We start from the raw sequence: 144,179 nt of genomic DNA, 5'->3' as shown, positions 1-144,179 counted from the left end.
GCGTTTCTTTGGGGACTGCGGGGCTGCGGCAGTTCCGCGGCCGCGCCTGCATATAGCCGCGCTTCGGGCGCTAAAAAAAAACATTGTCGAGCATACTTCCGCTGCGTGGCTGTGTTGCAGGAAGTATTTACGTTATCAAAGCGATAACATTGACGCGTTTTAATGACATTTAGTTTGACATTCAGGTTAATTGTGCCGGCGCTTAGAACGCGCTCGTGCTTATATCGAATTCCGTCTTGGTGCTCCACCGCAAAGAAACTTTTTATTCAATATCAAGAATTAGGTGTGCGGCTAGTATGCAGTTCCAATTCCCATGCACTCTTATTCCTTCCTGCCGGCCATAAAGCCCCCCCCCCCCCCCCCCCCCCCCCCCCCCCCCACTTCCACAAACGGCTTTCTTGTCGCCGCGCCAGTTTATCAACAAATTACCGCTGTGAGCTCAACTGAGTCGCAGCGCCAACAGAAAACAAATTTTGTCATGGTTTATGCAACCTTGTGCATAAAAACGTACTTTCGCTTAATTTATAAAAGCTTGAATAGATACGAGCAGCTAATCTAGCTTTCACTAATTCTGAGGTCCGAAGTCGCGTTATGTTATTCAGGAACTCTCGCCGCGTGTGAGAGCGTTGCGTAGGCGTTTGGCTAAGTGTGGAAAATGTAATGAAATCGCGCATATTTTCCTATGAATAATGTAGATACAGCACCGCTGCGGTGGCTCAGTGGTTACGGCTCTCTGCTCTGGCCCAAAAGACGCGGGTTCGATCCCGGCCGCGGCGGCCGAATTTCGAAGGAGGCGAAATTCTAGAGGCCCGTGTACTGTGCGATGTCAGTGCACGTTAAAGAACCCCAGGTGGTCGAAATTTCCGGAGCCCTTCACTACGGCGTCCTTCATAGCCTGAGTCGCTTTGGAACGTAAAACCTTAATAAACCAAACCAAGCTAAGGTATAGATACCAACAGCAGAAAGATACTATAGATAAACCTTTACCCCCCAGATACCTCTGACATGTGTGCGGAAAAAGCAGCTGTATTCGGTAGCGGTCGTGCTTACAATCCTGTGCATGAAATGTGTTTAATGGGAACAAGAGCAAGCTCAGCGCAAGGATGCCGAACACGTACTAGTGATCGAAAACACGCGCTCCGTCGGGACAACCTTCAGTCTGCAGCTCGCCTATCCAGTTACTATTCCACTGAGTCAAATCAATAGATCTATATTCTGATGCATAAAATTATCATAGATGATATCGCACATAAAAGGCGACAACAAACGACACGACAGCGCAGAAATCTGCTTCGAAGTGCCGGTTTCCAGTCGGTACACTACCTGGTCGACTACCCTCGGATGTCACGTTAACGAGTAACTGCGCACAAGATAACCGCAGCACTGTCTGGAAGAGGGCAAATGTGAGTAGTGACGCACAGCACACACCCTCATACGTGAGCTGATGGAGCACAAAACGGCGGAAGCGAACACGTAAACATGCGTTCTATGCGCGGCGCCGGCGCGACCCGCAGTCCCTCGGGCCGCGCGCGCCGACAAATGGCGACTGGCGTAGAGAGTAGGCGCGCGTCCGCAGCCTGCGTGCGAGGGTAAAAAAACCCAAGCTCAAGTTTGGGAGCGCGACGCCAGCGCCGCAGCGGCGAGCAGCGGAAACTCGGGGCGGCGCCGTAGCAGACGCCCTGCTAGCTCTGTGTGCACGTGCGACGGGAGAGTCGCGCGAGGCGCAATCTTCGCGCTGACAGACGCGGTCTCGGCGAAGCAAAAAGGAGGTAGTACGAAGGCCGTAATGTAAAAACCAAAGCGTATGTACACGGTGATCCACTCTTACCGCGAACACGCGAGTGTGCGGCCGCGCTCTTCGGAGAGCCAGTGAGTCTGTCCCTACCATGCACGAAAAAAGTGACAGACGACGCGCAGGCAAGTCGCTCGCTGCTCGATTTTCCAGCCTTGCGACTGGGAGTCGCAAGCCGCTGAACTAATCGGCGAGACAGTGGAGCTTTTGGCAATGACGCCGTCCGCGGACAGTAGAGCTTTCGGCAACGACGTCGCCCGCGGCCACGCCGGGCGACGAGCTGCGCTGCTCCCTCGCTGCCGTAGTCGTCGCTAAGCCTAATCATTTCGCACCGATGCTGTAGCTGAGGGCACTTCGGAACTGGCCAGCGCTGTAATAAAGGTGCTACTCGCGTCACCGTTTTAATATGTTCACCGTCACATAATAAAACAAAGACGTGACCGATTTCCGTGATGCCTTTAACTGCGGAGCCAGGTGACAACAGGCGAGCAGCACTGGGCATCAGCAAGCGGCTTTGGAAAAGAAATATGCTTGTATCGCAGTTATCGCTTCTACCAGCAGCTCGGCATTGGCCAACGATCCTCAAAAATGATTCATTTTTGACGTTGCTCTACTCCAGGGTTCGGTATGAACGCGAAAAAACAATATTAGCGTATTTTTCTGACGGCGGCGGCAGGCAAACAGGTCGGCAGGCCGGCCCTAAAAAGCGCGCCGCTGTCATCATGACGCTTATACGACTGCGGTGCACATCAATACCGTCACGACATCCTCCTGGTCACCGTAGTGCATTGAGAATCGCACCGAGCGCGAGTGCAGGAGACGCGGTCAAAGCAGACGAAATTCTCGAAAGCGCGCAAGCAATGTTATTCCGGAGAGTTTTCGTTTCAAGCAAGAAGGCGACCCGCAGGTCGCACTTGCAAGTGTGAACAATGGTGGTCAAATGTTTAGGGGGTTCCCCCAAGGTGGAGTAGAATGTTGACGAACTGTTGCCTGGTCGCATGTCCTTTCGACTCGCACGTAAGTGGATCGCCCTGCGCATCGCATGCAACAACTGACAACTACGATCAACAAGTGTATCGCTTTATTTCTCACAGCTGATAGTACTTCGCATATTTCGAGCATATAATTTTACCGTGGACTTACCTCTAGTTACATGTCATACAGTACGACGTTAATACTCACTCGAGAAACGCATTTTACAGTCAAATGGGCCTCCTCATCGTCGACCGTCTGCTCCACACAGTAGACGCGACTAATCAGTTTCCCCCCTTTAATTAAGTTTGCATTGCAGTACTGCGCGTCAGTCTGAACGATCTTATTGTGGCTCATGCAGGCGACACATCGCGACAGCGCGGGCGCGCGCACGTGCAAGGAAGCGCGCTTGCAAAGAAGCGTGGTGAAAGCAGCGCGAGCAGCGAGCAGCGCCCCAATTTTTACTTTTCTCCCATAGATGGCGCTGCACATCAGGCGCAGCAGCGCCACCCGGCGATGCTTTGGGAGCCTATAGACCAGATTTTTGAGCCTCTCCTGGGCGCGGCCATTTTGCACCGACTGGCGCGCCGCGGTGCGGGCGTTTCTTTGGGGACTGCGGGGCTGCGGCAGTTCCGCGGCCGCGCCTGCATATAGCCGCGCTTCGGGCGCTAAAAAAACATTGTCGAGCATACTTCCGCTGCGTGGCTGTGTTGCAGGAAGTATTTACGTTATCAAAGCGATAACATTGATGCGTTTTAATGACATTTAGTTTGACATTCAGGTTAATTGTGCCGGCGCTTAGCACGCGCTCGTGCTGATATCGAATTCCGTCTTGGTGCTCCACCGCAAAGAAACTTTTGTTCAATAGCAAGCATTAGATGTGCGGCTAGCATGCAGTTCCAATTCCCATGCACTCTTATTCCTTCCTGCCGGCCGGACATAAAGCCCCCCCCCCCCACCCCTTCCACAAACAGGTCTTTCTTGTCGCCGCGCCATGGTTTATCAACAAATTACCGCTGTGAGCCCACTGAGTCGCAGCGCCTACAGAAAAGAAATTTTGTCATGGTTTATGCGACCTGGTGCATAAAAACGTACTTTCGCTTAATTTATCAAAGCTTGAATAGATATGAGCAGCTAATCCAGCTTTCACTAATTCTGAGGTCCGAAGTCGCGTTATTTTATTCAGGAGCTCTCGCCGCGTGTGAGAGCGTTGCGTAGGCGTTTGGCTAAGTGTGGAAAATGTAATGAAATCGCGCATATTTTCCTTTGAATAATGTAGATACCGCACCGCTGCGGTGGCTCAGTGGTTACGGCTCTCTGCTCTGGCCAAAAAGACGCGGGTTCGATCCCGGCCGCGGCGGCCGAATTTCGAAGGAGGCGAAATTCTAGAGTACACGCGTGTACTGTGCGATGTCAGTGCACGTTAAAGAACCCCAGGTGGTCGAAATTTCCGGAGCCCTTCACTACGGCGTCCCTCATAGCCTGAGTCGCTTTGGGACGTAAAACCTTAATAAACCAAACCAAGCTAAGGTAGATACCAACAGCAGAAAGATACTATAGATAAACCTTTACCCCCCAGATACCTCTGACATGCGTGCGGAAAAAGCAGCTGAAATCGGTAGCGGTCGTGCTTACAATCCTGTGCATGAAATGTTCTTAATGGGAACAAGAGCAAGCTCAGCGCAAGGATGCTGAACACGTACTGGTGATCGAAAACACGCGCTCCGTCGGGACAACCTGCAGCTCGCCTATCCAGTTACTACTCCACTGAGTCAAGTCAATAGATCTACATTCTGATGCATAATATTATCATAGATGATATCGCGCGTAAAAGGCGACAACAAACGACACGACAGCGCAGAAATCTGCTTCGAAGTGCCGGTTTCCAGTCGGTACACTACCTGGTCGACTACCCTCGGATGTCACGTTAACGAGTAACTGCGCACAAGATAACCGCAGCACTGTCTGGAAGAGGGCAAATGTGAGTAGTGACGCATAGCACACACCCTCATACGTTAGCTGATGGAGCACAAAACGGCAGAAGCGAGCACGTAAACATGCGTTCTATGCGCGGCGCCGGCGCGACCCGCAGTCCCTCGGGCCGCGCGCGCCGACAGATGGCGACTGGTGTCGAGAGTAGGCGCGCGTCCGCAGCCTGCGTGCGAGGGTAAAAAAATCTGGTCTATAAAGGAGGCTATGGCTCTGTACACATAAATGGTGCTCTCTTCGGGATGAAAGATTGGATGCCAAGGGAATAATTGTTGGCATGTCGTTTTTCTCGAGTGACGGTGTCATACAGTGCTCAACATCGGAATGAAATCATAGCCATGGATCCCAGCATTTAAATTGACACTCCAGGAATTTTTTTTTCTTACATTTTTATTTGATAATCACATCGCAGTCATTAAGAGTTCCCTCCCTCCAGTACTGAAACAGTTTTTCAAAATACTGAGTAGAAGTATTTTAAAGGAGCGAAAATCAGAAAATCGGAACAGGGTTTGGACCAACCTATGACATCACAGATACCGTCACAAAACCTATTGTGAGCACTTTGAATGGCTAAACTGGAGACTGTAAGTGACAGCTTGGGCCATTAGTATTTGTCTGAAATGACCAAAAGCAAGCTCAAAATTTTGTACTTCAGCAAACGCAAAGTGAACATCGACAGCTGAGTCCAGTGACATCACGTACTCAAGACTGCCTGCAGAAATCTCCCCAACTGAGGCTACAAAACCGGAAATATTTAACTTTGTTTGCTGTCACAAAATTCGGCGCATTTTAGAAACAAAGAAAAACCGCCGCGCGCACGGCGTCTCGCCGGCGCGAGCCCAACGGGAGAGAGGGAAAGCCCCCGCCGAGCGCGTGCCTCTCTCTCCACCGATACGGCGTGCGCGGAGGTTATGAGTCATCCACGCCGATTTTTCTGGAACATCCGAGTTGCTTCTCCGGCTGACGGGGGGAAGACGGGGAAGCCTTGCGTGCGCTAAGACATGTCCCCCTCCTCTGCACTCGGACGTCGGCGACGCCGCCACGACGGCGCCACTCAAGAACACGCTCGAAACTTCGAGATGCGACCCCCGACCTCTGACCAATGGGGACGCGCGGCCAGTGAGAAGAGGGAAGGGAGACAGCACTGCAAACGCTGCGTGTATGTGCGCGCTTACTCTGGCGCGTTGAACAAACAGACGTGGAAGCGAGCCTATAAAAGAGTGACGTTGACCGCTATCAGTCAGTCCGGACCGCCGTTTAAGCTTCATCGAAGCGCGCCCGTTCGACTCCCGGGAAAACACCACTCGGCCAGCATCGCACCAGCGAGGCAACGGTCGCCAGTCTGCGGGACGGCATCGTCGTGGAACTCTGGTCGTCGGACTGCCGCAGTGCCCGGTGAACAAATTGTGTTTGTTTGTTTACCTCTCTCTGTATTAGTGAACTTTTGGTGCAATATTGCCTTAGTATTGTATTCTCTCTCGAGTTTAACTTTGCACGAGTTGCATTGTTCTTTTAGTCACTTTGTATGTGTCTGTACTAGTGATTGTGTAATCCTCTGTATCGTCTCGTTGCTATATAAACTTTGTTTTGTTTTGTGAACCTTTGGCTCCGACCCATTCTCTGGCTTGCGACCAGCGAAAGCTGGGCACCGAACGCCCAAAAACCTCTTGTCACTTGGTGGCTGGTCTCCGCTGAGCTTGCCACGCTGAGTCGAGGGCATCTCCTTTGAGTCCGAGATCGCTACCCCCACACGCTCTAAGGGTGTCTGGGAGCTTCACACGTAAAAGTGCGCGAAGTCTGGGTGACATTTGCACAGCAACAAAACACCGCCCCGCTGTGAAATTCAGCACAGAGGACCAGAAAACTGTGGAGAATGTACCGTGAAAGTTTCAGAAAAATCTGAGGTGGTGGAATGAATGCTAGAGTTACCTGTTCAGAACAAGACAATGAAAAGATATCAAGTCACTAGGGGCAACAACCTGCAAGTTCAGGTTTATTGCATATGGTACAATCTATATCAAGTACAGTCTTTGTCAAAAGTAACCAGGCTGCATGGTTTGCTTCTAGCTTTTATAGTGGAGCCCTTGTGGCTTTCCTAAAGATCAAAAGGTGTTGGAAGGTAAGAAGACACCCAGTCCTTAGCTTTGACGACCATTTCAGCTTCAGGGAAGCTACAACGGCTCCACTGTATGAGCTAGAAGCAAACCATGCAGCCTGATTACTTTTGACAAAGACTGTACATGCAAAGGTGCAACATGACAGCAACCATCAACCACAACAACTCCAATGCTTCCTTGGTCGCAAATTTTCTGTGTCCTGTTTTGAAATGCAGTTAAGAAACAACCAACTGCACACACTAGAAAAACGGCCCTGTTTGACTAAATCTGAGGCATCAAGCTTCTACAGTCCAGCGCTTAGTATTGGGCAAAATGTAAACTGATTTAGCAGTATGTATTTAACAGCACATAGAAGAAGACAAGAAGACGCATACCTGCCCCGGCTAGCCGCTCTGCAAGTTTACACACTCGAAGAGTGTGCCGGACTCGCACTAAACTGACTCAGAAGGAGAATCCAGAACGAGATACATGGAGGAAGGAAAATTTAGTTTTTTCCTTCCGCCAAGACGAAGATATAAGCGAGCACGGCGCAGTGGAGAGAGACGGCGAGCGTCGCGCGGATGAGAAAAAAAAAAGTTCACACCCGGCACTCTTCCGTCAAGGTCACTCGGTCACTAACCGCGAAGCGACGGCGGCAAGCCCGAAGCGCCGACGAGCTTTCCACTTGCCCAAGTGCTTCCGACAAAGCAGCCGTTATCGACTCCTCGAGCGCGCCGTCCGCTGAAACGGAGGCAACTCGACACGGGGGTGACGGTTATTGCGGGCTGCCCCGGTCGCTGTAAAAAGGAAGCGGCACAAAATCTGGCGAGTAACATCGCCTGTGCAACTGCTTGCTCGGGGTTCCGTCCGCGCGCGTGATCAAGCGCGCGGTTCTCCGCTCCAGGCTCTTATCCCGCGCGCGTTTCCTTTTTCCTCTCAAATCGCATCCTCTGTGAAGCAAACAGCCGAGAAACGCCATTTGTTCAAACGGCAGAACAATACTGTTACCTTATCTTCCTTGGCGCACTGTCCCAGCGGCGGAACTCGCTCGATGTGGCAAAGGCTGGTGGAGTGCCACCATGCGTTCACGCACAAGTCCGGCGATCGACGTTGAGCGCGACGCAGCTTGACGGCCTGTGTGCGAGTGCAGCCTTTCAAACGGCCCGGCACAGACGCGACGATCGCTCAAAGACGAGTACGAGCTTTCAAAGCATTGATGACACACGATACATCGATTAACAGGCGTCCGCATTACGGCGCGAACTTCGCCAGAACCGAAAGAACGGTAAGCATACTGCCCCACACCCGGCACGCCCACACTGCGCTGTGCCATGCGTTGTTGTTGCGAATGATGAAAAGGAAATTGCATGGGCCTGCTCGAGCTGAGCCGCTGCCACATGCAGATAGAGAACAGTTGAAAGATATGAGAGGAAAGAGTGAAAGAACAGACGGACGTCGACGCGCTATGCTGGACCAGCGCCAGGCGTCCCTGCAGTGTCAGCATCCTCTATGCTTACAATGCCAGCCGCATCGCCCGCTTCGCAATGGGAGGAGGCGGTATGCCTTATTTCAGTTAGTTGCCGCTCTGCGGCGCTACCCAGATGGTGAGGATAAAGCCCCTCATTGAAACAAAAGTAGCGAAAAGCTTTGAACTTTCCGACACTCCTCCTCTCCTGGCGCGCCGCAAGAATCGAGCCTCCCATTGGCCGAGGCGCCGTTGTCACGTGTTAGCGCGCGCTTTTTGGCTACGCAGCAGACGCCGGCGCCATTGCCGGGGCTAGGAGTCGCGCTTCGTTTTCTGTGGTCGTGTTTTTCAGTTGTCAGTCATGTTTTTTCGGATTATTTGGTGTGAAGCGCCAGCGGCTGCAGTCTTTCTTCGCACTAAATGCCGTTTGGCATGATTTTAAACAGACTCGTTCGCTAGCGGGTACGAAAGCCGTGCTGAAGTGCAGGTTTAATGTTGCTCGCATTGCGCGGCGTGTCGGCTTGGTTGCAGTCGGGATCGTTCGCAGGCTCGTTCGCATGTTGTTTGAGCCCCGCCGTTTACGTTGCTCGCTATGCAGGTCTAGGCTTGATGTTGCGCGCATTGCTTGCCGTATTTGTGTTGCTGCAGCTGGACTTCGGGGCTCACGAACTCGATACTAAAGGGGCGGTACTCGCTGTTTGAGCCTACGCTGCTCATGCTGCTCGCGATGCAGGTTTAGCTTTCATGTTGAACGCATCGACAGACGTATTTGTTTCGTTACAGTTGCACTCCTTCGCTCACGAACTCGACACCAAAGGTATGGTACTTGCTGTTCCTAGCAAGCTGTGCCTAGGCACATTAACGCACCTGTCGCTTGAATAATCGATATCTGCGTGGATAATACTTCAGAATGCAAGCAAGGACCTCTGTAAAACATAGTTTCAGACATTTTGGGTTTAGGCCGTCGTCGCTGCCGCGAATTCCTGCGAAAATCACGCTGCGTGGAGCTATGTAACGTGGATAGGTGGTGTCAAATGAATGACGCAGGGGCGCGCGCAATGATCCAGACCATTTCTAAAGTTCGACATTGGAAAAGCTCCTCATGGCGGAGTGGTGACTTGTTAACACTTGTGTATGCTTTTTTCAGTTATGAAAGGTCACGCTCTATATTTTTTTTCGTGCCTTGTATCTCCCACGCCACAATCTCAATGCGGCCGAATCTGAGGCAGAAAATGCAACAAAAATCATGCGGGCGCGCGGTCCGCTGCGCGCCAAAGCGCGAGCGACGAGAAAGAAACTCGTCACAACTTAAAAAAAACAGCAGTTGCTAACACTGGGCTGCGGTCCACGGCGTCCTGCATTACTCCGCTGGCCAATCGCAACAGTAAACAAAAACAGCATTTTAATGCTTCACTATATCGAACAATCCATGTATAAAAATTATAGAGCTCATAGTCTTTTTCTTATGATAAGCTTCTTGTTTAGGGAACAAGAAACGTTTAAGCAGCGGACTAATTTTTTGTCGTGGAGGAATTCTGTGCGCAGAGGCTGAATGTAGGCGGAGCTTCACTGAACTCACTCGCGCGCGCCCTCTTCCAACGTGTGCTCCGCAGTCAAAGCGATCGAAGAACAAAAAGTTTCTATAAAGCAGTGCAACGTTGGTCTGGACAGTTATTACAGTAACTGATTTTTCAATCTCTCATTTCATGATGTCATTTTGACCGAAGCCAAGGCAGAAAACGCAACACAAAGTTCATTCGGGCGCGCGGTCTGCCGGGCGCCAAAATGCGACGGTTGGGAGCGTCTGCTAGCTGCTCCCGGCCTAGGTGCCGCCACCGTCGGCGCCCGGGAGAAGCCGAGAGAAGGGGCGCCGGCATAGGAGGAGGAGGGAGGAGATGTCGCTACTTTTTTTAGGTGAGGATTTAGGTGAGGACACCGCTTTCGACGGAAGCACGTTGGGTCCCACTCTCCCGTTCGGCTACATTGGGAGCAATGCGGCGGCGGGCTGGTTCGAAAAGAAAACTGCCTACCGCGTGAAATTCCGCAAATTTGGTGTCCTCCCAATACAGGGTGGTGCCATAGATTGTTTAAAAAGTGATTCTAAGTTAGTTACTCAAATATTTCTCTTCCTAATCTGCCGAGAGACTCGGCGCCTTGTGAACAGTCGTTACATTCTCACAACGGGCGTTGAATACTCCAGTGGAATTTGCTTGCGCTTTACATTTCATTACTTTGCAAACAAACAGGATTGCTTATTCCGAGCTACATTTTCATATTCGCCAGAGACTGCCACTCAAACAGCTTCTCGTTCGCAGCGCGAAATCAACTGCGAGAAGTTTACGAGGATGAAACGCCCCAAGCAAACATATTTTTCTGGAATGCAAGTATTTTGCATGCCTTGCCTCGCATACTTTGGAGTTCTGTTGGCTTATAGCCGTCTCACCTGACCTGCGCGGTTCCCAGTTTTTTCTCTGCACGCTTTCTTGAGCAAAGCGAAATTAGCCTTTGTCCTTTTCTAGAATTAGGAGAACACCCAGGAAGGCAACAGTACCTCATAGCTTGATCTCCGACTGCTACATCTAGCTCACAACACGAGCTCACTTCAAGAAAAGAAGCGCGGCCTAATGGGCGAACTTAAGTACACTTTCGCCTCGTTTTTTGCATGCTTCCCGCTGCTTTTCTTTTCACGATTGGAGACGCATTATTGTTTAGCAGCCTCGGGTAGACGTGCAGAGTTGGTGAACCATGATTCCTTAAAAACGGACTCAGTACACATCGAACTTTCGGCGCACAACGATGTTAGAAGTCGCATGTTTTGTCCAGGCCATTAGCACGTGCGCCGATGACGTAGGCCGGAAAAGCTGCAATCATCCTGTAGTTGATTGCGGCAAGGGCAGGCGAGGATGTCTTTCCTTTTCTGTCGTCCTTGTCCTTTTGAGCGCTTTCACTGTCAAGAACGAGGATTAAAACTTGCCAGGCAACATCCAAATTTGCCGAGCGCATTTCTACAGAGCCTGAACGCCAAAGACGTTTCCCAGTAAGGTTTGTTCAATTTGTTTATATTTATGTCACTAAGACATTCTAACCCCCACCCACGTCTACTTCCTTGAGCCAGCTAACTTCGAGTATCCTGGGGGCGTGCTACATTATGTGCAACAGTAAACGAAGAAGTCGCGGCTGCTCGACGCCGACGAAATGAGACTTTTTTTCTTTTTTGTGACTACAAAGAAAAACGGTTCCTTTCGTTGGCGTCATTCGTCACGTGTTTCTGGGCAGGCATTTCCTAGAATTTACGTCTTTTTTTTTTTTTTGCCCCTCTTGATGGCTGGGATGAGAGCTTGTCTGTTCTCTTGACTCGTCCGCGTCTTTCTGCGCGCTTTACGTGAAATGCGGTTTTCCAACTATAGTAGGATACAACTTAAAAAAAACAGCAGTTGCTAACGCTGGGCCGCGGTCCGCGGCGTCCTGTATTAATCCGCTGGCCAATCGCAGCTGTAAACGAAATCAGCTTTTTAATACTTGACTATATCAAACAATCCATGTATCCAACTTCTACAGCTCAATTTTTTTTCTTGTGATAAGCTTCTTGCTTACGTAACAAGAAGCGTCTAAGCAGCGGACTACTTTTTCGTCGTGGAGGAATTCTGTGCGCGAAGGCTGAATGTGGGTGGAGCTAGCGGTTCCGCGGAAGCGAGGAAGGCGGCCTACGTTGCTCTGACCCCTTTTTTAGTTTAGCTTGGGAGGGATAATGGGGTTAAAACGCAGTGGTTATCAGAGACAAATTTTGTGAGGTAACTTTGTGAATCGGTTGTTTTTGATGAGTTTTTCTCGAAATTTTGAAAAGCAAAAATAAATGTGTCAGTTAAATGTGTCCTCGAATAAGGCTACTTAATAACTACACTGTAAACAAAAATAAACGCAAAATGGAGTATAAATGGTGGCGGCCACCCTTTTTACTCCATTTGTGAAAACATTTACTCCATGAGTGGGGAGTAAAAAAGGTGGACTGTCCTCCATTTTACTCCCATGAGGCTCTCGTTACAGCTCCCGGACGTGTGGAATTCAGTGCCCGGATGTTGGCTCTCCGTCTCGGCGTGACATCACCACACTGCCGACAACGGGAGCTAAAAGCATTTCATGCTTAAAACAGCATTTACATTCAAAGAAAGCGCCAAGCGCCCAGCAGCATGATAGCATTGTCATATCACGAGAAGGTATTCTATCATTTTTTTAAAACTGGATTCTAAGAAGTCACCTGGTCCTGATAACATACCTAACGAATTTCTGGGGCGTTACTGCGAATGGGTTTCCTATTTTTAAAGAATATATTTATAGCATCATTACGTGATAGCACTGTACTGGGTGACTGGCTGTTAGCAAGAGTTGTGCCTGTTTTTGAATCTGGTGATAAATTTGACGTTTCAAATTACCGTCCTATATCTATCACATGTTCTGTATGCAAAATGTTAGAGCATATAATGTAGAATACATTGAAAGTAAACACCTTTTTTATAGTAAACAGCATGGCTTCCGTAGCCGTCTCTCGACAATAACACCACTATTTGAAATTACTCATGCTTTTGCTACAGCCATAAACTCAAAAGAGCAAACTGATGTCATTGCAATATATCTCTCCAAAGCATTCGACAGAGTGTGTCATGGCAAACTTTTACACAAATTGCATTAGATGGGTATCGATGTACAAATAATTAATTGGATTCAGGCTTACTTAAATAAGAGAAAACAATTTGTACTAATAGATGAAGAACGCTGATCGACGTCATCAATATCCTCTGGGGTACCGCAACGGTCCGTTTTGGGTCCTATATTGTTTTTATTATATATCAATGATATTGCGAATGACATGCACGCTCTCGTCGAAGCGCGCTTGTTTACTGATGGCCGCCGCGGTGGCACAGTGGTTATGGTGCTCGGCTGCTGACCCGAAAGACGCGGGTTCGATCCCGGCCGTGGCGGCTGAATTTCTTCGGAGGAGGAATTCTTGAGGCTCGAGTACTGTGCGATGTCAGTGCACGTTAAAAAACCCCAGGTGGTCGAAATTTCCGGAGCCCTCCACTACGGCGTCTCTCATAGCCTTAATCGCTTTGGGACGTTAAACACCATAAAAACCAAACCAAACCAAAGCATGTTTACTGATGACATTGTGTCTGGTCGCGTAAAATGCCTGCAAGACCAGGTTCTCTTGAATGACTCCAAGGTTGTGTATGATTGGTGTGTGAAGTGGGACATGAACATTATTACGATAAGTCAACTTCAATGATTGTGTCGAACAAGAAGACTCCATTAGTGTTCCCGTACATAATTAATAACAGAGAACTAAAGCGTTCTAGTAAATTAAAATATTTAGGTATAACGATTAGTCATGACTTAAAATGGAGTGATCATGTGCAAAACATTTGTGGAGCAGCTCAACGAAAACTTGGATTCCTTAGGCGGAAGCTAAAAGATGCACCATCGGATGTCAAACTGCAAGCATATAAATCAATTAAGACCAACTCTGGAATACGCAAGTAATATCTTGTAGAAAAGGTTGAACGTGTTCAAAGATTGGCAGTAAGGTTTATATCTTCGTCATACCAAAGAACGCAGTCCGTTTCAGAACTTCTTTTACGAGCACAATTACCAACATTGGCTATTCGCAGAAAAATTGCTAGGCTAAAGTATTTTTTTTTATCAGCTTTATCACAATATGTTCAATCTGGATTCCAGCTTGCACTTGAGACCACCCGGAAGACAATCATCGCGTACTAACCATCCCTTCGCAGTTATGTCATATACATGCCTAGAGTTGATGTCTATAAGTTTTCGTTTCTGCCTAAAACAATTATAGAATGGAATAACCTTGACCGACACGTATTGAGCAAAACTTGTTCACTTGAAACTTTTGTAAAAGAGCGGGAACTGTGTTGTACTGACTGACTATACCATTCCCACCCTGTAACAGCCCGCAAGGGCTAAAAGTATTTGGAAATAAATAAATAAAAAATACATAAATTAGTAAATAAACGTTGTTAAAAACAGAAAAGTGTATTACATATATACATACATACATGTATACATACTACATAGTAGTGCTATCGCCGAACACTCCACAAAACAGCACGTTACCGACTGGAGCAACGCACACGTCCTCGCAACAGAAAAGAAGAAATTCCCTCACCTTCACCTGGAATCTTTGACGATGCAAACGACCTGTCGCACCTTGAACCGAAACGCCGGAAATCTGACAACTGCTTACGCAGCCTCCCTGCGCCCCCTTTCCAAACATATATCATAACCTCGCGCGCCCGCTTCTCATTTATACTGTGAACAAGGCTTCCGTACGGGAGCCGAAACGTCTTTGCTATCTATGGTGTGGCACTATAGTGGCACGGCCGGTCTCGACGAGCGCGCTCTCTCGCTCTCGTCGTGGTCGGCGTCTGCTACGTCACGAGGGGTGAGTCACGTGCGCTTCCTTGCTTGACGAGTTCGCGGGCCGACAGCGCGCATCTCAATGTGGTGACTCAAGAACACGTAACATTTAATATAACTCTCTCGGGGCACTCATTAACGAGTGCCTCCTTGTAGCTGCCGGGGTATACCCAGCACAACTGTAGGAAGCTATAGCTCAGCCTGCTGTTCTTCAATGCCTCAGCATTTAAACAGTTCTGCGAACTAAAACCCGTCTGTCGGCTTGTGTACGGCGTCATTGAAAAAGGAGAGGAGGCGGCGCGCGCTGCAATGCTGCCCCGCAAGTTGTCAGTCAGCCCATGTGGCTCTTCGCGGCGTTCGGCCACGGACGGACATTACTGTTGCATAAATTCCGTTGATCGCACTTCGATGTTTTAAATTTGGTGGAATTAAAATGGAACATGGGATATATTTAGGGGTGTGCGAATATCAAATTTTTCGAATACGAATCGAATACGAATACTTGGTTCCGAATATCGAATCGAATATCGAATAATCAAGGACAGACGCATTTAACCACTACAAAACATTTAATTGAGCCCCCAAGAACATCACAGTTCAACTATCAGTGATGAAATGAGCACAAAAGGTGTGTGTGGCTGCACAAAAAGTATCAAAGTCTCGAACATTGTTCTTAGAAGAGTGGAAATATCAGAGAAGATGGCTAGTACACAGCATTGATCAAGGCTAGCTTGCCATAAGTTCGAAAGCGCGTTGCTGGGATGAACATGAGAGGTTGTCGTGAAGGAAAACTGGCTTCACCACTTGGTCAGGCAGAAGTAGTTCCCTTCTAGCTGAAACAACTTCTCCAGCCAAAGAAAATGCCCTCTCAATTGGCACTGAACTGGCTCGTATTGCGAGGTATTTCGTGCACAGCTCTGACTATACCAGCTTCGCAGGTTTAGCCACAAAGAAGCTCACCAGTGCAGTCAGCTACTGCATGGCCCAACGTTACGGATTGCTCTGGGCGCCGCCATGTTGTTATGTCTCTGTCGATAGGGCTTGCGGATCGAAATGAACGCCGGTGCTCGCAGTAGAATATTCGGCTTGATACGAATATTCGCGTGGTGTCGAATATTCGAAACAGCACGAATACTAAAAATATGATATTCGAATTATATTCGAAAATTTCGAATATTCGCACACCCCTAGATATATTCTAGTAGTGCACCAGAGGCCGGGGGGGGGGGGGCAGTAAAGGGAGAGGGGTCTACATGTGCATCAGCCCAGGGCCCCCAATTTTCTTAATCTGACCCTGACTGGGTGTAGGAAAAAACGACCCCGGAACATACACCCCCGGAAAAAAGGTCCCTGGAAAAAAGGTCCCCTGAGGAAGTATCGTCTAAGAAAAAAGGTCCCCAAGTCAAGAAAAAAATTTCTTCCGGAACCCACTTGACAGAAAATTGCCCTCTTTATTAGACTCTTCTTTGGATTTGAGAATAGATGTAAGCGTGAAGTATTTTGTATTACCAGGCCGCGCCATGGTCATTCAGTCCAGGTCATGCAAAGGAAAAGCACTTCTGCAGGTGACTTCGCAAAAACGCCGATCCAGAGACGCACTTGCTCTGGACCACTTCCCTTTCGCCGCCATCATTGTTCTTCATGGACGCACTGTTTGTTGTTTAGTCGCTTCCGTGCCGACTTGTGTAATCGTTGTAGCTTGCAATGTTACAGCTTGCTATGAAGAAACGCAGTCCAGACCTTAATATCATGGTGAAGAAATGCAGCTGGAAGCAAAGAAGTACACCAAAGACAAAAATACATGGAAGCTAAATCCACAAATGATGATGTAACATAAAATCAGTGAAATGCGACGACAGTAAAAGGAAATGAGTTGCTGGGTGAAAACCAATACAGTTTCGCTTGTATTTAGTTTGTGTATCGAGATGTCCTTCTCATCATGTGTTTTGTTGCAAACCTTCCAAGCGTTGAGCGATAAACCACACTTACGTTGCTCTGACCATGCCGTTGCGTTTACGGGTCAGTGACTCGTTCCACCGGCAAACAACTTGCATCCGCCGTACGTACAGTGGTGAGCAGCCTTGTCTAGAGCGCTTGAGCAGTGCGCACTTGGTAACAAAAACCGAAGTTAGAGAGCAGCCCCTCATTACAGGGCAAAGTTTTCGTGCCTGCTTTGTTTACGAGGCTATCTGGCGCTACTTCCGTGCAAGCGTTGCAGCTGGACCCTAGAGGCTGCCACAAAATCTGGATTTGTTTGCAAGGAAGTGCACCGCCCGAGCGCTCTAGACAAGGCTGCTCACCACTGTAAATGCATGCGAGTTGCATGCATGTACAGATGCGAGGCGGCCGGATGCTCAAATTACGGCGGCTTACGATACGTTTGATATGTCACCCGCTGGGGGGCATTTTTTCCTACTTCGCAAATGGGGACGTTTTTTTCCGGGGATATATGTTCCGGGGAGATTTTTTCCGTGGACGTATCTTCCGGGGACGTTTTTTCTGGGGAGATTTTTTTCCGGCTCCCGACTGCCGCTTGGGCTGAATGCGCGGCTTGCGGCTTGGAGTAGTTACAGTGCTGAACTGTTTGCATCTTGCGATTTTTTTTTATATGTGTATCAGTTTTATCCTGCCCATTACAATATACCAAGAGTATGAACTGGCATCACCGACCTTTTTGCTAGGAAAGCACCAGCAGGTCAAGTTCTTGTCGTTCCTGCAGATGTAAAATGAAGTTACGCGCGTACTGTTCTTATTTTTTTTATTTTTGCCGTCCATGTAAATTTGAGGCAAGAAATGCGCGCTCAGCGGTAGTTTTCCTAGCGCTGTCACTTTAAACGTAGTAAATTATCTGCATATTTGTTTATTTCATGCGACCTTCCTTTTTTTACGGGTCGAAAATTGATGGTTTGATAATACCTCTTGCTCGAAAGGTTTTTTTTTTTGCGCCTCCTCTCCTTCGTTGCCTTCGCTATTCTTTCCTGTTTATTCTTTGTATTTTTTGTAGTTTTTCGGAGGCATTGAAATTTGTTAAAGTCTCCCCCAAGATTGCTCAATATATATTATATAGCGTTCACAACAATAGCATGAGTATGTAAGGACATGAGCAGGGTTAATTGGTTTTACATTATAATTAACAAGGCTGGTTTCACATTTAGGCTGGTTTTACAAGGCTGGTTTGGTTTTACATTATAATTAACAAGGCAGTTGCTCGTTCGTATTCAACAAAACGTGAGTCAGCAACCCAGCAAACCAAAAACGTCTCTGAGAGGTTTTTGGTTTGCTGTGAAACGACATGTATGAAGTCTTCTGTGCTGTCTTTTTACAAGCGATCGTTTGTAAAATAAAAATAAAAGACAACACAGGACCTAACAGTACGCCGACATGAGTTTATGGATTCTGCTTCCAAGCTATACGCAGGTCACGTTCACAAGGCTGATGTGCATTAAAATATGTTAGTGACATTTAGGCGGACGGTAATGATGCTCAAGCGGACTAAATTAACCTTGAGCCTTTAAAAACAGTGTCCGACAGACTCGACAGTGCAACCATGAGGAATAAAAATATATTTATTACACGGCAGAAAATGTGTGCGTGTGAAAGAAAAAAAATGTGTGAGTCTCAGTCAGCAATTACGCTGTGTGTACTATCGTGATGGAAAGAAACGCCAACAACGTGATGCCTACGCTCTCGATCCGCAATTCGAATTTCTAATCATGGCGCTTTTACCAGGGTGGTATGAAAAAGACCTTAGAGGTGTCCTAGAATGCATCAGGGAAGCATCTAGAGTATTTCTGCTACCACCAAAGTAAAAGCGCGAAGAAAAGAAATACGAATAACGAAGCGCCTAGGCTCTGCTTTGTTAGCATTTCTTTCCATCGCCCCTGTACAATACGAAAGCATTACATCACGTGCTCGAAAAGCTGTCCTTCCATGACAATGCACAGTAAAAAACGATCTTTCATAGCGCGGACAGAGCGCTCAGTCATGTCCTGCGCAATGCTTGTCACGGCCGCAGTAATTCTATGCTTCAGGTCATCAAGGCAGGAAAGGTGTGTCGTATAAACCTTATTCTTCACGTATACCCAGAGAAAAAACTCCAGGGGAGATAAGTCTCGCGACCTCGGAGGCCAAGAAGACGGCCCATCGCACGAGAGAATGAGTGTGGTGGAGCCCCGTCATGCTGAAACCATATCACGTTAAGCGGAAGTTATGAGGCGAAGTTCGTGACCACGCCATTTAGGATGCGCTCGGTGACCTGCCCGTGAGGCTCCCGTCAGTAAATTAGAGGCCTTCGTCCTTGAATTATCCCGCACCATACATTTGCGGACCTCCGAATCTGATGTATTTTTCCTAGTACCCAATGTGGGTTGTCGGCGTTGCGCAGATTTACCGCGGAATCTCTGAAGAAGTGCGCTTCATCGGTCCCCATTACGTTGTCTAAAAATCCAGGGCTCTTCTCGCATTTGATTAGGCACAGTTACAGAAATCGAGCCGGCGCTGAAAATCAGGCCCTCCTTGGTGTAGGCATACCTTGCACGGATACATGTTGTGCTTTTTGAAAACTGTCCCAACAGAAGAGAAACTGCATCCCAAAGCATCGCCGATTTCTCTCACGCTGGCCTGCGGGTTGACGTTCACATATAGGCCAAGACGATAGTTTCCAACTCTTCGCTCAATACTGAGCCACTTCTTTGACGTTGAGGGTGCACCGACCCTGTTCTCGCGGAACGACTGAAGACTCATGTGAAAGTGCAGCGAGAGGGCACACGGCGAGCAGGATGCGTAAAACCCCTCAATAAACTAATGGTGTCTTCGACTGGTCGTTTCAGATCGCTCTAGAGCGCTCTGAGATGCAGCCGCACGTTCGGCTGGTCGAAATCAAGCGCTCTGACTACAGTCGGCTGGTTCTTTCAGAGCGCCCGCCTCCAGCTCAGAGCGCTCTGAGGCGCTCCGAGAAAAAAGTCGGAGCGGCCCCGAGATGTGCTCACGTGACAGAGCCACTTCCGCCGTTTCGCGGAGACGGATGCGAAGCCAGGGTAGCCAGGGCACATCACGACCGGTCTGGCGAGGCATTCTTACGCATCCGTAGAAGCAAGTTTTGGTGCTTTAGGTATTAGACGCAGTTAAAACGTCCCTGCTGTGTGGCTCTGTGAGGGGATATGTCGAAAAGCAGACGAATCATTAAGCTGGGTACGCCGTCTGTGTTGCTGTCACATCTGGGGGTTGCCGCGGCATATCCAAGTGGTACAACGGGACACTAATTTTTTATTTTTTTTTTCGACGCGAGCCGGAGACGAAGAACTGCTGGGGCAGCGATACAGGTTCAGCGGCGACGGCGGCGTGGGCGGTGCAGACTGTGTGATTGCTGTCGTTGACACCAGCCGCAGCGGCAGCGCCACTGCGGTGTGGCGATTCCGGAAGTTAGGTCCTTTCCCTCCTTCTTGCGCTTTCGCTCTGAAAACTTGCTGACCATTCGGCTTGACCGGTCTCGCTGTGCGCTCGGAGCTAGAGCGGCTCTCACGTTGCCAAATCCGAACCGGATCGTGGGAGCGACCAGTCGAAGACACCATAAAAGTAACGACATCTCGTCCCGCCTCCTCCTATGCCGGCGCTCCTTCTCTCGGCTCCTCCCGGGCGCCGACGGTGGCGGCACCTAGGCCGGGTGAAGCTAGCAGACGCTCCCAACGCTCGCCCTGTGGCGCGCAGTAGACCGCGCGTGCGTTTTCTGCCTTGGCTTCGCTAGAAAAGAGATCATGGCATGGGAGATTAAAAAATTAGTTACTCAAATAACTGCCCCCAGCAGCGTTGGACTCATTTATCGAAACTTTTTAAAGCGGTGGAGGTGGCGTGCGCGGCCGAGAATATCTAGCATATACAGTAACTCTAAGAATATCCTTAGAGTGTTGTTGCTCATCGCTCGCGCTTTGGCGCGCAGTGGACCTCCCGCTCGAATCGTTTGCATTTTCTGCCTTCGATTCAGCCGCAATGTAATCATGGTATGGAAGATTAAAAAATTATAGGTATACTCAAACAACTGCCCGACCTATGCTGCACTGCTTTATCGGAACTTTCCGAACTGCGATCGCTTTGATTGCGGTGCACACGGTGGAAATGGCATGCGCGAGCGAGCTCGCGGCACAGCAGTGAATATCCTCGGAATGTTGTTTTTCGACTGGCGTCTTTTGCTCGGATTCATGTTACCCCTCCCCCGCCGGATGCACCCTTCTCTCTCTCGTGGCCTACCGCGGCTCTTCCTCCGGCGGCCCCCGACTAGGCGCAGCAGCGGAGGGAGCGGAGGGGAGGCGCCCGCGACTACGCGTCGTCACGTGGGCAGCCCTCCTTACCCACCCCTCTCGGTTTCGGCGGCCGCACGGGCCGCGCGCACGGGACACGGTCTGATGGAGTCTGGAGAGTTGACGAGCCTTGAGAGAGAGCGGACGCAACACCAGCGGCGGCCCAGGTGACCTGAACTGCTCTGTGCCTGTCTCCTGTGCCTGTCTCCTGTGCCTGTGTCCTGTGCCTGTTGCCTGCCGCTGCTGCCTGAGCGCGACCGAGGAAAGCCGTTGGGAGATCCCAATTAAAGGTTTGTCCTGCGGGCTTATTCCTCGGAGGTGTTGTTCTTCGCGGCCACAGGTGTGGTCGAGCTAGCGGAGTGGCGTTGGCTCTGAGTGCAGGGTCCGAACCGTGCCAGTAACACCACATTTTGGCGCACCAACGTGGGGCCTCTCTGGAGTTCCAGGTGGGGTGCTAGCTCAAGAAGAACAGCATGACCAGCCCGCGCTACGGGCTGCCGGACCTAATGATGTTGGCCGATGTATGCGGCGAAGCACGGGAGATCTCGAGCATCGTTTCCGTGGCCACATCTAAACCGACCGCGGATGCGGTAGCGCAAGGTCCGTCGGGCGCTATGCATGAAGCCGCAGGCGCGGCTGGCGTCCGAAATATTGCGCCAGGAGTTCCTGGTGAATATTCCGAGCTGGAGCAGCCAGATGGCTGTGGCTACAGGAGTTCCGTTCTGCTGAACGTGTCCCCAGGCGCTCCCGCAGATGCGGGTCGCGCAACTGGTTACGCGCCGGGAGATCCCGGCCAGCAAGGAAAGCCAAAGTCAGGTGTCAGTGGCTTCCAAACGCTCCGCTACGTCTCAGGCGCGTCCGCAGATGCGGTTCGCAAACCGAGTTTCCACCCAGGAGATCCTGGACTGCTCGTTGAGCCATTGCCAGTTGGCGTCGGCTACTCGCTCCTTTCAACTCCTGCGCACGCATTCAGACCAGGTGGTCTCACTGCGTCGACGCCCGCAGATGCGGGCAGCGCTCCCCGCCAGATGGCAGAGGGTGACGCAGCGCACCTTGCTCCGGGAGGTCCCGAGCACCACTACAAGCCACCGCCAGTTGGCGAAGGCAACCCTTTTCCCGCCTCAGACAAAAGCTGGCCAGTTGGCCCCGCTCTAACTACGCCCGCAAATGTGGGCCGCGCACCCAGCCAGGTGGCTGAAGAGCGCGCAGTGTGTCCAGGGGAAGGAGAGAACATCGCAAACGTCCTCGCTAACGCTTTGCAGCAGATGTTGCAATTAGCGCGCTCGCCCGGCCCTCGGATCGGAGTGCCGATACCGAACTATAGTGGCTACAGCGACAAGCAAAGTGCGAATGACTTTCTGCTGGCCCTGCGCCGGTACGAGCTAGCGAGTGACCTGAGCGAGAGCGAGATTCTGAGACGAGTTCTCCCCGTCGCACTCGTTGATCAAGCCGCCCGGTGGTACCAGTTGGTTGGCCACACAGCAGGCAACATGGCTGATTTTCGACGCTTGTTCAGGGAGGAGTTCCTTCCATACGATTACAAGCTGCGTATGCGACGAGAGCTTGAACTGCGGACACAGGCCTCGGATGAATCGCTTGTCGAGTTCGTACGAGCGATGCAAGAGCTGTATGAATATGCAGACCCAGGAGCTCCGAGTTCGGAGCGAGTGGAACGTGTCATCCGACAGAGCCATCCGACATTTTCCCTCTACTTGAGGGGCTGCAGATGCAGCGATATGAACGAGCTTGCCATTGAAGCGCGCCGAGTCCAGGCTCAAATTTCAGCTGCCCGTAAATACCGGCCCCCCACCGCCGGCTGAGGAGTGCCTCGAGCCAAGGTGTGCCTGGAGCGGCGTTGCAGCGGTAAGGGGTGAGATCACTCCCATGGCAGGTGCGTTCACGAACGAGCGGATGCCGTTCGAAATATCGGATCGTGCTCTGGATCCCTACAGGTACGGGCTGCGGAGTGCTGATACACAACCACCGGAGATCTGCGGGGTACCGCCACAAAAGCCCACACCTGCTCAGAAAGCACCCACGGAGATCCGTGTAGGCTGCATGGCCGAGGTGCCACTGAGACCCCCCGAGCATCGCAGCGAGAAGCATGGAGATCTGTGCGCTGCTTTAATTGTGGCCAGAGTGGTCACATAACCAGAAACTGCCCCTCGAGATCGGGAAACGAGGCAGGCCGCCGGTAGCAGCAACGGCGGAGGCTAACAACGCTTGGGAGCCCATCCCCGTCACGTCCGCATTCAAAGTTGGAGAACCAACTAACACGCCTGCTCCTTTCATGGACCTCGCAGTTGCGGGGAGAACCTTTAAGGCGTTGCTGGACACGGGGGCAAGCATCTCGCTAATAGGAGACGAGGTGGTTTCCAGCTCCGGCGGAGATCCGTTCGGTTGCGACAGCGAAGGACGCCACTCCAGCTAGCTAGCGGAGAAGTGCGGTCCTGTGGTGACGTTCGCCTCGCAGTGCGCTGGGATCAGCGTGTGCGCAGAATGCGTTTCGTTCACCTGCCTGGTCTCACAGTGCCAGTTATTCTGGGCCGAGAGTTCTTGGCGAAAACTGGACTGGTTGTAGACATCGCCCGTGGCGGATATCGGGAGAGCCCGTGCGCCCCACTGAGGCCCTTTGTCGACCCGCCGACTGCAACGAGATCGTTGTCAGAACGCACGGCCGACACGCCCGCGGAGGAGCGAAATACCTCCCACGAGCAAAGCCCGCACCGCCAACTGCCGGGATCGGCACCAGCGGCCCGCTTCAATGCTCCCTCTCCGAGGTCGGAGAAGGGAAGGCAGGCTGTACCGACAGATGTCGGCGAGCTAAGAGACAGCGGGTTTCCCCGCCCAATGCCGAGATCGGCAGCGGCGGCCTGTCAGCACCGTTTTCCTCCGAGATCGGGGGCGAAAATGCACAACTTACTGGCGGATGCCGGTGCGCTGACACAGCTCGAACGTGACCGCCTCTTGTCGTTGTTGGATGACTTTGACGAGATATTCACGGACCAGCCGGGATGCACTAGTTTGGTGCAGCACCGCATAGATACGAGTGACGCGCTGCCCTGGAAATGTAACCCAAGGCCCGCCAGTGCTGCCAGACGGCAAGCTATCGACGAGGCGCTCCAGGAGTTGCTCGATGCTGGTCTCATATGCCGCTCTTCCAGTCCCTGGGGGTTCCCAGTGGTTCTTGTGCCGAAGAAAGATCGCACGTGGCGCTTGTGCGTTGACTATCGGCGGCTGAATGCGGTCACAAAGAAAGATGCGTACCCCTTCCCGAGAATATACGAGATCGTCTCAAATCTCGGTGGCGCAAAGTTCTTCTCGATTCTTGACGCAAGCAAGGGGTACCTGCAGGTCGAAATGCGACCGGGCGATGAGTGCCAAACGGCCTTCACGTGTCACAGAGGTCTGTTTCACTTCACGAGAATGCCTTTCGGTTTGTCTGGAGCTCCGAGCACATTCCAAAGGCTGATGGACCGTGTACTCGGAGACGCCAGATGGCATCACGCTCTCGCATACCTGGACGATGTGATCGTCTACTCTCAAACTTTCGAGGAGCACCTCGATCACCTGAGAGATGTCCTGGGAAATCTCAGGGCGGCTGGCATCACGCTCAATCCCGCAAAGGTGCAAATCTGCCAGGCTCAGGTGAGCTTGCTTGGATATCGAGTAAAACGGGGACAGGTGTCTCCTGATCCAGAGAAGCTTCGGGCGATCTTGGAGTTTCCCGCGCCTAAAGATGTGAGCGGTGTTCGCCGTTACCTTGGCATGGTGGGATACTATCGCCATTTCATTCCTAACTGTGTGCGACTGCAAGCGCCCTTGGCAAGATTGCTAAGAAAGTCTTCTCCGTGGATATGGGGAGACGAGCAGGAAAAGAGCTTCTATCAGCTCTCGCACGCTATCGCTGAGACGGCAGCTTTAAAGCTGCCCGACCTGAACCGCCCATCTGTTATCCAGACAGATGCCTGTGATATCGGGGTGGGAGCAATACTCCTTCAGATGGAGGGGCATGAACTCCTACCTGTGGCATTTGCGAGCCGCGCCCTGACGCCGGCAGAACGCAATTACTCAGCGACAGAAAAGGAATGCCTGGCCATCATCTACGCACTTCGAAGGTTCGAGATGTACGTAGAGGGAACAAAGCTCACGGTCGAGACCGACCATATGGCCTTAACCTGGCTGAAAGGCCTGCGTGAGCCCAGCGGGAGGCTTGCGCGGTGGGCCCTGACACTGCAACGCTTCGAGTTCGAAGTGCGTTACCGCAAAGGCACTGCAAATGTAGTCGCAGATGCGCTGTCACGGGCGCCGGTCACTGACACCCACCCGGCCGGCCAGGACGAGGAGGAGGCAGAGTGGCAGCTGTCTGCCCCTCTGCGGAAAGAGCTCGTTGCGGGGAGTGCCCCGTTTTCGAAGCCCCGAGAGCACGTGCACCTCGTTGGAGCGGGGATCCCTCTCGAGGTTGCGTTCAGCAGAGAAGAGCTTGTCAGGGCTCAGCAGGAAGACTCATTCTGTCAGGAGTTGATCAATAGTCTTAGTGAAGAGACAGACACTCCGACGAGTCAGGCCAAATTGCGCTGTGAAGCCACTGGTAGTGTGGTTGGCGCTAACTCTAGTGTCGCTGGTATTGCGGCGAGTGAGTTGGAGAACTTCCTGCTGGACCATGATGGAGCTTTGCTAAAATACGTGCCAGGCAAAGAGGCCTCGGATGAAAGTTTCAAAGCCGTTATTCCGCGCAAACTGCGGCGCGCCGCTATGCGGCACTATCACGACGCAGACGGTCACGGGAGCGCTCCAAAGACATGACAGAAGCTTTGTTGGTTTGCTACCTGGCCGGGAATGAAGGCTGACGTATGTAGATATGTACGAACATGCCACGTCTGCCAAGAGAGAAAGCCTAGAGGTGGAAAGCCACCTGGCTTACTCCAACCCATCCTAAGCACCAAGCCCTGTGAGATCCTGGCGTGCGATTTGATGGGGCCGCTGCCGCGCAGCAAACGAGGGTACAAACACGTGCTGGTAGTCACGTGTCACTTCAGTGGGATCGCTGAATTGTACCCGCTGCGAAAAGCGACTGCCCGGGAGATCCTGGCAAAGCTGTGTGAAGTGTTTTGCCGCTACGGCTTCCCAAAGCGGCTGATCACTGACAATGCCACGTATTTCACATCGAAAGTTTTCCGTGATACGTGTGCAGCAATGGGTGTCCGGCAGCAGAAAACCACGTGCTACCATCCCCAGTCCAATGTGAGCGAGCGCCGAAATCGAGATATTGTCGCGTAGCGAGCTTCGCGGGTTTCGCGCGCCAGTTTCTCTACAAGCTGAATGTGTTCTTCTCCCCGCCGTGCGACTGTTGCTGTCCGTGTGCTCCCTGCTGTGCGGAGAGCCATTAGAGGGGCTCACACTCCGACATTTGGCAGAGCCGTTTTCTCTGGGGCTCTTTGTAAGCAGGCATTGTGCGTCTCCTCCCCTGCCTTGTGTGAATGTTTAGTTAGAGTAAAACGCAGTAAACTGCGAGGGGAAGAGGTCGCCCGCGGCCGCGTCCGGGCCACCAGAGCGGGCGCGCGGACCCCCTGTGGTTTGCAGGAGAGTCGCGCGAAGTGATTGCCTCGGGCGGCACACTGCCCGGCGGACCAGATATGCCGGAGACGAGCCGCGAGGGCTGAAGGCGCGGACGGCGGGTCGCGTGGTGCACCGACTGCGAGGTCTGCGTTCCCTGTGTTTCGGGTGTCGTTTTGTGTGTTTGTATCTGTGTGCCGAGTGGAAATGCGCACGTCTTCGGGGAATTTTACGCGGTGCTCTCGAGTAAACAACCTCGTGGGCACCGGCGTGCTATTGGCTGCTCTGTTTTAAAGAAATCCTTGTCATTGGCTCCGACAACAGCATTTCCGATTGGCTACTAAAAGTGTCCCCAGAATCCTGGGCAAACGTATTTAAGAGCGGAGTTTTGGCGCGAAGGGGGACTCGGGAGAGGAACGGCTGCCTCCCGGCTGCTGCTCGGGACCTCCGCTCCAAAGATGCTGCACGCCCCGGGGTATGACTGACTGTTTTACTATGTGACCTCTTATATTTTTGTCTCAGTTTCCAAGTTTAACCAGTGATTCGCATCTATCCTCAATAAATTAAGTTGACCAATGCATCTAATCGACGCCTGCTGGTCCCCTTCTTCGATGCGGCGGAGCCACCGTTCCGTCCCGACGTACGCTTCGTTACAAGTGGTGGAGGTTGCGAGGTAACGAAGACCCCGCTCTACTCGAAATGCGCCCCAATCTGAGAAGTGAGCAAAGCCGGAAGCCCGCAGACTTCATTACGATGACGAGCCCACAACCGAGACCATCTATCGCCCCGCCTGTGTTCAGGGGAACCCCGGAGGAGTCCGTGGCCGAGTGGCTGACCTGTTACGAGCACGTCGCTTCGCTCAACTCATGGGACAACGAAACAAAGGTGAAATTCCTGTATATTTCTTTGGACGGCGATGCAAAAAAATGGTACACTACGGAGCTACTTACTGGTGCCTCAAGTTCATGGATCGAATGGGCGGCGAAGCTCAAAACTTGCTTCAGCAGCCGCCACGCTAAGGAAATCGCCTATTTACGACTTCAAAACCGGGTGCAGCTGCCGTCAGAGTCTCCGGAGCAGTATCTTTATGACATTCTGCAGCTGTGTGCGAGGGTGGACGCCAAGATGCCAGAAGTGGATCGACTGCGTCATTTGCTGCGGGGCCTCCAACCGGCGACCATGGAGAAAATGATAATCGCCAACCCGAGCACATGCGCAGATTTTTTGCAGACACTGCAGCGCCTCAGCCAAGCTGCGCTGATGGGACTCACTGCTCGAGGACTGCCGACCCAAGCCAACGCCGCCTACCTGACAACCGAGCATAACGCTCGGGGAATGGCCACCCCTGCAGCACACGCCGTCTCCGGAGAGCCTCACGTGCTGCCCACCTTCACGGCAACATCCCACGGGCAACAACAAGCGGACGCAGGTGAGAGGAGATTTGAGTCAATTGCCGCCTCCCTTGAGTCATTATCCGCGCGGTTAACGAGGATCGAAGAAGAACTCTCTCGTGCCCGTGCCCCGTGGCCCCCGAGAACGTCGCATGCTGAAGACGAATGTACACGGTGCAGCTACTGCAATATAAGTGGCCACATAGCTCGTAACTGTCGCCAGCGATGGAGAGACGAAGACCGCGAGCGAAGAAATGTGCGCGCCGATCAAGCCCCCAGTTCGGGAAACGGCAACGGCCGGGCCTAGGTGGTCAGCCCAGCCGGTCAGCATGTGTGATGAATGAGAAACAGCGTCTCAAAGTCCCAGTCGAGGTTAACAACACGAAGACCACCCACTTGATTGACACCGGCTCCGACAATATTAGACCAAATCCGGAGAAAATAACCGCGATCGAAAAGCTCCCAGCCCCGAAAAACAAGAAAGGAGTTCAGAGTTTCCTGCGAATTTGCAATTCATATAGACGCTTCATCAAAGACTTTGCTCTAATTTGCCGCCCTTTGACTAACTTGACCAGAAAGAGTGTTCCTTTTGAGTGGGATGCGGCCTGCGAGGCGGCAATGCAAGCGCTCAAAGAAAAGCTTTCTACATCGCCAGTTTTACGTCAATTTGAGCCCGGCAAGCCAGTCGAAATCCATACCGATGCCTGCGACTACTGCATTGGTGCCGTGCTGGTACAGAGGGAAGACGGTCGAGAGCATGTCGTCGCGTACGCCAGCCGTCATCTTAACAAGGCAGAGACCAACTACAGTACAACAGAAAAGGAATGCCTGGCTCTCGTGTATGCCTGCAAGCAGTTCCGCCCGTACATTTTGGGAAGCCAATTCACCGTAGTCACCGATCAAGCCAGCCTCGCATGGCTGATGAATGTCAAGAATCCGAACGAACGCCTCATGAGATGGTCCCTGCTATTACAAGAGTTCGACATGACGCTGAAACACCGCCCTGGTGTGAAGAATGCCAATGCTGACACTCTTTCTCGCCTGCCACATGAACCGGCACCGGTTAGTGAAGAAAACTTTGCACCGCTGCTAGTGCTGGGTCGCGTGGATATAGGTAGGAAGCAGAGGGAAGACCCTTGGATGAAGGAGATGATCCAACACCTCGAGAACCCGGATTCACCTGTTGTCAGAGCACTGAGAAGAACGGCACGGTGTTTTCGATTAATCGACGGTGTGTTGCACAGGAGGGCGAAAGGATTCGAGGAAGACTACGACGCACTGGTCGTTCCAAAAAGCTTACGAGCTGAAATATTAAGAAGCTGCCACGATGATCTCGAAGTCAAGCGCACCTGGGAGAAAATACGTAGGCGCTACTTTTGGCCTAAGATGTTCGCAGAGGTGACGAACTACGTGCTCTCTTGCCCTGACTGCCAGACGCGGAAAGCCCCACCTGGCAAGCCGATCGAGTTTCTCCAGCCCATTCCACCGGCAGGGAGGCTTCAACAGGCGCGCGAAGTAGTCGCTCAGCGCGAGAAGCAGCGGCAGCAGAAGAACAAAAAGGCGTACGACTCGAGGCGACGTAATGCTGTTTTCTATCCGGGAGACCTCGTGTACGTGTGGACGCCCTCTCGGTCGAAAGGAAAGACCACCAAACTGCTCCACAGGTACCACGGACCGTTTCGTCTACTTCGGCAAGTGGCAGAAAACAATTGGGAGGTCGTCAATCGCACCGGTCGCAAGCGAGATGTCGTCAACCACGGCCGTCTGAAGCGCTGCCACACTCGTCTGGATTCAGAAGAGGACGCCGACGACGAGTCACCAGACAGTGATTGCGGTGGTGATGGTGGTCGTGATTACGCGCGCAGTGCTAGTGTGTATGCAAAATCAATACCTGCTGTGTCCCCTACAGTGCGACCCAGCGATCACGAAACGTCGGATGACAGTGCGACTGAGGTGTATTCCTACAGCCGGTCGTCCCCTGATTGTGGCCGTGCGGGGGCTCACACCGGGCCCAAAGTGGTCAAGACGCACGGGTACGAAAGTGACACCGAGGAGTACTACAGTGCAGATGAAGGAACAAACTAAAATAACTGTCGGACTGCCCGTTCCAGCAGACAACTTGTGTTTTGTGTAAAAATGTACATACGAACATTTTGAGAGTCCAATGTAAGGTTTTCGATTGCATTGTTAAATCTGTATGTTTGTGCATCCTGCCTGTGTCATGTAAATCCAAATAAGTTTCGCGTTCATTTTGCCATGCCTTGTTTAGAATAGCAGATGTATTAAGTTTAGTCCTGTTGCGCGTCACTGTCTGGTGGATTTTCTTACTTTATTGCCTTGTATCAAGTGTGCCCGCCTTTCCTTTGTATTCGATTCTTGTAAACGAGTGGGACACTCTTTTTCGTAGGAGGGAGGTGTCGCGTAGCGAGCTTCGCGGGTTTCGCGCGCCAGTTTCTCTACAAGCTGAATGTGTTCTTCTCCCCGCCGTGCGACTGTTGCTGTCCGTGTGCTCCCTGCTGTGCGGAGAGCCATTAGAGGGGCTCACACTCCGACATTTGGCAGAGCCGTTTTCTCTGGGGCTCTTTGTAAGCAGGCATTGTGCGTCTCCTCCCCTGCCTTGTGTGAATGTTTAGTTAGAGTAAAACGCAGTAAACTGCGAGGGGAAGAGGTCGCCCGCGGCCGCGTCCGGGCCACCAGAGCGGGCGCGCGGACCCCCTGTGGTTTGCAGGAGAGTCGCGCGAAGTGATTGCCTCGGGCGGCACACTGCCCGGCGGACCAGATATGCCGGAGACGAGCCGCGAGGGCTGAAGGCGCGGACGGCGGGTCGCGTGGTGCACCGACTGCGAGGTCTGCGTTCCCTGTGTTTCGGGTGTCGTTTTGTGTGTTTGTATCTGTGTGCCGAGTGGAAATGCGCACGTCTTCGGGGAATTTTACGCGGTGCTCTCGAGTAAACAACCTCGTGGGCACCGGCGTGCTATTGGCTGCTCTGTTTTAAAGAAATCCTTGTCATTGGCTCCGACAACAGCATTTCCGATTGGCTACTAAAAGTGTCCCCAGAATCCTGGGCAAACGTATTTAAGAGCGGAGTTTTGGCGCGAAGGGGGACTCGGGAGAGGAACGGCTGCCTCCCGGCTGCTGCTCGGGACCTCCGCTCCAAAGATGCTGCACGCCCCGGGGTATGACTGACTGTTTTACTATGTGACCTCTTATATTTTTGTCTCAGTTTCCAAGTTTAACCAGTGATTCGCATCTATCCTCAATAAATTAAGTTGACCAATGCATCTAATCGACGCCTGCTGGTCCCCTTCTTCGATGCGGCGGAGCCACCGTTCCGTCCCGACGTACGCTTCGCTACAATATCAAGCCGCTCCTGGGCGCATATGCGAGATCGCACAATGATTGGGACGAGCACTTGGACGCCATCTCCTTCGCTCTGCGCACGAGAACAAATCGCTCGACCGGCTTCACGCCGGCTTTTCTCATGTTTGGCAGGGAGCTGAACACGCCTATGGACACAATTCTGATGGAAGGGTCGGAGAGTGTCAAATCAAATCAAATCAAATCAATTTATTCAAACATCCTGAGATGCTTAGGGGCACGGACAAAAAGCCAAAGGTGGCTTGACGAGGTCCGTGCCCCTTACAAGGCATACAGTGGAATACGCGGAATGTTTCAAATACAGGCAGTGAATTTTCAGAAAACGCAGAAAAACCGCGAAGTCACGGCAGATGTTGACGACTGCGCGATTGCGCGAGCGTTTGGCAAATGCCATTGAGGAGGCGAACCGCAGCCGCGCGAAGGCCAGCGCAAGTCAAAAGGCCACTTATGATCGCGCACACAGAGACGTGGACTTTCAGATGGGAGACCTCGTTCTCAAGCGCAATCACGCACTCAGCGATGCAACCGCAGGTTTCGCGGCCAGTCTAGCGCCCAAATGGGTGGAACCCTTCCTGATCGCTGAGAAGCTTTCGCGGCTAAACTACCGGCTGAAAGACCCGAGATCGGGCCGAATCAGCGGACCCATTCACGTGGGAGAGCTGAAACAGTACTTCCAGAGGGAGGTCGCTGTGGAAGCAGAAACGCCACCCGCGCAAGATTGTGCAGAGGCGAGCGAAGCCCAGAGAGATCTCTACAGGCATCGCTATGATACCCGAAGCCAGCGAGCTCGCTGGGGGAACGGGAGAATGCCGAAAACGTGAGATCACGCACACGGCGGCGTCGGTTGGCCAAAACAGCTCAAGATCGAGCAAACGGCGAAGGAACGCCAGACGCGCGAGATCGCGCACGGTGGACCTAATGCAAGGAGATCCTTGCCCCCGACGTCCCAATATCCGAACTGGGCAAGATCGCCGAATGTGACCCATGCCGACCACGGCAAAGCCTGGTGCGAGAGGTCTCGTGCCCACCCTGCCTGTGTGGATACACAAGCCGGTGTAGTTCCTGTACCCGGAGCACTGCAAGACGCCCGCTCGGAGGAGCCGAGCCCCCCTCCGGCTGCCCTGATTTACGGCCCTGGCTTCAACGACGGCCACGGAGAGCGGCGCGCGGCCAGGGATCGAGCCGCCGAACTTCGCCCCCACACCATCGCACGGGGCATCGGCGGCGGTTCCGGAGCAGCGCGGGCCGAGCTGACGATGGGCGGCCTGAGTGCGGAGCAGGCCGGCTATCGCGGGCGCCATCCTGGTCTAGCCCGCGCCCCAGGCGCAGAGCTACCATCCCGGGGCCCAGTCTCCGGAAAGGCGGCATGGACCTGCTGATCCGCCGAGTTCGCTTCAGCGGGTGGAGGTCACTATTGAGAGAGGGAGGGTGTGGGGATTCATGTTACCCCTCCCTCGCCGGATGCACCCTTCTCTCTCTCGTGGCCTACCGCGGCTCTTCCTCCGGCGGCCCCCGACTAGGCGCAGCAGCGGAGGGAGCGGAGGGGAGGCGCCCGCGGCTACGCGTCGTCACGTGGGCAGCCCTCCACCCCTCTCGGTTTCGGCGGCCGCGCGGGCCGCGCGCGCGGGACAGTCTGATGGAGAGTTGACACCGAGACGTGAAAGAGAGCGGACGCGACACCAGCGGCGGCCCAGGTGACCCGAACTGTTCTGTGCCTGTCTCCTGTGCCTGTGTCCTGTGCCTGTTGCCTGCCGTTGCTGCCTGCGCGCGACCGAGGAAAGCCGTTGGGAGATCCCAATTAAATGTTTTGCCTGCGGGCTTATTCCTTGGCGGTGTTGTTCTTCGCGGCCACAGGTGTGGTCGAGCTAGCGGAGTGGCGTTGGCTCTGAGTGCAGGGCCCAAACCTTGCCAGTAACCCCACATGGTAAGACGCACGAATAGACGTGCGGCGTAGGCTTTATATGAATGGATGGCGGTGTGATGCTGCTATAATATATTCTTCTCTCGAAAGCGCGTTTTATTTATTTTATTTATTTATTTTACCCTCAGGGCAAAGCATTACAGAGGGGAGTGGGTAATACATAACACTGCAAAAAAATACAAACAACAGCCGAGAACAATAAATTGTCAAAACAGAGAAGTTAGAATAAGTGATAAACACAATATATCATTCAACAGAAGCGGTAACAGCAGTCCGAAATAATACAGGGTCAGGAATTGTGGCGACTGAAGAAGGAAGGTGGTTCCAGTCATATGACGTGTGAGGAATAAAAGAATCCGAGAATGTTTTAGTTTTGCATGCAGAAATGCCTACTTTATGTATGTGATCTGTGCGGCGTGAAATATATGAAGGGGGAAGAAGTAACTCGCAGCGAATGGACTCATGATGAAATATTTTGTGAAAAAGACACAAGCGTGCAATTTTGCGTCGTGATGCAAGCGAAGTTAGGCCCAATGTAGCCTTCATAGCCGTTACGCTTGACGTACGCCGGAAGTCACAGAGAATAAAGCGCGCTGATTTGTGTTGTACCATTTCCAGTTGGTCGATCAAACTCTTAACACCAGGGTCCCAGACTGATGACGCATATTCTAGTTGTGAACGTACGAGTGTGGTATAGAGTAGAAGTTTGATGTTAGTCGGCGCCGCGTGAAAGTTACGTCTCAGATATCCCAGCATACGATTAGCTTTGTTAGTGATGTGCTCAATGTGCGCATGCCAGCTAAGGTTAGACGTAATATGAATTCCGAGGTACTTATATTTTGTAACTGAATCGAGTAGCACACCATTAAGAGTATATACGGGAAGATCGCTATTAACACGAGAAATGCGCATAAGTTTTCACTTTTCAGCATTCAAAGTCATATTCGAAGTTTTGCACCATGTTGAGATAGTGTTAAGATCAGATTGAATCATGTGCTTGTCGTTATCATTTGTTATTTCCCGAAAAAGGACGCAGTCATCGGCAAAAAGATGTACAGAAGAAGAAAGATTGCTGGGTAAGTCGTTGATGAATATAAGAAAAAGCAGGGGACCCAAGACGGTGCCTTGGGGAACCCCGGAAAGAACAGGGTGAACGGCGGAATTAACATTATTGACGGCAACAAACTGCTTTCGATGAGTAAGGAAAACTTCGAGCCATTTTAAAATGTTAGTGTCTAAACCTACCATGCGCAGTTTTAGTAACAAAAGATGATGGGAAAGCTTATCAAATGCCTTCGCGAAATCTAGGAAGATGCAGTCGGCGATCGAGTGACGGTCTAAAATTGCGTGAAGTTTTTGTGTGAATAAGAGTAGCTGTGTTTCGCATGAATAGGACTTCCTAAAACCGTGCTGAGAAGGATGAAAAAACCAGTTTGATTCAAGGAAAGTGACAATCGGCTCTGCGGTTATTTCGGAGTTACTATATATCTCGGACACTTGGCAGGCTAACGTTAAAAGGAACCGACTGGCGGTAGTCTCTTACTGTTTGTTTGTAAATACTGTGGGTTTCTACGTGGACACAGGCCACCACCCACCGCGGGTTCGAGCTTCGCGCGAGCCAAGGGCCCCGATCAGCCGTCACCACACACGCACTGGGACACCGTTGCAGCGCACTCAACCTCCGCTGGGAGGAGAGCGATTCGCCGCAAAGAAATAGGCCTCCAAGTTCACAAAGGAGACGTTTATTCACGTCGTCCTCCAGCAGGTACACAAACACTCAATAGTCACCCCGTCCCGGGGGCGCGCGAGGAGCAAGGCTCCGCTGCGCGCACGAAGCGACTCGCGCAAAGCGCGCCGCTAGCACGCCGCTGCAGGAGAATGTCCCCGCGGCAGTGCTGTGATCTCCCTCTCGTGTCGACCGTTGGGCCGGTTGCGAGAGAGAGTGGGCAATCAACGCAAGGTACGCCTGTCGGAGGTCGCTGGACCCCGCTGGACAGGCTCGAGCCGCTGCAGGTCAGAGGACACGTGCGGGCGAGCTCGAGTATATGCACTGGTCCGAGCGGCAAAGGCCGGCAGGGACAAACAGTAACGTACGCACCTTACGCTGTCTCGGAGGGATCTCTCTCTCTGGGCCCCGCTCGGACGGTCGCGCCGTGCGCGGCCGCCCGTAGCGGGTCCCGATTTCCCGCCAAAAGGCGCCAATGGCAAAGGCCGTTGGGGAGCCGGGGCGGAGCTGTGGCCAAATGACAGTGATTAGTCACCTAGCCGCCTCTCCACCGCCTGAGGCGGGAGCAAGGGAAAGAGGAGAAACAACGCAGGAAGCCGGCACAGCCGCGCAAAGGCAACGGCGGAAAGCCAGGATTCCCACATCCCCCTCTCCTTAAATGCCCTCCTACCCATCGGCAAAGCACGCGGCCAAAATAAAGAAATCAATACAGAAAAAAAACTAGACTTCAGTTCCAAAATAAAGAAATGAATACACAAAAAAACTAGCTGCACTTCAGTTCCAAAATAAAGAAATGAATACACAAAACAAAACTAGCTACCCTTCAGTTCCAGCCAGAACAACGTAAGAAAACAAAGGAAAAACAAGGCAAACAAACACTGGCATACGCTTCAGTAAATCAAAACAGCTTGCAGATTATATACACTGTACACAAGATGTGAATTCCACTGTACAACTATGTGACAGGTGGATGTCAGCCTCAAAGTTCGATGGCGCGGCCCAGTGGGCCGGTCGGCGACTCACCGCTCGCAGGCTTCGTTGTTGAACGGGTTGGGAGGGCCGACGACTGATGGCGGTCTTCTTTCCGTTGATGTAGGGTGCGTTGATGACGACGGGGCCGCGGCAGAGCACTGACCTCGCGCCCTTGGACACGACATCACGTTCGGGCACAAGACAGTTAGTGCACCCCCTTCACGCCGGCTGAAACGGGCGAGGTCGTTCGGCGGCGTCCTGATGTGTAACCTTGCCCACAGCGAGGGGTCCTTCTCATCCTCGCGCTCACGCAGAAGCACAGCGGCACAACTCACAGGCGTCGCCTTGGCTCGTGGTTACGCGCGCACACAGCCACAAACACAAACACGCATACACCGGCACGTGCGCGGACGCTGGTCGGCGACAACGACCCCCCCCCCCCCCATCAGAAGCGTCCAGAGGCGCCGCGGCGAGGGTCAAAGGGTGCACGTTCCGCCCCCCATCGCCCCAAACGCCCCGCCAACTTCCCCTCCATAGGGGCCGCACAAAAGTCGCACCGCGACACACGGCTCCTTAACGAGCCCACCACCCACAGTCAGGCCGGAAATGAGAAGAGGCGCGCCGTACAAACGACACCCATCTTTTGCTTCTAGAAGATAAGAGCAAGCACGAGCGGGCTAAAGTTTGCCTATGTACAAGTCTGGTAAAAAAAACTGAACGCCAACACAAACGCATGTTACCTATGTACATCTCGGTACGTTAGAACAAAACCAGACGAACAAGCGGGAAACTAAAGTGGCTAGAAACTGACGTAAGCAAACAAATAAATAAACTGATAAACACACAAGGCTGGAACTGATCATGCTGCCAAAAAAAATACACACCGTGCTTCGCCTGGGTAGGGCCTGACGAGAAAGCTCGCCAGCTAGCTGAGGCTGCGTGCCTTCGGTTGCGGAAAAGTCCGCCGTCCGGCATCAATCACACCGGTGACCGTCGCCTCATATTGTACCCGTGCTCCGTACGCTTGCGTTCCGCAGCACCAGTTGTGCCTTTGCGCTTGCCTTTGATACCAATGGGTACCGGCGCAGGCTCGTCAGACCGTGACGCGTAGGCCTTCAGGTCTATGAACCCCTGCTTGCTCCTGGGGAAAGGCCCCATCAAATCGCAGGTGGCCATCTGCCACGGACGCACACTGTCAATCGGTTTCATCATTCCAGGCGGCTTGCCGCCCCGTGACTTCACCGCTTGACAGACATGGCAGGAACGGCAATAGCGGAAAATGTCACGCTTCATGCCGGGCCACGTCACCGAATGACTCAGTTTTGCAAAAACTTTGGAGCCACTCAGATGACCGGCCAGTGGTTCGTCATGAGAGAATCTCAACAGTGCACCCCTGAGACTTTTGGGGATAACCACCTTGAACGGGTCGATGGACTCGTCATCGGTGGCTATGTATTTCAGCACGAGCCCGTCGTTGTCCAGCAAATATGAATCCCCGGGGTTCGCCGCGACACACGCTGGCTTCTGCCCCCCTGCGCCCGCTACAATACAAGTAGCGTCACGGCGCTCCGTCTCCCTGAGACCGTCGCTCACCTCGCGACAAAACGGGTCATTTTGCTGGGCTTTCAGTAGCTCTTTACGGCTGAAAACGATTCCAGTCATCCCAGAGGGGAGCCTGGTCTCGTCCCCACTCAGGTTTGCAGCCAAAATTTCCGTTCGCGTCGGCAACTCCGAGGCGCTCACGAAGAGCTTTGCCTCTCGTCCGCTTTGCGAAGCGCTGCTTGCCTGGTTAGCGGAATGGGTTAACCCGTTTCCGGGCTCCCCCTCCTTGCCGCCCGGCGGCTCGTCCGCTGTTTCGCCCCCTCCGCCTACAGGCGTCAAGGCGCCGCTGGCGAGTGGGGCACGGGATAGCGCGTCAGCTACCACGTTTGTGCTCCCCTTTCGATACTGCACCGAAAAGTCGTAATGCTGTATCAGGAGAGCCCAGCGCGCCAGCCGACCCGTAGGCTCGCGGAGCCGCATCAGCCAACTGAGCGCACTGTGGTCTGTCTGCACCACGAATTGCGTTCCATCAAGGTAGACGTCAAATTTGCGCAGTGCAAACACGATGGCGAGGCACTCCTTCTCGGTCACGGAATAATTCCTCTCCGAGGGCAGCAAGGAGCGGCTGGCAAAGGCCAGCGGTTGCAGCACGCCATCGAATTCCTGTAGGAGAACTGCTCCTAAACCCAGATCGCTCGCGTCAGTCTGGACTACGAACTGTCTGGTCAGGTCGGGTAGCCTGAGCTGCGCTGTCTCGGCAATGGCACTAGACAGGAGGCGAAAGGATCGCTCTTGCTCGGGCCCCCATCGCCACGCTGCAGTCTTTCCCAAGAGCTTGGTCAAGGGTGCCTGCACGCGGGCACAGGACGGGATGAACGACCGATAAAAATTGGCCATTCCCAGAAAGCGGCGGAGGCCGCGTACGTCCTTGGGCGCGGGAAATTCGAGTATGGCTCGAAGTTTCTCCGCATCGGGCTCAATGGAGCCCTCGCCCAGCGTAAACCCTAGTAACTGAACCCGGGTCCGCGCTATTTGGGCTTTCGCAGGATTCAAAGTCATCCCAGCAGCCCGTACCCTCTCGAGCACGTCGGCAATGTGGCCTAAGTGCTCATCGAAGGTTCGTGAATAAATCACGATATCGTCCAGGTAGCACATGGCGTGGGACCATTTCGCTTCCCCCAGGACGCGGTCCATGAGCCTCTGAAAAGTTGCAGGACCATTGCAGAGACCAAAGGGCATACGAGTGAACTCAAACAGCCCTCTGTGACACGTGAACGCGGTCTTAGACCGGTCAGTGTCAGCCATCTGGACCTGTAGGTAACCTTTGGAGGCATCTAGCGTGGAAAAGTACCGCGCGCTGCCCCGGTTTCCTACGATTGAGCTGATCGTCGGGAGCGGATAGGCATCCTTGCGGGTCAGCGCATTTAGACGGCGATAATCCACACACAAACGGTGGCTGCCATCTTTCTTAGGCACCAACACCACCGGAGACGCCCAGGCGCTGGACGAGCGGCGGATAATGTCCGCCGACAGCATCTCATCCAGCAACCCATCAATCACCTGCCTTTTCGCAAGGCTGACGGGTCTAGGGTTGCACTCTCCAGTGTGGATCTTGTGGCTCACAAAAGTGGTACAGCCAGGTTGATCCGTGAAAAGCTCATCGTACTGACGCAATAGCGCTGTCAAACGAGCCTTCTGTGTGTCATCCAATGTTACCGCACAGGCGGCCAGCAGATGTGGTGCCTGGTCGTGCCGCGCCGCTCGGTCCCAAAGGGGAGGCTGAACGACGGAACGCTCGACACAAGGGCGTGGCCCTGTCCGCTGAGCGTGGCACTCTCCGAACGCCTTCACTGCGCAGGCAGATACTGACGCCGGTGGGCTAATGAACGGCTTAAGCTGGGAAAATGGTCCGTCGCGATAGCCGCCATTCGCAATGGCCACCACGATCCCGGTTTTCAGGAGAAAGTCCCGTCCAAGAATCATGGGCACACTGAGCCCTGGGAGATGGATGAAACGCGTGCGTCTCGTCCGCTCTCCCCACCTGACAGTCAGCCTCGCGGCGCCAGCCGAATGGGCTACGCCTTTCGCAAGGTTGTATGCCGTACGGCAGTCCCGCAAGCGCACAGAGTGCTTTTGCAAGTGGGACAACACCTCTTCACCGAACAAGGAAGCGCTGGCTCCCGTATCCAGTAACGCCGAAAATTCGCGGCCAGCAATGGTGACCGGAATAAACGGCGCGTGCGCATTAGCAAGGCAGCTTGCTCTGTACGCAGAGGGAATTAGCAGAGATTGGGCCGGTGGTCCCTTTACGACCGACCCCCGCCGCCGTTTCCCTGCCTCGCAGGAGGCCTGGCTACGGTGCATTCTCTTGCTAAGTGGCCCCTCTCTTGGCAGCGGAAACAGCGCACACCGCCGCGAGCTTGGTCGCGGGACAATTGCGCCTCTCCCTGCCTGGGTCCGCCTGCTGCACGACCAAAGGGTCGGCCGAGTCGGGTTTCCCCCTCCGCTGTGCGTTGGAGCGCTTGGCGCCCCTCAGCACGCGCTTCAGAAAACGGTGCAGCGCAGGCTGCCCGTCTCCCGTACGAGTAGGGATCGAGAGCTCTGTCGCTCAACTCCCACGCCTCGTTTTGCCCGCTAACAGCTGCAAATGCAGGTAGTGCGGGTGGTCGCCGGTTGGGTAAGGGCAAGGCCCCTCTCCATGCACAGCGTGGCTCAAGGGCCTCGCTTGCCGGCGGTGGCGGACGATAGGCGCGCGCGGCGAGAATGTCGCCTTGAATGCGCTTTGCCTCGGCGGCCAGCTCCTCCAAATCTCGGAATCGGCCGCCGCGCAGGTAAGCCGAAAAGGTCGGATGTGCCTGCCTGATCGTCCTTTCGACACGCTCCTCGTTCGAGGCTCTGGGCTCGGCGATTGAGAAAAGGTCTTCCATCGCCCGAACATACTCTTGCAGCGACTCATCCGGAGCCTGAGTACGGAGCTCCAGCTCTCGCAGCATCCTACGCTCGTAGTCAGCGGGCAGGAATTCGCGCAGGAATGCTGCACGGAACTCCTCGAGAGTCGCTGCCCGGTGGCCGGAAAGCCGATGCCACCGAGCTGCCGTGTCAGTCAGCGCTGCGGGGATGATGTGTGCAAGCACCACCTGCTCAGTGAGACCCATAGTTCTCTGATAATGGGTGAGGGACTCAAGGAAATCCCGGGCACTGAGTAGGTCATCATACCCGCGGTATGTTGGCATGGGCAACTTGACCGCGGGGTGAGACAACTTCGGCGTGGCCAAAAGTGTCCCAACAGCCCCTGACAGCGACTGGATCATCTGGGCAGCAATGGCTAGCAGCGCCTGCGCCCCGGCCTCAGTGGAGGTTTGGGCGGGCTGCACGAACGAGGGAGGCAAGGCTCCTAGTTCGATGAGCGGCGCGGTTTCCACAGGGAACCGGGCCAGCGCCTCGCCGTTCCCAGAGCAGAATTGACTGCTCGCGGGGCACGGCTGCTGCTGTTCGAAACTGCCGGTTGCGGCAGCGTGACACGAACTGCTTTCGCACTGGGCGGAAAGCGTGCACAGCTGAGGCATGTGACCAGCGGATGCACCGCAGGGTGCTTCCGATACAGCTCCAATGGAAGCCGCGTGGTCGACATTTTGGGTTGTGGCGCCGTAAACCCCAACGGGGGCCGCGGCCAACCACGGTGTCTGGCTATTCGAAGGAACAGCAGCCAGCGGATCAAACGACGCTACAACTCCGTAGGGAGCCGACATGTAGCTACCGAGTGCCCCGCTGGGGGTAGACATGGTGCGCAAGCGTGATCGGCAAGGCGACCTGCTCGGCTAATGTGTCATCAAAGGCGTAAGCGCCAATGTCTTATCACGTTGGGCGCCAGTTGTGGGTTTCTACGTGGACACAGGCCACCACCCACCGCGGGTTCGAGCTTCGCGCGAGCCAAGGGCCCCGATCAGCCGTCACCACACACACACTGGGACACCGTTGCAGCGCACTCAACCTCCGCTGGGAGGAGAGCGATTCGCCGCAAAGAAATAGGCCTCCAAGTTCACAAAGGAGACGTTTATTCACGTCGTCCTCCAGCAGGTACACAAACACTCAATAGTCACCCCGTCCCGGGGGCGCGCGAGGAGCAAGGCTCCGCTGCGCGCACGAAGCGACTCGAGCAATGCGCGCCGCTAGCACGACGCTGCAGGAGAATGTCCCCGCGGCAGTGCTGTGATCTCCCTCTCGTGTCGACCGTTGGGCCGGTTGCGAGAGAGAGTGGGCAATCAACGCAAGGTACGCCTGTCGGAGGTCGCTGGACCCTGCTGGACAGGCTCGAGCCGCTGCAGGTCAGAGGACACGTGCGGGCGAGCTCGAGTATATGCACTGGTCCGAGCGGCAAAGGCCGGCAGGGACAAACAGTAACGTACGCACCTTACGCTGTCTCGGAGGGATCTCTCTCTCTGGGCCCCGCTCGGACGGTCGCGCCGTGCGCGGCCGCCCGTAGCGGGTCCCGATTTCCCGCCAAAAGGCGCCAATGGCAAAGGTCGTTGGGGAGCCGGGGCGGAGCTGTGGCCAAATGACAGTGATTAGTCACCTAGCCGCCTCTCCACCGCCTGAGGCGGGAGCAAGGGAAAGAGGAGAAACAACGCAGGAAGCCGGCACAGCCGCGCAAAGGCAACGGCGGAAAGCCAGGATTCCCACAATACCTAGGTGAATACGATGCCGTAGTTGCGCACTGTAACACGGTTGTGACCGGAAGAATTTTGATGCAGGGTTAATTGTTTGGGATGAATAACACTTGGCAGGCTAACGTTAAAAGGAACCGACTGGCGGTAGTCTCTTACTGTTTGTTTGTAAATACCTAGGTGAATACGATACCGTAGTTGCGCGCTGTAACACGGTTTTGACCAGAAGAATTTTGATGCAGGGTTAATTGTTTGGGATGAATAACAGCAATAATAAAAAAAGCTTTTAACCGCTGCATCGCGCGCAGCTACAGCGCTGCACGACCCACTAGAATGTTGTTTGCTTAAGTGATTGTCATCTTGGGTCAGCAGACGCAATAATGGCTTATAAGAGGACATCATCTTCAATCGTGTAATTGGCATGCATAATGCGCAGCAGTGCCGCAGTTCATTAATCTCTTTCGGTCGAAGCAGCGCGAAAAAATTTCGACCTGAAAAACAAAAACTCGAATTCACTAAGACTAGTCTGAAGTAAAACGTTGTTCGTTTAGTAAGTTGCTTCACGCGAAAATTGAAAACACACAAAAAAAAATGTATGCAACTATGTTTGCCGGAGGCCTTCGCATGCATTCTCAAGTATTATCCAATCATATATCGAGTATTCAAGCGATAGTTCGGTTGCTATGCCTGGGCACAGTATCGACCGATTTTGGTACGAACCTTGCCAGAACAAATACGGGCAGCAGTGCGCGCAGCATGAATGCTAGTCCTGCACCGCGAGCAGCATGAACAACGGGTGCTATCATGGGCGTCCGGAGGGGGGGGGGGGGGGGGGGGCAAGGGGGGGCGGCTGCACCCCCCTGGAAAATCACTCACTCGAACCGTGAGTGATGGCCGCACGTCAGGGGCGGCGGTGCGCTCAGCCAAAAGAGTAAAAGCGGCTCCGCTTCCACGCTTTGGGTCACATCTGCGAAGTGCCGCGTCCGGGGACGCGTCGTTGCAGACATACAGCGGCACCGGCGAGCATGTGTTTCGAGCTGTCTTGAGATGTGTGCCTGTTTCTTTGATCTCTAGAGAGATAGCGACACGGAGGCAGACAGTGCACACCCCGGCCACCGATGAATTCTTCAGGAGGGAGGGACAAATCAGCCGCGTCCATCCCCGCTTTGTCGGGCTGCTCAAGAGCAAGCGGGCGATGAGTTGGCGCCGCCGCCGCTCGCTGTCTCCTCCGATCCACGGGAGAGCGCAGTTCGGTACAAGCGCCGCTTTCAGAATCTTCGGCAAAGGGGATTAGCTGCTTTTGTTCACGGCGACGCAGTCTCCAGAGGCGCCCCCACACCAGCGTTCCTTGCGTCTTCTCCGGAAACCAGCGCCTTTGGTCAAGGCAGCCCGATGGCGCCTGCCTGGCTCGCCTGTCACCTCTGGCTGGGCCTCAAATCCCAACAGCGCCCATGTACTGTGCGATGTCAGTGCATGGTAAAGAGACCCAGGTGGTCGACATTATCCGGAACTCTGTACTAATCCGTCCCTCATAGCCTGAGTCGTTTTGGGGCTCTGAACCCCATAAAAACACACAAAACAAATTTTCCGACCGGAGTGGCGAGTGTCCCTTCCCCTCGGAAGTCACGCGGCGTTCCTTGCGTGTGCGCGCCTATGTGTTTGTGCTTCGGTGTTTTTAGTGGCCGGTTGTCAACGAAGCTGAGAACAACCAAGACAGCGGACGAGAAAACGACGAGCGGCGAGTAGTGTGTGTGCAAATACTCGACTGTGCGGTTGCGCGAGCAAGATGGAGCGAGGTGTATGAAGCTGCGAGCGTGCATTTATCTTGTAAATAAGTTTTCGTTGTATATATAGTCATTTTTTGTTTTCAACGTACGCATTCAACCGTTTTTCCAATCAATGTGTATATATTTTTAATACTACCAACCCCGAGGAACTCCATAGCCAGCTTTGTCTCGCGCGGTCCCGAATGATGGACATTCGACGCTTCTTCAAGCGTCAGCGGTTGTCTGACGAAGCATTATCCAAATGCGCCCCTCCAGATTCTGGTGTGACATGTGACAACGGTGTAGCATTTGAACAGAGTGATGCAAGCTTTTATCACCGCACAGTAGCTGATGTCGTCGACTCCATGGAAGGGACTCTGTCAACAGTGAGTTCAGGTGATGCAGCAGGCCGAGATGATTCCATTTCTCCTTTCTTGGGATTTAAGTCCGGATTTGACCAGAGCGATGCAACCTTTCATCACCGGACAGTAGCCGACGTCGTCGTCTCCATGGAAGTAACTCCACCAGCAAGCTCCGGTCACGCAGTAAGCCGAGACGATTCCCTTTCTCCTTGCTTGGGATTGAAGTCCGGAGACAACATCAAGAAAACAAATAACTTGCCTCAAGAATATGACTTAGGAGAGTTTCTAGGCAAAGCTAAACTCACTGGCATACCGGACTTTTTGAAGTTACGTCTTCTTACTAAGCCATGGTCGCCAAATGTCACATATGATTTTAAGACGGATGTAACACCTGGAAAGAGGCCTTTTCGACATCAATGGCTGGGAGATTACGCCCCCTGGCTTGCGTACTCAGCGACAGCGAAAGGCGCCTTTTGTCGTTTTTGCGTCATTTTTCCTCCGCGTGTTCACCGGGGTACTCAAGGTAGTTTTATCGTGCGCGCTTTCAGTAACTACAGAAAAATGCACGAGGCGTGCAGGGATCATGTAAAATCCCAATGGCACCAGGAGGCAATCACGGCCTCACAGAACTTTATGGATGTGATGAGAACCCGTATGCAGCAAGACTGAGCACTCTTCTCCACGAAGTGATAGTACCTTTTTGCATTTTTATTAATTTTAATTGTTTCTTCGTTGATAAACTCCAATGTATCTCTCCTAGCCTCGCTTTAATTTGCTGTTTGTATTTTTTCTTTCATGTGTGTATTTTACTTATTTATTTTATTTATATATAAATAAATAAATTTTCTCCGCAAATAGTGCCTTTTTGCTACGAACATACCCCCCCCCCCCCCCCCCCTCCGGCGCCAGAACCAATGGGGCCCCCCCCTGCAAAAAATTCTGCGGACGCCCTTGAGCAAGAACCGCCCCTTTGGAATCGAGTTCGTGCGCGAAGGAGTCCGACTGCAACAAAACAAATACGTCCAGCGATGCGCGCAACATGAAAGCTAGACCTGCACCGCGAGCAGCGTAAACAGCAGAGTTAAAACAAAATGAAGCGCAAGTTCTGAGTAGAGCCCGCGAACGAGTCCGACTTCAGCCACGAATACGCCACGTAACGCGCGCTACATCAAAACTACGCCTACAGAGCCTAGCAGAGCCAGCAGCGTGAACGGCGGGGCTAAGACAACGAAAAGCTTTCGTAGCCCGCGAGCGAACGAATCCATCTACAACCATGCCAGACAGCATTAAGCGAGAAGACTGCAGTCGCTCGCGCTTGACACCAAATCCTCCGAAAAAAAAAAACGCGACTGACAACTAGAGAGCGGCACTCGCATCATAAAGACGGGGATCCAGCTAATTATCAATGCTTTCCCGGCCGATCCTATGCAGCCAAACCTTTCGACGAGCCGCATTGCTTTTTGCGACGGCATGACGAAAAACCTTTCCCACTGCCTCCTCGGCTGTTGCACCCGCAAGCGCAACAAAAGCTCGGCGTCCCCGCAGCGCGTAGACACCATCAAAGCTGGGGAAACGCTCCCGCCAAAACTGTGTTGCAAAAGGAAACGAAGCCCCGGCAATGGCGCCGGCGTCTGCTGCGGAGCCAAAAAGCGCGCGCTAACACGTGACCCTGGCACCTCATCAGGCTCGATTACCCGGCGGCGCGCTAGGAGAGGAGGAGTGTCGGAAAGTTCAAAGCTTTTCGCTACTTTTAGGATGCGCATCTTCGTGCAACAGCGCTGCTAAAGTGGAATTCTTCTGTGCGCGCAGGCACGCGGTAACAATGTCAACTATTTCAGTGGTCGAAAAGTGGCCTCCAACAGTTGCGGCCATGGTGTTAGAATTCTAACACCATGGTTGCGGCCATGTCAGCGCTCAACTGACACGAAGACAGTCTGTTAACAAGGTGACCACTCCAAGACATTTCCTACGCTGTCTCCGCTGCTTTCATTCTTGTTATGCTGCGTTGCATGTGCTGTCGGCGTTCCTAGGTTGTCACTCTCGTCATTCATCAGTAGAGGCCGGATTTTTTAGGCACTAAAAACCACATTTTAGGCACCTAACGGTGAAAAATAGGCACTATTAACTTTATCAAAAGTGCACACAGTTCCGAACTTCAGCGCGCAATATCTGCCGTAAAATAAAACAAAAACACTGCCGGAATGATTTCGGACCTTAAGCAAGGTGTGAACATTAGAAGCCGTTTTTTTAAGGCTGCCACGCAACTTTTCGTACAATACACATGCTTCAGCAGAGCAAAAGGGACGGTTACCAACCCTTTTAAAACACTTTGGTATACCTCGAAATAAACAATTCGCTTGTCGTGTACAAAAGTAGAAACAATGAACACCTTAACAGGAGGCCATGTATTTAGAAACTGATATAAACATTGTCAATTCAAAGCATCTGACAAATGAGTTCAGTCTTCGCTCACACAGGATTTGAACTTAATTATTGCAGGCATACACGATGCTTCAACATTAATAAATATGTTGTCATTTGTGTAAACAGTGTTTTATAGTTTGTGGCTTCACGTGTCTGGAGCCACGCGACTATCAAATGGTGCTTGCCATTAGAAGGGTCTGAAACCATAAATACTAGATGCTACAAAATTTTACACACAGTGCTGCTTGATGCGGAATATGCCGAAAAGAATCATAGTTCTGCACGGGCCTACGTATACATCCACGAGGATCCATGGTAAAATAAACATCATCTATCTAGAAATCACTGTTAAAACTATGAAACCAGTAGCAGACAAGCACCATCCCCAGGTTGATGGACTCAAATTTATGCCTTTTATCGGTAAGAACAAGCTTGTATGCTGAAAAGGAACGTTCAACATCAACGGATGTTACAGGAGCGTGCTTGTACTTAGGAACATTTGATGCCTTTACACTGTTCGGTATCATAGAATGTTCACCTTCGATATTTTCGGCTGTCGTGGTTGTTATTGTGTACGCAGCCGGCGTAGGTGCAGTGTTCACCACAGTCAACTGACGAGGTCATCTAATGTTGCCACGTGTGTGTTCTACCCAAAACCGAAATGGATTCGAAAGCAAACAGAATCTTAAAGCAAAACCACAGCGTATTTCAGGCCCTTTTTCTGTAAAATAGGGCATTTTTAGGCACCGACGTCGGAAATAGGCATTTATAGGCACTGATACCCAAAATAGGCATTTATAGGCACTATAAAAACAGCATTAAACATATTGTCAACACCTAATTCGTGCTCATATGTAAAAATGGTGCGCCTGCGAAGCGCTGAAAAAAATAGGCATTTGCCTAAAATCCGGTCTCTATTCATCAGCAAAGCATATATGCTCGCCGCGGGTGCCATCGGAGCACCTTATCACTTTTCATCGGCGCAGCGTCAGCAAACGCTCGCACTGTCACGGTGTTACAGCCTGGGCGAGAGTGTGCAGGAACGCGATTCGACTGACGTCGCTTCTAGCCCTGTCGCCGGCGCGCGATTTTCGAATGGCGCCAGAAATGGCCCAGAATAGTTGAGCCACAGCGGCGAGGGTAATCGCGTTTTCGAAATTCTAAAAGCTGATATGGTTATTACTAACGGCCGGCTACAAATGACTAATTGCAAGCGGGCGCCTATCAACAATAGTTAAAAACTTAACTATCAGAATTTAATTAAAAAATTGTCGACGATTACGTTACTTCCTAATGCGAAATTTAAGCGCAGCTCATAGGCTGTTTCAGCTTTTCGATATATTGAGGCAAAGAATTCGAGCAAGACATGTATGTACAGTTACAGACAACTTGTTATTTTTCACACATTTTCCTTCTTCAAGAAACACTCCACTAACAGCTCTTCATTGTCATGAAAAAAGCTTTCTGGACGGAGAAATAGATAGATATATGCTCGACTTGCTGCACCGATGCCTAGTTCTCAAAGACGTGGTCTGCGCAAGTATTTCGCGAGGTTGTCACAACTGTGGGAGCCGTTACGAGCGAGAGGAACGGGGGTGTTCTCCCGCATAAATGGCAGGAAATTCCCGCTTGTCTTTATATCTACATTGAAGTCCCCGGCCGCGCACCCTGCCACCCTGGCAGGTGGCAGCGTTTCGGGCACAAGGTTGTCAATGCCAAAGCATGCAGCGCGCATTTGTCACTACCGCCACGTAGCTTAAAGCACGATTGAGGTATCCACTGTTCCAACAGGGCAGTTATGCGCCTTTCCTCTGGTTCAGGTGTCCACCGAGATGTGTGAGACAGATACTGCGCATTTCCTTGCCTCAAAAACCAATTTACAAATTTTACCCCCTGCTTTCCAAGCCCCCGCTCTGATGGTTTCGCAGCAGGAGACAGATCGCAGGATCGCAGTATCTGTCGCAGGAGACAGATACTGCGCATTTCCTTTCCTCGAAAAAATACCGAAGACTGCAGTTTGGAAATTCTAAAGTGTTCTTAGCGAAAGGCTTGTGGTTAACCCACTGCCGCTTCCTCGAACCTTGGAAGGCTACTCCCAATCAGACAATCTGGCCCTTACATTCAAACAAATCACCGATTACTACAAGGAGGAGCACCGGCGCTACCCGGCCCCTTGTAAGGGTTTGGATCGCGCTGACGAGCGCCTCCTCATCAAAATTCTTACTAACACTGTACTGTGCCCGGCAGTGCTCAAACATTTCAATACATCCTTTGATGGCGCGTGCCAGTTCTGTGGGGAGGTGGCTGACACCTTCCACATGGTTTGGGCGTGTCAATCAAACCCATCTATCCCCCCCCCAACCCCACCTCCACCAGAGAGGACTGGGAGGTGGCCCTGCTCGGCTGTCAAGACCTAAAGAGCCAAAAGGCCTTGGTTCAACGGACGCGGGCGGCGTTGCTTGCCAATGGGGCACCGGAATAGGGGCTCCACCTAGTATTGTAAGGGAAAGGGCCAATAGGGTCCTACCCCAATCACCTTTCTGTAAAAATTTAATTGCCCATAAATGTTTTTCACCACCACCATTCCCGAACCGCTTGGCGCAGAATCACTGGGCCGCTTCGGAGCCATGCGTCTCACTCTCACGATTGCAGAGACGTCTGGCGAAGGAGCGGCTGTGTGCTGTCACTGCCCTCGCGCGCGCGCTCGCTCTACCGCTACTGTGTGACGTCACGGTTGCTATGCGCAGCTGCGCCCCTCACTGGCGGGTTGTTTGCTAAGGAGGGGAGGAGGTTGCGCTTTTACTTTCTCCTTTCCAAGCTCCCGCTCCATTGCTTTCGCAGATTAAAGGGTGTCCACTGCTAGTTACAACGGACGACGGCGACACCGCGAACCGCATAAACGGGCCCCTAAAGCAGGGCCACATGTGCGAAAACTTCGCCGGCGCGACGCACCGATCGTCGCTTGCGAACTGCCGCCCCACAGCAAGCAGGGACACACGGAGCGGTAAGCCATAGCCTCCTCTATTTTTTTCATGCCCGCTCAATCGCGGGAAACGCCGTTGTTAGGCGCCGTTCGTGCTAGTACGCGAAGCTGCCGACGAGTGGCGCGCGCAGCCCAGGATGGAGCAGACGACGCGGCAAGAGTTGCACGCAGCGTAAAAGACGGCGCGCAATTCTGCTACTGTTTATACTACTCTCCGTTTAGTAAGATTGATGTGCGGACACGATCGTTAAAGTGCTAAATTGTTTTTGTTAAGCCATGTGCACATGTACTTTAGTAAAAGCTGCTCATCAAGGAAAATATGAAATCGGCGGCCGGGCATACATATCGAACGTTGCTCCAGTACCGAGATGAATGCCTAAGTTTACAGCTATATCGACGGTAATTGTTACTGTGCCTCTTTGTACAAAACACGTATTCTTAGCATAGGTCGTATCTGACCCAATATATAAGCAGAAACATTAAGGAAGCATTTTTGTAAGCGATGAGTGAATGGAAAAAATTTTACTGTCGTATATAGAATAAAACATACATGCAAAAATGTTTTCACAACTTCAAAATCTTTCTAGATAGAGGCTTTGATGTCAGCGGTTTCACTACATCGTTCCTGTCCGTCACCGATAAGGCATAGTTCGCAAAAACAGGGCGGAAAAACTTTCCGCAGATGAGTTTCAGAAGCTGGCTGTGGTGGTCATTGGACGCAAGCTCACATTTCAGTGCTCCATGTTCTGCAAGAGCCTCAACTGCATTGTTGACTGCAGCTTGCAGGGGTTTTGATAAAAACCGTCTTTTGTTGAGCAACACCTACACGTAGCTCTTGAGGGCGTACAGAGCATACAAAAACTTCGCTGAAGGATAAAGGAGGCCTCCTCTGTCCTGAAGACGGATCAAACTGTCACTGGGCGCTGATGAGGCTGGTGGCGTGAGAAGAGCATTGCAGCTGCTGCAATCAATTTTTTCTTGAACGACGCGAGCCAAATAACCTCCTAACATCGCAAGTGCTGCAGTGTCTGGCGCTGGCAGCAACGTTTTCTGTGTCCTGAGAAGGTCTTCAAGGAGACTTTTCGCCTCCGGTGGAAAGTCGTCCGCGCGCTGGGTGACTGCAAGTTTCTGTGCACTGTTCAGTGCTCCAAGTGCTTGCCTTTCCGTTTCTATTACGTTGCTGTGTTGGGAAGCAGACACTAACCCAGTTTTTAAGGCCTTCTCTACGCCAGCGAGTACCGCTCTAGCATCTGTCTGATATCATTGCTTCCTGCAGACCGCCTTAACCAGCCAAAAAACGACTCTATGGGGTCCGAAGAAAACTTTCTGGTCAGAACAAACTTGAACCCCTCTTTAGCAATGAGGTATTTGACGCATTCAACGTTTGATTTTGTCGTCATCACAAGCGCTTGTGTTGTTGTTTTTCTTCGGCGCCTTGTGCAGGCCGTCTAGAGCTGTGCACGGGCTCGGGCCGGCCCGAAAGCCCGTACCCGGCCCGGCCCGCGGGCCGGGCTCGGGCCTTGCGGAAGTCTATTCACCCGGGCCCGGGCCGGGCTCGGGCCACGGTATATTTGTCTCGGACGGGCCGGCCGGGCTTCGCGATCGTGGTTGCTCCTGCGTGGCTTCAGCCGCCCTACTGTTGCAAGGTTCGAAAGCCGTCATCAATGGACGATTTGTTGTTTTTACATAATAACTTGGAGTGATAACCCTCTACATGCGCCGTGTTTGCATTTACTCACTAATTTTCATCTAGACCATGAGAGCCTAGCATTTTAAAAACATTGAAATAAACTGATTTTCCTTAAATTATCTCTTTCTGTTTCATCGTCACTTCAATTTCAGTTTTGCAGGTCGGGCCGGGCCCGGGCCGGGCCTTAACTCGGGCCGGGCCCGGGCGGGCTTAGGTTTCTTCAGTGTCGGGCCGGGCCGGGCCTCCGTCAGTAGTGCAGGGCTCGGGTCGGGCGCGGGCTGAAATTTGCGGCCCGTACACAGCTCTAAGGCCGTCTGCTTCTGTCGCCGGCCGAGCTTCATTCAGCTAATTCGAAATCTGTTTTTAGCGCCGCTTTATTCCGGGTTGCTGCGCAGTTCAGTGCACAAGGATTAGGCGCGTTTTTGCTAACTTGTTCCGGCTCTGAGTGTGCTGGTTTCGTAGATGTTGATTGTGTGTCTTAGGAATGTTCGGTTAGAGGACTGCGCGCTTTCTTGCATAGTTGCGGACGTCGTTTTTGTGTTGCCGAATGTTTGCTTTTATATACTTTTGGTAATGGCTTAGGACGAGTTGGTCGTTTGTGGAGTAGGCAAAGTCCACATTTATTCCGCGGCCGCCGAAGCCCCTGCAGCCGGCCGCAACTACGCGCACGCCCATCCATCCTGGGCTGGCAGCGCCGCCCCGCGGAGAAACACGGCGGAGTCAGACGGCGCTTCAGCAGCCTTTGACCAGGCACAGAAAAAATAGAGGAGGCTATGGGTAAGCATTGCTGAGCCGTTCTACCCAAGCTCCGCCCACAAAAGGTGTCGCACTTCGCCGCCATGCAGCAGTGCCTGAGCGCGCTTGGGATGGTGTACAAATATCGCTTCGGAAGTCGCCTGCGCTACAATAAAAGGCCTACTCTACATATCGCTTTACTGTCAGCAGCATCATCTCACAATAAAATAATAGTATGGTCAATTTCCGCGACGCTTTCAGCAGGGGAGCCAGCGGACGCCAGGCGAGCCGGACCCCAACGTCGGGCCAGCGGCAGCTGCGAGGCGGTTGTGGCAAGAAATTTGCTCGTATCACAGTTAACGACGTTACCTTTACCAGCAGCTCAGTATTGGTGAGCGATCCTAAAAAATGACACATTTTTCACGTTTCTTATCCCAGGGTTTATTATTTACGTCAAGAACACTCTTTAGCTCGTTTTTATGACGCCGGCAGATGTGATCCAGGCTGGCCGGCATGCTCGGCGTACTTGACGTTCGCACAAAAAAATACAAAACAGCCATGGTACCAGAGAGGATGCTTCCTAGATTCGATCAACGACAACATGCCTATGAAAAAGTGGATCTTACGGCAACGACGCCACCTGCGACAACGCCGGGCGATGAACTGCGCACATAGTCGTCGCTAGGCCTAACTGGTTTCGCATCGAAGCCGCAGCTGACGGCGCTTCGGAAGTCGCCTGCGCTATAATAAAAGGCCTACTCTTCACATCGCTTTACTGCGAACTCGTCCCATAGTAGAAGATATGTTCGATTTCCACGGCGCCTTCAGCAAAGGAGCTAGCAGTCGGCAGGCGAACCGCACCAAGTAGCAGCAGCACCAAAGCGGCTATGGGATGAAATTTGCTTGTACCGCAGTCATCACTTTTACCAGCAACTCGGTATATTGGCCAACAATCGTCAGAAATGATGCATTTTTGACATGCATCTATCCCTGTGCTTGCTATGACCGTGAACAAACAATACTAGATCGTTTTTCAGTCGCTGGCGGCCGGCATCAAGGCTGGCAGGCCGGCCCGGCGTGGCTCGGCACCGAGCGCCCTGAGGAGCGCGCTGTTCGTCATCGTGACGCTGCCGCTCTCCGCGCTCGCATTGGCGCCCGCTTCCCGTCGTTGCGTTTGCCGCGCGCGGCTCGTCGTTGACATCTAGCAGGTTGGACGCAGGCGACGAGCTGCGATCGGACGTTGCGACGCAGCGGCGCGCCGCAGTAAATCGCACTCACTTTTCGCACATGTGTCCCCGCCTTAAGAGCTGCGCTCTAAAACTTTACTAGTTAACATCATTCGCCTGTTTTTGACATTCGCCAACACCATACCTCGACACCATGAGAGGTGGCTCAATCATACTCATGGCCACTGCACTCACATCTGTTCATTCACACTCACACTCATGTCCACTCACACTCATGACCATTTGCACTCACAACCACTCACTCACGCTCACAATTATGACCACGTACTCGCATTCAGAACCACCCACTCAAACTCGACTACCACTCACACTCACAACCACTGACACACTCATATCCACGCATACTCACAACCACTCACTCGCACTCACATCCACTCACACTTGACCACTGGCTCTCACAGCGACTCACTCGCACTCACAGCCATTCACTCACCCTCATGTCCACTCACTCTTTTTTCCTTGTTTGCTGACAACGAAGGGGATGAGCGACTGCTCTCGTGACTCCCCTAGTGTTCCTGTTGGACCAAGCACTGCGGTGTGGGGAGCCATCAGCATTCCGGAATTCCGGCGGAGACGGCAGGGTGAAGGTTGTTGCAGCTTGATTTGACCTGTCATCATTGTGTGTTTCGGTACAATCTCCTGCATGTGCTGTTTGATGAATACCCTTGCTGTGTGCTGGCAGAAATGCCGCCGACGTCAAAGAAAAAAACTCAGTGGTGGTGTTTTGTTCCCGGGTGCGATTCGGGTTACAAATCGTGTTCGGAAGAAGTCTCTATTTTCGGTGCACTGTCTTGCCCGGACCAGTTCTCAAAGTGGCCACACGCCATGGTAAGAGACGGCAAGCCGCTGCAAGAGAATTCAGCTGATGCCTGCAAAGAGTGGGACTTGGTTGGGCTTCTGTATACCCATCGGCCTCACTATACGATTTGATTCATACTCTTGAAAGCAGGCTAATCCACCAGTTCTGCAGAACCTATCTGCATTCTAAATTTTGCTTTCAGCATATTTTACAAGGTGAGCACAAACGTGCCACAAATTCGTTGTGTGGGGCAATGTTCTGAGCTCACAAAATACGTAGTCAGGTTTTTCTGCCTTACCAGGATTTACTTTCTTTTGAAGAGCGTCAACCAAGAAATGAATGAAAAAAGAAAAAAGAACAAAGCCTTGTGTGATTTGACCCAAGCAGCAAAACTGATCTGCTGGCAGCCAATATAGCTTGCTTGTCCAGGAACATGTTGCATGTGTTTACTGGAGTTCTTGTATCACATTCAAAATGCACGAATCGTGGTTGCAACACACGATCATGTAGCTGTATGGGTAACGTGCTTATAATTTCGTTTACGTAGGCCGCACGGCACCGCTCACAACAGAGGCAGCGAATTTTCGAGGAAAAAGTGGTTGAAATGGCTCTGAAACCTCTCCACACCATGTTTGTGATGGTTTAGCGCTGCTTTGGGAGGTAGAAAAGGAATCAACCACTTTCGAACGTGATAACACCGCTGCAAAAGGTTGAAAAAATCTGGTGATCCTGGCGTTAACTATCACGTTCACTCAGGAGAAAAAAACAATTGCTTATAGAGTTGCGCAGAACACATTCCGCCCTAGATAAGCACCACAAAAATTCACTGCCTTTAGCAGAGATTCATAAAATATGCGCCTTCGGCCAACAGAAACTGCGCAAAGTTCGCACAGATGCCCAAAGATGCTGTTGTGTTTCTCCGTGTTTGTATGTCAACAGCAGCGTCGCTTCAGCTTTATAATGTCTGAAGAACTGCGGCGCTTGCCAAAACTTCGAAAATACAATAAAGCGCGTTTCCACTACAGCCTTCTCCCTGCTGGCGCAAGCAGCCGCGCTGTGCGCGCTGACGGCGTCGCTGACAACAGCGCCGCCGCACGGCAGTCACGTGGAAAGGGCCAGCTTTCCTTGACCGGTTTTCACACCTCCCCTTCTAGACACCTTAACATGGGTCATCGCTCGGTCAGCAGCTTGTTTACCGTTGCCACAGACGATGTGAATATCCGACTTCTAATCGAATCAGGCAAGTACCCCAAACAAATATGACATAAAACTGCTGACCAAATGCCATTTCAGCGCAAAATTTGAGCTCGGACAATTCCGGGGTTCAGTTGAGGGAAGCATGCTGTGGTGCACATAAAATTGCGGGACATGCTACGGGGCTGGCAGCCTTGGTTGTTCGTTTACTGTGAAAGTTCAGTAAAAAGTCTGATTTTTTTTCATGTATAAGTCTGGCAAGTGCTGTCACCAAAGTGACAATGCAAGACATTAAAGAAAGCTTTGTTTCTTTGTACACTCCCAGCAGTAATTAATGCTCATGCATATGCTAAGGGGCATATATGGAGGTTGTAGGCGATCTTATTAGCAATATGATATTCATAGAGAATTTTTCCTTAAACATCTAGAGTGAGAGAGAAAGAGAAAAACGTCTACATGAATTCCCTGCTCTCCGGCAAACACAATATGAACTCTACGTTCTTCAAGCAATGAAATAAGACAGACTGATATCTAGTCAATGTTAACAACAGGTGTCCTTCACAAGCAGAACATATCTAGCATGGTGAGCATCTTAGTTTGTTTTATTGGTGTTTAACGTCCAAAATCGACTCAGGCTATGAGGGACGCAGTAGTGGAGGGCTCCGGAAATTTCGACCACCTGGGGTTCTTTAATGTGCACTGACATCGCACAGTACACGGACCTCTAGAATTTCGCCTCCATCGAAACTCAACCGCCACGGCCGGAGCATGGTGAGAATGTAACAGATATTACTATCACTGCATGTTCAGCAATTCTCGCATGCCTTGCAAATCTTTGTACAGGATATTTATTTTATGATACATCTTGCTTCTTCCACACCTTCCAACCTACGCATCAAATTGCTTGCGAAATGTTTTTTGTAAGTGCACAGATAGCAGACAATAATTTTCTATATCTACAGTAGACTCCCTTTAAGACGAACTCCAAGGGACCATGAAGACTGTTCATCTTATCAGAAGTTCATCTAATTAGGAGTGCTTCTTAAAATGATGTTCGAGCATGCAGTGTGTGTCCAAATACTTCGTATATGTGAACAAAGCCATGAAATAGTCTTTTAGGAAAAAAATAATTGCCACATAAGCATTTATTGCACTACTAGTGCAGTGCATCAGGCACTGTTGAGTGTTGCCCAGTCTGTTATTTTTTTTTTGTGTCTGTCGAGAAAATCGTCTGCTTGCTACAAGCGTAGGCATATCACTTAACCTTCCAAGAAATCCTTCAGTGCCCTCACAGGGGAGGAGCAGCGACAGTTCTGCTTTCACAGAATCGCCCTTTCAACGGAGGCGTGGTTAGGTCTCTGTGCCTCCCCGCGTCGCATGGATCGTCGGCGGTGCAAAAAGCTTTCAATTTTTTAGCTTTTTTTTTCTTTCCTTCCGCTGAAATACTGCTCGAATGGTTGAGTAAAGCTGCATGGCTTGGGCACGGCTGGTCATGAAAGTTCATCTTAACCAATTAGCACGTGTGCAGTGTACATCTTAAGCAGATTTTTTTTGCATTGACTCTATGGGAAACCAAACAAATGACCACCACTGTTCATCTTAACCAAGGGTTCATCTTAAGAGAGTTCGTCTTAATGAGAGTCTACTGTAATATCAAACTTGAGAAGATTTTGACATACATCCATCTAAATTGGCTGAAACCATACGTTTCTAAAAACTTTCAAGCCATCCAAAGAACACCTCATGCAAAACTTTCTTGAGCTGGGTACAGCTGAATACAGAAGGAGAGAGGTCCTACATTTGGCCCATTACCCAAATCTAAAATGCATTGCCTGGACACATTCACCGATACATAGTAGACGTTCCAATGGACATACTATGCATGTCGAGCAGCTGATACCCAGAGTTTAGTGCTCCCACTGTAACTGTTGGTGTCAAGCAACAGAACACGAGTGAATGTGCTCCTGCTCAGAGTGGTTAAATAATCCCAACATTTATTTAGATAACTTCACATCAGCATATACGAGGACACCCCTGTCGAGTGGTATACTAGTATGAGCAAAAATTATACGTTTTTTAAATCACGAGTGTGTGCCGCCACGGTGGCTCAGTGGTTATGGTGCTCGGCTGCTGACCCGAAAGACGCGGGTTCGATCCCGGCCACGGCGGTTTAATTTCTTTGGAGGAGAAATTATAGAGAACCGTGTACTGTGTGATGTCAGTGCACGTTAAAGAACCCCAGGTGGTCGAAATTTCCGGAGCCCTCCACTACGGCGTCTCTCATAGCCTTAGTCGCTTTAGGACGTTAAACCCCATAAACCAAACCAAACCAAATCACGAGTGTGTGAAACTGCATAGACAGTCTGTGTGATCCTGGTGTACGCTTGCAAGATACCTTCAGCAGCAAACACTAGCAATGTTATGCATATAATACTGACATATAATGTGGACGAACCTAGGATACCTTTAAAGGCTGGTTCACACGCAAGCGAGCGATTGAGCAGCGTGTTGCAGCGAATATTTCCAACTTGTTGGAGCCTCGCCGCTCATCGCAGCGACGATGCAAAACAGGCTTATCCGCTGCCGCGGCAGCACTCGCTAGCATTTTTGCTTGCATGTGAAACAGGCTTTAGATGTATATGTGTTGTTGGGACATTGCACATTATGCTAGAAGTGTGATCTAGTCAGAACTAGGTAATTTATAGTACATCCTTGCGATCATACTATTTACACACATGACAGAAGCCAACAGTCACCAAAACCAAGGATAGTATATCCTAGTGATACCATTTGGGCAACTTGGATATTGTAAAAATGTTTTCAGTTCCTGCAAAGTAGTTTTTCACGAAGTCCACGCAATATCGACACCAGTATGCCATCCAGCATTGCTCACAAACAGTGGCTACTGAAAGCTCTTCTGCAGCAATGTGCCGCTTACGCCTGAACACAAAGATCAGACATCGGGAATACAAGTGGAGAAGAAAGCCCCACTGCACTTAGCAGCTCCTTCTAGCAACGCAAGGGTCGACAAGCTTGTCACAATTCTTGTACTCGTGTCTTTAACTAAGAGAAATCACGAGGCACAGGTTATCATTTTCTTTATTGAGTGATTTTCACACGTGTGTTCCAACTGTAGTGACACACCTCAACCTGCCAAACCACTCAATCTGTTTTGCGTTGAGTCATACTGTGCATATCTCTGGCCTTTACACTACTGTATTTTCCGGTGTATAAGACGCGGCTTGTTTTTCCAAAATCTTGCTGGTGCGTCCTATAAAAGGGTGTGTCTTATATGCGAATTTTTTTTTTTTTTTTTGCGAGTTCAGAAATTACTGAGGTTCATGTTGAAATTTTTTTCACCGAAAAAATATCACTACCAATAACGCGGTTTTAACAAACATGCTTAATACTTCAATACGGGGACTGCCGTGCGCATCTTTCTTTAGGTGAACTTTATTATGAAACGGCGGGGATGACAACTTCTGGGATCATAAACATGCGGCAGTTTCGGAGGCCCCAAGCAAAAGTAATGAGAAATGCCAAAAGATGGCGAAAATCACGCTTCTCCCCATTGTCAAGACAAGCCGGCGTTTCTTTAGTCACCCTTTGCAACTTTGTTTCCTCCATGTACGTACTGCGTACATAGTGCGAAGAGAATGTTTCATCTGCGTTGCCTCCAAAAATGGGCGAATTTTTTGATAGCGCATCCGAAGATGAAGACTTCGAAGGTTTTAAGTTAAAATAAAAAGTTGTTATGGACATAAGGAGGAGTACTTTCATTTTTTTTTCTTTTTTGCTAAAACGTGGGCGGGTATGGCGTGAGTGTTGCCTTTTCGATCACTCAGCGTTGCTTAAGAACTTCTCACAGGTACGATGCACGATGGTCGCACAAGCATGTTTAATTAAGCCTCACTAGCCTAACTGGGTAAATTGGGGTGTGTCTTATACACGGGTGCGTCTTATATACCACCTTTTTCAATGATAGCCTGCATATATGGCGGGTGCGTCTTATACACTGGAAAATACGGTATGTATAGTTTTTTGGCTCTTTGCTAAAGGTGAATCAGACAGCCGAGATAATTATGACAGCTTGCTTTCTCAGTTCTACCTATGAGGAAATGGAGACGTGAGCCTAGCTTGATAAGCTACATCAATAAGCAGCATTAAGCTGCGGTTGTGCCACAGACGCCAAGGTGAGATCATGGACCCCATGATGTGCCCGCTCATCCCGCCACTGGAGTTCCTCCAAGATTCAGCGAACTGACCCAATCTTGCTTCTTCACGACCACACTCCCAGAACGACTTCGGGCCGTGACCTGCGCTTTACTTTCAGGGTGCACATCTGCAATGCGCGTGCAAGCAAAAAAAAATTAACAGAGCTACAGCATCCACAAACACATTCTCTGTGCAGTTTCAGACACTTCAAAACAACCATCACCACTGAACAATCATCATCATCATCATCATTTTATTTTGTGAAACCAATACATCAAAACTTGATTGAACCCATAGCCAGCTCGGCTAGTGAAAGGTCCAAATACAAGATATTTAGAAAAGAAGTGGCAGACATTTAAACTACATGCACAAAAAGACATGAGGTACGACAATCGCGGCCTTGCAAATACATAAACGCATACATTTTCTGAAAAACAAGCATATATATATTTATTGAAAAACAAGCATAAAATCAATTAAAGTTGTCTGCCATACTGTGCATCATAATGTATGATGGGTCATCTGAAATTCAGAGAGCACCAAACATTCAAAGAAACACTAAAGGCAACTGCATCCATCTTTCTATCTCAGTAAAAATCGCCAGCTTGAGCCTTTTGGCTATGCTTATATGTTTGGTAGAGAATAAAAGGCACGTTGTATTTACTCCTGTAATGAACCCACCCCTTTTCTTTTTTTTTATAAAACTTGACATCAAATTGAGTGGAGGGTTTATTATGGGGAGGAGAGTTTCAAAAGTATTTTTTGTAAGACTCAAAATTTCATATCATATGTCTGCCCTGTCTGTCCATCATTGTCGAAAGCGCGCGGTTGACAAGTTGGATCCCTGTGTCGCATGCATTCGTGTCACTGGTGTTTAGCGTCGCTCACATCAAAATGTGTTAGCTGTACCATAGCGCGATCCGACGATTTTGTGACCGCCTACAGCAATGGCCAACTGTGGCAAGATAATGTGAATGTGCTGAACACTGGCCCTCAAGGTCAGGTACACGTTTTTTTGTGCAAGGTTAGAAAAAATAGTTATTGTACGTACTTGCACAATGAACCAACGCCGCCCACTTTTGTCAATTAGAATTTATATTTTTCTTTTAACCACATGTAATAAAACTCGCCAGTGTTCAGTATGCTCCCCTTATCTTGCCACGACTGGCTGCCACCATCAACTATTGCAAGATCATGGGATAGAGCCGTGATGCAGCAAACACCTTCTGAACTGAACGATGCTAAACACCGGCCACACTGCAATGCTAGTTAAGCGAAAGCTTCACTACGCTAGGTAAAGCCAAGGTCACTGTGCTTGCAGATTTCACCTTCATTTGACCTTCAGATAAAGCAAAGCGTATGACTGCCCCCCCCCCCCCCCCCCCCCCCCCTTCGGACAGTAAACACCTTAGTTGTGCTTTAAAGGGGCCCAGAAACACAATCTTAGTTAACTGTTTTGCCTGTTGATTGCATACAGTGAGTTATAATGGTGCTATTAGCGTCGGTAATACCGCGTATATTCCATTTTTTAATACTTTAATGCCCTCCCAAAAACAACTTCATGGCTCTGATGGTGTCGCCACACAGTGGCGGGTTTTTAGCAGCGGATATGACATCACCTGGCGCAAGCTTGATGATCGGACAAACAGTAAATATACTGCAAATTGTGTGAATAAATAGAGACACATTTTGTCACCTGTCAGCGTTTTATATTAGATCAACAAAAACAATGTGTTTGTCTTAGATAAAAGCCCTGCAAAGCAAGTAAAATAAAAATACACCACCAGGTGCTCAGGCATGGAAACGACACTGCCAGTCTCAGCAAGAACGAGTTACAGAGAGCAGACAACCATGGAGTGCAAACTTCCGCGACGTGCTCTGGCAGGCTGTTTTGATTGGTTGCGCCAGGTGCCGTCATTGGGAGAGCGAAATAGGAGTGGGAAGCACCGCCAAAATCGAGTTGAGGGCAGCGTTTTGTTTGGCTGTATTTTGAAATTTCTTCATTCAATAACTCCCGTTCCTGTGCATCAATTCCCGTAATTCTTTTTAATTCCGCATCTGTGTGGCATAAAGAATCCACCTGAAGTATAGCTGGTATCCCCCCAAGCAGTGTTTCGCAGCCCCTTTAAGGGAGGACACTGGTCTTAGACCTATTTCCCTTATTTTTAGTCCAATCCTAATGAAACTGCACCACCTTACTCAGTTTTTTATACTGATTTCAACGTTAAAATTACCTTTCTCATAAATTAGTCGGTTCTCAAGATAATTAATTTTAATTAGTCATTCATTAGTACCTCAGTGCAAAAAGAACTGCTCAATAAAAAATCATTTTTAATCCATGGCTGCATGTATGGTGAGTAAAGAGTGCAATAATCAAAACTATTTTTCCATTTTACCCTGATTAGTAATTTTACAGCACTTGGAATATCACTATTCAAGATGTGAATGTAATGCATTGATAAACTTTGCGAAATTATAAATTTTTGAAGAGCGATTGAGCAAATCTGCTTCACTTATTGCACACACTGTGCCTTCAGCTTCCCTTAGCAAACAATATGACGTCTCCATCTGTCCTATACGTTGAGATATCAACGTACTAGGACAGCCAGATGTCCAAAATTTTCATGCCATTAAATTGTCTGCTCCTGCATAAATTCAGCCCACACGATGATCTGAATTTAATATTATGGTCAAAATGCTGATTTTTTGAAGGAAAAAATTGGTACAGTTGGAAAATATTAGCTGCAGGTTCCACAAATGTAATTTTTTGAAAATTGATTTTTTGGTCATTTTTTGGTGACCAGTGTCCCAGCTATGTGGCGGTAGTGACAGAAGTGAGCTGAATGCATAGGCATTGACAACATTGGGCCTCTTCGATTAACCGCTCTCGGGCAGCCCGCTGGCGGCCCGAAAGTTCGTCTCTGACAGGAAAGCGCATCATGGTCACGTGGGCTGGCGGCCACCGGAACCAGCCGGGCGGCAATCACGGCGGCAAGCAAGTCGCGGATCACGGAGGGCAGATGCTCTCTCTAGCTTCGCGTTCTGCGTCTCATTGCAACGCACGCGTACGGTAGAAATAGGCTGCTTGGTATCGAAAACAACGACTTGCAGTTATTGAGGGCTGCGTGCCGCAGACTGCAGAACATGCAGCTGATCAAGCTCGCACTCGCGAGCGTGTGCCTTCGGTGCACTGTGTAAGCTTCAAGAAATCCTCAAAGGCATGCGATGAGCAATCGCAATTTAACGTGTTTCAGTCGACACCACATAGGACGAAAAGCTGCCCGTGCGTTGTTTATCAAACGACAAGCCGTACTCTCAGATTATTGACTGGTATGACCGCCGACGATCGACCCTGGTGGACTCTGCTGTGGTCGTTGCGATTTCTACGCTCGTAACCTGCTTCCTGTAAGCTGTAAGCAGAAAAGAATCGGGATACGTTCGTTCAACTGTAGTCTGTCGGCCGCCGGCTTTTGCTGCGGGCAAGGAACGCATAATCTCGGCAAAAGCGCGCTTGTTAATTGAACGTCCACCTAGAACAAGCTAGTGCACTGTATAAATTTAGCTGCGTATCGTTTCTGTAATAATACAGCTTGATAGCAGAGAACTGGCACTGGAATGAAAAGCGCTACAATAAAGCCCTACGTGTCGGCGCCTCACGTTCCGCGTGTGTTTGCATGACGATCAGCGCTAGAGCTCATTTTTATCTATTTTTTTAAATGAGCCAAACGCGAGGAGGTGCATGCCTGCGGTACTTCTCAGATATTTTGAGCATATGTGGCAGAAGGCCCGAGCATGAAGCTGTACAACAGTTGGCGACGACAGAATCAGCACTTGGTCGGCGCGACAATTCTGTATGGCCACATATATATGCCCGCAGAGATGTCTCGAGCAATGTGCTCGTGAGGGCTTTTAATAAAGGACATGTTTCAGTCAAGCGTTTTTCAAAGCATATCCACTTTTGCACTGCGCCAAACGCAATGAAGACCATACGCTCTCGTATCGCGCTCAACCAACACTTCGTAAAACACGTACATGCTTATATATGCGCACGTCTGAATGCGTACTCGGAACTGGAATCCGGCTGCTCTCGTGAAAGGCCTCGAACACCATCGCAATGTCCGCCGGGCGCACGAAATTAACAGCCGAAATATTTTGTGAATCAGAAGTATGAGCAATTGTGCTTGCGAGGTGGTGAGACGATCGAAATATGATCGCGCATACGCACGCAAAACATATCAATAAACAGCGAGAACTACCGCAAAAGATGCCATTGCAGGCGACACAGTCGATATGCACCGTGGCCTAGTCGAAACAAGCGCCTGCATCGTGCAAAACATCGCATGAACTACCGCGGTCCTTCTAGTCCATATAAAAATGGCCGCGCGAGCTTCCCGCTGTCGTACACCTCTCTGTCGTCTGCTAGCTGCCCGAGCGCTGCCAGCACAAAATCGTCCTGGCGAATCTGGCCCATGGTCTGGCCGCCGGCTGGCAGCCCGAAACCGCCCAGCCAGAGAAAAACGAACGCGTTCCGGGCAGCCACCGGAAGTGGGCGGAGCAACCCGAGAAAATCGAGCGCGCTCGGGCAGCCCGCAAGCAACCCGCGGGCTGCCAGAGGCGGATAATCGAAGAAGCCCATTGTGGCAGAAACACGGCACTGAAGCCACAGGCCGTCGGTGCTTATTGTGTTCATTGGCATTGGTGTTGACAATGTTTTACACTCCAATGATTTTAAGGAAAGGAAGTGAGCATAACTGGCTCCCTAGGTCAGTAGATGCCTGAATCGTGCTTTGAGGTACATGGGATGGTGAGATAGAGATGTGGCCTGCAAGCGTTAGTGCTAACATTGCGGCAGACACACGGCACTGCTGCAATAGGCTGCAGCGTTCATTGGGTGAGCGAACCCTCGCGATCAACCATTAACTGCCACCTGTCAGGGTGGCAGGGTGGGTGTGCTGCCCATCCAGTGTCCGGAACGCACTCAACGTCACAGACACCAAGCCGCTTATAGTTGCCCGATACGCCACAGCTTTCGCTCTGTAACCAGGTTCAACAGTAGCTCAACCCCACCAAGTTTTTGTTGATGATAGATGGACGGGAAAACGAACGGGCAGACGTGTGATACAAAATTTAGACTCTTACAACAAGACCTGTCAATATGAGCGGGCATCGCTGCCACAACTAACCCTTACTCCGCCACCGTGAAAGGCGCCATCTTGGATTTAAATGAAATTGGTGGGCACAGCGGACCCTTAAAAAGCGAAGACTGGCTTGAATAGGCTTGGCTATTTGTTCTCCATCGCTGCCTTTCGAGATAATAAGATGCTCGCCGTTGCCACCTAGATGGCCTACAAAGGGCGTGTGATCGCACTGAAAACAGTACAACAAAACAGAGGGACAGCGGGACAGCTGCAGCGTCCGCTGCGGCTTGGACGATGCCCCCCTGCGGTGCGGGACAGCAAACGAGGTAGAGGGCAGCGGGGCTGTATTCGGAGGCGCTCGCGGGGGTTACCGCTCGGTCTTTGCGAGCGTCATTGCCCCATGCAGACTGACTGTTCTTGCTTTGCGCAGTGAGTGCATTCATTCGCGGCATGACTTGAGGCCGCGTCGCACTGCCTGGTATCATGATGTCATAGGATGCGGACATGATGAAAGCATGACTATGACTCAGATACAGTCTAATATTATCGCCTGTAGGCGGAACATGGGCAGCGGCGATTTTCGCGATTTTTGAAAGCCGGTTTTTCGCAGAAAAGTTTTTTTTTTAGGCTCATGGATTTTTCGGACTCTTTGATTATTCGGATCATTTTTGGGGTCCCGCCAAGCCCGAAAAATCGGTCGGCGACTGTCTAGTGACTACAGCTATGCCATGCATTTGAATCGCAGATGCTTGGGTCAGCATTTCCGAGGAGCTCGCTGCTCGCGCTTTCAAGAAATGCAGGATATCGAACAAGCACAACAGTGCTGAAGAAGAGTTTCTATGGCAAGATACTATCTCTGACAAGGAACTCTTGGAATACCGTACGTCCGATGAAGACAATCACTAACGCCGTGACTCCATAGGCACTTCCTGTGTGCATGTGTGGATACTGGAGCCAGCCTACACAAGCACTCGGTGCGAGACACGAGAAGGCGTGAGCATGGTACCCAGTGCCGTTCGGCGCATATGCCATAAGTGGCACATCACTTTGCAACAATCGGAGGATTGCATGGCTCCCGCAAGAGCCAAGGTGAGTGTGAGCTGCTGTTCTCTTCATGGTGTGAAATTCTCCAATAAAGTGCGTCGACCCGAGAGAGGCAGCAAGCCAGCACCAGGCACATGATATGTGTGCCCCTTTTCAACACCTGCCACAGGCTTGCATTGGATCTGCGGCGTGTATGCCTAGCAAGTATCCACCGAGTCAAGTGCGAAATGCAGTGCACATAAATGCTTTCAGTGAACTTTCCTCACTCGTATTTTACGTTCAGTAAAACTATTACACCTCACCTCACAAAACTATTACACCTCACTTACACCTCACCTCACATCTCATAAGGTGTAAACAATTACACCTTATATTATATGCGGGTTTTATTACGGTACTTACACTGGGCCTCTATTCAAGCACCTGTATAGCCTAAGGGGGAAGGTTTCTCTTGTTTTTGCTGTCCCGACAGACGCGGGTTCAATCCCGGCCGTGGCAGTTGAATTTCTTTGGAGGAGAAATTCGAGGCCCGTGTGCTGTGCGATGTCAGTGCACATTAAAGAACCCCAGGTGGTCGAAATTTCCGGAGCCCTCCACTACGGCCTCCCTCTAACCTGAGTCGCTTTGGGACGTTAAACCCCCATAAACCAACCAACCAATGTTTCTCTTGTTTTGAAGATGAAAAATCTGTCCCATGCTGGTTTCCGTTTGATGTTAACTCAATGCTTCCCTCATTCAAAATACCCTCACCCCAAGTTGCCCTCATAACAATGAACAGAGAACATTGGTGTCTTTGTCTTTATTATGCAGATGTTGCAGGCCAGTGCGTTGCTCACGGCAATGATGCGGTTACAATTATGTACAGGCTGTCTTTGTGCAGCAAAGTCAGGAATGTGTTTTGCACATCGTAAGGTTTTCATGTTGCATGTTAGCGCACGCAATATCTTGACAACCATTAGGTTGACCATGCCAAGGTGAAAGGCAAACGAATAGATGTGCCAAAATATACCTTGCAGAGGCGACTCGTTGAAATCTGACTGTACTGATGGTGCGTCAGCTGTGACTTGACAGGCTGTCGAAAGCATGAGTGTCACATTTCCTGCCAGAAACATAAAAAAAAAGCTGATTTAACATGCATACACACATCTCCTAGAGAATAAAGAAAACAGTCAAGCTATGTAGCCTTGCATAAACCAGCTAACGTAGTTAGCAAATTGTTCCGTGAGTTCACATATTGCAATTGCTTATACTAATCCAGTACCCCTTTGATCTGAGGCTTATATAGGCAGCCTACAAATAGTGACAATATTAATGGTATGTGGAAAAATGATCAGAGGTGAATTTGGAACGAAGTGAATGGAGGGCAAACACTGCAACCAAGCTAGGCAGGCACAAATTTTCATTTTTCAGGCGACAGCAATGGCATGAATATAGGCAACGTTCGAAACGCATAAAAATAAAGGGGAAGCACTCTCACTGATGCACAAACAAGAAATGCCCAAAAAACACAGGAGATGCAATCCTAATACTTATCCCAGCTCTCGTGCTGAAGTTACTGCATGGTACAATTCTCATTCAGTGTACTATAAGAGTACTATAGCTAGGAAATTGCGAAATCAAATGAAACCAAACATTAGCTGACATTGACAGGCAAAAAGAGCTATATTGACAATTATGCTGCCTATAACAGTCAGCATTCTGTACCTCTTCCTTCCAGAGCTATCCATGCATCAAGCCAATGTATTTAAAGAGGCCATGACACCATATTTCAGACTGCAGCTGTTTATTGCATTCTGCATGCTATGCATCTCGGAACAAGTGGGAAAAATGCGAGCTCATTTGGTGCAGTGAGTAATTTGTAATTGAATTTTTAAAAGTTCTCCTGAACGCAGTCAGGCAACACTAGCGCACTCGCCATCCACGATGACAGCCACGTGTTTGCTCGAGACTGAAAGACTGAACTGCCCACAGCGCATGGTAAATGTAGGGGAGTGGGTTGTTTGTTGTTCAGTCTAGAGGTGCGTAGGGGTGAAGAGGGGAAGTCACGACAAGGGGACAAAGGCAACAAAGACCCGTGCCTTTCCCTTTTCAGTCTGGCTTCTGTCCGATCTCCGGCCAGACTCGAGTAGGCACGTGCTCTGCTCCGCACCGATCATGTGCGCGGCAGTTTTGTAGCAATGACGGTACTGTCAGTTTATGACGTCACTCAGGCTGCTTAATGCTGTCGCTGCCAGGGGGAAGGGCTTAGAGCCGAAAAATTCTAACCGAAATTTCTAGCTGAAATGTGAATATAGAGCCCTACTTCCTTTTAAAGTAAGCATATTAATGTCGTGGGTAGTACCCGCCCGGTAAAACCACAATTCGTTGGTAGACCAGGTCAGGACCCCTTTAAGGAGGGAGCCTGGACTTGAAAAAAAAAAAATTTATTAATGAAGTCACAGTTAAGAAATCTTCAGGGAATGCGTATTTTTGTGTGCCGATTCTAAATATTCTAAATATGCCGATTCTAAATATTCTAAATATGCCGATTCTAAATATGAGTCTAAATAGCGCCTTGCTGTGTGTCTTTTCTTGTTTGTCGTCTCTGTGCGCTGCCTCGTAGCAATGAATTTAAATATGTCATTTAATTTCCTGTAAAACAATTCCTTGAGCACCTATATAATTTTTATACATGTATTTTGTGAACAGCTTTGAAAGAATTTCTTACGGAAAACTTGCTGAAATGTATGCCATTGGGTTCTCTTGACACCAAAGAATGCAATAAGGGTGAAATTGTCTTCTTGCCTATCAAAGGACTTAAGTTATAGGGTTTTGAAGTTGTCGCTTCAGGAATGAGAAGGAAAGTGTGTATTCCTGTTTCTGAAGTGGCAGCTTCAGTACCATGTAAGCCAAGTTCTACGATAGCCAGGATGATAATTTTACCCTTACTGCATTCCTTGGTGTCAAGAGGACCCAATGGAATATATTTCAGTGAGTTTCCTGCAGCAAATTTTCTTTAAAACTCTTAGCAAAATACTTGCATAAAAATTTGCATGTGTTCAAGGAATTGCTTTACATGAAATTAAATGACATATCTAGAATCAGTGCACAAATATTCATGTGCCCTGAAAATTTCTTAACTGTGACTTCATTGATAAAATTGTCTTTTCAAGACCAGGCTCCCCCCTTAAGTATAGGAGATCAACCGTTAGCAACACTTGAGGCTACTTTCTAAAACCAGATACCGTGTACACTAGGTTCAAATACATACTTATTTAAAATTTTTTTCTGCAAGTAGACAACAAGCTCATAGTTACCAGATTCTGTCGTGACATTCAGATCCTGACTCCGCACCACCACGACCGAGACATCCCCGCTGCCGGTCGTCACGGAGCAGCGGTCACCATCAAGGCCCCCTGGAGGAAGGCCCCGTGAACTACCGGTCACCCTACGATCGGTCGCATAGCAGGAAAAAAAAAATAATAGTAAAAAGCACTCCTTATCTTTATTCTTGAGCAAAGACCTTTGCTTTCATTTCTCTCTTTTCCCCCCCCCCTTAAAAACGATATTTGTCCCTGCCTCTGGTGATGTTGAACCTAACACTTTGATGGTTGTAGAAACTTGTACAGTCTGATGAAAGATAAAATGCAGCCCATTGCCTGTATTCAACAGTCGGCATTCCCCCTAGTTTCATGTTCAGCTTTGTGAATGGGACAGAGACGCACAGTTTCAAAGACAAAGGATATTAGTAGTAATAGCTGTTTCCTCAGTGTATTGTAACACCACAAAGCAAATTTAAACTGTAGGCACTTAGCCGAACATCATCTGACATGACTTTCAATACTGGCAGTGGAGAAGCTTCGATTTTATCCCCCACATGGAAGTAGACACTGGGTGAACTGTACAATCTAAGCAAAATGAAAAATTGCGATGCCTCTGCGCCTGATACAAAACGGCAATGAGAACCTTAAAGGCTGCTTGTTGGTGTACAGCAGGGGCGTGAGCAGATGAATTGCTAGGCTCATCAGGATCTCCTGTCTCCAAATGAGCACTGATGCAGTGCCTTGAACGTACATCATCCTCATCATCATCAGCCTGACTACGCCCACTGCAGGGCAAAGGCCTCTCCCATGTCTCTCCAATTAACCCTGTCCTTTGCCAGTTGCGGCCACTGTATCCCCACAAACTTGTTAATCTCATCCGCCCACCTAACTTTCTGCCACCGCCTGCTGCCTTCTCTTGGAATCCACTCCGTTACCCTTAAGGACCACAGGTTATCTTGCCTTCGCATTACATGCCCTGCCCAAGCCCATTTCTTCCTCTTGATTTCGTCTAGGATGTCATTAACTTGCATTTGTTCCCTCACCCACTCGACCCAACATTACATCAATAACAAAAACTGAAACTCGTGAAGAAAAAATGGCTTGTGATGAATTAGTAATGCTCCACTCTTGTATTCTGCATTTATTTCATGATTACTGCGCATGCAGGAATTTTTCAGTGTGAAAACACCGACCTGTAAAAGCCTAAGCTCTTTATGAGGCATTTTCAAGTCAGGTTCAAACTCAAGCTGAGGAAGTAATCCTTGGTAGGAGAGTAAAGTTCACAAGGCCTGTTCCTCCTCGTAATATTAGTGTAACAAAGACAACCAGCCACTAAAATGGAGCTGGGGACCACCCCTTGCTAGGACAGCACTAGAAAGACGATTACATGAGAAGGCCACAATTTTGGTTCCCTCTGATGCGATACAGCTAATATACTTCCCCAGAACTGCTTCCCCTAAACAACTGAAATACTATGCCTAATTTCCACTTCCCCTGAAACCTTGAAATCACTGAGTGCGGGCCTCCAGATCTCCTAACCTCCTTGGTTCCTGCCTACACTGTGATCATGGTATTAAGTTATAACAGCCAAAGGGAGCTAAAACACTCGCGCCTACTCCAGGCTTCTTTCCCAACTAATGCACGCAAGCTGATATAGCAGAGCGTCATGTTCGGCTATGTCATGCAGTCAACTGTGATCAAAGCACGGAATGAAGAAAGCATAAATAAGTTAACACTGCCTCCAGCGCAAATACAGCCAACGCTGCCATGCGTCCTACGTTGGTGTGGGATAAGCGTTCAATATCTAGCCGTCAAAAGCCACAACGTTGCAGGAACTTTTTTCGACCTGCTCCAGCAGTGACACACTGAGCTATATAGAATGTACAGTCAAGCCCGCTAGAACGTCGTCCTGTAAACATGAAAAAAAAATGTTTGCCGCAAAAGAAACCTGGGTTACTTTGCGGCAAGTGACATGTTATTGCTTAGATCTGGGAACAAAGCTGAAATGATAATGACAAGTTTTTTATGGTGAAAAGGCAGTTTTGGCCACACAGCACCACCATCATCATCATCATCATCAGCCCGACTACACCCACTGCAGGGCAAAGGCCTCCCCCATGTCTCTCCAATTAATCCTGTCCTTTGTCAGTTGCCGCCACCGTATCCCCGCAAACTTCTTAATCTCATCCGCCGTCCCCTGCTACGGTTGCCTTCTCTTGGAATCCACTCCGTTACCCTTAAGGACCAGCGGTCATCTTGCCTTCGCATTACATGCCCTGCCCAAGCCCACTTCTTCCTCTTGATTTCAACTAAGATGTCATTAACTCGTGTTTGTTCCCTCACCCACTCCGCCCGCTTTCGATCTCTTAATGTTACACCTATCATTTTTCTTTCTTCCATAGCTCGCTGCGTTGTCCTTAACTTAAGCTGAACCCTCTTTGTTAGCCTCCACGTTTCTGCCCATAGGTGAGTACCGGCCCATAGGCTACCACTGTGGCCCAAAAAGGTAAAATAAAGAGAAACAAAGTGCCTGTTACTGTCTGCATCAGCAAAACCAGAACTTCAAAAAGAAAAAAATGACATTTTGCTTCAAAATGTGTGCTCCTTTCTTCTAAAGGCACTTCCATATTTAGGTGTCCTTCGCAGGCCTCCTATTTACATAATAGAGATGGAGGCACTAGGCTGAGAAGTGTTCCCTGAACAGTGACTACTACTCCATGTTACCACACACAAGTCAACCATTCCAACTCGAAGCCCTCATTGGGTACACAAAACAAAACTCGGGCACAAATATATCTAAAGTCAACTTATATGTGGCAATATATGCTAGGTGCCTATGCCTCCCACAGAAAGAAACACTGGTGCTATAGACAGGAAAACATGGCACATGACTACAGAAATGCCCCTAGCCCCAGTCCTGCTAGCAGGCCCAAGAAGCATGCACTATCTAACACCTACAGACCTTAAATGAAGCTAAAGGTCTCATTCAGTACATCATCGCAGCATAAGTGATAGTTTTTTCTCCCGACAGCTTGCAAATGCGGTGTTACTGCTTGCTAACCTTCCCCAGATTGCGCGCTTTCACTTTTGAAAGTGGTGACAAAGTTTGAAGGCAGTGTTTACTGGTTTCCCTTTCAAATGCATTGCGGTTGGTGGAAACTGTGGTGGCTTGCACTTCGACAGCTTCAGACTAATTGAGGTAGCAAAGAAATATACAAATCATGATGAGTGGGATGAAGACGTGAATACGTAGGGGCAAAAATATTCGAAATTAGGAAGAAAAAAAAAAAAGGCAATGCTTGTGCGGTGAACTCTGATACGGGATCACCAAACACTGACAACGCCTGAAAAAGGCAGTACTAAATGCCTGTGACCCCTGCTGTGCTCTGCAGGTTTCACTAAATTACAAATTACGCCCACAAAACTTTCAGAGACGATACACAGCATCTACCAGGCAAACTTACGTGAGCGGCCACATTAGAAAAAGTAAGCGGCACGGCTACATCCACAGTGATTTCGGATATGCTTGATTACCGTAAAAACTGGAATATAGGACGAACTTTTTCTCAAAAAACCATGGCAAAAAGTCGACCCTCGTCTTATATACTGGTCATTGACGGAAAAACTACGCAAGTCTTGCCACAATGGCGGCTGAAGTCAACAGCCTCCATCGCCATCAGCAGCAGCGCGGTGTGGGGACATTGTGGCGCCACCGTTTCGCGTTTCCGTTGTCACAAAGTTATTTTGGTTTGTGTCTGGGTGCCGTCGGCGTGGAAATCTTTCCCCACAGAGATGGTGCGCAAGTCTTTAAGAAAATGCAGCATAAGCAGCGCGCTAGACGGCACAAAGGATGATGCTCTATGGGACGTGGGAAACAAAAAGCAATCGTCATCCGACTCGAGTTTGGACGGCTCTGATGACTCGGAGTAAAGCTTTTGCGCACTTCGTGCCCTTCTCTGTACTGTACACCCGGCCAATTTTTTAACAGTATCGCACGACCATCGACCCGCGTGTTTGTCAGCACCTCATCACAGAGTGGCGAAAGAAGCGAGAGTAAGCGCATGTGTACGCATGTGCGTATCTCGTTTGTTTTGCCACTCAGCACCATTAATAAGGCGCTGACCAGCACGCAGGTCGATGGTCACGCGATGGTGTTAAAAAATTGGCCGAGTGTACATACAAGGAGCATCTAAATGAAAATAAATACTGTCACCTTTGTGCAACCGGTTGAGTCGCATTTGCTTCAAGGTAAGGATGTGTCTCGGTACTTTTGCCATTGAAAAAGATTTTTTCCATCTTTAGAATTGGTTAATTTGGGGGGTCGACCTATATTCCGGCTTTTACGGTAATTGGCCTTTCACTAACTTCAAAGAAGCCCTGCAACGTAATACGGTTTTATGGGACTTTGCTTGCAATACAACTCTCAATATACTGAGCAGTTTTTTTAAAGAGAGCAGGACAGGGTTCTGAGATCTGCGACGCGGATGGACAACACTCACTCAAAGTGATGGTGCCAGACTCTGACGCGAGCACTGCCTCACTGCTGTGCAAGGAACCGAGGTCGATGTTGCCCCCCTGGGAAACCAGGTCAGCCCTGTCCGCGTAGGCTGCTGAGACACGCTGTGACCCCGTCAATGTCTCCACCTGATCAGATCACGTTTGCAGGGAATGAAGTATGAAGGCGACACACTGCACAAACTGCTGAGAAGATGGTACGCTACACTTTCAAATTACACATACTACAGTAAAAGCTTGTTAATTCGACACTGACGGGACCGCAAAAAATTGTCGAATTATGCAATTGTCAAAATATCGAATGAGCAACAAAAAACAATGTTTGCCGCAACAGAACATACCTTTATTTGGCAAAGAAATCTGTTATTGTCGCCTGCTTTTTCGAGCGAATTTGAGCGACTACGATAGCTCTAACAGCTGCCAGGTGCTCCACGGCACACGCACCGTCAGGGATTTGTTTACAGGAGTCCTCCCGCACGGAAAAGGCTTCTGCGGCTTCTTTTACCGTGTGCTTAGGCATTTGGGGCAGCTGCTCACAATCGTCACCTTCTGACGAATCGTCGTTGGCAGCGCCTGTCACTTCTTCAATTATTTCATCCTCGGTCAGCTGACAGGACACAAAGGCGATGCGCAGGCACTGCGTGCTACCCACTCAAGAGCAGCGAAGTAAACACGCTGGCAAAGCACGCAATTACCAAAAAAGGCACCACCTTACGGTTAAATAACCACGATCATAGCAATAAGAACACGTGGAAACAACGACGCAGGCCAAAACGAGACTTGCTGTCGATAGGGTTAAGCAGACGACACCAACACGACTGTTACGACACAACATAGCACAAAGAAAGATGGCGGCAGAAGCTAACCTGACTTCCCTCGCCCTCTCTCACGCTGCTGATGACAATGACCATACGGATGGCCTATCAGCCGTACAGTAGCGCCGCTCGTGGCGGTGTTTTTTTCTTTTTGCTCTCAGCGCACTGGCTTGGCGGGCTGCGCAGTGAAATCGAATTAACCGACGCACAGCAAAATTTGTTAGAATTAACGAGAGTTTTGCCCCATAGACTCCTATGTATAATTGTAGGAATCTTGCGTGCGCGTCAAATTATCCAATTTTCCGAATTAACGGGGGTCGAATTAACGAGCTTTTACTGTACAGAGTTGATGCAAAAATTTCATTGGGGGTCATTTTCCTCCCTTGACCAAATGTACAAACAGCGTAACTGCACGAGGCCAAAATGAGAAGTCGGGACGAGACACGCCCTGATGAAATCAGCGCTGTATCTTGTCTTTTCCTTTTGGCCTTGTACCGTGGCTTTCTTTCACTAAGAATTACCTGTGTCTGTCCAACTCGCCCACCAGTTCATGGTGTACTATAAGCTGCTGGGCACTCTCACATCTATCATGCAGTGTGCACAGTAATTGACGGCAGGACTATCACAGCTTGGCGGACAATCCTCCATGCTTGTTGACACCTTATCCTTATTTCACCCCAGGGTAGACTTACCCCAGCAAACCACTCAATATCTGCTAACCAAAATGCTTGTTCCCTCAAATGTAAGAACACCTTCAGGAGTCATTCGTAGCTTTCTGAAACAGGATCAGGTTCCAGAAAAAACTCTGTGAACCTGCACCAGAATCCTTCTCGAATCAAATAGACTGAGAATCTCACTGTAATGACCGTCAAGGCTCTATCTAGTAACACCAGAAAGGTCAATACCAAAGGCATCAGGCAGTAACTAGCAAAGGTGTACACAGACTCACCTTGAGGTTATTTGCTAAGAGCCGTTGTGCCTCGAAAGACTGCAATGAGAAGAAAAAAACATCTAGAGCAACAAAAAGAAAAAGTACAGCAGTGGTGCATTCAAATACCACATCATCCGCAGGATATTACTCTAGTTTTTATGGTTTTTTTTTTCAGCCTCACACACAGTAGAATCTGGATGATAAAAACACAGATAATACAAATTTCTTGATGGTATGAACTTGCAAAATTCCCCAGCAGGAGTGCATTGTGCACACTGACATGCTGCTAAACGCACGTCGCCAACACCGCGATCGCCTGTTGCGTTTTAAGCACCTCGGATAGGAAGCTGTGGCCACGCGGCGATCAATAAATCCAGTCAGCTGTAAACAGATCTCTGTGAATGGATTTCCCATGCCTCTGCATACGAATTTTGTTCATTTTTGCATGATACGAAATTTTGACCATTACGAATTTTTCCGCGACACCTTGAAACTCGTATCGTAGAGAATCTACTGCATTCCAATTCTTTAAAGCAGGAGTTCTCAATATTTTTGGGCTCAACGAACTCCAACAGTTTCAAAAGGTGATGACGAATCCCACGTGTTGTCTTGAATCCCTTCCAGCCTGACATGCATGAAAACCGGAACATGGAGACACATGAAAGCGCAAGAAGTGCCCAAATTAAAATAATATTGACTGCCTGCAGATTGAAACAGTCAACAGCGAACAATTAAAATATGATCAGCCCCACAGCAAAGTAGGTAAGGAAGGGAGGTTTGAGGTACCGTATTTTCCGGTGTATAAGACGCACCCTTGTATAAGACGCACTTGCCATATATGCAAGCTGTCACTGGAAAAGTTCGTATATAAGACGCACCCGTGTATAAGACGCACCCAAGTTTACCCAGTTAGGCCAGTGAGGCTTAATTAAATACGCTTGCGCGACTATCGCGAAATGCACCGTACCTGTGAGCAATTCTTAAGCAACGCTAAGTGATCGAAAAAGGCAACACTCATGCCATACTCGTCCACGTTCTAGCAAAAAAGAACGGAAAAACGATACAGCTCCCCATATGTCCATAGCATTTTATTCTACTTGAAACCTTCGAAGTCTTCATCTTCAGATGCGCTATCAAAAGGTTCACCCATTTCTGGAAGCAACTCGGCTGAAACATGCACTACGTACACGGAGCAAAAAAAAGTTGCAAAGGGTGACTAAAAAAGAACGCCGGCTTGTCTTGACAATGGCGAGAAGCGCGATTGTCACCATCTTTTGGCGCTTCTCATAACTTTTGCTTGGGGCCTCCGAAACAGCCGCGCGTTTCTGATCCCGGAAGTCGTCATCCCCGCCGTTTCATAATATAGATCACCTAGAATGTCGCGCACGGCGGTCCCGGTATTGAAGTATTAACCGTGTTACAACCGCGTTATTGGTAGTGATATTTTTTAGGTGAAAAAAGCTTGAGCATGAACTGGAGTAATCGATGAACGCGCAAAAAAAGATGAAAAATTCGCATATAAGACGCACCCTTGTATAGGACGCACCAGCAAAATTTTCGAAAAAAAGCCGCGTCTTATACACCGGAAAATACGGTATGCATGGGCCTAGGTGCTTGAGGCACCACCAAAAACACTTCAAGGAGCCCTCGGGTTCTGTGAAACACAGTTTTAGAACCCTTGCTTAAAGGTGCACTGAAGAGGAATCTGAACTCGTCTTTTTGCCGCGGGAACTCGATCTACACGTTCTGAGCATTATTAGAAACTTCGATTTATTGCCCTGTGTGGCTGATTTTCCTAATTAAATCGAATTAACGTCCGGCTCCCGCCTTTTTTTTTAATTCTCCCTCGTACGGTGGGCGGAGTCGACCAACGCGTGGAGTGCCTTGCAGCCAGCTCCGTGGAGGCTTTGCTTTCGCTTTATTTTGTTTTTTAGGTTTCCGTGAATAAATAGTTTCATTCGCAGATAATATAGCCGCAAAATAAGCCCACAGAAATAAAAATATGCGCGGACTATTTGCTTCTACGGACTACTACGTATTACTCCGCCGATGGCAGAGCGGCAAGCCGCCGCGGGACTGGCTGCAAGGCACTCCATGCGTTGGTCGACTCCGCCCACCGTACGAGGGAGAATTAAAAAAAAAGGCGGGAGCCGGACGTTAATTCGATTTAATTAGGAAAATCAGCCACACAGGGCAATAAATCGAAGTTTCTAAGAATGCTCGGAACGTGCAGATTGAGTTCCCCGTGGCAAAAAGACGAGTTCAGATTCCTCTTCAGTGCACCTTTAAGAACACGTTTCAACACAAGGTAGATGATAAACCTGATGGTCAAAGAACTAACAACAAGGAGGTTGCTAGAACACAGCAGAAATTGCCACAGAAGCCCTGAAGCAAGAACAATATACCATGATGCCCTCATTAATTTAAATTAAAATTTCAAAAGTACATCATTTTTTTCCCTTTCTGTGACATCGATTATAAAAATGCTGTTCCTGCATCATTCCGATGTCATCCCTGTAAACCAGGGATTCTAAATCTTTTCAACACCGGGGAAACCCAAAGGCTTCCAAAAGGTGCTCAGGAACCCACGCGTCTTTACTTTTATCCATTTCTGCCTAACACGCATGCGAAAAGGAGTATAAACACACACAGTGCTTCAAAAAATGCCCGCATTGAATGAATAATGACTGGCTACAGAGCGAAGCAGTTTGCTATAACCTACTGATTTATGATTTATTTATTTTGTGGTGTTGACCAATTTATAATATTAAAGAATATGTTATCGCTTAAAGCTAATTGATTAGAAAAGCAGAAGAAAAACAACCACATGCCGCCGGTGGGATCCGAACCCACGACCTCCGAATTACGCGTCCGGTGCTCTACCGCTGAGCTACGGCGACGGCTGTCAAACCTTCTGCTTTCGGGGGTATTTATGTTTACAAGTAACCTAACCTTGGGAGTGTTCATCAGCGCCACCCACGTTCATAAGCGGCGGACGTAGAACGTCCTGAGTTACCGCAGGTGTGACGTAGAACGTCATCGAACGGAGAGGGTGGAAGCTGCGTGAGAACCCTCTTATGCTTCCTATGGCATCAAGGCTGCCAGAACCGAGGCCCTCGTTAAGCAATTAAGCAGACAAGGAAAGGGGAATGAGGGGCTCGTTATATCAGTTCCAAAATGAAATGGACAAAGGAAAGGTGCAGGGTTGAGCCGCGCATGGATTTAGGTGCTCAGGGAACCCGAAGAAAGCCCTCCAATGATTCGTTTTATTTCTCTATTTGTATGTATGCAAACACTTGCTCTGCTACAGCTTCTAATTAAGGAGTTAGTGCTATTTCAAACAGTAAGTATTAAATAAGCGACTTACCCCGGTGCCACGAGCAATCACTTCCAGGTTGCTGTGCAGAGCCCCCTTGGCTTCGATGTTGCCGTGCTCCGTGCTCAGTTTCATTGCATTTGCCTGGGACAAAAAGTCAAACTCAATATAAACTCAATATAAATATATTTATATAAATATACGAAAAAACCCTCAAAAGCAACTAATTTGTAGACTACTACATACAACGCATGCAACCAGCAGCCTGAGTTGTGCAGTGCCGTTAGCATTATTGGAACGAATTTATTCATCAACTATTATGTGCCAAAGCAGAGGAAGTTAGTTCAAAGTACACCATAGAGGAGTAATAAGGGAGTAATAACTCATTGACATCTGTAGCAGCCGCAGTGGCCTTACGGAGCAGGAGCAGCACCAGCCGCCGGAGACGATGACGCCGAAGTTCCTCTGAATGGAGCTCAGCTCTCGTGACGGTGAGATGCACCGTTCGGCTGCACCTTATCTTACATCTTAGCACTTCAGCCAGTAAATCCATCATTTCCTTCATTGTGACGGCCTCATACTTTTCGGGTGCAACAAACTAGTGACCCGGACATCCACTGGAACACCCGCTCCCACCATGGCCAACGCCGACGACAACGCCTCCGCCATGTCATCCACCCGAGCGCAGCCATACGGCTGCACAGGAAAGCTAGAGCGACTGCTCCGGTGAAGCAGTAGTCCCAGGTTCGAACTCCGGACCAGGACGAATTGTTCTTTAACTACGAAGTTTCTGAGAAAGCTGTATAGCTCTCCCTTGTAGCCGTATGGCTGCGCTTGGGTGGATGTCAATGAGTAGTTACTCCCTTTTTACAAATCTACTCCACCTTGGGGGATTCCCCTAAACATTTGACCACCATAGAGGAGGGTGTGAGGTTAATTGTGAACCACCTTTGGGGGTTCTTTAATGAGCACAGCGATCAGTACGTGAGAGTCCTTTCATTCCGCCTCCGCGAGATGTGGACTGCACCTCAGGCCTTATACTCAGCAGCACAACACCCAGAGCCAAAAAGCTGCAGTGCACCCCAGGAAGCGTAGGGGTGTGCTGTCTGAGGAACAAACATGTGAACTGCTGCGCTGTCAGCGGTGGCACAAGAATCGCAAAAAGTGAAATAGCTTTATCGGGCAGTCTGGATGTTAAAACAAACGCATGTACCTCACATTTAACCAATCCTTTATATCCATAAATAAAGTAAACCAAAATATCATGCAAGTGAATTGGTGCACATAAGCTTTTACTTAGAGCACTCCATACATATTAAAGAAAGGAAATACCTCCAAGTATATGGCCACAGTTGCCAGTCAGAGAAGCTACATATTATCAGCTGCTTCTACTTAAGCATCCCAACTAAAGTGTTCTACAGCACTTGCAAGGACTTAACCGATTATGACTGGGAAAGAAAGGCCAAAGCACACATTATTCTATCCTGAAGTACGATAAAAGAATGGAATAAGTTGCCCCAGGAAGTCGTTTCAACAAAATCTAATCAATCATTCGTCACATTGCTGTAATTTTATGCTTGTGTTTTTGTATCAAATTATGCTGCAATGTATTTTCTGTGAGTTTTTCTTCTTTATTCCTGCCGCTATGTTGCATGATTACGCTGTAACTCTCCCTCCCGCCCCCCACTGTACCACTGCATTGCCAAACAGGCGCTGTGGATAATGGGATAAATGAAAATGATAAATGAAATAGCCAACCTCCTCATCCTGTATGCTGGTACCCAAAACTTCTCTGTGACAGCGCAGCGAAATGCATTTCATCGGTCCACAATTCCACTTCACAGACGAATGATTGATGATGTATCGTAGTCTGCTAGTTGCTCTCACTATTTTTTATTGCACAGTTTCTTTTTTGGTACCAAGAAAGAAAACAACAGCATTTTAGTTCCTTACCTTGGTCTATTGTATGCGTACTACCGCACTGCCCGCTCTTTCTCGTTCACCTTATTTGTTTCTTCTTATTAATACCAATAATGCAAGTGCACTGTCTGGTCAGAAAGGTGCGTGTTTCCATGCCCCCACCCTCCAAGACTGGTTATAGCATGATGCCAAGAAGTTTACTGTGGTTTATGGTTTATGGAGGTTTAACGTCCCAAAGCAACTCAGGCCATGAGGGATGTCGTAGTGGAGGGCTCTGGAAATTTAGACCACCTGGGGCTCCTTAACGTGCACCGACATCGCACAGTACACGGGCGTCTAGAATTTCGACTCCATCGAAATTCAGCCGCCGTGGCCGGGATCGAACCCGCGTCTTTCTGGTCAGCAGCCGAGTGCCGTAAACACTAAGCCACTGTGGCGGCCGATGCCAAGAAGTGAAAAGTAAAAACAAAATACTTGGCAAGACAGGGCCATGACATAGGCATCTGAGGTACTCCCCGTTTCCCTCTGAAAATGAAAGGTAGAGAGAAATTTCGTTTGCTAAGGCCTGTCGCTCGGAAGGGTGAGATAAACTTACTTGAAGAGGAAAAAGCAAAAAGAAGCATGTGAAATCGCTTGATTGAGACGACTGTAACTCTGCTGTTTATCAGAGTTTTAAAAAAAAAAGTTCTTTGAAAACTCGATGTGTTCCAGAGATGATGCGTGACAACCACCGAAGTATATCACATTTTTCAGCAGAGGGTGGTCACAGGCCATTTAACATGTGCTGACATCACACACCATTTTTGAGTCCAAAGTGCTAATACATGAGAGCCTTTGGCATTTTGCATTCATCGAACTGTGGCCTAACTGAACGGGATTGACTCTCACAACCTTGTACACAGCAGCGGAACACCTTAGTCACTCAGCCACCAAACAAGGCTGTTTAATCACACATTTCCAAGTAACATTATCCACTTTATTGTTCAAAAAGCAGAATGAGCCATGTTGCACCACCAATCACAGCATTTCTTTTGCATGAAACCTGCACTGTGTCTTGTACCCATGAGTGACATCGAACACAGTGCTTTCACACTTACAAACTACGGTCTAAATACGTGCAAGTCCCCTGCCAATGTACAGAATATATATTAAAAAAATATATATTCTTGTAAGGGCTGCAACCAACCTTTCCACGAGTCATGTGGGAATAGCCTTCGAAAAGGTCGAGCACGGGAGCTTCCAGGTGCTGCCCAAAGATGGCGTGCGAGGGCGCAGGTCACTGTCATCATCATCATTGTCAATTTTTTTCCTCCTCCGCCAACTCCCACTATCCATATTGGCATCAATATCACAAGCTCTAGATTTTTGTGACTTTCAACCGCACGTGCGTTGTGGCTCTTTTTTTTCCTTGACCTGCTGCCAAGCGTTAGAACTTTAGCAAGATGGGCAAGCACCTCAATAGCTAGTACTACATGACTGGCTTTAAACTGAAAGTCGTAGAGTTTGCTCTCGAACACGGCAAGCGTGTGGCGGGCAGAAAATTCGATGTGGACAAGAAGTGTGTTCTATGATGGTGCAATCAAAAGGATGCATTGAGAAGCACAAGCTGCAAAAAGCACACCTCATGAGGCAAGCCATGAAAGTTTCTCGAACTTGAAAAAAAAAATTAAAATTTTTTCCTCACATCACGTACATAGACCCCACCCCAAAAACTGGCCATTGAATCAGGAAAAAAAATGCGGCCCTTACATGCGTTTATACGGTAAAACCTAAACTACTGAGCAGGAATTCCATTACAGTATGCTATTGGAGACATGCTAGCAGATATAATGCCCTTCCAACATCATACCATGTCTCTTGCACACAGAGAACACAAACATTAACATCAGAATAAATTTGATGTGACCATTTTCTTAAGCTTAAAGGTGCACTAAAATGGGTTTTGAGCTCGTCTTTTAAGGCGGAAGCCTTTAATGCCTCATCGTTGTAAGCACCAGTTGTCGACAGAAATGTCACGCTTTTCAATTGGTCGAAACGGTCGTGACGTCACAGTGCGCAAATTTCAAACGGGGCCAATTGTACTTTGGCTACTAACCATGCAACTAATTAAAGGAATCGTATAGTGATGCTCCAAGTAAGTAAGACTGAGTTTAGTTAATAGCTTATAAGACCAATTAGCCTAATTAACCTTTCTGGTCAGACCAGATAAATAAATAAATTTGAGTAGGAAACTGGTCGAGCTCGGGAACCGAACCTCGGTCTCCGGAGTGCGAGACGAGCACTCTACCACTCCGCCATGCCAGCTGGGGGTTTGGAATGAACAAAGGCGCGTTTAGTGAGTATGGTGTCTTCGTTCACTCCCATCTTACTCCCTTCCCATTATGTCGATGTTTAGGTGTCCACCGAGGTATGGGAGACAGATACATTTCCTTTCCTCAAAAACCAATTTACCAACGAGCAAGGCGTAGAACCGAACGGGCGATGGCGTTCGATGGACTCCCTGACAACGTTGCAAGATGCTGTCGCGTTCCGCTTAACATCTTAATCACACATCAGTGACACAAGCTGCAACCCCGCGCTTAAGGCTTTCGCCTCACAGCACTTTAGGTCAACAAAGTGCCCCCCTGAATTTTTTACCGCATGACTTTGCTCTACATGCTCCAAGCAGCTTAGAAACTTCAAATTATCGTCCTGTGTGGCTGATTTCCCTATTAAATCGAATTAAACGTCCCGTTTTTTAAACTCACCTTCGAAAGTAGGAGGAGTCAACCAACGCGTGGAGTGCCTTTCAGCCAGTCACGTGGCGGCTTACTGCTCTGCGATCGGCGGAGTCATACGTAAAGCAAAGAGTCCATGCGTATCTCCGAGTGGTCTAATTTGTGGCTGTGTTGTCTGCGGCTGAAACTATTTATTCAAAGGAACCTAAAAACCAAAATAAAAGCAAAAGCGAAGCCACCACGCGACTGACTGAAAGGCACTCCACACATTGATTGACTCTTACATTCGGAGGTGAGTTCGAAAAACAAAGGCGGGAGCCGGGACCTTTAATTCAACTGAGTAGGGAAATCACAGGACAATAATTCGAAGTTTCTAAGAATGCTCGGAGCGTGTAGACCGAGTTCCCGTGATAAAAAGACGAGCTTAGAATCCTAGCGGAGGGCAAATACGGGCTGGTTGGTATACGTTTCACAAAATGGAAAAAACAGCGCAATGGAAGACAACACAAGAGAAGGACAAACACCAGAATCCTCTTTGGTGTACCTTTAAGCAGCCGCAACTTGTTCTGTAGGCGCAGTTTTAGTTCTGCTGCAAATGCCCCATACAAATGGTTTTTGCTTCTGAAAGCCTGCATTTGTTGCTCAATACTGGTTGAATCATTTCATGGATGACAGTGCAGCCTTGACAGCGTCTGTGCCCATTTTTCGGGGAGTACCTTGATGTTTGTGAGAGTGATGCTCCCTGGTCCCTCTGTCTTCACACTGCACAGGTCCAGGACCAGGTTTTCAAGCTTTGCCCGGGCACCTCCTGACAGCTCTACATCAATGCCTGTAAGAAAAAAAAAAAAGAATAAACATCCAGGCAGGCACTACGATGCTAGAGGGGGCAGTGTGCAACTCAACCTCCATTTCTGCACTTATCACTGCAATGCATCTCTCATAAGGCAGCGACAATGCAGTTCAAGATGAATTTATCTTATGCACTCATGTTTCAACAACTAAAAAGGTATTTTTTTCAGCGTTCTTTCTTCCGCCTTGTCTTCTGTTTATTTTATATTTTTGTTTTGTACTTCAGCGCACTTTTTCCAGTGTCGTCTTTTTCTTTTTCTAGCGGTGCTGTTATTTAATCTCAAATTTTGCTGTTATGTGCATTGTTGCGATCCTTTCTGTGAATGCCTATTTATGATTAATATTTTGCGATTTCTATTTTATTTTAGTGCAATATTTTTAACCTTATAACAATGCTTTGTACTTACACCCCCCCCCCCCCCCCATGTAATACCCTCAAATGAGGGCCTTTGGGGGTATTTTGAATAAATAAATAAATTTCTGTTCAATCCAATGAATGCCTGTGAGATAGCAACTGGGTTAATGAGGGTAAAGGAGTGGATTCCAAGAGACGGCAAGTGTAGCAGGGGGCGGCAGAAAGTTAGGTGGGCGGAGGAGATTAAGAAGTTTGCAGGAATACGGTGGCCATAACTGGCGAAGGACACGGTTAATTGGAGAGACATGGGAGAGGCCTTTGCCCTGCAATGGGCGTAGTCAGTCAGGCTGATGATGATGATGAATTTAAATAAGACTGAAAGCTGGGATAGTTGGCATGGATCCATTATGCTTCGAACAGTGCCAAGGAGAGTTTCATACTTCATAAAATTTTACATGCACTGATTGTTTTTTACGGATTTTATGGGACTTAACGTCCCAAAGTGACTCAGGCTATGAGGGATGCCGTAGTGGAGGGCTCCGGATAATTTTGACCACCAGCAGTTCTTTAAGCTGCACTGACATCACACAGTACACGGACCTCTAGAATTTCGCCTCCATCGAAATGAGACCGCCACGGCTGTCACTGAACCTGCATCTTTTGGGTCAGCAGCCGAGCACCGTAAGCATTGAGTCACTGTGGCTGCTCACGGTCACTGACATACATAAAAAAATGCAACATATATGTGCAGTAAATTAACAGAAGATAAGTCTTCATGCACTTCTAGATTATTCGAGAGCCAAATGCTCAGTGGAGCAGCATCACTTATTGAAATGAAGACGCACAAATCCATAAATACTTGTTGGAAGAAAACACTGTGACACACATATAAATTTTCACAACGATTGCTTTAAAAAGCTCGATGGGAGGACGAAATGGCTTGGAAGGTGAGAATCGGTGAAGAATATATGAATGCATGGTTCACAGTAGTGAAGCAAAAGAGAACACAAAATCTGCACTGTGCCTGTGCGCTAAGGCAAGATGAAGTTCACAACCTGTTCCGCAGTTGACAAACAGCAGCGACCTTTGACTACGCAAATATATAATGATTGCGTGTTCAGCTGATTCTGATTTTCATCCCAAGGATACATATATGGCCCATGTAGTAGAACTTCCGGATTCATTTTCATTCATACAGTTCCTTAACGCGCACCTGATATCAGTGCGCGAGCATTTTGGTACCATCAGGGACCAAAATCCCGCGACCTCATAATGCCGTTGAGCGACTGTTGCGACTGCGGTTAATTTTCGCATTGAACACATTCTCGACGCACAGGGGGTGGATACGTATGTTCTGAAGAAGACTTCACGCACTCGCCATAAAGGGTACGCGCAGCCGGCACATGACGTCAGGGCGCGGTGTCGTCGACTGGCCCCCTTCAGCGCCGGTCATGGCAAGGTGCGCGATGCCGCTGCGGTCGACCGACAGTGCGATCGGCGATTCGCCGTCCAGGAACAACTGCGGCCGCCTGCCCAGGAACGTAGCAGTCACCGAGTCCGGGTCGTCTCCCACGTCCACGGGCGAGACCGCGAGGGAACACGGCAGCCGCACTCGAAGCACCGCCGACGGATGCCTCACTTGCTGCTCGTCGAGCACCACGCTTGGATCCCCTGGCCTCGCATGATCTGCGAACGTACGCGCGCGAGTTGCCGAGAGGCTGCGAGAGCCAGAGGCACGAGGTCTGAGAAGTTTCACTGCAATCCTGCGGAGAAATAAAGTCATTTTACAGGCAACGCGCACGACAACACGACCAGAACCGCACGCTCCTCGGTACGAAATGGGTTCATACTGGATTGGATACGGATTACCTTGGCTGCGCATGTACTGGTGGTCCTTGTGGTTGCCGTACGGCAAGGCAGGCAAGGTACTTTGGCCTACTGGTCCAAACTACGGCGGACGATGCGTTACGGCGAAGCCTTGTCACGCGAATTTGGACTTCTGGGTCGTTCCTGTGGTTGCGTTTATGTGGACATTGTTTGCAGACGTGTGGTTTCTGTCTTTCCTTAATACTAACGCTCACATCGCTGGAAAAGGGTGTTGTGCGCTGCCTCAACCTGCAGAAACTTCACTGTAACGGGATGCAAGACGTTCCGATCGAGTGTCACGAAGTATAGGGAGCGGCAAAAACAGTACGCCGTTGCGATCCGCTGGCAGACTGTCTGCGACCAACGTTTCTAGATCTAGAAACGTTGGCTGCGACGGTCAACCCTAGGCTTAAGCACTGCGCCACCTCTGCGGCTTGATTAGAGAAAGATGCTACAGCTGTAGGTGCATGCACGGACTCGATACGCTTGTCAACCTGTGTGTGCAGGGGTGAAATTCGCATGTTCGGTTTCTACCGATAATTCGCTTGCTCCCAAACCTGGACAAATAGCTTTGTTGCGAAGCAAGCTGTTGGAGGTTGACACAACGATAATAAAATCAGATTTCCTGCAGCGTTTTCAGAACACTGTCGCGCGTACTTTAGATTGGAAAGGCGTCCCTCTTTCACAATGAATTATACCTATACATCACCCATTTTTTTTTTTGGCAGACTTTCATTGCCGCAGATATCGACTGCAGCTGTAGGAATCCTTAAAAAATAAAGCATACATACTGTGTATTGCTTCACAAAGACGAATAAGTGCGCACAAGATATATGCGGGCGCAATCGCACAACATGATAAGAAAACAGTGCGTGGGATCTTGCAACAACCACATAATCCAGAGAGCTTGCTAGCCCTTCTAAAACTAACTTAACACAAGAAAAACTTAAATGAACACGTAGCAAACTAAGCAATAATCGGCGTGGGGTTCTTAGAGTGCACTTAGTTCGCCACGATCGAGCTATCGAGTTTTGTAGATGGAGCGCATGAGTGCCCATGGCCACAATTTGCCTGCACATTAATGAACGTGCTTCTTCGCGACTGGAATACACGCTTGAGGAACACAATTAAAACGCAAATCACCTAGAAAGCTTTCTGAAAAATCATCACAGAAAGCGAAACCTGTGCATCGGCGTGCTGACACAGCTAGGATACCACGATCGCATGTCACATTTGGTGAACGTTGGGACAGAGCGAAAAAAAAAATAGAAAAGCGAAAAGCTGGAACGCACCTGGTTCTGGCACGCATCGTAGTGTCTTTGCATAGTGAACAGCGTAGCGCAAGAGCGCATCGGCATTTCACTTTTAAAACATAGCGCAGCCGTTTTAACCCAAAGTAGGGCAGTGGTTTCGTTTTCTATACCGAGCCAACATGGAGGACTTAGTTCTCGGAGCGCCGAGAGATGGCAATGCGCATTTTGCATTTCGCCATGCTCTATGCATATCTAAAGTCACTGGAACGCATATCGCATCTGTCTAGCGCGGGTGGTGTCGGCGTGCTGGCATGTGCTGGGTGGGTGTTTACGGCGTCACTCTACTTTCGGTTCTGGCGAAGTTCGCGCCGTAATGCGGACACCTGTTGATCGATGTATCGTGTGTGATCGATGCTTCGAAGGCTCGTACTCGTCGTCGCGCGATCGTCGCGTCTGTGCCGGGCAGTTTGAAAAGCTGCACTCGCACACAGGCCGTCAAGCTTCATCGCGCTCAACGTCGATCGCCGGACTTGTGCGTGAACGCATGGTGGCCCTCCACCAGCCTTTGCGACATCGAGCGAGTTCCGCCGCTGGGACAGTGCGTCAAGGAAGATAAGGTAACAATATTGTTTTGCCGTTTGAACAAATGGCGTTTCTCGGCTGTTTGCTTCATCAGGATGCGATTCGAGAGGAAAAAGGAAACGCGCGCGATTCCCGGGATAAGAGCCTGGAGCGGAGAACCGCGCGCTTGTTGATCACGTGCACGGACCGACGCATTGAAAGCATGGGCCAGCCCCGAGATTAGCAGGAGGAAGAGGTCAGGGGAGCAAGCAGTTGCACAGGCGATCGATGTTACTCGTCAGATTTTGTGCCGCTTCCGTTTCACAACGATCGGGGCTGGACGCCGCCGTGTCGAGTTTTGTCCGTTTCAGCGGACAGCGTGCTCGAGGAGATAACCGCTGCTTTGTCAGAAGCACTTGGGCGTGCGCAGCGGCGGAGCGTTGCCTAACAACGGGTAAGTGGCTAAAGCTCGTCGGCTTCGCGGTTAGTGACCTTGACGGAAGAGCGCCGTGTTGCCTTTTCTCAGAAGCGACCATGTGGTGGTTTTGCGTGTGTGAACAACTCCTTTTTTTTTTTTTACGTCATGTCCGCAAAATGTATCGGCAGCAGTTGTGGGCTACTCAGAAGAGGTTGCGTCAAGCGAGTGGTTGTCATCGAAAGAGGATAATGTCAGGATGCTGCGCAAAAAAAAAAAAAAAAAAAACACGAAATCGGATGATTACTAAATTACAGCCAAAAATGTTCAAAAGGTGGGCGGGGCCAGAGCAAAAGTGGCGCCAAATTTAAAAATGCGGGAAGTGTGGGCCCACGTTACCGAAAGTGTGGGCGGAGCCAACGCGTGGCTCCAAATTTGAAAGTCCGGAACAGATGGGCAGATGGGCATAACAGATGGGCATAACAGATAACAGATGGGCATAACAGATCACAGATGGGCAGCTAAGGTATTTAAATATTTATACAGAAAGAACGTTGACTCACAGTGGCGGAAAAGAATTAGAAAACTAACCAGTAAGTATTCCGGCCATGAGGACGGAGAAAGAAAGAGCATTAAACGACAGGTTAAAAACGCGGAAGTTAAAAATTGGATGAATTCAATGGAAAAGAAACATAGTGTAGAACTATATCTATTCTGGAAAAGGCAGATCAGGAAAGAATTTTTCTATGATAACTCAAGAGGCAGTGCCCTACTTTTTGAAGCTAGATCAGGGTGTCTTAGAACGCGCAGCTACAAAAAGAAATTTAACGAAGAAGATGACACATGTGCAGTGTGTGGTAGATCTGTGGAAACAATTGAACACCTCATAATCAAATGTGATGGTATCCATTCGGATGTCGATGCAGGCACAGTCACTCTTTCTGAGGCCCTAGGGTTTAAAGATAACAATGGTCATGTAAATAAATCTGCAGTGGAAGTCAGCAAAAAGCGATTGGAGGATTGGTGGCTGAAAAGCAGAGATGTGGCATAAGGTTAGAATAGTAGGAAACCGTAGGCAAAGTTGATGGAGAATCTTAATGAGAATTGCCAACACAGTAAACAAAAAAAAATAATAAAGAAAGAAAAGCTGAGCATGGTGGCAATTGCCACCACCCCGTTTCAAAGGGGGCGCTCCTATCCATCCATCCATCCATCCATCCATCCATCCATCCGGAATGAACACGGAGATGCAACGAGGGAAAATGTGCAGTTAATCGAAATCCAATCAATAATTCATGGTTATAGAAAGTGTCAAGAGTGAACGTAGGTGCATTAATTGGAAATAAAGGTGATTTAACTGTGAATTGAGGTGAATTAATGTGTTTTAAATGCTAATTAATGCACATTAAGGTGAATTAAGGATGAATTACTGTAAATTAAATTTGAATTAAGGGGAATTAAAATGAATTAATTGTGAATGAAGTGGGTAATTAAGGAACCAGTTAAAAACGAAAACTACTTGAAATGTGGAGACATCATTATTGCTTTCTTGTTACTACAATGTAACAATGTAGCTCATAGGCGCGATGCTCAACATCTATCTCCACTGCGCCGTGCTCACTTATATCTCATTTTAGATTCGCCTTCTGAGTCAGTTCGTCGTAAGTGTGAGTCCGGCAGACTCTTCGAGTGTGTAAACTTGCAGAGCGACTAGCCGAGGCAGGTATGCATTGTCTTGGCTTCTTCTATATGCTGTTAAATACATACTGCTAAAACAGTTCATATTTTTCTCATTACCAAGAGCTGGAGGTTGTGACAGTAGAAGATGCTTCAGATTTAGTCAAGCAGGGCCATTTTTCTAGTGTGTGCAGCTGGTTGTTTGAAGCTTATTAGCTGCATTTCAAAACAGGACGCAGAAAATTTGTGACCAAGGAAGCATTGGAGGTGTTGTGGGTGATGGTTGCTGTCATGTTGCACCTTTGCATATATGTGATATAGATAGTGCCATATGCAAAAAATCTTAACTTGCAGGTTGTTGCCCCTATTGACCTGATATCTTTTCATTATCTTGTTCTGAAAGGGTAACTCCAGCATTCATTCCACCACCTCACATTTTACTGAAACTTTTATGGTATGTTCTCCCCAGTTTTCTGTTCCTTTGTGCCGAATTGTGAGATGGGGTGGTGTTTTGTTGCAGTTCAAATGAATTTTAAAATTTCGTAGCCTCAATTTGGGTGATTTCTTTAGCATTCTTGCGTGTGCGGCGTCGCTGGACTCTCGGTCGTCGATATTCTCTCTGTGTTTGCTAAAGGACAAAATTCCGAGCTTACTTTTCGTCATTTTATTTTTTTATTTTTAATTTATTTTACAATACTGCCAGCCGCCTTTTGGCAGCCATAGCAGGAATGGGCAGATGTGCATTAACAAACAGACAGGCACGCACGTGGTGTACATTGGGTTATGGCAGAAAAGTAAACAGGAGAAAAGACACAACAAGGGACATCAGACGCAAGGCCTGGGCATAGTTTACAAAACTGTCGTGCAATTTCCAGAGAATATGAGTGACCGCCGCCGATGATTCATACGAGAAGAGAATATTAAATATACTACTGTCACAAGAAGCAAAGCAAGCAAAAATGTTTCAACTGATTCGGAATCAGTAACGTCGGGAGGCAGTTCGTTCCATTCGAGGATGGATTTCGGGAAAAAAAAAAAGAATGGCGATATGAATTTGTTTTACATTGAGGCATTAAAAGTGTTTTGGTATGCTTTCCTTGAGTAGGTCTTGTAGTATTATACAGCACGTAATCATTAAAATCCAGTCTGGTGTTGCTATTAGTGATATTGTACAGTAGTTTGAGATGGTGCGTTTTGCGGCGCTGCTCGAGCTGTGGAAGGCCCGATAGGGTAAGAAAACTGCTCACTGAGGTGTGCCTACCGTAGGCATTATAGATAAACCAGAGAGCTTTACGTTGCACTCTCTCGATATGGTTAATTTTTGTTTTAGCAACTAGTTTTGTCTTTGATGTGCAGTGTTTTAATTTATGTCTTAGCGTCCAGAGCCTTTGAGTGGCGCCTGAGACTACCTTCTTAATGTGAGCGCTCCAACTTGAATTTTGTTCAAGCATAAGTCCTAAATATTTATATTGGCTAACAGATGTAATTTCGCTATTGTTAAATCTTCTACCTGATGGCAAGTGGATTTTTTTCCGTGATATAGTCATGTGGCCGCACTTAGACGTATTCAAGCTCATGTCCCATTTTCGACACCAGTCACCGACAGCTGTAACTGTTTCGATACTAAGGTTGGCAACACAATCATCGGCAAAGAGATGGCAGCGCACAGGAGATTCAAATGACAGATCATTGAGATAAGTAAGGAAAAGTAACGGGCTCAGCGCAGATCCTTGTGGGACCTCTGATAGGACAGCCGCCAGATCAGATGTGGACCTACCAAGTTTGACCTTTTGGTAACAATTAAGGCACTGTGTGATTTTGTTGTTAACAGGTTTTTTTTAGCTTCATTTGTAACTCGGGATAAGAGACAGAATCGAAGACTTTTCTGAAGTCCAAGAAGACTGCATCTGTTCGTCCACCATCATCTAAAATAGTAAGAAATTCATTTGTAGTGTGGATTAACTGCATGACAGTGGACAAGCCTTATTTCAGACAAATAATGACCCAGGTTGTTACTCACAGTTGCCAGTTTAGCCAATCAAAGTGCACACGATAGGTTTTGTGACAGTATCTGTGACGTCACAGGTTGGTCCAAACCCTGTTTTGGTTTTATGATTTTTGCTCCTTTAAAAGACGCCTACTCAGTATTTTGAAAACTTTTTTTTTTATCAGGGAGAGGGGACTCTTAAGGACTGTGATGTGATTACCAAATCAAAACTTTAAAAAACCCTGGAGTGTCGTCCCTTTAAATGCTGGGATCCGTGTCAAGAATTTTATTCCGGCGTTTAGCACTGTATGACACCGTCACTTGAGAAAAACTGTTTGCCAACAATTATTCCCTTGGTATCCAATCTTTCATCCCAAGAGAGCATCATTTATGTGTACAGAGCGTTACATGTCCTGTCTATATTCATTGTACCCTCTCAGTTTCAGCCAGGATGTTATGGAGCTACAATTATCCATGGTGCAAATGGTGCTGTCTTTCTTAATCGTACATCTTCTGGCAGACACTGAAAGCGATTTTTTGCAGTGTCCATTTGCTTCTAAATAATTATAAAAAACTTGAGTGTCATAGTCCCTGCATTTCCTGCATTGTTCTGCTCATTTACATGTATTTCCTTACAAGCAAAACTCCACTCCATTTGTGGCATTTCACGTGGTGTCGTTGTAAAACCCCTAATTGGTGAGTTTTTGCTGTTCATCACCACAGAATTTACTTGGCTTGTCTTAGTCTTGCTGGCTTAGGTGACAACTATTGCCACTGGTGAGCCTACACAGCCAAAATGACTTGCTCAGTGACGTTGCATAGGGTATGTAGTTTGCACAAGTGCCGACACAGTCACCTGGAACTTCCTCTGTTTCTGCATTTATGGTGAAATGAAAGCTGTGGGCACAAGGCTGAGAAATGTGATTGTGCCTTACTAAGCTGCTTACTTGACAACTTGAAAAAAAAGAAAAAAGTTTGGAGTCCATTTGGTATGCAAGGCATCCCTTCATTTATTGCGTACTATATAGTCTTCTCCTCAGTCGTGGCTGGTTACCAGTAAAAAAACACAAAGGAAAAGGAATAAGGTTCTTGCAGAGCGCAGTGCTAGACGTCAGCTGAACTTTTTTCCGCGAAGAAAAGCAGTGCAGCTGAGAAACGCTTTGCTAAAAAGGTTTTTATTTCCTCACATCTTTTTTCACTTAGCGTGGCGAGCTATCAGAAAAACTTGACTCGCGTCTATTTGTGTAGATACGATATCGCTTTGCTCGTGAGGTTTGTATATGGGATGATCACGTGCTTGTCTGCTGCTTTTTTGATATCAAATGCCCCAACAATCTCCCCCACCAGTCTGCTCAAGTGCTTGAGTCTTATCAAAATGTTTTGTCGATGTTGCAAGATTTCTTAAAGCCATGCTGCTTAAGTCAGTGAGACGAAAAAAAAGAACTGCCATTAGGTGACTGGAAGTTCGCAGTGGTTTATCTAGTTCTCCTGCCGTGGGGCAAGTGCCGGACAGCCTAGGAGCAATGATGGCAGGTGACAATTGGTGGAGGTGCAAGGGGGAAGAAGAGTGCACACCCCGAAGGTTTTTAATGCCACGGCTTTAAAGCAGCAACCCTGGCATTGGTGGCGTTGTTGACATGTCGAGAACAGCAGGTGGCGCACCTGTCACTGAGCCAAACTACCCACCGTGGCGGGGGGGGGGGGGGGGGGGCAGTTAAAACAAAAAACAATGTTTGGTCACGTGTGGCTGTTCGGGAAGAGCAATCTGGGCCTCACAAACCCCACCCACCGGTGGTTGCGTTTGAGACAGCCACCGGTCGGGAGAGCGGTGCATCGCTCAACCGCTGCACCGCTGCGCCGGGAGTGGTGTGGGGAATCCCAGGGATCTACGATTGTAAAGTATAGGACGACTAATTTTATTTATTTATTTGTTTGCGTATACTGCAGCCCTAAGGGGAGCTATTGCAGGAGTGGGAGGAAGAAACAGGAAAGAAAGAGAGGGACAACATACTCAACAGTCATCAGCATTAAAATAGAGAAGAATAATTTAACACACTGATTACAGGTTTGCAACAAAATGGAAAAATGAGTTTGATTCCAGCGAGCGTACATCACCGGTTAAAGAATTCCATCGTTCGATAACACATGGAAAAAAAAAACTAAATTTGAACACATCAGTGCGCACGTGAGTAGGTCATACATTCAACGGGTGGTAGCTCCTTGTGAATGAAGATTTCTGCATACATGGGCATGTAGGCAGAACCTAGTTGGCAGAGAAGGAGTACTTTCATGGGACAGATCTCAAATGCTATCACATTACGCTCTCGAGGGAAGGTTAAGCGTTGTGTGATTGTGAAAGAAAGAACCAGTGTCCATATCTGCGAGGTGATACGCAAAGAGGACCTCGGGCAGCTGCAGGGACCCATTAACGTTATGCGTCATACCCTTAAGGCCAAGCTTAAGTGCCTCCTCAAGTTTTTTTCTGTTAGCAGAGTGTGTTGAGTGTGTCAAGGAGTGAGGAGTAGAAAAACTTTTAACACCTGTGCTTCTGGCCTGTTGTGCACTGTTTTTTAGTGTCCAATGTACTTCAAATGATGGCTGGCACTGTGCCCTCTGAGAAGCCTTTTCCTTGTCCTTTGTGTTTTGTGCTGGTAATTATGTTGCGACTGCCCATTTGGTTCGGTCAGGCTTGTTTGGTTCCTGTGTAGTTTGCCTTATGTTCTTTGCACTGCCGTGTAGTCTGTATCCATATTTCGAATGCATTGAACAAGCCATAGTGCACAGGAGGCAGAAAGGCAAGCAGATTTGGTTTCTTTTTCACTGATGTTTTAAAGTTTTGTGTACAAGATCACTTCTTGTTTTGGTCATACTTTAGTTGTTGTGTTGTTGCCCTGCTTCTTGTTATTTGCGTGTTATGCGATGTCTGCATACATTGAAAGGTCTAAATTAATCCGAAGGACTCCACAGCGGCACCCGTCATAACCCATGCGTTGCTGTAAGCCATTGAGCGCCACAATTTACGACTTGTTTAGGTGTGTTGCTTTAGTGCGGGGCACAGGAATTATCACATTAAATGGCTTCATTGCAAGAAGGTATAGAACACTGGAAGTCTTATCGTTTTAGCTTTCTTTATGAAAGCTGAAACACTGCTGAGTGATAATGCTTTATGAAGAGATAATGCGACACGTGAGCATAGTCTATGGATTCTTAATTGTGCGTAAGCAGTTATTTTATGCGCCCTAGGATTCATCGCTAATGTCAAGATATGTTTTTCATTCGTTCATATTTAAGCAGCGCTAACTTTTAGGACGAATACACAGAGGACATGACAGGACGGGCGCTGATTTTGACAGCGCCCGTCCTGTCATGTCCTCTGTGTATTCGTCCTAAAAGTTAGCGCTGCTTAAATTTGAACGAATGGAAATGCATAACCAACTATCCCTGCAACGTGTTTTACTAAGTCAAGATATGAATTGTGCTTATTTCTCGCTGTTGTCAGTGTAGCAGCATGCAAAGCACGTGTGTTAGTAGCTTAGAAAGAAAAAAAAGTACAACGCTCGCATAAGGTCTCGTGAACAACAACCTGATATTTCGGGGCCACCCTAGCTCTGTCTTCAGAGTTCAGAGGGGACTAGGGACAGAAGAGGGGCACTTTGAACCTTCGACTGGTCCACAGCTAAAGTTCTGGGAAAGGGGTCGCTGCTGTCTGAGTCATCTAAGTGGGATGGAGGGGAAGTCAAGTGTTCGCAATGATTATTCGCATGGTGGCGGGCTGCTGATCAGTTTGTCTAGTCCAACCTCGTTGTACAGCATGGTAGTAGCCGCAGTTGTCCAATATTTCCAACAGCCTCTGCCCTTCTTGTTGTCACGTGTCTGACAGAAGATGTGCGGTATTATTCTTTGCGCTGAAATTCAAAGATCTTGGCTTGGGGCAGTCTAAAGATAGAATGACTAGCCAACTTGATTGCAAAAATACTTCAGCTTTATGCCGCTAGATATTTTGCGAACTGAGCATTACTCAGGAACAAAATAATCCAGGGTGATTCAACGAAGTGTTTTTGCTAGCTCTGTCATAGTGCTGTTAACCCTTTTAGGCGCCTTTTTTTGTTTACATCGTAAACGAATATTTTTCAACCTAAATGGCTCAAGATGATTTGTTAGTCTTCCAGTGCCAAATACCGGTGGTTAATTTTTTCAAGGAAGTGCAAAATTTCACATGAAGCGTCATATTTGGTGGAAATAGCAACATTGAATTATTGGGACTTATCATGCAGACACCTGAAGAACGTGAAATCAGTGTCTGTTTTGAAGATGCACAATAGCTTTAAATTGTTCAAACAAATTTGATAGCATTACTGGTAAAGAAATCTGTCCCCATCCGGATGGCAGATGACCTGCTACCCTGCTCATTGTTTTGTGAAATATTACTCACTGTATTCGCTATATGGTATAAAAAAAAATCGTCCTGTTTGTGATATCAAGGCTGCTAAATTCACCTGAAACAAAGAAATCACACCCAGATGCAGCATGCTTTCAGAAAACGCTGTGAGTTTGCTACATACACAGTTGCGTACGAAGCGCCCTAAAAGGTTGATGTTGGCAGAGATTCTCAGGCAACATTTGTATTTGGTTTGCAGGCCGTCCACATTTGTCTGGATGTAGTATGGGGTACAAAATCCTTCAGAACGCATAAACAGTAGCTGAAGCCAATAGCTATTTTATTGACCGGTTTTTTGAAACTACAATTATGCAGGTTGAAGTCAAACTAATGTCTTCTAGCATTAGGTGTTCAAATTGTGTCGGCACTGGAAATCATGGTGTTCATTCATCAAGACTGCTTTCTGTTTTTCCCGAAGACTTTTCTCACTGTTAGTAGTAGATACTTGTTGGTGGTCACGCCTTTAGAACAGGTAGTGTCCTGGAGCCTACTATTTATTTATTTATTTATTTCAAATACCCTCAGTGCCTGGGTCGGGCGTTACAGAGGAGAGTGGAATACACAACATAATTAAGATAAAAGCACAGGAGCACGCGCGCACACACGCACGCACACACGCATAACAGGGGTGTCAAAAACAGTGCAAAAATAATAAGGAACACCAGAAGGTAACAATAAAGATACAAGAATTTAATACAAGTACTACAAGTAAGGAACAGTGGTTCTGCAGTGATCATTTTAGGAGTTCCAGTCCACAACCAGTTTATTGATTTATTTCAAGAAACCCCTAAAGGCCCTCGTCACGAGGGTATTGCATAGGGGGGCGGTAAAATATTCGAACATGAAGATACAAGAAGGAACATTTAACATGAGGAACTGAACAAAAACAAAACAAGAAAAGCACAATACCTGAATAGTCAACTGGTATCAATATGTAGCGGAACAACAAAACGTAAAATGAACGTAATGAAAAAAAAGCAACATAATAAACAGAACAAAAAAACAAAACTCAAACACATTACGGTGAGCAGAACAGAACTAGAAGAAAACTACAAATCGCTTTCATTTTTTTAAAACAAAAGTTCACAGCTCAAAGTTAAAAAGTTCATTCAAAACAAAGTGAGATGCTCCTTGTAAAGCCGGGGGGAAATTTGAGAACTGGATTTTTGAGCAGTTGTGGTCATGCATTTTTGTGAAATTTGTGTTCCATACAGAGTCCATGCATGAAAGAGTAAGTTTGTTAGTTTGCATGTTTGAGTAGGACATATATCCTTTTTATTGTTGTGATTGGCTGCATGAAAAATTTTTTTTTCTTTTTCTAAACTTCTAAACTAGAATTCAGCCTCTGCTCCGAGTTTCAGCCTAGAGGAGGGCTTAGGTGAATTCGTAGTGTAGTAGCTTGCAGCAGAATGCTGTTTATAGTTAAATAACCTCACTCACACCTTAAACGTATGAATTACTGTCTTGAAACTAATGAAACACAAATTTGATTGCACTTGTCATAGCGCATGCGCAAGAAAATAAGTGCTGTTTTTGCTTATAAAGAGACGTTGCTACATGCTTTAAATGAAGACCCCAACTGTAACTTTACTAACCTGCATTAACGAACACATTCCTAATTTCTTGATGTTCTAGTGTGTCTGTGGTATCCCATGATACTGTGTATGTATGCAGGGTGACAGGTATGGTCGACAGAAATGAGAGCGATATTGAATTAGAATTCTTTTGTTCTAAAATGAACACATTGGAGAAGGGAACAAACGAGCATAACATTCGTAAAGGTGATTTGAACCTGCTTCTCATGTTGTTTACGTCATCACGTAAACCCTGCTTGTAAATTCGGTGAAGTGTGTACATCTTACGATCTCACAATTCTATAAGGAAAACATTTCTTTCCACTCTAGGTTGCTCTTGGGAGAAAATGCAGTTTGGATTCGTCATGTGTGACTAATGCTCGTGAAAGAAAAAAATGTTTTAAATATCCTTTCAGCTTTAAAAGTCATTCTTTCTTTTTCTTTCTTTCTTTCTTTTTATTTCAAAGTACACATGTAATTACATGAAGACACTCAAGGATCCTTAGCCAGAGGCTAGTCGTGGATCTCAAAATGAATACAAATAAGTCTACTGACGATTCAGGAGGAAAAAAAAACAAACACACATTTGTCGGTGTAGAATGAAACAATTGCAATGCAAAATACAATACAAAATACAATACAAAATACAGACTGAAACACTATCGTATGACATTCATATAACCAAATAAAAAATACATGTCATTCTACATTCAGATTGCCACGTTCAATAGATTAGTGGTATTATGCCACGCCACAGACGCATACAGTGTCGCTTCACTGAGACGCTTCTGTTTGAAGGAAAATATTCTTCAGTGCTCTAAATGTATTAGGTGAAGATATGACTGAGCATGGGATAGCATTCCAAATTTTGACACCAGAAAAACGGAGACATCGATGACCATAATGATTGTTAGATATTGGAAGCAAGAACTTTCCATGAGCGGCTGAGCGAGAACTGGACGGTGGAGCCTTATATGAAACTAAAGGCTTTGGTAGACTATAGCCCTCAATGCTTCAGCACTATAAAAACCAATGTCACAAAACACACATGCATCTCGGTTGATCGCTTTATTTAAGCAAACTGGCTCAATGTGTTGCTTGCTTGTGCAGTGTGAGTAGCATTGAAAGCATTCCCTTCTTGCATTAAAAGAGCAAAAAAAAAGAAGAAATATATCCTGTCTGGCAGGCAATCGCTGGCTCTTCACCACGAATACAAATGAGGATTGCTGTAAAACCCCACAGTGATAGCCCCAACTTTCCCTGAGATGCCACTACTGAGCTGCCGGGCAGGGCATTGCTTTTATTGCCGCCTTTGTCGGCAACACAAGTGGAACCACGTGAGGCTCTCGACTTTCCCAAGCAGTTGCAATGACCACAAAAAAACCGTACTGGGCAGTTTTTTTTTTTTCTTTGCCAGAGTGAGCACTAAGCCCTTTTGCGCACTGTCTTACTCAGTTCCACCAGGAAGCTGTGTGTGCTTTTGTGACTGGCTTGCGGGAACTGCACTCTTCGTGAAAAACCAGTGAAGAAAGGTTCAGAGGGTAGGACACGGGTTCTCAGTCTTTACAGCCTCAGGGGACACCGGTGGCTTACAAAAAGTGCTGAGGAAGAACTCCTTGTGACCTGGCTTCAGTCTCTCATGTCCAGCATTTTTGGACAAAGGTTTTGAATATTGGAAAGTTTGGTTTGGTTTGGTTTATGAGGTTTAAGGTCCCAAAGCGACTAAGGCTATGAGAGACACGCCGTAGTGGAGGGCTCCGGAAATTTCGACCACCTGGGGTTCTTTAATGTGCACTGACATCGCACAGTACACGGGCCTCTAGAATTTCTCCTCCAAAGAAATTCCATCCGCCGCGGCCAGGATCGAACCCGCGTCTTTCGGGTCAGCAGCCGAGCGCCATAACCACTGAGCCACCGCGGCAAGTAGTAAAGTACTGTTATGTAAATATTGAAGGTAATGGTCCATTCTTCTTATATGTAGCAAAGTCTTTCTTTTAAAATTTTTCCATCACTCGCATCGGGCAGTTAAGGCTACCATAGAAAGCCAATGGGGAATGCTTTTGACGATAGCAAAAACGTTAATAGCAGAAGAATGCACTCTTGCTGTCAGTAGATCTGTTGATGTATTGATTGTTATAGTGAAATCTTGCAATATATGCAAAAAATTGCTTTCATAAACTCTTCTCCGTTCAAGATTGCTTTTGTCCAGAATTGTTGGGTACGTCTTGTCTAAAGGGGGGACATGGGTCTTAGAGCATTTTTTTTTTATTTACAGACCAAATGTAATGAAACTGCATAGACTTATTCAGTTTTTTCTGCTGATTTCAAATATGCAATTTGTTTATTTCTAGGGGCCAATTAGTTCCTGAGATATTAATATATATCATGCCATTGTCTGCTCAAACAATAGAAAAAAAATGGGCCACCAGAAATTTAATTTTAATATGTGAGTAGATACTACAATGTGTGAGGAATGCAACGCTGGAAGCAGTTTTCAGTTTTTTGTCCGTGTGGTCAAATGGGCTTAATAGTCAGTTTTTAAGTCAGTTAACCAGACATACAGTGCCAAAAAACACGACACATATGAAACTAACTATTAAGCCCATTTGTCCACACGGACAAAAAAACTGAAAACTGCTTCCAGCGTTGCATTCCTCACACATTGTAGTATCTACTCACATATTAAAATTAAATTTCTGGTGGCCCATTTTTTTTTCTATTGTTTGAGCAGACAATGGCATGATATTGCCACGTATCATTGTAGTGTTTGTTCGTTCACGCTCAAGGCTGCAGGAAAGGGTTGTTATCACTTTTGTTTGTGACGCGAGAAGCGACCGGACTAATCTCGATTTTTCACAGCCATGAACAGCTGCATCTACTTGTTTCTAGATTACTCTAGATGATCTCGACCTGTTATCTCGAAGTTTCCTTGCCGGCTTTAAATTGAACGATGCCGCGAGCAGCGGGCATTCGTAGTTCGACGACCGCCGAGAGCGCCTGTTGCTTACGCCGCCGCCGAGTGATTCAGTTCTTTTGAGGGCGCAAGTCAGCCCAAATAAAGAGCTTCGTTTGCAAGTATTTCTGGTGTCTTCCTGACCGCTGGACTGCCGTCACTACAACGTGACATCTGGTGGAGGTGCTGGGTAGCCTTCCAGGTACCGGACAACCCCTGCAAGCCATGACGCCAGCCCTTTCAGTTATTCGCCGGAAGACCTGACTCCAGTCTACCACGCAGCCTCTGGAGCCTCCAGCCATGACTTACGCCGCAGCAGTGCGCCGTCCTGTACCACAACAACGGGACCCAAGCCCCTATCGCCCTTAGCCAGCTGCGCTGGAGCGCCGCCCTCTCGCCCCAACTCGCCCGTCCTACGAGCGTCGTACACGGCCGAGGAAATGCGTCGAGTGGAGAACACCCGACCAGCGCCGCCACAATGCTTCCACTGCGGAGAAGCCGGTCACATTCTCCGGTACTGCCCATACAGGAGAATGGGCATCCGAGGGCTCCCTTACGACGCCCCACGACCCCGACCCGGCCAGCGACCAGCCGAAATCGAGGATTTTTTTGCGTCGGGAAGGATACTCATCACCGAGCCGCCTATCGCGTTCTCCGTCGCCATCGTCACCGCGCTAAGTATCTCCTAGCCGAGGCTACGCAGTGCGTGGACGCTTCCCCAGCCCCCGTAGGTTAAACTGAATAAAGCAGCCTCTGGAGGTGAGGTTGCTTCTGAGCGCAAGAACTAAGATCCTCCATCGACGAAAAGAGAAGACCATGCTCCCTACGACGACGACGACGATCCCTACAACGACGACGATCCCTACGACGACGACGATCCCTACGACGACGACTACTACGACGACAACACCGACGACACGGCCAGACTTGAAGCTTTTACCGCGGCCCTTACACCCTATTAGGAACGCTAAAGGACTCTTAAGTTCTCGAAGCATTCTCCGTGTTTAATTTCATTTTAAAGCATCGAGACGATGCTTCTTTGGAAGGGGGGTAATGCCACGTATCATTGTAGTGTTTGTTCGTTCACGCTCAAGGCTGCAGGAAAGGGTTGTTATCACTTTTGTTTGTGACGCGAGAAGCGACCGGACTAATCTCGATTTTTCACAGCCATGAACAGCTGCATCTACTTGTTTCTAGATTACTCTAGATGATCTCGACCTGTTATCTCGAAGTTTCCTTGCCGGCTTTAAATTGAACGATGCCGCGAGCAGCGGGCATTCGTAGTTCGACGACCGCCGAGAGCGCCTGTTGCTTACGCCGCCGCCGAGTGATTCAGTTCTTTTGAGGGCGCAAGTCAGCCCAAATAAAGAGCTTCGTTTGCAAGTATTTCTGGTGTCTTCCTGACCGCTGGACTGCCGTCACTACAACGTGACAATATATATTAATATCTCAGGAACTAATTGGCCCCTAGAAATAAACAAATTGCACATTTGAAATCAGCTGAAAAAACTGAATAAGTCTGTACAGTTTCATTACATTTGGTATGTAAATAAAAAAAAATGCTCTAAGACCCAGCAATGAATTTCCGACTAGTTGGAACCTCATCTCTCTGGCTGCTTGAGGCACTACGGCGTCAGAAATCATGAGTGTTTTCGCTTGCATATGAAACAACTTTACTATGCATGCAAAAAAAAAAACAAAGCATTCAGATGCATGGCTGCTCAAAAAATTCCCAAATTAAGTTAACGTTGACTGGCTGTAATATAATGAAGCAATCTGATTAGTCCCATAATAAAGAGATTAAAGGAAAGGTGGGTGTTGGGGCATATATAAATTTGTGTAGAAAACAAGAAAGTTCTCCAAGATGAATTTGCAGAGCCCAGTTTGAGGATTCCTGGGTTAGAAAAATGTGCTCTTCTTATGCTGGCTTGTAAATAATGTATTACTTTGCAATTTTATACATAGAATTTGCGTGCCTAGAAGGAGCATACAAATAAGTGTACCACCTAAGATGTGCTGGTGTACAGTTGTGCATTTTAGTGCCAGCCTTTACTTGACATGTTTTGTTAAAGGATTGTAGATACCAAATTTTTGCTTGCGTGTTTTCTTCTTTGTAATGATGCGTAAAATATATTGGTTTATGTGGATCACCACATGGTATTATTTGCCTGTGACTGCTAAATAATTTGTAATTGAACTTCTCCTCTCGTATGTTACGGTTTCAGTGTCAACAACCAAACGATGGCTAGGATGGGAAATGTCAGTGTAGGCCACACAATTCATGAAAACACTGTGTTGTTTTATTTCATTACAATGCTAGAGCGAGCCTGCCTCAAGAGTCAGAATGTCAATAAATGAAGAAACGGTGATTATATTGGAATTTTCTTCATGCCTCATGTGACCTATATATGACCATTGACATGACAGCACTGTTAAAACTAAAACTGAAATTGAACGAGAGAAGACTGCAATAGTACTGTATTTAGCTGTCGTAGATGAGCACCATGCAGTGGTCTATCTATACTAATGTCTTACATGAAGAAGAAAACATGGAACCGAATTTCGCTCTCTGTACTCCTCTAACCTTAGTACAAAGTTTGTCATAACGGCCACTTGTGCCTTTGCTAGTCACAAAAATAATTCTCTTTGTGTGAGAGGTGTTCAGATCTGGCTGCCTGTCATTACATTTTTTTTCCATCATATGTGCTGCCTTCTTTAGGTGTCATGCTTTTTGTTTCAGGACTTTAAAAAAAGGAGTATTTGTGATTGCTTAGCTGAATTGGTGCCTAAAGCGAATTCTGTCCTGAACAGGCAAGCTTTACTTTAAGATGTGTTTGAGCCTGTTATAATCTGCATTGAGGTGTGAAAGGTAGGTGAAGTTGCTGCATTTGACCATTTGGAATCATGCGTACTACCAGCTTTGTTCGCTTGTGGGCTAGTTGGTGCATACTTTAAAGGGACATTAGAAAGACTCCATCAAACCCTTTCTCTCATTAAAAACCAATTGTTTAGCTTTTTGCGACTGCATTATTGTGTTTGTTGGATAGGAAAAAATGCATTTATGGCTCAGAAAATTGGATTTTAACGTGAAACATTTTTTGATTAAAGCTCGTGGTACCATTAGAAAGCTATAGGCGTTAAATTTTTTACTTTTGTGTTCTTCGGTTTGGTTTGGTTTGTGGGGTTTAACGTCCCAAAGCGACTAAGGCTATGAGAGACGCCGTAGTGGAGGGCTCCGGAAATTTCGACCACCTGGGGTTCTTTAACGTGCACTGACATCGCACAGTACACGGGTCTCTAGAATTTCTCCTCCAAAGAAATTCTAGCCGCCGCGACCGGGATCGAACCCGCGTCTTTTGGGTCAGCAGCCGAGCACCATAACCGCTGAGCCACCGCGGCGGCTGTTTTCTTCTTTCAAACGATGCGTTAGACATTGGTATAAATGGAGCACCTTATGGTATTTGCCGACGACCGTTAAATTAACTGAATTACCTGACACTGTTTCGGGTTTGGTTTCGTTAACCAAGCGATGACTGTGACATGTAGTTGGACTTTAGGTCACTTCAGGCACAAAAAATGCCAATATAACTGCTGATACATTGTTTGTTGTAATTGTAGCTCTTGAAGCAGGTTGGTTTAGGTGCTTTAGTGAGTTAAAAGTACACATCAATGTTTATATTTCACTTTTGCCATGCCTCACACGACCCAAAATTCAACTGCATGTCACAACCATCGTTCGGTTGATGAAACCAAAGCAGCGTGAGAGAAGAAATTCAATTATGAGTTAATTAGCTGTCTTAGCCAAATATCACATGGTGCTCCATGTATTGTAATGTGTGAGCACATGAGTTTAAACAGAAAACATGCAACAAAATTAGGTGTGTGTAGTTCTTTAATGAAAAGGAATCCATGATTGCTGATCTGAAGTATAGCTTACGGCTGTATGGCCTTGCATCAGAGGTGTGCATAAAAAGAAAATTAATAACTTAATTGATGTCGTTTCAGTTTGCTCGTGAAAACGGCCACTGGCGGCCGCACCTGTAGTTAATTTTTTTTACATTTTATAATTTGTAAGAGCCTCGTTTTCATTTTATATATCCTGTTCGTCATCAGAATGATGTAATCTCAGTAAACGTAGGCCATCTTCAGTCTGTTCTTCAGTGCAGTGCAGAGGTCAAGCACGGGTGTGTACTGTATGTGACCAGCTCTGGTTCACACCTCTTAATGTGAAAGGAATGCTGCACTCTTACGTATGGCAATTCCTGTCTAAAAATGCACATTTCTGTTCGAGGCATTCCGTTTTTTGCAGGATATCGAAGTGAAATTATTGCCTTGTTCAGAGTGGAGCCATGGTCTTAGACAGTCGAGCGTATGTCAGGGACTTCAGTTTACCTGTTTTTTTGCTACTTATACACACCTGTACATTTTAATGCACTCCTTCACATTCTTGGAACCGGTGTCTCACTTTTGCCTCACTGGAGCATTATTGTGCCTTTGACGCTGTTGAAGGCAGTGGAGCTTCTAGCACTTTCCTAGCAGATAAGCAAAACAGATGCACACAGCAACAGAGGAGCGCATCTTTGCAGACGAATGCATTTTATAAAATAAACTAAAGGTTGGGAGTGCAGTGGTCTCTGCAAGCAGGCTCGGTCATTCTTGCTAGGCAGGTGATCTGTAAAGGTGTGAAATTTGTCTTAAATTCCACACTGTCGGCGGGTTGCACGTATCCGTGAAAAGCCTCTGCAAGCAGCTTTTACACCGCCGGCTGTTATTGCAAAGGTTGGCGTGTGCGTAGTAGGCGTTGTGGTCAGCATCACGCGTCCGCGCATGCACCGAGCAGAGTGCAGGTGGAAGTACGAAGAGAAGCGGAGCAGAGGGTGTGCTGCGTGTGCACTTGGGGAATCACCTGCATTTGTCAAGGAAGCATGATCACGTGACCACCTCGTGCGCACATAGCCCTTGCCTCTTTCCTTGCGCTAACATTATCATCATCAGATGGGGTGTGGGGTAAAAAAAAATACAGTGCCAACCGCCTTGGAACACCGTTTAACCCTTTGCGGCACGGCGTATAAGGTTGTGCACGTGACATTTCAAACTGTTTTTCGAAGTGTCTAAAGATGTTGTCGCGAATTCACTGATGCTGGCTGCATTTTAAGACTCCGCTGGGCAGAACGACAGGGCCATTTCGTGCCTAGAAAAGAGATTGCTATTCAGAAAAAGAAATAAAGATGGTCGTCGTGATGTGCTTTCGCGCAACATGTCATGCTTAGCAGTGCTAAACTGCCAGCCACTTTTTTTTATTTCTTTTACGCCGCGGAATATTTTACTAAAGGGGGGACACTGGTCTTTGAGACCAAAAAATGACCAAAATATAGATTTTCAAAAAATGACATTTGTGGAATCTACAGCTAATATTTTCCGACTGTAGCAATTTTTTCCTTCAAGAAATCAACATTTTGACCATTATATTAAATTCAGATCATTGTGTGGGCTGAATTTAAGTTGGAGCAGACAATTTAATGGCGTGGAAATTTTGGACATCTGGCTGTCTTAGTATGTCGATATCTCAACATCTAGGACAGATAGAGACATCATATTGTTTGCTAAGGGAAGCTGAAGGCACAGTGTGTGCAGTAATCGAAGCAGATTTGTTCAATCGCACTTCAAAAATTTATAATTTTGCAAAGTTTATCGATGCAATACATTCACACCTTGAACATTGATATTCCAAGTGCTGTAAAATTACTAATGAGAGTAAAACGGAAAAACTGCTTTGATTATTGCACTCTTTACTCACCATACTATGCAGCCATGGATTAAAAATGATTTTTTATTGAGCAGTTTTTTTTGCATTGAGGTACTAATGAATGACTAATTGAAATTAATTATCTTGGGAACCGACTAATTTATGTGAAAGGTAATTTAATTGTTGAAATCAGTACAAAAACTGAGCAAGGTGGTACAGTTTCATTAGGATTGGACTAAAAATAAGGAAAATAGGTCAAGACCAGTGTCCCCCCTAAAGGGCATTGTGGCTGATTTTTCATTGGGGAAATAGCTTTAGTTGATGAATGTGTTTTTATTTTTTAAGAATAGTGCTGAAATTCCGTGAATGTTGAAGTGTGTGTCGTGCGTGAATTTCAAATTTTTTGATCCATTCTTGTTATTTTTGTGAAGTGCCCCCCCACTTCGAAGTATACACGTACAAATTTTCAGATTTTTTTTAACAGTAGAACGTGATGCGCGTCTGAAAGAGTCAGGTTTTCATGTTGAAATGACTGCATGGCACAGCACCCTGCGTGCCTGCACAATAACGGCTGAAGCAGTTATGGTAAAGCTGCCAGCATTGATGCGACACATCAGTTAAGTTGCAGGAGGGCTCGGACAGAGCGTTGCACCAGGGAAGCTGCACGCATGTCAGAGGCAAAAGAGAAGTGCGGCAGGTCAAACAAACGTTGAACACTTCCTGGATGCCGCCCGCAAACACGTTGCACGACACTATGCTCAGGTCAATGCCACCACACATTTATTGCTGCATACACCACTTGTTATTACCATCCAAGAGGAGAAACACGATCCTCACACACTCATGAGTTGCAGTAGCATTTAATAATTGCAAAAGCACAGTAGGGAATCATCCACCTTACCACGGGTGTCATCGTCATTCTTTTTTTTTTTCATTTTGTCAGTACTGATTGCTGCTGCAGCAATTGTTCCAGTGCGGTGAACACACTAGTGCAACCACCAACCTGCCTGTACTACCGGCATTCTGGCATTTAGAGTCATTACTGTCTCCCGTGAGTGGATAGTGTGTGCTGACTGATAGGGAGCTGCTGTCCATGATAATCTCTTGCATGAACATGCGCTTTGTTTGATGGGGCTGTCTGACCTTATCGATCCGTTATCATGTGGGATAGCTGTACAGCAGCAACTCTTGCTTTCAGATGCCCATTTCCTGACCCTTGTGCAGTGTGCCGAGTGGCCTGCTTGTGCCGGAGTACTGCAGAATGCGTGTTTCAGTGGCTTTGCCTATTGGGCTGGTTTAACCGTCACCAGACTGTTAAAATGTGCATGGCTTTCATTTATGCACACAGATGTATATCAGTTTCTTGCAGTATGGTAGAAGTAGCGGGCTCTGAAATACCTCTAAAAGCATGGCCAAAGTGTCAGCCACCAGAGACGGAGGGAGGGGGCCTGCTGGAAAGTAGCACTGTATGAGAAACCAGCCAACGGTCGTACTGCGGCATTAACTGGTGATAGAACAGCTTTGAATCTAGCCATTGATTTAGTATATACACCTTGGTATTTGGGCAGGGTTTTGTGATAATTTGCTAGTTTTAATTAGGCGGTAATCGTACCGCATTTACATGTATGTAATGCTGCCACGAATTAAATGCGAGGAGCAAGTTCGTGACCTCACGAAAATTTAAAAAGTAAATCATTACGATTATGTGCAGTGCCAGCTTGCTTTTCATTTAAGCCATGTACAGCCCGGGGCTTGGAAAAAACAGTGGCTTGCAAAAGTATGGGAACAGCGGATGCTTACACTTTGCAAATGTATGTGACATCATCAACTGCAGCAAAGTCTCTGCGAAGCAGTGGCTGCAGTCATCGCCATGTGCCACCGCTTCTTCGTGTGTCGTGCTGCCCGGCATAAGCGCATTCAGCCTTCTTTGCTTTCCCTTCTTCAACTCTTTCAGTGCCTTCTTTTTCTCGACGCCTTTTGCCGCCTTCTTTCTATGTTCCCAACTGCTCACTTTCCCCAAGTGCGCCGCGCGGTCTTCACGCTGCCGGAAAACTGGCTTCTCCTGGCACCTTATGTGCCTTATGGTGAAACTTGCTGTAGCTATCTTGAAGTGCAATGTTATTTATTTATTCTCAAGGTAAAGGTCAAGGCTTCAGTGGTTGCGTGGCTTTAGCAGCTTTGGTCGTGAAGTAGAGCTTTCACTCTAAAAATTATGTAATGTTCGCACCTTGGTTCTAAGTAGATATAATGCGAGATACGCTCTCATATCAATGAACTAAGGAGAAAAACTCTCATTATATCCATGTAAAGGCAGTAATATCTGTTGTAAACCTAGCGATCTTTTACTTATTCGCAAAATAGGACCATTAGCAAGAGAACAATGGATCTTCATAACTTTTGTCTGACATTTTCATTGCTTGCTTGTTTGGAGCAGCCAGTTCACAGATTCAAAGGTGTGAAGCCTAAGGAAAATGCAGCAGCCTCTCCTAATTCTGTACCCAGTGCTGTCAAAGTTGCAGCAAAGGTCAAGGCTTCACTAATTGGCAGAGTTCAGGCAATGACCCAAACTCAATGCTCAAGAGACCTCGGCAATGGGCAAGAGCAGTCGTGATATCTTTAATAAGGGCACTTGAGTGAAGTATCCCCTTATCTCATCACTGTATGCCATGAAAGATAGTGAAGCTATGTTTATTGCATAGTGCTAGAGGGTGCTGCACAATGTGTGCTGTTGTGTACCCTGGGCAGCAACAATGGACCGGTGGTTTCGCATTGATGACTTATTTTCTGTTATGGGAGGCTTGCACATAACGTTTAGCCTTGGGAACTGTATTACGTAGCTTTAGTACTTTTTTGCAGCAGTCGTCGCAGTGTTATGCTTTGTGTGCCATCCTCTGTGTTTCCATACTTCATGCTTGTTTATTTGTGCGGTCATTACTCTTGCATTCAATCACCAACTTGCTAAATGTTACGCACCTAAGTGGTTCCTTCTGCTGCACATAATAGGGCTAAAGGCACAAGAAGAGCCATGTGTGAAGAGAACTTTGTGCTCTGATTTCGCAGTACTGGCATGGTGATTTAGTGGAGGCTGAAAACAGCTTGTTACGGTGTACTTTAGGGAGTGTGTTAGCAACACAGCAATGCATCGGGCAATATCGGCACCCATTTATGGCCGGTTTTTTGGGGCATCATGGTAACAGATGACGGGAATCATCTCGTTTGCATCGGCCAAGAATCACTCACCCGTGATGACAGCTCAGTGATAGTTGCATATCTCTTACTGAACATGAGGTCACATATCCACGGCACAGCCTCAGTGGCTGCCTTTCCGTGGTGCAAAATGCAAAAACTTCCTTGTGCCGCGATGTTCGTACACTTTAAAGAAACCCAGGTGGAAGAAAATTGAAGCTCATTGTTACATATTTCCTTATAGTGGGCATGCAGCTTCAGGGTGTTAATCCTCATACAGCCAAGAGTCACTGCCGTGCTATCTTTTTGTTCATGTAACCTCACTATTGGTGTCAGATAGCTTGATTGTTTTGTGATGAATGTTTTCTGGCACTTTTTGAGGCTACCATGGGAACTAGGTCAGAGGCAAATCACAAAGACTGGTTATTCTGATGAAGCAAAAGGACAGGCGGTAGACATAAGGGGAGGTTACGGTGGAGGCAGGTGGCAATGGCTGGACAGGGGTGGGAGCAGTGTGCGGGGAAGGGAGAATAGCAGGGAAGTTGGGAACCAGTCCGCGGCTTTTGAATTACATTCTCAGTGGATGGGGTCTAATGGGCCATGTAGATCTAGGCGCCCTAACGACTTTGCACGGCTCTCGCTGAATGTTGTTGGAGTTCACAGTTTTTTGCTGGGATTCCAAAGTTTGCTCTGCGAAAGGGGTAATTTTGGATTTTGAACGCAAACTAGGCGATGCGCATCATGTCAGTCATCTGAACATACTCCTGTCGACAGGTCACATGCCGCAGTGCACTTTTTGGATTGATGTTTGGAAAAATTGCACTCGTACTGAGCTCTCAACTTCTTTCTTCTGACTTTGACAGCATGCTGCGTTCCGTGGTTTTGGTGTCCGTGCTGGGACTATGCCTGTCCTTGGAGACGCTGGTGACGATCCAGCAGGATCACGAATACCTGATCGTTGGAGTTGATGGCGCACCGGATGGCTCATTTGTGCGGCTGCTGAAGCTCGGCCCCCGGGCGTCCACTTGTGACGACAGCCACGATGCAGTTACCATTTCGGAGGACCACCTGGTGAGCTAAGTGCAATCAGCTTCACGGTGAACAGCACGATGTGCTCAGAGGCAACATTGCATCGCGCCAAAAACCAGGAGGATCAGAACTCAACCTTGCTGCATAACTTGGAAGCCTCCCTTTCCTGTAGCCACGAATTCACATTGAAAGGACACTGAGGAAGGACAAATTTCAGTTGTCCTGTGTTGATACATTACAGCGTTTTTATGGAAGTAATACTCCTTTCATTGAAAGCAATACTTTTGCAAGTTGGAAAGGGCAAAATTCGAGGGCAAGGTTTGACACAACATCGTTAATGGCTCCCACCTAGCGGTTCCTCTTGCCCACATAGACATGGACACTGTTTCCTCTTTTCACAATCACAATCATTCCGTGAAAGACTACATGACGCACCTATAAAGCATCACGTTAACCAAGCTGTACGAAGGTGCCTCCATGGCGTAGTGGTAGTGTGTCTGACTCACAACCCAAGGGTCAGGCGTTTGGTTCTTGACTAATTACCCCAAGTTTCTTTTCGGCGCAGTTCATTCACTTTATGTACATACATGTCCTAATGCTGTTTGAGTGGTGTTGCAACCTTTTAATCATCAGTTTTCAAATGTTTTAATCACTTCTCAACTGCGCTGCTCCACACGTGACGTAGCCACCTTTTCGACCAATCTGGCGTTTTCACTCGCGCCGATGACACCGCCTGAGTTTCTGCGGAACGGGAGCCTTACGCTGGCGCGTAAAAAATGAAACACAGGTGTCGACGTCACTGGCTAATTTTATGGACTGACTATGTTGCATCAAGGCTGCACTGCTGTTTTAAAAGCGGTTGTTACACGTAGCCAGAAGGAGCCATGGAATCAGTTTTTACTTAGAACAGTAAATGGATGAAGTTGCCCTTAGTGTCTGTTTGAGAAGGTTCTAAGTTGAATTCTCAATCTTTTGAGCCTCAGGAAAATACCAACAGCCTTCAAAAGGAGCTGATTACTCTCTTGTGTCAAAGAGCTGCAAAATATAGCGTGAAAGGAGTGAGCCAGTCACGGCTTCCTAATTTTGCGAGCTTTTTGAGTTGTTGTAGGTGGCAAACAGGCAATTAAATGCATTCCTGTTCTGGAGCAGTGAGTCTCACACTAAGGAGCCATTCACAGTCTTGTGACAGTGTGCGAGAATACAGGGGAGTACAGGTATTTGCTGCTGTATGAAGGCATTTATTCGAGAGGTGTTACCTTTTCTTGCAAAAAACCTGTGTTATGATTGCAATACTCAGTAATGCGTTAGTACAGTACAGCTGTTATAGGTGATTTCTGTGATTTAACGAAGGAGCTTTGTTGTTATTTATGTGTTTTTAATGCTAGCTCATGTATTAAAGCAGCTTTAACAGCTGTACCATGGAGGCACTGCCGCTGCGCTTATGGTTACGATGACAATTTATCGTAATTGTCCGGCGATATTTTTGCAGCTGCTCTGCAATTACGCCTTACTGAGTATCATAATTGTGTTTCTTTCTGCCGTTCTTTAACTTGTTTCATTGTACCATCCATGCACGTGTTGATCCGATCCATGGCAGCTACCACACTTTTGTTGTGACTGGTTATGACCACTACACAGGCGCTCACAGAGCATCCAAGAGATGTTTTGAAGCATGCCCTGCCTGATGGGTAGTCGCCAGGTCGGGGGGAAGTGCTGCACGCGGTCACGTGGTTAGGGGTGATCACGTGCCCCACCTCGAAGATGACGAAAGTAGCACAAGGCATGTACAGGGTGTGGTCACGTGATTGCTCTACAACCACACTGACATTCAACCCGCAAGTGGGCCAGTAGTAGCTGCACTGTCAAAAAGCATGTAGTGTTGTCCTTCTTTCTGGGGATCAGGGACAGCAGCTGACACGTTGCGGGCACACTCGTGCACTGAGAGTGCCCTGTATCCACTGCCCCCTAAGTGTCCTGGTGCATTTGCCAAGTGTGCACCCTTGAGGCAACGTTAGCTCTGCCCTCTATATGGGACAGCAGTATGGTAGATTTCAATGTGTGGTGTGGTGTGCTCAGACCGTTGCCTCTACCATGTGTTGCAGGCTGACGAAAAGTTGTTGAGCTTTCCTGCCGACAGACTTCCGCCTGGGAAGTACTGTGCTGTGGTGAGCCGCCTTCTTCTTTTTCATTTTGTTGGCTTCATTTCCGACTGGTCTGGCATTCTTTTCTGTAACTGGTAGCTGGCTCCTAGCATGCTGGGCTAGCCTAAGTAGTCACGTGCGTGACCAACTGTGGGCCCTGCTGTTCTCTTCATTTCTAGTCACATACATGCTCGTTTGAAGAATTTCACTTTAATATCTCAAGGTTTCTTAATGTGCGGTTTAATGCTGTACCAACACTGTACTTGCCTAGAGCCGACCTGCATAGCAAGTTTTAATTACGTATAATGCGCAGAGGCTCCCCACAGGTTTCGGGGAATTAGCTGGACAAAGTGGATGCTACTTTTTGCAGGGAAATTCGGAATCTGCAGATCCGGGGCCCAGTCATTGTTACACTTTTAAATGTCATGGTGTTAGGGACATTCAGCGAGTAGCTTGGGGAGCTAAAAAGAATCTCGGCGCATAAATTGGTGGTGGGAGGAGCGTAGCTACACCGCATCGAATTTCAGGCTTGGGGTTTTGCGTGTAGAGTGTTGTGTAAGCATACTGCACGTGTAGGGTACAGAACAGAGCATGTTTTCTGCCTTTAATGCATGAGCATAGTATGTTCAGCAGCCTCTGTGCTGTCATACCAAGTAGTAGTAATAGTAATTGTAATATGGTAATAGTAATAATAATCTTAGCTTATTTTTTGTGTGCACCTGCTATGCATGTCGTACCTGTTAGCACATTGCTGTGTCGCATTACGGATGTCATGAGTGTAGTAGCCGGAGTACTGCACACACTGGTGCCTGTGGCTGGTAAGCGTAAAGGCAGAGGCAGAAAAAACATGATCATTTAAGGCCCTGTTGGCTCTGTATAAAAGTGCTTAAGACACTTTCATGTGTTAACTAATGTTTTGTGAAGGTCATAAATTTATCTTAAGGGCTTCTTCCACACGCCACATTTGGCACATCTCATACCGTATATTGCCACATATAGCACATATAGGATGACCTTTTGTGTCTTTTTTTAACAGAAAGGACAATTCAAAATCGGGGGGTCCGACCTATATGCGGAGCTGACCTATATGGAGTCTAAAGTAGTTTTGGCCAAGTTGCGGATAGTGTGCGCCCAGTGCCGGTGCCTTTTGCTGGCAGAAAGCAAGAAGCTCCTTGTTAAAAAAAAAAAAAGTTTATTTGTATACAGAATGGTTTCATTAACAAAAATTGGCACTGCGTGCCGTTTACCCTGCTCACTTTCTCAGACAGTAGCTTTCCCAGTTAAGCAGCAGATAGCGCAAGAGAAAACTCTTGGTAGTCTTCGAAGTGCTCGTCACACCGGGATCCGAAACTATAGCCAGGGCTGTCGGCAGTTCTGTTTGCTGCTTGCCTAGGCTTATTAGCTGGGCTATACGCGAGCATGGAAGGCAGGAAGCTGGATCTTTTCATTTCCTTTGATAAGTGCTGCCAGTGATGCCATACTGTGGGAAACTATATAACAAAGAGTGTGCCACAGACATACACCTTCCGCCTTTGGCTAGCAGCTGTGCAGTGGGAGTGTCGACTTGTATCGGGAGTAAACTTTTCTTTGGGGGGTCAGCTTGTATGAGAGTCGACTGATATGTGCCAGTATATGGTAACTTTAACCGCTGATGTTACTGCTTTTACTCTGACGCTTAGCATAGCCAGGATTAAGCACACTGAACGTTGCCTCAGCCTTTTGAGCAGCTGGAAAGATGATGAAAAGTAGAATTAGTCAAACGGAAAGAAGGTACGGAGCACTGAAGAGTTCTTGCCTGTTCTTCACCTGTCCAGGTGGTGTCGCCCTCTGGAAATTACATGTCACAGTGGCCAGCTGAAATCAAGGCAGAGTCAGGTACGTGCGGTAGGCAGGAAGCCTCCTGTGCTTCATGATGAGTCACTTGTAGCGAACTACATGAGTGTGGATGTCCTTGGTGTGATTTTGATCGGTTGCATTGTTGCCTTTCTGTTTTCTTCCCTTTTCTTTTTTTTTTGTTTTCCTTCCGGCAACCAGACCTGTGGCGGTGAGTACCAGTAGGCGTGGTGTCACGATTCCTCAGAGATGGTACGAACTTGTGCCGAAATATTGTATGCTGTTCGTTGGCATAGGTGTTATTTGTAATTTCGGGAATGCAGCGGTCTCTGTTTTATTGCATGGTTCAGTAGGATGAGCGAGACTAGGTGCAGTAGTGTTGTGAGCTTGTTAAATGCACTTTCTTTTGCGACCATTGCAAAAGTTCTGAGCTAATCATCGTGCCCTTCTTTTGCAGGTGCTGGAGAAAATGCCGTGGGCAGCCAGCCGCAGTGCCGCTCCTGGAACGCCACGGTCATTATCGAGAGCTCCTACACCCAGTGAGTGCTGGTGCTGTTTGCCACTTCCAAGCTGGGAGTGATGACTGTGCTGTCTTGTCTTTTGCACATGTGTCCAAGGCGGTCATGGTCAACTTTGGAACAGAAGCTGAGGGATTTATTATGTGGGGAAAAGTGTTCATAATTTCCTTCATAGGTGCAGAAAGGGGCCCAGGTCTCGAAGACTTTGCATGGGGCTTGCTGTTTTTAATAACTGAAAATAGGGCCATGCAGTCGCATGATTTGTTCTTAAGCCTCGTGTTTGGCAGCAAAAGCACCACAGACACGGAGATACCACGGCAGGTTGGTGTGGTAATGGTAGTGACTTAACTGGCATATGTTTGCGTTGTTTTAATTGTTGGTACCATAGCAGGTTGATGTAGTCTTAAGTAACACTTGTTGCTGGGCTAGTTGGTGCATTATTCTTCGTACAAAAGCTAGCGCAAAACACGACACTCACAAGAAAGGTAGACAGGACAGCGCGTTGTCCTGTCTACCTTTCTTGTGTGTGTCGTGTTTTGCGCTAGCTTTTGTACGAAGAATGATGTAGTCTTGGTAGTACCTTAACTGGTATGTCTGTGTGCTCTTTTACTTTGTTGGCAGCATCAGTCCGATGTGACTCGATTGCCCCAGTGATGAAGTTGATGAGTAAGGCGTTCAAAAATACACAGTGAGGATGCAGTACCGAGATGCAGTTTTTGTTCAGGAGCAGGAAATGCAATGGAACGCACCTGGAACCTTACCTGAAAGTTGTGGAGAGAACATGGAAGGGGTTCCAGGACATCGGGACTATGTTTTTCAGTACAACGCACGTAGTAACGGTGGCAAGGCATTGTCACTGGCCACTGCTGCATGGATGGAGGACTGCGTGTACCAACACATCAGAGGCTTTGCTGTGGTCAACGATGGCGCGCATGCATCTGTGTAGTGTTGCCTCTCAAATGATATCAATATGGTTTATGGGGTTTAACGTCCCAAAGCGACTAAGGCTATGAGAGATGCCGTAGTGGAGGGCTCCGGAAATTTCGACCACCTGGGGTTCTTTAACGTGCACTGACATCGCACAGTACACGGGCCTCGAATTTCTCCTCCAAAGAAATTCAGCCGCCGCGGCCGGGATCGAACCCACGTCTTTCGGGCCAGCAGCCGAGCACCATAGCCACTGAGCCACCGCGGCGGCCCTAAATGATATCAATATATCCACTTCCTCGGTATTTTTGTGAGCTGTCTCCACTTTTTTATAAGCCCTTGGCACTTCAGCTTTAAGTGGCTTGAACAAACAGTGGTCGCTTTATAATTTAACATATTTTTTCTTTTTCGTGAGGTTTAAAACTCCCCTCCCAACTCATTACGTTCGCGGTTGTGATGTATACGTTATGTACAAATATGCCACCTTAATCAGTGACCTGGTAATATCCTAAAGCACGGCACATATTTGCTCTCTATGCTTCTTGGTTTCATTACTGCATGCAATGAAATGGTAACGAGTAAGAGCTGGGCACAACTTCACACTTCACATGGCAGTTTTGCCGACGAGAGACGGCTATAGGGACTTGGGTTGAAGGGGAAAAAGCAGTAATCTCATCTCAGAGTACAAAACAGTGCTCTGCCCAAGTGTTCTCTCACCACAGGTGTGTTTTCATGCATGGGAGACATCGTAAAGCTTAATTGTCAGGTTCTGCTTATTCCATTGGCAGAATCGCACTGCACATCCATGGGCATTGACGTTTAACTGCATCGTGCCGGGATCCACTGCTAGACGCCAGTGAGCAATGTTAGGCTGTGCACTAAAGGCCAGGTGTGTCCGTTGCCTGATTCCCGCAGGAGCACTGTCCATGCATCTGTGAACGTGTTCAAAAACACCACTCCCGGCTGCAACAGATTGCGAGTGGGCCTCTGGCAGGTGATGGGCGGTGTTGCGTCTACCCAAGGTTACCCTTGCAACACGAACATCGAGTTTGCGGGCGAGGAGACCAAGGATTTGGCCGTACGTCTCTCTTGCTTGCTCTAAACACTACTTGCAGTGGATTATGTTATGCATTACATGTGCGTACGTGTGTGTGTGCATGTGCGTGCGTGTGCGTGTGTGTGTGTGTGTGTGTGGCATCAGTACCACCAAGGTGCTGTTGCGTGAGTACTGGCATGGTGTGTGTATATTTTGGGCAGAGCTACACTGCAATGACTCGCTCGGTGAACTTGGCAGCACGCCAAAACTTTGCAGAACCAGTAGCAGCGCAGCATGTTTTTGTGAAGTTATTTACTTTCACACGACAGCTAATGCTCCAAAACATTCGCAATGTGCACTCGTAACCGTCTTGTCAACGCAGCAAGAAAGCTTGGATGACAGATTGCCTGCAGTTGTTCACTTGCCCGTGTTCAAAGAGGAGATGAGGGGTGCTGGACGCCACTTGTGTCTCATCCTAAACAACGGCTCCACGCACCGTTTGAGGACTTAGAGCTGACTTGTGTAGGAATAAAGTTCCTGCCGCCAGATTAGATGCCTTTGATCCGGCTGCTTGACTGTGCGGGGCATTATCACCAGCGGTTGAAAGACAAGCTCTGCCTAGATTAGGAGTTTTCAAACTTGTTAGCCTCAGGGGAACCCTAATTTGTTTTAAGAGGTATTGTGGAACTTTGTATGCCTTGGCTCCCATGCTTTCCTGCCTGACATAAATGAAAAATGGAGCATAAAGATGCGTGGCTCCCCAAAAACTGCCCACAATCAATGAACAAAAACTTGCTATGGAGCAAGGCTGTTTGCTATGAGCTACTATAGTGTGCTTAGTCCAAAAATGAAGTGGGTAAGAGAAAGATTAATTGCTTGAGGTAGGCATGGATTTAACTGCTAGGGGAATGTAAAAAGCGTTCCAAGGAACCCAAGAGTTCCGGGGAACACAGTTTAAGAACCCCTGTTCTAGACCTTTAGCTGCAGTGCTCAACTAAAGTGGACTTATTCCAATTGTTCAAAATGACGTCTGCATTGTGGAATGCCTCATCAAAGCAGACCGGTGAGAACAGCTTTAGGAAAGAAGGCCTTGGAACAGCGGAGTCTGCAGCAGCTGTTCCTGAAGGGGGCGTAATAGAAGCAGACACTTTGCCCAAATTTGAGCAGCACCTTCGCAGGATTCATGAAAGTGGCAAGCTGCACAGTTTCTACCTTTCTGGAGACTCCTGCATCCTGGAGACAGATTACGCGATGGTAGAGCCGGTCGGAAATAAGGTACTCAGGAGCTTGCAAGAGATGATAAGGCCAGTGAAACCGACGATCCAGATGAGAGTGGGATGTGTTCAGCACATGCGAGGTGCTTGACATGATAAGACATCTGAGGTGGTTTGCAATCTTGCAATGCAAGCACGATAGACAATGCAGTCCCTATGGGCATACAAGCAGTACTCTGATGAAACTATGATGAGCAGTACGATGAAACTGGGAATTTTGGCTTTCCAGTGAAGAATAGCTTGAGTGCCAAGAATGTGCCATCGTGGAGTGCCATTCTGTAGCCGGTACTAATTCATCATGGGAGCCGTCGCGGTGGTTCAGTGGTGCTTGGCTGCTGACCCGGTTGGAAGCAGGTTTAACCGTGGCCACGGCAGTCGCATTTCGATGGAGGCAAAATGCTAGAGGCCTGTGTACTGTGCAATTTGAATGCTCGTAAAAGAACCCCAGGTGCTTGAAATTATGGGGAGTCCTCATAGCATGTCCCTCATAGCCTGAGCTGCTTTGGGACATTAAACTCCATTAACCAAACCAAACCAGCCTTATTCATCATGCATCGTGAAGGTGCACAGAAGGGACAGGCGCTTAGGTGGGTTGGTATTTCTACCTGTAGCATTTACCGGGGCTAAGACTTTTAGGTGAGTTCACCCTGCAACTGGTGGAATTGCAGACCAGCACCTGCCGGCTGCCACGTGTTGAAGCGATGACGAGTGATGACACTCTTGTTGACTGAACTTGTGGCCGCAAAAGAAGGAACAGGCTCAGTAACAGGAGACGATGAGGCATATTGTGTGGCTGTTCATGACCTCCTGCAGACACTGAACAGCCGCGCCATGATGATTTTTATGAGCAGCTACTGTGCAGGCTTGATTAGTCCAGAAATACCTCAATGGGCAAAGATTTGCGGGGCATATGTCCACACATATATGTGTGTGTGTGCTCAGTGGGCACACAAACTGATAAGCCGCTTCCTTTCTGAGCAAGATAAGATTGAGGGGGTTGCCTCTGTCTCAAAGTGGTTGACAAAAGGAGGTTATCGTGGGAACAGGTATTGTGCATTGCGACGGCACTTTAGGTGTGCATTCTGCATGACGAAGAAGCCTGGAGGCGAGCTAATCAACTGTTGCTCGGACCACTTGAAGGGAGCAACAGCGTAAGCGAGAGCCTCTCTTCAAATCAGCCTGGGGCAATGATGGCATGCTCTTCTGTGCCTGGTAGTGCTGTTGAAAAGGATGTCTTGGAGCTCTTCCCATTTGCCATAATCGTTTTTGTGGCAGCTTAGGAACTACAGGAATTGTCGGAGATAAGCGAGCGAAAAAAAAAAAGAGTTTAGACGGGTGGCTAAGCATAGTGGTAATACGAATATGCAGCATAAGCTAGCATGCAATAGCTAGTAGGTAGCACTCTAAAAGGCACAAAAGGGCATGAAAACCTATTAGTTGAAAGTAGGCATGCTTCCTGTCAGAGGATGGTGCTCTTTGTACTGGGTGGAGCATAACCTTGAATGTCCGCAGAGTGAGTTCAGGAGGGAGGTTGCGGATCCAAGAATGGGTTTTGATAGATATTTGAATATTTGTAGATTTGCAATGAGGGAGTAATTGCTCACTAGTATCCACTCAACTGCAGCCACAAAGCTACAAAGGAAAGGTGCTTGGGTGGATGCTAATGAGTGATTACTCCACGCTTACAAATAATGCTCCACCTTGGGGAATTCCCTTAAACAATGGACCAGCACCGTTCTTACTTCCAAGTTGTGGATCAGTTCACTCTCGCCCTACCGTATGCTAGCTGAGCGACTTCTCTGGTGAGGTGGTGGTTCTGTGGTCGAACCCTGGATCAGGACTAATTTTTCTCTGAAAGCTGTATCACTTTCCTTTGTAGCCGTATGGCTGTGCTTGGGTGGACCTCAATGAGTAATTACTCATTGGAAGCCAGTCAGAGTAACTTAGTCAGAGCCACGCTTTCATCACTTCCACACCACACATCATGTCACTGATATTACAGCGAAATGTGTGATGCGGCATCAGGTCATCTTGCATATCATGCCGTTAGCCAATTCCACGCTTGCACGCTGCAAAGCTCGCTCCTCGCTGCCAGAGTTCGTTGTACTGGTCCGAATGATCAGAATCAGCTGCCGTAGTTCCGAAGTTGGACAAACATTTTTTTCAGGGACCGCAAGATTAACGTTGCATGCTGCCTTTACACTGCCTTAGAGTGGTTTTGTAAGGTGCATTCCCGAAGATAATTTTAGAAGATTAATGTGAAAGATAAATATGGAAGAAAATCTTATTTCATTAAACCCAGCAGTTCACAAAACTGTAGTGTGTTAAATCGTGGTTCCATGCTGCCTTTCTGTGTAAGTGAAAATTGAGGTTTGTCAATCTGAAACTGGCTTCTTGTTGCATGGCTTGCAAGGAGCTGGAAGCGAGGTTGACGAACGAATCCCTTTCCTTTTTCCCTTCCAGAACTCTTCCGTGTCCGTACTGTTTGAGAACGTGACGGCAGGGAACTACTGTGTTCGGGTGAGTTGGCAGTCAAATTTTCAGTTCATCATTTTGGTGTGGTGTAATTCTTGATCCAAGACATATAGCGACATCTCATTTGTGTGGTCCTAAGCGAGAAGTTTATCGAATGTCATGCATTATACTTCCATCTGGTACATTATTGTTCCTTGGGATTCTCACATCTTACGTTGTATCCTAAAGAGGTGAAAGGCTGAAAGTTGGAGTGTTTGTGTTTATTTGTTTAGCGTAGAGTACACAATACAATGACACAACTTCGGGGACCCAACAGAAATTGTTTACACTTGTTTGTTGTGGTGTGGATTTAGAGATGGAGAGATGGGATATGCATTTCAGCTTGCAGACATGATGTGTTGTCTATTCAGCAAACAGGCCTTATTCGCACCTGCATGGCATAGGCAGGTCAGTGGCCTACTGTATATATCTTGAAACAACCTGACGGAGATTTTTTCACAAGACAATGGAAAAGAGCTCTTTCACAGTTGTTTGACGCGTCTGCTGTTTTGTGAAAAAGTTTCTTTGCATAGAGTAGCTGGGCGATAATGTCAATAATATCTACTACACAGTTTGTAGTTGCCGCACTCTGTTTAAATGAAACAAATAAAAGTTAAGAGCTGAAACTATGCCACTGTTACCTGTTTTGGTGATTTCCTGGCTCTTAAGTTTCTTCTTGTCGGCTGCACCGTGGAAGACATGTTGACAGTGCTCTGCAGTGCTCTGCAGTTTACCTGAATGGGCAGGGCTGTCACAAGCACACACACACAAAAACCTCACAAAGTCACTGCTTAGGTGTGTTTCTTGCTCTCAAAACAGTGACCTGCCACTTGGGATGAGGTGGGCGGGTGGGCCGAATTTGTGCTCACAAAAAGAAAAATAATCTGTCAAAACTTTCTTCTTCCAGCGTAATGAACTGTTGCCCAAAACTGCAGTCGACTTGTTTTTTCTTTAAAAGTTGGTTCATTATGAGAGTGAGTGTGGTAAAAACCAGTCACACCCACTGGTTGAAAAATAATCTTGTAAAAGCAGATTCAACGTGTTTCCAGTGCAACTGTTGCAATTTCTGTTTGACAGTTTTGATGCCGAGTTTTTCATTGTGCCTGAACAAGTGAGGGTCATTAAATATATTTTGTTGAGTTTTTAAATTCTATATGTTTGCATTTTCTGGAATTCATTAATATGCAGGCTTGTGTGCATGAATATGCAGTTGCCCCTTGAAATATTGGACCATAATTTCTGGCATAATAAGTGCATCTTTTTGTCATAATCTGGTGTTATTTCAGGAAGTGCATTTATTAACAGCACAGGGCAAGTATACACTCTGGGTAATCAAAATTTTATCACATATTAGTGGCAGATACAAAGGGTGTGTTTATTATGTGAATGCATTCGTTATGCAGGTAAACGCAAAGTACTGGGGCATTTCCCTGCCTTCATTGGTTCCAGTGAGCATCGGTGTTTTTTTACTGAGTGTCTGAGCCAAGTGGAACTTCACGCACGCTGTCCGTTGTTCTCCTACAGTCAGAATGGGGCTTACTGTGGCATGAGTTTAGGAACTGAAGCTGTTCCCATGCTTGCATTTCACCACGTGCAGGTGACTCCCGTGTGTGATCCGTCTGAGGACTGCCTGACTCTCACGTCCAAGGTGATCGAGCTGCCCGCAGGTGAGCACTTCAGTGCTTTACTGCTTTGACGCACGCGGGTGTGAGTGGTCCCAGTGGGCACCAACACTCCTTGGGACGTCTTGGGGACGTCTGGAACGTCCCACGGACGTCCTAGTGCAGTTTCAGTGCTCACCGGGGTGCTGAGTGCTTTTCTCTGGAATTTCACTATGTGAAGCTGTCTTGTCGTGCTGATGTCTTGACGACATGACTCCCCATCTGAATTAATGAGAATCAACAAGATCAAACCCTTAGAGTACTGGAGAAAGCTAGCAAGAATTAAATTCCTCTTTAAACTCTACCATTCTCAGTTCCGTCTTGACCCTTCATTGTATGTGAAACCTTCAACAACTAGAGTAACAAGGCATTGCCATCCGCATAAATTATCTCCTTTGTTTGCCCGCACCAATAACTTTAAATATTCTTTCTTTCCTCGAACTATAGCAGAAAGGAACAACCTACCCCCTCATGTGTTTGTACCCGAAAATGTGCTTTCCGCCATTGAACAAGTACTTGACCGTTAACTATTGTTTGTTGTTTGTTGCGACTTGTTTTATTTTCATGCTCCGTATCGCTTCTACTGAATTCTGCTGTTGGCGTCGTCTTCTGCTGGTCGTCGGAGTTCTCTGTATGTTTATCCCACTCCTGCTTGGGCCTTAACGGCCTGCAGTATTGTATAAATAATAAATAATAAATAATAATAATACGTTCTTCCTGAGCTTGCAGGGGGCTTTGGGAAGGGAACCAAATGTCCTGTTTTTGCCAAGTACGGTATTCACTGATGTGGCCCTACAAATGTGAACACTCTATGTGTGCAGTATCTGCGTACTGTCCATGTTTTGTGTTCCTTGTTTGTCCTCATCTTTTTTTTTTTTATGCAAGTACGTTTGGTAGGAAAAGAAAAAGCTTGTGGCCACACTGGCTTGCACCCAACAGAAACCTTGAGACGAGAAATTTTGTGATCTTTTTTTTTTGTTTGGTAGTGCATTTTCAATCCTTTCGTGCCTGCCTAGTGCCATCCTGAATGTCGTTGTCACGTTTTATTCTCAGCCGCTCAGCCTGAGAATAAAATGTGACAGCGGCGTGCGATAGTGAGTCCTTTTAGCCAACTTCGAGTGCTTGACGGGTGGCACCCTCCATTTAGGGATCACAAAAACCGCCGCGGTGGCTCAGTGGCTATGGTGCTCGGCTGCTGGCCCGAAAGACGCGGGTTCGATCCCGGCCGCGGCGGTTGAATTTCTTTGGAGGAGAAATTCGAGGCCCGTGTACTGTGCGATGTCAGTGCACGTTAAAGAACCCCAGGTGGTCGAAATTTCCGGAGTCCTTCACTACGGCGTCTCTCATAGCCTCAGTCGCTTTGGGACGTTAAACCCCATAAACCAAACCAAACCATTTAGGGAACGCGCATTTTTTGATCGCAGAGGCTGACCACTCATACCTGTAGAATGGGAGAGAAGTTTCTAAATTTTCGCCCGAAACTGCAATTAAGACACCTGCAATGGTTTCGGTGCCGTGTCTTGGCTTGTGAAGCCAAAATTGCTACTGTCGCTGTAACGAAAAGGCTGCGCGACCCTACGTCTCTGAACCGAAATGGTGGCTGTGTCAAAGCCACCTTGAAAAGCACCACTGGTTATTAAGGCACTGAGTGTGCGGTTTCATGAGGAATGACTTCATAGTTGAGATCGCCCATGCGCCACAGGACTTGGTAGGGGTCGAAGCAACGACGTAAGAGCTTTTTGCTGAGTCCGCGGTGTCGGATTGGGGTCCAAACCCAGACAAGATCACCTGGGAAATATTCGTCCTCCCATCTCCGCAGGTTGTACCGTCGGGCATCTTGGTCCTGCTGAGCGCGAATTTGCACCCGTGCTAGTTGACGAGCATCCTCGGCGCGCTGTAGAAAGTGGGCAACGTCAGCATTTGGGTGGTCATCGACGTGGGGGAGCATGGCGTCGAGTGTAGTGGTCACCTGTCGTCCATAGAGGAGGCTAAACAGTGTCATGTAAGTTGTTTACTGGACGGCGGTATTATAGGCAAACATGACATAAGGCAGGACTTAGTCCCAAGTTTTGTGCTCCATGTCCACGTACATCGAAAGCATGTCCGCGAGAGTCTTGTTCAGACGTTTGGTTAGGCCGTTCGTCTGGGGATGGTATGAAGTCGTCCTGCGGTGGCTCGTGTGGCTGAAGGCAAGAATATGCTGCATGAGCTCAGCAGTAAAGACAGGTTCTCTGTCAGTAGTAAGAGCCCGTGGTGCACCATGGCGCAGGACGATTTGAAGCATAAAAAATTTGGCCACATCGACAGCGGTTCCACTGGAAAGAGCGGCCGTCTCCGCGTAACACGTGAGATAGTCTGTGGCGACTATTATCCATCGCTTTCCGGGGTTTGATATCGGGAACGGGCCGAGCAAGTCCATCCCGATTTGTTGGAATGGTCGGGACGGCAGGTCAATGGGCTTGAGGAATCCGGCGGGCTTGGCAGGAGGAACCTTAAGGCGCTGACAGTCACTGCAACAGCGAACGTAATGTGTAACGTCATGTCTAAGGTGAGGCCAGTGGTATTTTTCACATCAATATCACTGTTGGGTCAGAAAGTGTTGTGAAGAAAAGTGTGGAGGGGGGTACAGGTTGCAAAAAATCAATGCTGTTATAGTTTGATGTCCCTACCACCCTATAACTGTCGTCGTTTCTTGTGTGACTCTTTCATACAGCTCCGGTGGAAGGCGCGTCACGCGGCCTGGAGGCGACGCAGAGTCGGTTGATCTGGCTGCTTTTGTTGCCACTGCTCTTGGGTGCAGCTGTGGTGATTGCCCTGGCCGTCCTGTGGGCGCGGCGACAAGCGTGGGGCCCACGCAACAAGCCATTCACCCTGCCGTCACCGCTGCCCAATGACAGCAAGCCTCGGCAAGACCCTGGACCCCCCGGTGTGTACCCTCATACCGTGTCTTTTGCTGTTGAGCGGGACCAGGAATTCAAACAGAAAAGGCGTCTGGGCTAGCTGCTATTTGAAGAGCATAACGCACAATGAGGCAATGACATTGGACAAGCAACAGAAGCTCAGCTTGCTTGTTGGCAGATTTGTGATAGGATTTGAAATGGTCACACAATCGCAGAATAAAGCCGTGTCAGGCTTCTCTGCAGTGTGCAGCGACGGGCAAAGGCCGCAGTGATGATGTCACGTAGGGCCTTGCTGCGTTTTCAGCAAAGAAAACGAACGCGGCCTACAGTAAAGCCCAGGAAGTGTTTGTTTGGCGGCGTCAGAAAACGCACGGCAGCTCGTGGGTGGAAGGCGGCGGACGTCTTAAATTTCGGCAACAATGACGTCACCTCAAGTTTCTCCGCACTTCCCCAATGCAGTGAGGAGAACCCTGAATGTCACTGCAATTTTAATCGTCTATTACGTCACCATTTTAAATGCTAGCGCAAAACTAATTGGCATGCTTTAATTCGAATTCTTGAAGAACCTGAAATTCTCAAAAAATCACTTCACCTTCCTTTTATTGAACTCACCCCAGAGCATCTCATTTGTTCGGTATTGTTGAGATGGGTTTAGCGATTAAAACTATTTTCGTTAATTATGCATGAAATGTAACCACTTTTGACACAGATGTGTGACATTTTATGCTGATTTGAGATCTGCATTTTATTTGTAGCTGGCTGTATAGTTTAGTAATTACAGTTAAAACCCTCTAAATGTCATCTCTAAAATATGAAATAATCAGTAGACAGTACTCAAGCTTTTATGTCAGCATGTTCACAAAGCCCTGTTCCGTGCAGCAAAACAATTACTTCTTTTTTTAGATGCACACTGTGCTTGTGGAAATAAACACCAAACTTCAGTATGCATATTCACATGAAAACACATCTTACAAAAAAAAATGTTAAAAAATATTCCACGGGTACATGAACACATCGAGAACTTTATTGTTCTCCTTAACATTTCAGAATCCATGTGCAAAGAAGCAGATCTGTAACTAACACATTGTACAAGAGTTCCGGGCACTGAATGAGAAATACAGTGATCATGCAGCATTTTATACAGATGGTTCAAAAACAAGACTTTATGTTGGTTGGCTGTAGTTGAAGAAAGGCAAGAAATATAGTAAGATTGCCTAAGCGTGCGTCAGTTTTTATCGCCGAATGTTACGCCATATCCCTAACTATGAAAAAAATACTGAAGAACAGCATTGAAGACAGTATCACTTATACGGAGAACCTGTCACGAAGTGGGAGCACGCCACCAATGGGCTCTTCACTCTCTATTACCAATTCTAGGGGGGGGGGAACACCTCCCCCCAGGTGCCAGATCTTAAGCAGGACCGAGTGGCTAACCGGCGATAGGTCCACGCCTGACCAGCCGCTGACCGGAGGCACGACACAGGAGTCAGGAATGAGAGTGAATAAAATTTAATTAACAAACAGAAACAACACAATCACCATGTCATCAAGAATAGCACAGCATAGACACTGGACAGACGGAACAAATTTCAGCTTTGACACACAGGATCCAATATGAAAGGTTAGTGCAAATACAAATACAAGGTACTTTTGAAGGAAAGAATTTAGGGTATAGTTCTTCAATGTGGGAGTGGCGGGGGCTTAGCTGTTCCGGTGGTTGAGGTCCGGTCCAGGATGGGCGTCGGGCTGTCGATGTCGGGTGCCCGGAGTCGCTAGTCGTTGCCCAGACATCACGATGCGCCGGACACCTCTCGGTTGACACTTTACACACACGCGCAGTCACTGGCCAGACAACTGCTTTCTCATCGTCGGAGACCAGACAGCGAAACGTGTGCTAATGGGGGGGGTGGGGGGGGGTGCGTAGGGATGCTTAGGACGGAGTCCCCGTCGCCGGGCTCAACCGCCGCTGGTGAAAATCGTTACTTGCGCGAATTCTGTTTCACTGCCTCAGCGTAATTACATCACTACATCCCAAAAGTGCAATAAAGCCTTTAATAGGAGACACAGTCCCCAACGTAGTAGCGGTCAAAACACATGGGCTTAAAATTAAATTCTGATGGGTACCAAGTCACGTAGGAATCTGTGGTAACGAGAGAGCTGATGTATGTGCCGGAGCCCCCTGTAATACTAAAATACAGAAAGTGAAAATGCCGCATAACGATACTGTAAAATTTGTACAGAGAAAAGTAAGAGAAAAATGGCAGGGAGTATGGGGTTATGAAGTAAATAACAGTTTACTCCTAGTAAAACCAGTTATAGAAGAATGGAAAACATGCAGTCATCAAGAGCGTTTTATTGAAGTAATTTTATGTCGCCTTCGTATTGGACACATGCGCTTAACACATAACTTCATTCTTGCAAAGAAAGACATACCTACATGCGCACACTGCAGAGTGGTGGCCACCGCAAACCACATATTAATATCCTGTGCAAAACTTTATGAACTCAGAAAAAAGCATTTCCCACAATTTTGTGAAGAGCACATCCCATTACACCCTTGCTTACACCTAGGAGAAAATTCGCTAGTCAAAACCTCTTCTCTTGTTTCATTCCTAAAAGATGCAAATGCCCTAAACCTGCTGTAGTGTTACAAAATAATCTTTAAACTTCCTCACGCCAAACGGACATATTAAAACTTTTGTTTGGTGCATGATGGCCTTAGCTACCATGTGCCACAAAACCCAACACAACACAACAGATCTGTAATTGCCAGATGTCTGCGGCCGCGCTATCTGCGGTGCGTATGCGCTGTAACTGGCACAGCCGCGTGCATAAGTATAGAGATTTAGCATAGCGCGATCCACTTCTGCGTGCCGCCAGTGCGCACATGCTGATTGGTCCCTGCGGGGAAGGCGTGCAAACAGCTGTCCGGCACCGTCGTGGCGAGCTGTGTGTGCACAGTTGCTTCAACGTGCGGCTCCCTTGACTTCCGCAGAACGAGTCTGAGCTGACTGCTAGTGCCAGAGCCGTTCTTTTCTGCTTGGAATTCACGAGTCAAGTCTGGCGGCGCGAGCACCAAGGGGAGCTAGCACGAGGCACACGGAGATAGGTATCGTTTTGCGACGTATTACAGGGGGAGGGTGCTGGATGCATGGGGCGTACGCCTAGCTGGTGTTCGTGAAGTCGTTGCTTAAAAGCAATAGATGTGCAACGACACACTAAGACCAGCAGTTGGGTGTCTCGGATAGGTCTCACCCTACAAATATGGCCTCTTCGCATGTAGGTTGTGACTCCCCTAATTTATGATGGCCATTTTTGTAGGACGTGGACACAACTTCAATGTGTGTGACAAAGCTTCTGTGCGTTCTCTGTTTTTTTTTTCATATAATGATCTTGTATGTTGAAAAAAATACTTGATTTGAAAGGGCCTATTGTGCCGTTCAACCTTTTTTGTGTGCCTGAGGTAGTCGAAGTATTCGCGCACATGCCTACTTCTACCTCTTGGCGCCGAAATTGACCGTCTTTTTTTTCTCTTCTTTTCCTCCGCATCCTCCTCTTTCTGGGTGTGCAGTGGTGAAGGTGGTGTACTCGCGCGACAGTGATCCGCACGTGGCAGCCGTGTCGCAGCTGTGCTCGCTGCTCCAGAGCGAGCTGGGCATGCGGGTGGAGTGGGACGAAGCGGCCGCAGGTCCCGCCCACGTGACCCACGACTGGGCCATGGCCATGGCGCAGCTGCCCTGCCCAAGCTTCAACCCCGCGGCCATTCAAGCGGCGGAAAGGAAAGCTCCCGAGATGATGCTGGTGCTTGAATCTGATGGGGCCCTGCTCAAACATCAGGCGTATCGACAGCACAAGGTGGGCATTTGAGACAGTCTCTTGCTGAAATAGTTGCTGCACAGTTCAGTGAACAACGTTTGGCGTCAATGATGTTTTAGAGAGGGCAGCAAAGCATGCTTTAGTGACCTTTCTATGGTGAAAGCTCGTGAATTAGAGCTTCATTAATTCTAATTTTTGGGTAGCTCGAATTGTGCAATGTGGTTCATTCAAATGTGAATTGGTTCCGCCATCCATAATTTGAACCACGTGCCTTCATGCCGGAATGTTTGTCCACGTGGCCATCTGAGCAATGGATGCGCCACGCTGTGCTGCCTCTTCGTAGGAGAGGTGGAGACAGTAAGAAGGGTGTGCAAGGCTGGTGTGGCCAAGTGAACATGGGGAGACTGTGTGGTGGCAAGAGATTGCTGCTCAACCGTTATTTGTAATCGCTCTTTCCGAAGGCTTAAGCAGTAACTTGCTGTGTTTGCTTTAATTTGTGAGCTATGGGTGACGCTACCAGTGCCAAGATACAGCAAATAAAGTGCATCGCAGCATCGCCATCGCTGTGAATTCGAAACCGTGGTTGTGCACAAAACTGCGACATGCATCCGTTGTTTCTCCTGCCTGCTTTGCCACAACAAGCAAGCAGACTTGGCGCGCCTGGGGGCAGTGTCTCCGCGTGCATGGTCTTTCGCTTTTGCAGCGTCGCTGCGCTGGCTTGGTCCGTCGATTGGCTCCACATGCTTGTGCTTGTGAAGCCTGGTTTTCGTGATGCATTTGTAGCATTTCCATGTTTTTGTTTCATTAATGGATGACACTTAATGACCAGATTTAATTGTTATTGCCAATAATGTGCTATGACAGCATTGCTGTGAGTGGTTTATTTTACCGTACAACACATAAATAAGCTGACGGTGCCGCGACTGACCATAATTATATCCGATATATTGTTACAACTGGTATTGTTATGTGGTTTGACTGTATATCGAATTATTGTCTGTAGTATAAAAAGTCAGAACATCCCCTTGAAAATCCCATGCAAAAATGTAGCACTGTTGAACTCTCGTTCAGCACTACAATCAACAATGTATTAAAGGACGCACCAGGCCCCTGCAAGTGGCTGTTCTAATGGTTCACCTGCCATCACCTTTTGAGTGGGGAGCCAAGCCTCTGTGTGGCCTTGGAAAGAACTGTCAGTGCTAGCCGCACGAAGGTCCTTTTGCGCCCATTTTCCACACAACACTGCTGTAATGCTGGAAAGCCAACGATCAGTGACCAAAGACTACTGGCGGCTCTTGTTTGGCTGTTTCACTGCCGAAGGCCTTTCAGAAGCCAACAGCACTCTGCTTTTAATGAGATCTTATTGCGTTTGTTGTCTAATGGTAACAAGAACGCACCTCTTATGGTAGGCAGTGAGTAGTGCTAAGCCTAAGCCTAGTCTGCTGCAGCATTGATGCACTGCAGGCTAGGCTTAGTGACAGCCAATGAGTGGCATCTTGCCAGTGCGCCAGTAGGTAGCAAGTTGGTGCAGGAAGCACGCACTATTGATGGTGCACCGAGATCGGGCTTCAAGGCTGGAGATAACCTTACTTTTTATCATGTTTTATGTGCTGGTATAACACTCTTTTGCTATTCCCTTCATGTTTGAAACGTATCCTAGATCAACTGTTGCACAGGCTGCATGCGTGTAAGCCACAGGAAGGACACATGATAGACATTTTGCAAAGGCTCATGGGAACTGTGCTGGGCTATGGGCTTAACAGCTCTCTAAAGTACGTTTATCAAGGGCTGTGAGAACTGCGGTTCACACTTAGCGACGACTTCATTCCTCGCAGGACCTGGGTGCTGTGAGTGAAAGCAACATAGATGAGCTGTACCACACTACGTACGCGGCGCTCCTGTCCAACCAGGCGCAGGCGCTGGGCGACTACTGCCACATCGTGGTGGCTCGCCTGCCTTACACCACGCTGCCAATCCGCCTGGACCTGGTGCCCGAGAAGCGGTACCTGCTGCCGCAACACCTGCACCAACTCCTGGCGAAACTGTTGCACGGCACATCACTGCCCGAGAGTCGCGCCGAGACTGCGCTCATCTCAGATGCATGCAGCCGCTTTGGTGACGCCCTCGCCAATGCCTGCAATGCCCATGACGAGCGGGGCTTCGCTGCGGACAGCCTGTGTGGAAAGCTTCAAGCTGTTCTTCGCGAGTCGTGACAATGGAAGGTGGACGACACGGCCTTTGTTGCGAGACAACAATTGTTTGCTGGGCTGGGGGCCTGCCCTGATGCACGAAGTGACAAGGACTGGCAGTGACCCCCTCCCTCCCCATTTTTGGAGCTAAGATCTCTCAGTGTGCCAGAATATGGCTTCAGTCTGCTTGGCAAAACTGTTGTTGGTGCTTCTCACCATGGCATGCTGAAGTGACCCCCTTTTTATGACTTGTGCCATCACCACTTAAGCCTGTGCTTATGAGGAGAGTGCTGCGAGGCTTCAGAGCCTCTTTCGAAAGACCAGAGGCTTTCCTGACCTAGTCAGAACTGCAGCTGTGTGCAACAGTGCCTTGTGTTTGCAAGTTTCTTGATGTGGTCGAAAGCAATGTTTAGCAGCACTTTGTTTGAAATGCAAGACCAGTGCAGTTTTTCTCTAATGGTGCCAAAAGCAGCATTTATTAATGTCTTATTCATTTGAGCTGTAGATCTGGTACATTTGTGGTGAATCACTGGCAGAAGAAGTTATCTTTTCTGCACTATCTTTGAAGTGGTAGGCTTGATCTTGAGCGGCTTGCAGAGTGCATGACCTACCTATAGTGCAGATTCCTTGCAGCAAACCACTGTGGCATCAGAGACATTCCGTTGGCTTCATAACCATGTATGTCTTGTAGTGTTTAAAATCTGTTAGTGTTCTCATCTACTGTGTTTCATATCATGACTCGGGTGCTTGCTTTTGAAAACTTTTGCTTTTGGCAGTGCCTCCTAGCTCTTATTCATTGTGTGTTTTGCTGAGGAAGATTTGGTGTCACTTTTGAGAAAAGCCCAAGGAACTCTTTTGACTGATGTTCAGGTAGTGTATGAAGGCATGTGTAAATATTATCAGCCACATACAAGGATTTGATTTTGGTAGGCTTTTGCTAAGCGAATACACAATATAAAAGCATATTTGTTACTGTTTGAATGTTTGCCACAATTTTCTTTGCCTTTATTCGTGGTGGACCTTGGCTACAGAGTGTACGCAAAGCATACCCGATTGCAGTGTGACTGTGTCTGTGATGAAGTACACTGAAATCTACTTACAGCGAACAGGTAAAAAAACCTTAAAATGGTTTGATATGTAGCCGAAGTTCATAATATGAAATTTTCGTGCAGGAGATGAGCAATTTAGCCAGTGAAAGGACTGCAACCGGGAAGAACCTTCTCTGAAGCTTTAAAATAATTTTGGAACCGCTCGCGGTAATTGCAGAGGGCACAGAAAACTGAGTGCCAAACACCAGCATGCGACTGTGGCAGGTTGATTGCTAGTGAGCCTGGTTTCCCCGCATTACAGCAGTCTCACGTGAAAAATGAGACACCAGAACGAAAGCTATCGCCGTCTTCGCTGCGTCCATTGCAGTAAACATGAGCACAGGACGACTACTAGAAGGCTGCAGCCGACCATGCTGCTGGTTTGGGGGCACTATTGATGGTGCCAATGGGTGCCGACTGAATGGCTACTAATTATTCACACCACTATTGCTTGTATTGCGCTGTTGGCAAATGCAAAGATAAAGCGTGAATCGTGACACAACAAAGCCTGCTGTCTGCCATCCAAGCCGGCACAGCTTGGCACCCAGCAGTGTGATATATCAGGTTTGGGCAGACAGTGTTCAATTTATAAAGTAAGAATTGCATGTGTTTGCTGAAAATATTTACAGCCAGTTCGATATAGCCAATGGTTCCTAGTATCCATGCTTGTTATATGGAGGTTTGACGGTATTAGTCACTGTCACTTTTACTGCATGGCGTATGAAACAAAAAAATGTAAAGTAGCATTTATTTTGTTCGAGTGAAATATAGTCACTTTACTGATGCTCACGTGGCTGTTATTCCTTAATTAATATCTCTGTAGAGCAGTCCGTAATGAACTATAATCTAATTTTCCTTGTCAAAAGATGGGCATTGAATTCAGCAGCTGCTCTTATCACATGCCTACGTTCATCTCTCTCACCTCTGCCAAGTTCATACTGCGCATGTTAATTGCATCCAGGACCTGTAAAATGATTTGTCGATGGGAATGTGGGATTGAGCTCATATTTGCAGTGATGGATGATGTTTTTAATGCTGTAGCGTTAAGGAGCTCGTCGCAGAAAGTTCGGTGTCATTGTCATTGGCGTCATTGACCGTGAGCGAAAAATCCGTGAAAAATCCCCCAAGAAGCAACCTAGGAGGCAGCTGTACCACCTAGGCCATTTAACCCTGTGGCATCATCACAACCTGCCCGCCGGATTGTGAGCAAACTGGGCACCTTGGCACGTGGCGGTTAATGATTGGTCGCACAAGGTTGCTCGGGAAGGGCAACCTGGGCACCTTGGCACGCGGCGGTTAATGATTGGTCGCACAAGGTTGCTCGGGAAGAGCAACCTGGATCGCACAGATCCTACCGGTGGCAGCACCTGAGTACTCCCAGGGATCTATGAATGTTAAGTAGAGGAAGACGAATTCTGTATATATGGGGATTAAAGAGACACTGAAGCACTCTTTTTGAAAATCTGGCTGACAGCTGCGTCCTATAGTTTTTCGAGCTGTACACTTGAACATCAAACCCAAACAAGTAAAAAAAATGCGCGAGTTGTCTTTTCTAACAGAAATGTCAGGCCTGTGCTGCGGGGCACACCAAGGTCCACGTTGTTGCCGTTGATTGGTCAAGACGTCGCGACGACACACTGAGGACCGGAGAGGCATCCGATAGGGATCTGGCGCTGCATTGAGTGCACATCACAACTTTTCGTGGTGTTGTAAAAGCGAATATGGCGACTATTTTTTGCGCTGACCTCCAAAAAAAGGATACTACAGTTTGTTCATTCCAAGTATCACCTTAAATAAAACAAATTCGATGTCTAGCACAAGCATATGCCAGCGTGCAAGGCGTGTATGCATTACATGCATTAAAGGTGCCAGCACAACCTCGGCTCGTGTTCTCGGAAAGGAAGGGGTGTGAATAATACTCGAGTCAATTACCACCACCGGACGCCTCCTGGCTCGCACGAAAGAGCATCATCCTAAAGAAAAGGCCCAAGGCATTGTGTACAAAAAACCCTGCTCTCAGTACCCACCATTCTAGGTTGGGGCAACACAGTTATTTCAAGAAAACGATCAAGCAGCACAAAGCTGATGTCAAAATGAGCGAAGCGCAATGGACAAGCACTGCGAGGCATGTGACAACAGGATAGTGACGCAATTATTGTGCGCTGGAAACCAAGATAAATCCGTGCACAAGGCTGCTGCTTCAGTCATGGCGTGTTCAGCAGATGCCGGGAAATATTGATCGCCTCCTCGGAAACTTTCGCCCTTCCTAGATCTGCTGTTTAGGTTCAGTGATCTGGTGGTCAACTATATGTGTATTTAAAAGCCAAGCTGCAACTCGCCTGCTGCCACAACTTGAGGAAGAAACCAAATAAGGTTTCGAAACGTGTCTTTTTGCAAAAGGTTGGTTGGTGTTCATTTCTCTCCTAAATTTGCGTCCGAAATCAGACAGGCCTCTGTCGAACGCTTTCATTTTAATCGCTTAGCTACGATTATAGTGATGAGACAGAAACGGGTGGAAAAAAACGAGATGCTTGCTTGCTTGGACATGTCGAACCGAGTCTTTCTGAGCACGCCTCAGCTGGTCTGGCCGCACCTAAGCTGATGTGAGCGACATATGCTTGGGTGTCTATAAAGGCTCTGCAGGGGCTAAGTGAGCATGTTTTTACTTTTAGAAGAGGCGCTTCTTGGTAATGGTGACATGCCTCTCATACACGAGAAAATCGAAGGCACTGTGTCATGGTACAACTTGCCTTTTTGATCGAAATCTCTAGAAATCACATTAGGGACAAACTCTGCATGCAGCTGCTATTACAACAGTGCTTCGAGCAGAGTATGCTTGCTTTGGTCGGCTTGAATTCTCCCTCGTCACAGTAGCGAGCGCTTGTGCTGCGAGCTTATGATCTTGTGGAAAACAGTTAAAGATGACATAGTCACGGCTGTAGTTGCTCGTGAACACAAACGCAGAGTAGTACCTCGTGTTGAACCTGATGCTTAAGGTCGGCTGACACGCTTTGTACAGGTGCAGTCAAAAGTAAATTGAAGGCGACTTTGTCAAAAAAAATTTAAGTTCTTTAAATCTACAGCATAGTGGTCCATGCTTGTTGGTGCTCAGTGCGATTCGCAAAATCATAATCAGGCTGCACAAATGTATTCAAGATGCATGAATTGAGGGGCAATGATTAAATTTTTTCGTGAATATTGCCTTCCATTTACTTTTGACTGCACCTGTACGTCACAACGTATGCAATACGAGGAACAATGCACGCAGCACGAGAAACAACGCTCGCTGAAAGCTCGCTCGGGTGCGTCGAAGTATCCCCGGCTCCTCAACGTGACGGCAGGGACGAGGTTTTCCTCTCCGCTGTTCTCCTGTCTTGTGGTTGCGTGGGACGCGGGAGATCTAAAACTTCGCGCTTTGAATTGGTGATTGCGCCACTGTTCTAGCCAAAATAAAAAAAAAACTTCACAGACGTGATCAGCAAAGACACTACTTCAAAACTGCCTGCCAGTGCATGCACAAGAAACCAGAATTAATGGCTTGCAGTGGCAGGTCATGAGTTGCTTTTTGACGCCCGAACGGAGTCACCTTTACAGGCACCAGCCCGTCAGAGTGAACATTCAAATAATGAATTGCAATCAACCGCCGGACAAACATCGGACGTTCAATGTATGTTCGTTTTGGGATGTGCGGAAATCCGTGGGAGATCCGCCGATGTCCGACGGATCTTCCTTCTATGAACCTCTAACGAACGTAGAAATATAATTATTTAGATCTTCAATGGAGTTCCGGGCCGGATTTCCCTCAGCGGATCTATTGAAGATGTTGGCAATTCATGCTTTCTATAGCAAGTCACGATGACTGCAGCCAATAATATATCTGGCAGGTCCCATATGGGCTTTTATAAAAGCGCTCAAAATGCCCCAAATCAGACATACGTCAAGGAATTCTTCAAGTTGGTCATACTGGCACAGTTTCACACAACAGGAAAGGTTACTGTGCAGGAGTACTAATTAGTTTCAGTGGTATCCAAAAAGTAGATTGGTGCCATTTGGAACCGGTTGGATTTTCTCCCGGGACTGCAGCTAGGGGCCCATTCTGCCTCGTGCTAACATTCTTAGAGGATAATTAAAATTATATGAATTGCTCCCAAGAGAATTTTATTGGACCCCATGGTTACACGATAAGGGACCACAGTCCCTCAAAAAAATACAAGAGTACAGTTCGCGACCTCGATTACGGAAAAGCGATCACTCAAGACACGACAGCGACTCCTGTCGCCCTGCTAATTATATGAATCGCACGCGTGAAGCTAAACGAACAAGTCTGCATCGTAGGAACATAAGCTCGATATATACGTATGCATAGAGCTGTTTTGTTGTTGTTGTTGTGACTGAGGGAAGGATGAAAAGGAAATTGCACGGGCCTGCTACTGGCTCCAGCCGAGCCACCACCGCTGCCATCGTGCAGACAGAGGAGAGTAAAGAGATCAGAGGACAGAGAAAAAAGGAAAGAAAAGACGCGCGTCGCAGCAACAACTGCGTCCGCCGGAGCGGACGCCGCTCAAAAAACAGATAAGCGGCCGAAGCCGCGCTCGCCGTAGCGAGAACAGATACTCGCTCCAACTTACATGCTCCATTCATGGGACCTTCCTGTTGGAGCCAGTGGCGCTTGTCCGTTTAGCAAAGTTAGTCAATTTAATCACACTCGCAGGGACGTTAGAAATGATAAAGATAAATAAAAAATAAAGTTGCTAATACCTTTTAACAAAAACCTTGTTACATTTTTAAGGAAAGGAAATGGCGCAGTATCTGTCTCACATATCTCGGCGTAACCGCGCCATAAGGGAAGGAAGGAAGGTAGGAGTGAAACAAGGAAGAGAGAAAGAGGTGCCCTAGGGGACGTCTCCGGAATAATTTCGACCACCCGGGGATCTTTACCGTGCGCTGACATCGCACAGCACACGGGCGCCTCTTGCGTTTCGCCTCCATCGAAACGCGGCCGCCGCGGTCGGGTTCGAACCCGGCTCGGTAGACCACTGAACCACCGCGGCGGGGCCTGATACGCCATAGCCTTCACTCTCTAACCAGATTCATTAGTAGTTAAACAGCATTTAAATTTTTTTTATTTTGCTGCGCGCTTTTTTTTCGCTCCAGTGACTTCGCCGTTCCTGTCGCGAAGCGCGCGGCTGGAGATAGCGACATCGCTCTGGGCGACTCTCCGTCGCCCGTGTGAATCTGCCAGTCCGTAGCAGAAGATATGATGACCCCTGGCCCTTTTGCTCATGCAGTCTCCGGAAAAAGGCTACCCGCCCGCCCCCCCCCGGCGCCTGTGTTTTGGAAAGTTTAAAAGCTGCGCCTTCCCCTCGGTCAAAAGAAAAATGATGGCGACAGGCACCCGGCCGAGACAACCGTTAAAGGACAACTGACTACCCTCTGGTCGAAAATATATTCTACCTTTCTGGTAGCGAGGCGTCGTCACCGGAAGGCGCGGCCGCATATGATTTAAGAAAAGACTCATTAATACACTGCAAACAAAAATATACCCAAAAGGGAGTAAAAAGGTGGCGGCCACCCTTTTTACTCCATTAGTGAAAACATTTACTCCGTGAGTGGGGAGCAAAAAGGTGGACTGTCCTTCATTTTACTCCCATGAGGGAATAAGGGAGTAAAAATGAGGATTTACCAGCATTTACTCTAGTCTAGAAAGGGAGTTAATTGTGCCAAATACTCCGCCAGTGCCGAAATGGAGTAAAAAAACACCATTTTGTGCAATCCTCCCCGCCCTGCACAAAATGCACAAAAATGCACAAAATGCCCCGCCCTGCACAAAATGCACACCCTGCAAGTTAAGATTTATTGCATATGGCACAATCAATATCAGGTACATGCAAAGGTGCAACAAGGCAGCAACCACGAACCACAACTCTAATGCTTCCTTGGTCGCAAATTTTCTGCATCCTGTTTTGAAATGCAGCTAAGAAACAACCAACTGCACACACTAGAAAAACGGCCTTGTTTGACTAAATCTGAGGGATCAAGCTTCTACTGTCATAACCTCCAGCGCTTGGTATTGGGCAAAAAATAAACTGATTTAGCAGTATGTATTTAACAGCACATAGAAGAAGCCAAGACAATGCGTATACCTGCCCCGGCTAGTCGCTGTGCAAGTTTACACACTCGAAGAGTATGCCGGATGCACTAACGACGAACTGACTCAGAAGGAGAATCCAAAACGAGATATAAATGAGCACGGCGCATTGGAGAAAGAAGGCGAGCGTCGCGCGGATGAGAAAAAAAAAAAGAGCTGTTCACACCCTGCACTCTTCCGTCAAGGTCACTAACTGCGAAGCGACGGCGGTTAGCCCGACGCGCTGACGAGCTTTTCACTTACCCGAACGCTACGGCGCTGAGCACACCCAAGTCCTTCTGACAAAGCAGCGGTTAACGTCTCCTCGAGCGCGCTGTCCTCTGAAATGCGGGAAACTCCCACGGGGGTGCCCCCGCAGGGGCGAGCTGCCCCGATCGCTGTGGAACGGAAGCGACACAAAAGAACGTCGCCTGTGCCACTGCTTGCGCTCGGTTCCGACTGGAGTTCGTCGTCACTGCCCCGATCTCTTCCTCTTACAACTCGGAGGCTTAATCTCAGGGCTGGCCCATGCTTCCAATGCGTCTGTTTCCGCGCCTGACCAAGCGCACGGCTCTCCGCTCCAGGCTCTTATCCCGCGCGCGTTTCCTTTTTCCTCTCAAATCGCATCCTCTGATGAAGCACACAGCCGAGAAACGCCATTTGTTCAAACGGCAGAACAATATTGTTACCTTATCTTCCTTGGCGCACTGTCCCAGCGGCGGAACTCGCTCGATGTGGCAAAGGCTGGTGGAGGGCCACCATGCGTTCACGCACAAGTCCGGCGATGGACGGTTGAGCGCGAGGCAGGTTGATGGCCTGTGTGCGAGTGCAGCTTTTCAAACGACTCGGCCCAGAAGCAACGATCGCGCGACGACGAGTACGAGCCTTCACTGCGGGCCTTTAATGCGAGTATGGGCCTTCGATTTTGGGAGACCCGCAGCTCCCCCGGCCCTCAACTAGACCGGGCAGCAAACACCAAGAAAATAATTCTTTTCAAGACGAGGCTATGACGTAGGCATGTGACGCACTCCACCAGTCACCACGCCTCCGGCTAAGATCCGAGGAGAAAGGGCGATGTTCTCTGGCGGGGCCTACTCAACGAGGCGCGCGAGAGAAAAATCTCGAGGAGGGAACGGAAGAAGAGGAGCATGACGAAGTAGCTTGATTGCGATGGCTGTAACTACACTGTTAGCAAAAAAACACCCAAAAGGGAGTAAAGGGCTTGTCCTCTAACGTACACCCAAAAAGAGGTTTTTTTTTACTCCATATGTGTGGTGTTTTTTATTTACTCCCTTATATAAGAGAGTTATTAAAAAGTGAAAAGGGAATACATTTTTTACTCCCTTATAGAAATGGAGCCCGAAAATGGCGTTATGTGTATAGTTTATTTATCCTCATTCAGGCTCATTCTTACAGTGACAGCGGTGGAAACGGGCAGTAGCTCTGTGGGCCACCCGCAACCCAACTTGGGAAACTGCGCTGCCTAATGTAAGATCATGGAAGACAGTTGGGCTAGTTGGTGTGTATTCGTTAGGGACTGGGACATTGCAACTAGCGTGGAAAGCACAAGGACAGCGACAAAAGGAACCGACGGGACAGCACGCTAGACTTCAACTGACGTTTTAATGCACACATAACAGATTTTTACACTTGTATTCGGCGCATGCTCAGGAGACTGTACCTCCGCCCCCTTCTCTTTATCACGGAGCAGGTTGTCATAACAAAGAGTAAACATTTAAACCAAATTGACGCGCGAGTTTTTCGACAGATAGATTATCGCTTTTTTCGTGAGGGCTACTGAGGGTGTGCTCACGCACTTGTCCCCAGCCTTATCAATGCAAAATGCTTCAAATATCTCCCTATCACCCTGCCTATGAAGGCAGGCACTTGCATGTGTGCCTACGTGTCGTCACCTCGTCGCAAGTGAGTGTACATCGGGACTGTGAGGCTGTGCTTAGGACGAGAACTCGTGAGGCTTCAAATTTTTGCGAATTTTTGTGGAAGCAGTGCTTGCCGAGCTTAACTACTTGGAGGAACTGCAGCAAAAAATTGCGTGCTAGGGCTGCACCGGTAACTTGTATTGGTCTGGAGAAGCTACCTAATAAGGTCGACGAAGTGTTAAAACTTGGTCCAAAATTTTTCATTCAGCCCGAAGAGAACCCTGCTTCTCTTCTAGGTATTGTAAGGAACATCGCGAACCGTGCTAGCAGTGAAGAAAAGTGTAGGTGTGTGTCAGATGGCGTCGACTGTCTTCCTTCAGGTCCCTTAAAATCTGCAAAGAAATTAGCGGTCAAAAATACGGTAGAGTTCTTAAAGAGTAAATCACTGACTTTGCTGGTTTCTGATAAAGAGGGCGGTTTTGTTGTTATGCCTATAGGTCAGTTTTTGGTGAGAAAGCAGCCGCAGCTATAAGCAAGAATTTCGTCCGCGTTATGAGCCATCCTTCTAAAGTGAAGAAAAGAGCGTCAGCCCTATGCCAAGATATGAACCTTGAAAACTTCTGAAAAAGTATTGTGGGCTCAGAAAGGGATAGGTTGAGCTTGTTTTTTTCTGCTAAGACCCACAAGGAAGGGATACCTCTTAGGGCAATAGTTACCGAAAAACACTGCTGGCAGGGAGAGGTTTCCAAGTTTCTACAAAAACACCTTAACTTGTTGTTGACTCCGGATGATCCGTTTTTAATTCGGAACTCCAATCAGGTAATAGACTTCCTTTCGAGACAGGAAAAAAACCTGTGCTGCGTTTTATGCCTTTTCCGTTGACGTAGTAGATCTTTTTTACTCTATACCACAGACACATCTCAGCACAGCCGTCAGAGAGCGAAGTGATGCGCTGGGTGTGACTGTCTTCCAAAATTCATCTGGGATTTCAGTAGATAACTTTTTAGAATTGCTTAGCTTTTACCTTACTTGTACACTTGTTGAGTTTGACAATGCTTCTTACTTGCAGAAGCAAGGCATATGTATTGGTTCGCGTATTGCACCGGTTTTAAGCGACTTGTTTTTAGCGTCTATTGACAAAGAAATTTTTTCGCGTCTGGACAAGACTTTTGTTTCCAAAATTTTTAGATATGTTGATGATTATCTTGTTGTTTTAAAAAGTGTGACGCCTGGTGGAAGAGATGACATTGTGCAGAGTGTTTTTAGTGTTTTCCAAGAATGTGGTAAGGGTCTGAGTTTTACTCGTGAGGTTCCTGATGAGGGTTGCTTACGTTACCTTGACCTCAGCATTAGCTTTAGTAGTAGCTCACTATGCTGGACATACTTCCCTCGTTCAAAAAAGCCCGTTCTTAGCTATAATTCGGCCCATTCGAGAACCGTAAAAAGAGGGATAGCACTGAACTGCCTAAGAGCCGCTCTTCAGAAGTCTTGTGAACACAAAGTGAACGTGAGTGTTGAGCAGCAGGTCCTCCGGCCGCGTAGCGCTGGCTTCCCTGACAGCATACTCGCGTCCGTCGCTGAGAGCTTTATTAAAGAGCTCCGACAGGGACGCAAGACAGCAGGCTGCTGCAATGACGGCCCGGGGGGACGTCCGGTGCCTGTGCCCTACATGCACAACTTATCCCATCGCCTGTCGTGGGGCTGTCGTTTCGACAGCCCCACAAAAGCTGTCTAGGATGTGCCGAATGGTGAACAATGCTTACCAGGCAAAAACCTGCGCAACAAAACACGCCACGCGGTTTGCGAACTGCACCATCGGTGTGGTGTATCTTATCCCACTGACCTGTGGTAAGTGTTATATTGGCCAAACAGGCCAGTGCCTGAATGAAAGGCTACGAAAACACCGGACTACAGTCGCAGCTCTGATGGCGGGGGGCCATTTGGCCGCACATTGCCGCAAATGCAAAGTAAAAACATCAGGCGGTAATGAAGAAAAATGTGGTCCACTCTTTAGCCAAACGAGAGTACTGAGGTGGCCTCATAGGCAGGGTGATAGGGAGATATTTGAAGCATTTTGCATTGATAAGGCTGGGGACAAGTGCGTGAGCACACCCTCAGTAGCCCTCACGAAAAAAGAGAAAATCTATCTGTCGAAAAACTCGCGCGTCAATTTGGTTTAAATGTTTGCTCTTTGTTATGACAACCTGCTTCGTGATAAAGAGAAGGGGGCGGGGATACAGTCTCCTGAGCATGCGCCGAATACAAGTGTAAAAATCTGTGATGTGTGCATTAAAACGTCAGTTGAAGTCTAGCGTGCTGTCCCGTCGGTTCCTTTTGTCGCTGTCCTTGTGCTTTCTACGCTAGTTGCAATGTCGCAGTCACTAACGAATACACACCAACTAGCCCAACTGTCTTCCATGATCTTACATTAAGGCAGCGCAGTTTCCCAAGTTGGGTAGCGGGCGGCCCACAGAGCTACTGCCTGTTTCCACCGCTGTCACTGTAAGAATGAGCCTGAATGAGGATAAATAAACTATAAACATCACGCCATTTTCGGGCTCCATTTCTATAAGGGTGTAAAAAATATTCCCTTTTCACTCCTTAATAACTCCCTTATATAAGGGAGTAAATAAAAAACACCATACATATGGAGTAAAAAAACCTCCTTTTGGGTGTGCGTTAGAGGACAAGCCATTTACTACCTTTTGGGTGTTTTTTTGCTGACAGTGTAGTTACAGCCATCGCAATCAAGCTACTTCGTCATGCTCCTCTTCTTCCGTTCCCTCCTTAATATTTTTGTCTCTCGCGCCTCGTTGAGTAGGCCCCGCCAGAGAAAATCGCCCTTTCTCCTCCGATCTTAACCGGATGCGTGGTGACTGGTGGAGTGCTTCACATGCCTACATCATAGCCTCGTCTTGAAAAGAATTCTTTTCTTGGTGTTTGCTGCCCGGTCTAGTTGAGGTGTGGGGGAGCTGCGGGTCTCCCAAAATCGAAGGTCCGTACTCGCATTGAAGGCCCGTACTCGTACACAGACCACCAAGCTGCGTCGCGCTCAACCGTCCATCGCCGGACTTGTGCGTGAAC

At 48.1% G+C, this 144,179-nt stretch overlaps 2 protein-coding genes and 1 pseudogene across 3 annotated transcripts; 1 reads left to right on the top strand and 2 right to left on the bottom strand.

Moving 5' to 3' along the window:
* Positions 1–49,937: 49,937 nt before the first annotated feature.
* On the bottom strand, positions 49,938–53,835 carry LOC149336893 (uncharacterized; annotated as a pseudogene).
* A 4,672-nt stretch (positions 53,836–58,507) lies between these two features.
* Positions 58,508–86,333, bottom strand: LOC149336892 (protein FAM185A). The gene is made up of 8 exons (XM_089553185.1): positions 85,881–86,333; positions 84,019–84,131; positions 78,717–78,809; positions 75,368–75,406; positions 73,588–73,732; positions 69,083–69,181; positions 66,796–66,885; positions 58,508–59,731 (listed from the first exon to the last, which is right to left on the bottom strand). Exons 1-8 carry the CDS (start codon positions 86,287–86,289, stop codon positions 59,613–59,615), a joined length of 1,107 nt encoding a protein of 368 aa, XP_089409311.1. The 5' UTR covers positions 86,290–86,333; the 3' UTR covers positions 58,508–59,612.
* A 1,564-nt stretch (positions 86,334–87,897) lies between these two features.
* LOC149336891 (uncharacterized) lies at positions 87,898–133,873 on the top strand. Of its 2 annotated transcripts, none has more exons than XM_089553183.1 (11): positions 87,898–88,242; positions 111,026–111,233; positions 113,294–113,356; positions 115,147–115,207; positions 115,623–115,704; positions 117,526–117,688; positions 121,384–121,440; positions 123,032–123,101; positions 125,809–126,021; positions 129,567–129,850; positions 131,647–133,873. In XM_089553183.1, the coding sequence occupies exons 2-11, from the start codon at positions 111,027–111,029 to the stop codon at positions 132,022–132,024; spliced, it is 1,578 nt and encodes a 525-aa protein (XP_089409309.1). In that variant the 5' UTR covers positions 87,898–88,242; position 111,026; the 3' UTR covers positions 132,025–133,873. The 2 variants fall into 2 exon arrangements, with proteins under 2 accessions (XP_089409309.1, XP_089409310.1); XM_089553184.1 differs by lacking the exon at positions 87,898–88,242 and adding an exon at positions 88,255–88,640.
* The last annotated feature ends 10,306 nt before the right edge of the window (positions 133,874–144,179 follow it).

Source organism: Amblyomma mixtum, chromosome 7 (assembly GCF_055824585.1).
Source record: "Amblyomma mixtum isolate Tamu chromosome 7, ASM5582458v1, whole genome shotgun sequence".
Lineage (NCBI taxonomy): Eukaryota > Metazoa > Arthropoda > Arachnida > Ixodida > Ixodidae > Amblyomma > Amblyomma mixtum.
The sequence above is the reverse complement of the archived record's forward strand: the minus strand, read 5'-3'. Positions and strand labels throughout refer to the sequence as shown.

Bases quoted from the DNA above. Each gene is read 5' to 3' on its own strand.
- LOC149336892 (XM_089553185.1), bottom strand. From the start codon at position 86,289: ATGACTTTATTTCTCCGCAGGATTGCAGTGAAACTTCTCAGACCTCGT. The intron at 84,132-85,880 runs GTGCGTGAAGTC...TTTTTCTTACAG, and splicing joins GCGCGTACCCTTTATGGCGA to GCATTGATGTAGAGCTGTCA. The intron at 59,732-66,795 runs GTATATTTTGGC...CGCGCATTGCAG, and splicing joins CAACGAGTCGCCTCTGCAAG to ATGTGCACCCTGAAAGTAAA.
- LOC149336891 (XM_089553183.1), top strand. From the start codon at position 111,027: ATGCTGCGTTCCGTGGTTTTGGTGTCCGTGCTGGGACTATGCCTGTCC. The intron at 115,705-117,525 runs GTGAGTGCTGGT...TGATTCCCGCAG, and splicing joins ATCGAGAGCTCCTACACCCA to GAGCACTGTCCATGCATCTG. The intron at 117,689-121,383 runs GTACGTCTCTCT...TTTCCCTTCCAG, and splicing joins AGGAGACCAAGGATTTGGCC to AACTCTTCCGTGTCCGTACT.